Source organism: Pezoporus wallicus, unplaced genomic scaffold, assembly GCF_028554395.1.
Source record: "Pezoporus wallicus isolate ANWC-B61680 ecotype Strahan unplaced genomic scaffold, APGP_CSIRO_Pwel_v1 scaffold_7392, whole genome shotgun sequence".
Lineage (NCBI taxonomy): Eukaryota > Metazoa > Chordata > Aves > Psittaciformes > Psittacidae > Pezoporus > Pezoporus wallicus.
The window spans coordinates 3,879,543-4,023,721 of NW_026639923.1; the positions used below are offsets into that span (position 1 = coordinate 3,879,543).

Sequence of the window (144,179 nt, forward strand, 5' to 3'; positions counted from 1 at the left end):
TGCACACTGCCACCAGAACAGCCTGTACGGGGGGATTTTCACTCAATTTAATTTATTGCAAATTAACATAAAGCTTTTAATTACTGACAGTTACTGAGGAGGTTAAAAAAAAAAACGCACCAAAGACAGAAAAAATACACACACACACACACAAAAAAGTAAAAATCCCACACATACAAAACCCAAACCCTTGGGGAAGGAAGCACGTTTGCTCATGTTTCACCTGGCTCAGCTGCTCAGCTTCAGTCCACCACCCCTCCTCCTGTTTCCTGGCCTCACACTCCCTGTTTCTGCAGTGGATTCCGCTCCGCCACCCTAGCCCCTGTGGTAAGGGCACGGGCAGTGTGTAATGGTGCCTTCCAGCCACCACTGCCTTCTTCCTCCTCTCCACAGCTCCTCCTTGCCGCATGCCTCACAGCCGCCTCACAGCTACTCCCTCAGGTTCACCTCAGCTGCGCCTGTGAGGACTACATCTCCCGCCAGTTTCCCAAACCGGCTGGAACCGGCTGTGACCAGCGCAGGGCCGTTAGCAGGTTCCTCCCCACAGCACTCTGCTCCCACCCAGGATACTCCCACCTGATGTTTTCCGAGGGGTAACTGAAGAAACAGGGGATCTCAGAGTAAAGCATTACGCTGTAACCGGGAAGGGAGAAGTCTAAAAACAGAGAGGGGATGCAACACGGCTGACGCAGAAGTAGCATCCCTCGCTCTTCTTTTGAAACTCTCAGGGAAAGGCAATGCTAATTGAGAAAAAAAGGAAAAGGCCGCAGTGAAGAAATTAAAGTTAACAGCTTCATGGACTCCTTTCCCCTCACCCTGTGTTTTAGCACCTGGAGTTCTCCTTCAATAACAATCCCAGTTAGCACTACTATTTGAGTAACACCTAGTGAGAGCCGTGGTGCCTTTACACGTGGGCCCCGACACATCCAACAAATGATGATAAATCGCATGTGAGATGCCAGTTGTTTCACATGCGCTCTCTTGAACCTCTCAAACGCAAAATGCACCCACACTGTGCTGATTAAAAGCTCCTGTGAGTATGAATCCTCCTCCCTGAATAGGCTTCTACACCACAAAAGAACATTTCATACATCATACTTGAAACAGACCGGAGCCTTAAAAGCAACTTTATTCTACTGCCATTACAAAACAGAGCTTTCATTGTCTGCTGCTGAAATGCTTTGAGTCATCTTCTTCCAGTAATAACTAATCTGTCGCTCGCTCTCTTTGTACCTGACAATTCATGGACAGCCCAATTACAGAAGAGGAAACTGTCATGGCAGTTTCAGAGGGTGGACTCAAACACCCAACTAATGTTGAGTTATTTTGGTTTGGAGTATAATCACTTAAGCTAATGAATTCTGATAATTTACTTTGAAAGCAGACTGTAACAGGTTAAATCGCAGCAGCATTGTCTAATACAGCCAAACATGAATAAAAAAATCAGGAGACTAATACAGTATAATTTAAGACTTACAACTATTTATTCTCTGTGTAATATCCACAGCTCACATTTGTCTATTATTTTCATGCCAAATCTGCTTCTTAGTTACTAGTACTTACGTCACTCAAGTGACCTATCATAAAGCCCACTTCACACCAATACAGGTGTGTATGTTAAAGTCTACCAACGTGTTTTTCTGTGCATTTCATACAGACTTACAATACGGCTGGAACAACTTTGGTGTTAAAGCCTTGCTACTAGTTACCCTTATGAAGATTCAGAAAAATCTGTTCAGGATGCTAAAGGGGAAAAATGAAAAACAAACCCCAAAACACAACAGGAGGAATTTTAAGAATTGCATAATGCCCATGCACAGTATTTCAGAGCCAATTGTACATTTGATATCTCAAGCATTTGATTGTACAGAGTAATAACATGGGCTTCTTTTGTGTAGCATCTAATCTGAGGGAAGAAACCTTACAGGGAATACTTATATTGAATTGACAATTAATGTATTTCACTTGCAAGTGTCTGCTCAGCAAGATGCATACTGAGCGTGTATCTGAACTAATGAGACAGGAAATCCTTATCTACAACCATAAAAAATTAAATGCAGCTAAGATACGCGCAACATGTTCCTGAAGATAATCAGGAACTTCATACGCTGTACTGTGTCAAACCACTTACCAGCTAATGGACAGCTGCTGATCATACAAGATATGTCAGAAGATTTTCTCCAGACTCTGAAGCATGCTCATGTCTAACTAAAAGTTTTGAGGATTTACCTCCTTGCAAGCTGGTGGTATAACTCTAGGTTAAGACTTCATAAGACTTCTCACAAAATAAGGTAATCCCATAGCATATGTTCATGAAAGAAAAGAAAACAAGTATTAACATTTGCACATTAACACTGTCATGGATTTATTTAAATAACTCTCTTTTCCCTATTAGCTCTGCTCCCTCAACCCCGTATGACAGAGCACTACCGAGTTTTCTTTTAGGAGTATATTTGAATAAACAAGAGAGATGTCACAAATTTAAGAACAAAAATTTGTCTTTTTTATCTTACATTCTCATTTTCCTATTATGATTTCTATCATGAACAGAAAAGTGACTGAATTATCCCATGATTTCCTTTCAGGGAATGCTGTCATCTCTCAGTCAGACATATCTAAGACATGCAAACGATTAAGGAAAAAATATTAGAACTCCTGTGACGCAGCATGTGCCATATTTCACAGCTACAAATGTTACAACCTTCAATAAAAGGAAGCCAACAATTCCCTTCAAGTCATGAGAGCACAAAGCTTAGTTGTGAATGACTGCATATAGTGTGTTGTGACACATGCAGGAAGCATTATGTTTTATAAGAACAAAGTTCAGATTTTTCTTGCCAACATGATTCTGATAAGGAAGCAAGTCTTTGCCAAAAAAAAAAAGATATGTTTGTTTTCCAGATCCTTATATAGTCCTTACCACTCATGTATTTCAGATTCCACTTTTATACACTGGCATACAGCATGACTCAATCTATCATTCTCTCTGTGATACATAAGGCACACACAAACCAGGCGTGGGAATAGAGGGGCCACATTTTATTTATCATGCAAAGAAAGACAACCATAATCTAGAACAAGAAGTATCTGGTGAGAAGTTGTAAACTCCTCCTCCCAGCCAAATCTCACAGCAAATCCTCTGATCCATGTAAGAACTATGTTAATCAGAAAAGCTTGATCCCCTTCATCTAAATGCCTGCATCCCAAGTCTACAAACAGATTAGCCTTACCTGCCATCACATGGCTACCGTTCAGGGTCAACCAGTTGGCTACCATTCATTCCTCTTTAAACTTTCAGGGTCTGAATGCTTACCATCTGCTTCTGATGGACCTTATCTGCTACTAGCTCTCCCAGACCCAGGGAAGAAGTAAGCAGACACCTGGGAAAGTCATGACTTGCTTGATGAGAGTCCCTTTGCTCTTGCTAAGGTCCCCAAACCAACAAACAGGAAAGGCAGTAGTGATTCAGCTACGAAAAGCTTGGTCCACTGCACCTAGGAAAATAATGGGAAAAAAACTTGCTTGGAAAATCCTTTAAGTGAAATAAGTTCAGAGAAACAATGCATTACTGCAGTTACAGTTTGAGTGTATGAACAAGCATTTCCAATTCGCTTTTAATTCCAAAACTGCTAGCATTAGACTATTACAATTCCTACACAGAATAAGATCAATCTATCACTGTTCCTTAACACCATGTTATATTTTACAACGAAAACACAACATTCATTTATTTTTCAGGCCCTTTGCTCTAAAACAGACATTTTTCATAAACTCATTACTGCATGCTTACTTTTCATTGATGAGAGCTAAGAGTCAAGCTTTCCTTTCCATTTACAAGTCAATAATATCTTAACTTCTATTTTCAAAATTGCACTTTATTTTTCTTGCTATATTAGTTATATCCCAAAGGGGAAAAAGAATGCATTGAAGTGAGAGTGCAAAGTATCTTCATTTCTCATACTAGATGGACTTGTTACTAGTCAAAAAGTAAAGATGCAAATTCATAAATTAACCTACCAAACTATACACTATCCTATATATTATGCTTAATTGGCATGGTAAAGTGATGCCTCCCAGCCAAGCATACAGTAAAAACCTATTTAACACTCAGCCTTCAAATGGGCTTAAATCCATCAACAAGAGTTCATACTACAATCATGGCTGCAAACTCTTTCATTTACATACATAGCACTTCTGTCTATCAGCCTCACCTCCCTCTGTGCCAGGTTCCATGCTGCTCATGGTGCTAGCAAAACTATCATCTTGAGTGAGCAGTAGAGAAGGCCATGTACCCCTTCATAATGTTGACACTCAAGTCTGTATCAATTGACTGCTTCAGCTGATGGCTGCAAAGATGAAAGGAACAGGTCTTTTTGAGGCTCTGTAAGAGACCCATTGAAGCAGGTTGCTTTGTTTTTAAATAATTGACTTGTCTACAGTCATACCTACCTGTTAACTTGCCGGTAAGCTCACCTACTGAAGGAATGTCATTAGATTGACTTAGAAAACCCTCTTGTATCACAGAGAGTACACTGCTGAATGGTGGTCATTAACTTCAATTATGCCTCTCATGTTATTATGAAATCTCTACAGAACCTGTTGTCTGCTTATTAAAAACACAAAACAACCAAAAGCAGGCAGGGGCATCCTTTGCTGTAGCAGTCAAGACCATCTTTGTTTCTCCAGGAACAGCATCCCCTAATAGAGTTCATCTGCAGACACAGTCTTGACCTCTGAACAATTACGTAAAAGCTCAATTTTTTTGCAGCCAAGAAATAGACTACTCTGTTTAAAGACAGACTTTTAGAAAACATATGGTTAACACATTAACTGGTTAGGAAAATAGACTATACACTGAATGAAGAAATTTATACTTCCTGTTCACAGCTCTTCTGTAAGCAAATTCAACACCATACATGAGACCACCACATCCATGTCTTGTTAATGCAGTTATCACCCTTTAAAATACAGGCCGGTTTCATTTACTAAAGATTCCACCTGCTCTTGAGACTTTTCTATAATATTTAAAATATTTTAAATAAAATGAATACCACTGAGAGTTTTACAAAATATTTATTTTGAAAAAATCACTCTGTACAAATTTAACATTCTCAACACTGAAGTTTTATAAAAATGCTAACAGAAAGACAAGTGAAACATTAAACTGATCTTTTCTTAAATTACAAAGAAACAGATTCATTCCAAACAAGCTACTGTAATTCTAAACATGAAAAAAAAAAAATAAATCATATGATTTGACTTTTTTTAATCTATTACAACAAAACACATGTACCCATGGATGCCTTTTTCCACCCTTTTTATAAACTCCCCCCTGCCCCAACACTGTCCACAACAAACCAAGTACTCTAAATGGTTTACACTTTTACTGTACATAGCTTGCGCTCCAAGAAAAGCCAGCACAATTTGATAATCATTTTCTCAGTGCCTAACAAAAAGTTACCTCTATACATTTGGTACAAAATTCTCTGTACAAACCATCTTTGCTCGTGTAAATTTGAAGCAAACTTAAAGGAAGAGTATTTATTTGTGCCTTCAATTTGGTAGAATGAAGGGACAGCAATTAAGTAAAATTTCACAAAGTAACATTCAGTAACTGGGAATACTGTCTTTTTTTTATTTTTTTTTTTATTTTTTCTTAGTAATTACTATGGTATAAAAAAAAATATATACTGCAGCTTATTAGGAATGCCAGACCCTAAATCTAACAGTGCTACGTTTATAGTCCTCATCATAAAATAAGATTTTTCTGTACAATATTTAAGTTTCCTCTCTTCATTTTAAGCTATTTGTGAAAACTGTTGTTGCATATTAAACAGCCTTTCTTAAACAGGAGGAAACGTCCCCTCATGAAATTAAAAGCAGTGAAATTGTCCTGTGACTGTAAACACACTTTAAAAAAAGACTGATAAAATGCAGTGTGGCAAGTAAGCCATGGTCTGGAAAGCTTTTTTCACATTTTCTTAACACAATATATGGCTCACACCACAAACAGCAGCAAAAAAAGCTATTGAAAAATTCAAGTTACAGCCAAGGGTGCCAGGCAGGATCCATACGACAGAGATTATCCAAGCTATTTGCAGCTGCTACCAGAGTGTTGACTTTGCTTTCTCCTCCTTCAAACTGAGCAAGATTATGAAGTCGAGTCATGATAGCAGTAACAGCTTTTTGAACTAGTGAAACCAGCTGCTGGCTGTCCATGTTTTCGGGTTGCCCAGCTGCTGAAAGTGGAGAGGAAGTATCCTCTTGTGTTTTTTTGTGCCATGCAATTATTTCATCCCGTAGAACAGTTTTTAGGATGCCATCAACCTACACGAAGGAGAAAAATCAGACTGTTATATTTAATCCGAAGAACCATCAGGTATTACAGAATAGTAACTAGATTTTAGTCAACACCATTTTGACACTTCTGGTTCAGCATTGCAATCTCAGTGTTTTTAAGATGAATGTGGTTTCCAACTGTCTTTACTATTTCCTCTCAAGGTGTTTCTTTTCATAAAAAGCTCTCATTATGAAAACACATCATGCCTCTTAGAGAATTGAAACATCGCTTAAGCTGTAACATATATTAAGGTCTTCATACACAAATGCAGTCATGTGCATCCTGTATTAAGATGACTCCACTAAATTTATGACTTTTCCCACACATACACAGAAGTCTTGTGCAAAGATTAAGAGTGCTTTGCAAAGCTGAAGTTTTTCTGCACAGGGATTACATTCTCAGGGAACACTGCTTTCTCCAAACATGGAAAGAACACTGACTGCAACATACATACATATGCATTTAATATATATCACACCATATATGTATATAGGTGTATATAATAAGCATACACATAGGCATATACAGGCCATTTCTACCCCTGGATGAAAAAAAAATGCCTGCAAGAAACAGTTGCTGTTTTTTCTCATCACTGAATTGAGTTACTGACATTCATCTGTCAACTTCAACACTCCTGAGGTCCTAAACTGAACTTCTAGGTAACCAGTCCGAATCAAATTCCCTATCTGCACCTAACAAATAAAACATTTCATAACACATATAGCTATTAGGCCAACACATTAAATATATTTTATGGGCATTTGTAAAACAGATAAAAGCAGAAAACGTTACAAGCATTTCTCTGTAGTCCAAAAGACAGATAATCTAAAGCAGTAATCACCACGTGTCTGAACTGAGCTGGGCACCCATCACTCCAAAAAGAATAAATGGCCACTTGTTCTCTGACCTTCAGAGAATCATAGAATACTTCAAGTTGGAAGGGACGCATAAGGATCAAGCTCAACTCCCTGTTCCTTGCAGGACTACCTAACCATAAACCATATGAACAAGAGTGTTGCCCAAATACTCCTTGAACTCTGGCAGGCTTGGTGCTGCAACCACTTCCATGGGAAGCCTGTTCCACTGATCAGCCACACTCTAAGTGAAGAACTTTTTCTTAATGTCCAGTCTGAACTTATGCAGTTTCATTCCATTTCCTTGTATGCTATTACTGTTCACCAGAGAGAGAAGCTCAGCACCTCCCTTCCACTGCCGTCATTGAGGAAGTTGTGGTCTGCAGTGGGGTCACCCTTCAGCCTTCTCTTCTCCAAGCTGAACAAACCAAGTGACCTCAAGTTCTCTTCAGAAGTCTTGCCCTCAAGACCTTTCACAATCTTGGCTGTACACAACCAATCTGTACACACTCTTAATATGTGATGTCCCTCTTATACGGAGGCACCCAAAACTGCACACAGTACTCAAGGTGGAGCTGCATCAAATCAATGTGACATGTCTAAGTGGGCATACATCATTCACATGTTGAAATTACAGGCTATGTTTGCAAACTTGTTTGTGTGTAATAGACACGGTTTTGTAAGGTAAGATGATGAATTACTAAAAACGTATTCTACACAGCTTTCTGCATTTTAGATAAAGACTAAAATCACTTTAGAATATTTTCCATCTTTTATAATGTAACTAGCTCATACCGTAGCTACAGTACATTCTGCACAATGTCTTTCTGGTGCAAATTGCTTGCCTAAGTGCAAGATGCCTCACTTTTGGAAAGCATTAGAATTTAAAAGGAAGCTAGACAATTTCTTCAGAAAACTACACCCTGTTAAGAGCTAGAATCCATCAAAGTAACAGTGTATCTTTAGCATTCTATTCCACTAACAAAGAACCAAAACACATTTCTATTGACAGATGATTACGAAGATTCTAAATGATGTTGCATTTGCCATTTTACTATTTAACACTGTCAAAATTCTTAATGACTTATGAGGCTAGAGCTGTGAAATAACATGTTTGGACAAAGACTTAAATTAAGGACAGAATTCCACCTATATTCTTCCTATTCTTTCAAAAAGGTAAACTGCAAACATTTCAGCTGGCATTTGTGATGATCTTAGACTAAGATTTAAAAACAAGTAAGTACTGTTTAGTTTTCACTTTAACCAAGAAAGTGCTGTTTTGTTTCTAAATTGCCAAATACAACATGCCTGCAAACAGCCCTTTAAAAAGCTATACAAACCTTAAAATTTGGCTGTGCAAAGCAGCGAGCTACTGCAATCATAGATGCAGTTAGTGGACCAGACACCCCGATAGTGGTAAGAAATTCAGAGATGTTTGGTGTAAGCCGGAATGGAACTGGACGATTGGCATCCAAATCTCCAGTAGCATCATTAATGTCAAAGCGAAAGTAAGCTACATTTAGCTTGCCAGTATCCTGGATTTAGAAACAAGAGGCATAAAAGTAATTAAAAGAACATTCATTTCATTAATGAAACAAAAATAAGTTGGATTTTTGTTTACCATTAATACTCAGAATACAAATGTACTCCCAACAGCTTTTCACTCTTTCAGTCAAACAGGTTTTGAGCAAAAACATTAAAATTCAAGGCATGCAAAGTCAGGTATGTATTTTTCTCAAAACTCCTTGCTAAATACACATTGTTGTAATATCAAACTTAACGAATAGCTTCTTTTGTAGTATGGTCTAAGGAGTCATATGGACAGACACATCTCTGCACATCCCAGCTCTGGGCAAGCATTCTCTGTGCATTGTTCCCTTAGACTAAGCATCTGAACACTTACCTAGAGGGATTAAAGAAACTTAATTGCTATACAGAGCATATTCCTGCATGCATTAAAATGGCATTAAGACTTTAATATATACCACCTTCGCCCTACTAAAGTGGCAAGCCTCATTTAAAATGTTGGGTTAAAACATAAAAATCACTATTAATAGGAGTTGCAGCTTGACATGATGGCAATGCTGAATAAAGAACAGTATTTGAAAAAGAGTATTCCCCTCTATGAAAATGAAGCTGTAAATTTTTTTTTTTAATCTGATGAAAACACATATTCAAAGCAATATATTTGAAGGACAAAAAGAGTGACTTACCAGTCATTTACACAAACAGTTCCAGTACCTAAGAATGACTTTACAAAGTTCTACATTTTCACCATAGAAGGCAGAGTTGATGTCCATGGAGACTGCAGTTTAAATTGCTACCTACATGATGTGCAATCACATATAAATGAAAAGCCTACTGACATGCACTGTTGATTACACGTATCAAATTACTGTTTTGACTCATTTCCAAAGTATAGTCCAAATTTCCATCTGATCAAAGACAACAGCATGCATCTAGAATAAACTAACCCATACCTGGGCAATCTGCAGCATTTCAGGGTTGAGTCTATTTAAATGAAAGATGAATTCTGCAAAGCCAATTAGGGCTAGCTGAATAGTGAACATCTTTCGGAAAGTCCAGTAATCGGTGGCGTTGGGGAATGTATGAAGAGCCCATTCCTTCAGCATGCTGCGTGGCACCATGTTGCTCTGCACTTCTTTAAGTATATCTCTGAGAACCTGCATAAATATTAGTTGAAAGAGATAATTTTTAATAGATTTCTTGCCAACAGACGAATGTGCCAAGAGCAACTACCAAACTTCTCACAACTGCTGTATCCCATTTTAGGAAAAAATACCCTGAAATTGAATGCTTTCAATCCTACACCGTTGCCTCACTTCTCTGTCAAAACACAAGAGTGTTTTGCTAGCCCAGCCTCTGCACAGCTAGAAAATGCTTTTTATCTGAAAAAAATAATTTTTTCATAAAACCATATAATCATGAGAACTGCAAACATGCATGTTGGAAAACCAGAGACTGAAAAAGCATATAACCCGATTTGATGTGTCTGCTACTCAAACCTTTAAAGAAAATCAGAATTGAGCTAAAGAGACATTCAACTCATGATGCAGCATTTCCATACAGGAAACTAACAGAACATACTTCACTACATTCTAGCTTCAGTGAAAGCTGGATAAGAATTTTGTAGCAATAAAACAAACCCCTTTAATTTAAGCTAATGGCAAGATTCAAAATTGTACAAAGCATGCAGCCTAGAGATGGCTCTCTGCATGGTTTCTTCACTGGGTAAAAGGGAAAGGATGGTTATTGCACAAGCTAGGGAAAGACTGTGCAAAGTAATTTGTAACATGTATTATATTACAACAAAAGCACCTCAAAAATACAAAAAGGTAAAAGCTGAGAGCTGTGTTCAGCCATTTCTGTCAGCGTACACTCTGCGAGCTTTTCCCCTATATGCACACATTTGCAATTACCAAAATATTTAATTACTGTACCATATACTAGCCTAATTAATTAGAAAAAGATGTAACGCTAGGATCTGTTCTAGGACACCAGAAAACATGACAGTCATACTGACTTCAATTAAATGGCTGTTAGAGAGTTTCATAACCTGAAGGAAAAATCCTCAAAATAGAAACAAATGTTAGGTAACACTTCATTTGATTTTTAACAAAGGAAGCCTGAACAGATACTGTCTCTAAACCATGCCTGCATGTATACCATGTATTTTCTAATAGCTATATTTAAAATGGGACTGGCATTTTATGTAAGAATCTGCACTAACCTTGAGATAAAAAACATTAAATAACCTTATTTATCACAGTTGGATGTTTGATGGAGATAGGTGAGAGAGAGCTTTGTTCTTTCTGAGTACTATCATTTATTAGGGTGTGATTACTCAACTGTTTCTATTTGAGTTAGATGAAATGAATCCACTCGCAATTTTAAGAGATCCATTAGAAGAACTTGGGGAAGCCTGCCTCACGTAACATGCTGTAACTGCTTATGTAAATTACGAATGCTGTTTCCCATGTTATCAATTAATTATTTTCAAAGCACTTTAAGGACCAAAAAGCAATCAACACCTTGTCTGTTTTCCCTTGCAGTTACCCAAAATAACCTAGAGTAAAACAAATACAGCTTTTTTGAAGCTTTCCAAGATAACCTAAAACACCAAAGAGATCTAAAAGTTCCCAAGAATACATTAAGCAAAACCAAAGTGAACTCCAAAAAAATCAAAATGCCACCTCTGCACATATATCTGTCTCACATCTAATGAGAGGTGATGAATCGGGGCAGGGGATATGGGACACAGCAGAGACCTCACGAAAGCCCTTGATTAAAATTCATTATACATTCTAATACCTGATGGCTAGCTTGAGTCCCTCGTGCTTGGACCGTTGCCAGTCTGTCATAGTAACGAGAAATAGGGTTGTCATGCTCAATGCCTTTCTTGGCACAGCGTTGCTTATAGATCTCCACCAGGGAAAGAGAAGAGGGATTGTCTTCAACCAAACGCATCTGTGGGGAAACTGCTACGACACGGGGGACTAGGAGACATTTGAGAAGGGTGAGAGGGGATGGTGGTAGGGCAGGGAGAGGGAAGAGAGAGCAAAAGAGAACAAAACAGTTAATCCATACTCCAAATACTAAGAGAAGAAGTAGCACACAAGTGAGATACATTTCAGCTGATGATCACAGTTGTATCAAAATTTTTATTACTACACTCACAACTAACAAGCTCTGTTAAAAAGAACAACAGCAGATTTTTGCAACAGAAACATCAACAATATTAGAAAAAAAAATTTAACACTTGTTATTCTTCCTACTTTACCTGCTGAAAAGAGGTTAATACTTAGTTCAGGTGCAAACGGGTTTGTAATATCTGATTACATGATACTGGCATTATGTCAGTAAAAATGAGCCTGAAGAACAAAACTACTTAGCTCAATAGGGTATTTAAAGTGATTCAGAAAAACCGGAGGAAAAAATCTGAACATAGTTGAAGAATAGATGTTTAAATGACACCACTTGAAAACAACACAGGGAAGACACAGCAAAATATTCAACAATAAGAAAACCTAAGGCAGTGAGCTTTTCCTTGGTGAGCAATAAAGTTGCAAAAAACCCTATTTGCACTTTCATGGTGCTCAACAGATGTATCATCCTACTGAGTCTTATGTGCATCCCCACCCACATCAAAACAGACAAGGCCTCTTCATAGCCAGCTTTTCCAGTGACACTGTACTGTTTGACAGTGACCTTCCGTTACCACCAACACTGTTCTCTCAACATTTCCCTCAGAAGCTGTAACAATTAAACTCAGAAATAGAGGGAAAAGTTGTTTAAATGCATTTAATTTTTTTGATGCAATTTCTTCACTCTTAAAGAAGAAATGCATTCTGCAGAAGGGGTTTAATGAGCTATTTCTTCTGGTGTGTTTCCATTAACCTCTACCAGCAGAGAAATGGATGTTCTTTAGGTTCTTCCAAATAGCATCAAACCACAAGGAACAGAATTGTTTCCAGAAACACTATACTTTAAAAACAGCTTTTTGAAGGAAAACATGTTACTTTAGTATATAGAGGGTATACTTCTGTATCAGTGTCCTTGTTTTTCATAGTTTTAAAGACTGTTTATTGCACTTTTGTTATTTTGGCCTCAGAGTGATGCAACATTGTCTTCACGTATGTAGAGATACTGACCTTTTGTTATAACAAATCCTTTGCCTTGAGTATTTTTGTCTTTTTAAAGTTAGAACTCATATATGCATTTCTAGCTCTGAAAGTGCCAGTTGCATCGTCTGGACACCTAAACTCATGAAACAACTTCATGTAAATAGATACTATTAGCCCAAAAAGGAGGACCAAGAAATATACACTTTTTTAAAAATCAGTGCTCAGCACTTTTTAAAAGGACAACAGCATAGCAGCAACTTTGTCTCTTTGATGAAAGTTTCCCTTATCCATAATATATTTCCTGCTTACCAACCGAGGATTATCAGAACTGAATAATGCAACATACAGAACTCATTTATATAAAGTGACCTTCTGAAATGAAAAGTATTATACATTAATATAAACTAGCTACTCAGTTTAAGCTGGAACTTGCCAAAAGCCTTCATATCTGGAAAACAAAGGGTTTCACTGTTTTAAAGTATCGGAATCACAAGCAGACCAAGTATGTTGCCAGGCAAGACTGATATTTTCTGTTTCTCATTTCATGAATGAATTATTTATAATCAACACATAAAAAAAGCCAAGATACAAAAGGAAAGAGAAAGAATTAAAACTGTGTTTTCAGCCTTCATTCACTGTGTCTGTTTCAAAATACCTAAATGCGTGACCTTTTTATTAAGTATTTTGGCAATATCTACACAGCAATAATGTAACTCTCCTCACTAAGGCCTCCCTACCATTATGTTTGTTAATTCTGGATTTTTTAAGCATTACCAGGTGGTGCTGTTGGCAAAGTGCACTCTCCAAACCAAGTTACCTATTACAAGATCATAGAAGTGCACTCGAGTCCTGCGTCAAGTATCTGGATTATGAATGGATTTAATTCAGCAACAACCAAGCAGTCAGTATATTCCTGAAAGCAAACATCACCATGGATATAAAAAAAAAATAATATAAAGACATGTTTTCGTATCAAAGAGCTCAGAAACCATTCACCAAATTCAAAGCTCTACAAAAAAATTCCTTTTGTGTTATGTGGAAGAGGTAAAAGAAATTCAATATTCATACACTGCAACTTGGGAGAAAAAGTTTTGTTCTCTTTCTCTTTGTTTCTAAATGCTTGTTCTGAAGTACATGTATCCATTTCCATAGCAACACCTCCAACAGGCATGTCTCTGCCTTATAGGTGTTATTCACAACTAAACTTTATACGGCAAATGATGCGTGTAAGCTCTTCTAAAAACATCCTAGATCCCATGCAATCAGCTTTATTTCTTCAGAGGGGAGCTACAATGCCAAAAAAAGGCTTATCACCTAGACAGATGTGACTTTACCTTCTGAATATTCAAAACCTTCAGTATCAGTTATTAGTAGCTGTCAAAAAATGTAATAATTGCAATCTTTGAGTATAACATATACGTAAAAAATAATGTAAAATCTCTCCTTTCAGTACCTGTAAAAAATAAGTGTCTTTTTGTGGTCTCTTTCCTTTTCTCCAAGCAGGGGTTTAAAAGGCGAAGAAGCTGTAATACCCGCTCTTCTCTACGAGACTCTGTCAGGCAAGCATCATTCATTACCAGGTATGGGTAAATCTTTCCATTATGGCCTCGGATATAAAGTCTTCTTGCTGCAGTATTGTGTTTCTGAACTATCTCCACTCTGGGCATAAACCTATTAGGAAGAAAGGGATAATAAAGCACCTGAGCAAATCTCCTCTGGTATTAAATCAAATCAAACAAAACCCACCAAAGAAATAAGGTAGTGCAACTGCATTACAAGGTTTTTACAAGGTACAATTCTATTGCCCAGCTAGCCCATGGTTTCTATTCTGTAGTCAAAAAGGTCTTCTGCTTGATTTTTGTTAAAAAAGAGCTCTTGAGCAAAATCAATCACCAGATCAGACCTTTTTGAACCACAGTACCTGTATTGACTACAACAGAAGAACTCATCTCAACTTCTATCAGTATATGAAGCATACTCATCATGTAACAGTACAGTTGCTTACTGTGGCAGTGTAAAATTACCAGAGGAGGATAAAATAAAATAAAAAAAAAAGGTGTTATTCCAAGGTACGTCTCTATATATGTAATTTATATATATGAAAGGTACAAGACATCCACTGTTGCAAAGTGAACAGATGGAGAAGGTTTTCATTTTCTTCTCCATTTTCAGAATTACAACTACCAAAGTGTATTTTTAAGTTACCTTGCTATCTTGATGTAGTAATGTGTTGGCTTTGGCATAAGGAATTCTCCAGGTATCTCTACTTCTGCAGTTTGAGCTGAGAAATTACTGAGAAAGCGGCACTTTTCTTCTATGAGGAAGAACTTTGGAAGCTGTTTAGTTTTTGCCTCCAGAATTTTGATCCATTTCTTCAGTTTAGAGATCAGATTGTGAAGTTTCATTGACCCTGGCACACTGAAGTCAAAGTCTAAAAAAAAAAAAAAAAAGAAACAAGAAAATATACATAAATCTCAGCAATTCAAATTCTTTATAGGGTATTTAATGATCAAGTGTCTGAAGTTTTGAGTTTTCAAAGAGGTTCTTCTAACTACACACCCTCAAGCAAAATACACATTCAGCACACGCAGCTGTTATGCAGAAAAGCATCATACTGGTGTCAAATACTATAGGAAAAGGGAAAGCTACTATCAGAAACTCACACAAAAAAGCAAAGCATCTATACCAACCAAGTCCAGCAGAACAACATGGCTACCTATGAACCCTAAACACAAGGAAAAAGTAGCATGTTCAGAAAAACACAGATGAGAAAGAAGAATCGTTAGGGAAGAGGCAGGACATAACTGCTATACGATCATACACCAGCAATAACACTGTATCAGCTGACACTGGAGGATAGTAAAACATATGTTTCAATAGTGCAAATCAAACAAACACACAGAGCTGTCCTGCCTTCAAACGACAGGCTCTGTAGAATATTTCATCTCTACAGAAAATCTTTAAGTGAGGTTCTAAAATGATATATAAGTTAAATCTGTCCAAATCTGCTACCTCTTTTCAGTACACAGGTCTAAAATATTCTCTGTAATTATGAACTTCCCAATTTTTTTCCTTAGTCATGCAAACATTAAAAAAACATACTGTGAAAATCTTAAATACCATCACTGTATTTAATTGTCTGTATACTGCAACCAGAAGGACTGCATAGAAAGCAAGGAGTAATAAACCAAATTATCAGATCATTTAGTAAAAGAGGAAAAGTAAGCTTATTTCACAGACTAGCACTATAATTTTCAGCCTGTTCAACTCAAAGTGATTTACTTATTTAAAATCAGTGAAGGCTTTTTACTTTTAAAGTGGATGAAAGAGCCTCAAAACTGAGGATACAATGTAGGATCTGTGAGCAATTGCAAGACAAGTAGTACATTTACTATTACTATTATTCCCCTATTCTGACTATTACTATTATTCTCCTATTCTGAGCTGCAAGAAAATTCTCCTTATTCTTTCCTGGCTCCGATAACAATTGCATGCCACCACAGGAAGAACAGACATGACAGCCTAAGCAAAAATGACAATATTATGCAAACAGCCTGCTCTTTCCTTTGCAACCTAACAGTACTGCAGCATGGAACTACCTCCTCTAGCCCACATGCAAGTGAAGTAACAACTTTCTCAAGGTCAACACCTGGTCTTCAATATACTATGAAAATAATTCTGTAACAGAATTCACTGCAACATCAACCATTTTCTGAGCCAACACCAATGCCGTCTTCCCAACACTGCTTTCACTACAGTTACAGAAGACAGTAAATAAATAAATAATGAGTCTGAATCTCGCAAAAGAGGGAAAATGAATAAACCACGAACACGAAATTATGGTTCACCACTTCAGTACGATAACAATGAGAGCTGAAACACACTCAGTAAGAAGATAAAGTAAACCTCCTAACTGGAAACCTCATTAGTTATAGCATCCCAAATTGTGCAAGTTAACTAACAGACTTGAATTTTTAAGATGCATTTCTAGACCACAGTCTAAAAGATGCCATTTTAAGCTCAACACATTACAGGTGAAAAAGCAACAGCAAGAAAGAAACAGAGAATGTTGATTCAGTATTTCTGAGATCTTCAGCTAAACCAGACCAGAATCTTCTTTATGCTTCAATACAACAGGAAGTTAACACAGTCTCAGAAATGAGTTTTACCCTTATTGCAGAATATATGTTTCACTATGTTACACACACACAGTATTTTCCTACATTAACAAAAAAACCCTCCAAACAACAGAACAGTCATGAGTCCTGCTCAGAGGCCAAATTAATTTAGTCACATAAATATGCCCCAAGCATCTATCTGCAAGTATGCTAACAGTGAATTAAGTACACACACACACAGAGCAATTGCTGCATGCTAAAGTTTTTTCAACCACAATTAAAACCACTCAAAACTCTGATTCTCCACAAGACTTATGCCTACAAACAAGCTTAGCACATTTGGTCTTTTAACCAGAAGAGTCTGTATCACCCCACACGTACACACTTTTTCTCTACGTTCTTCTTTATGTGCACAGGAGTACACATAATTCAGTTATTACTGAATAAACTAGTGCAGTCTATGATTCCTTTCATTTTACTATTCTGTTCGTTAAACAAAATATCAGAGAACACATAACCCAACTTATTTCATTGTGTATCCACAATACACTGATATGCTAACATGCTTTCAGTGAAAGCCTTAAATCTAATATCCCCAAAACAGAGAAAAAAAAAACCAAACATACCAAATCTTTTCCACTTTCATAAGAAAGAAGTCTACATTGAAAAATACAGTTACATATTCATGGGTGTTAGAAATTAGTATAACTTGGTAATACTCCCTCTTATTTTTCTACCTGGTAGGGGTATTCGCAATATTACTGTAAAACACTCTTATTATAATCCCAAGCCTACCCTCTAGTGAGCAGCAGAAGTAAATCAATTCATGAAAGTGGCAAAATTATTGAATCATTTATCTCCCGAATCTCTGAAGTTCAGGAAAATATCCCCCAATTGCAACTAGTTGTTGTGATAATGGGAACCACAAAAGTAGTAAAAATACACATCACTGTATATCCCTTACAAAAAGAAGGAAAAGAAAGAGCCATTTTGTTCACCATGAGAACAGCTCCAGTATGTTGAAATGCCTGGTTTAGGATTTTTGTTGGTTTGTTTCCCGGTAGCAGATGGGAAAAACAGAGAGTTCAATTAGTCTTTTTGCTCATGTCACAGAGAGCCCATCTGAGAAGAAAAATCAGGGGAAATACCAGTGCAGACATTATGTGTGTATGACATCTCTCTGCTTTACACATATCTTAATGTATATAAAAAGTAGTTTTGTTTCAAACAAATAATTTTTTTCAGTACTTACTACTGGATAACACCTTCCTCAAGCTAACACATGATGGTCTAAAACACCCTACTACTTACGTTGTCTTTCTCCTAAAGAGAAAAGGAAGTTTATATCCTCATCTTCAATGGAGATATTCACAGGAAACCATGATACAGACTGCAACTGAAGAAGCTCACTCTCTTCTCAATGGTGCTAAAGATCCTCGTCACTCTCAATGAAAGGACAAATGGGACGCAATCTTTCTGCCAGTGAGACAGACCTAAAAATTTTAATGGTTCCTAACACAACTAGATAAAGGTGACTGCTTTTTGAATGAGGGCTATACCATCACTTTTCACGAAGTAGCACAAAAATACACTTCAGTTAACAAAATTAGAGTACCAATCCCTCTGTCAGCCCACAACCCCTGACCTACGCAATGACCAACATTAACATAGCATTAAAGAAACAGAAAATACCTACAAACAAATAACCAAAAAAAAACCCAAAACAACCCTTCTGCTACATGTGCAGAAAAGTCCTACTCAGTTCAAAGTTAACAGGCAATTAATGCTTTTAGAGCAAGCAACAGTTCATTTGTAAGATTGTCACCATAGACAAAGTCTGATTACACTTACAAGTTGATAACCCAAGGACCCTCAGCTGAAAAGCCAAGATACCATGTAATCTGAGATATCATGCAAGATGCCACTTAAGACTGAAATGTAAGCTTAGCTTCACAGAGTTCTTCATGCATATGATACTGAAGAAGATTGAGAGAGAAGAGCTGTCTTGCTTTTAAAGTTTCAGACATTTACATGCTCTGTACCTTCACAGAGGTTCATCTTAATCACACAAGATCTTTTGGAAAGCACCAAGAAACATGAAAAATCTCAGTGACAGGTAAGCAGAAATACAAAACAGGAATTCTGGTTCACAACATAGGTCCAGAAAACTAACACTGATAAGTCCAGACCAAGGTCAAATATAGAATCATGGAATAGCTAGTGTTTGAAACTACCTTGAGATCATCCAGTTCCAACCCCCCTGCCGTGGGCAACGACACCTCACACCAGACCATGTCACCCAAGGCTCTGTCCAACCTGGCCTTGAACTTGCCATGGATGGAGCATTTACCCTTTCTTTGGGCAACCTGTTCCAGTGCCTCACCATCCTCACGGTAAAGAACTTTTTCCTTGAATGTAAGCTGAACTTTCCCTGTTTAAGTTTAAACCCACTCTCCCTTGTTCTGTCCAAACTCTCGATCTGGATTTTCTGGATAACATCCTGTTTACCCGAAAATTAGAAGGGCAGTAAAGAAATAGCTACCAAAGTGATGCTATGCTCATTCTTGACAAAAGAAAAAAAGTCATTAAAACAACTGAGAATTTTGAACACAGCTCTTCCCCCTGCCCTCTCCCCACATTTCAAAGATACACTCAGACATTGAGAAGATTCCTTCTGATTACAGAGTTTCCATCCACAGCAAAGAATTCATTGTGCTGGGTGGCAAAACTCTTAAGAAAATTATCTTGCCCATTCAGGGTATACTTTGGAATTTTCCATTCCTATTCAGCTTGAGTGAAGAAATGGCTGCAGAAAGAAGCCAATCCAAACTCTAAACTATCATATGTCCACAAAAGAACAATGAAGGCAGTTTTTCTCCTCCTTTCACTGCTGAGAAAGCTCTCAAAGGGAGCATTTCTCAGCATTTTTCTGTTCTTTGATGTCAAAGGTTTAGCAGGAAAGGAGAGAAGGAACAAAGAACAGACAGTCAAAGAGCTCTGCATTTGAAGTTCCAGTAAAAAAAATAATTTCAAAGTAAAATTCGGTTTTAAAATATATAACATTAGGATGGAAAAAAATGACCTATCAAAGCTTCAATGGTCTAGACTGCTGCAGACAAAGTACTTAGAATGTAAGAAATGGCGTAAGAGCCCCCAGTGGCTCCAAACAGGAATCAAGACGCAACTCAGATGTTGATGGAAATGATTATGCAACCAAACATAGTTGAAAGTGTCTATAAAACATAGCTGCCAACATTAATCTGGAAATAATTGAAGACAAGAGTTTACTCCAAGACAGCTCCTCAGCTTGGATACTTCTGAAATGGAAGGCAGACACTGTAATTATCTATCCATCACCTAAATGCAACTAGTGCTGAGAAGCAGAAAAACAAACACGAACCTTGTAGTGTGACAAGAGGACAAAGCAGGCACGATTTACAAATGGTTTCTCATAATGCTAAAGCAGCCTTTGCTATCTTCAGTACAGTAATTACAATCCTATTCACTTATTTATGTGCATTTACTCTTATTACAAAATTAATAAAAGCCATATTTTCATTTTCTGTATAATGAATTGAATTACAAAAATGTGCAAGTATATTGATCAGTTTAATTTCTTCTGGTTTCCCATACTTCATTTGTTAATGAAAACACTGAATTTATTCATTAAAATAAAACAAAATCAAATCTAAAACTAAGCAAAATAATTATTTCTATCCCACAGACATTCATGTTTAATCAGACTTTAACATATGAACAAAAAAATAATCACTTGTTATTAAACTGAAGTTTACTGAGAAACTCATTGCATTTCCTGACTTTACCTGATTTTCATGTCCAGGGCTATGTTGTTGTTCTGTGTTTTATATGTTATTCTATATAGATTAGATAGCAAACCTGAAAACCTTACCTGCCATTTAGATACCATAAAGACATGCAAAGATTATACATGGGCATGTAAACTCTGAAAAACCTCTCCATTTTTTGTTTTAACTGAAGACTGTAACTGAACCGTAATTAAAGTTTCTTAATCCCTTGATCTCTCTAACACTCAGAGGAAAGAAACCATGACAGACCAAAAATAACTTAAATCCAACAAAAAGTGAGCATATCAACAACACTTACAGCAATGAAAATTTGACTGTACTACTACTGCACTGTAAAGACACATAAACCATTTCTAAAAATTAAACACTAGTCCAAATCTGTATTTCATGTAGACTATTGCTGTTGGAAGGGAGCTACAGTGATCAGCTAGTCCAACTGCCAGACAAATTCAGTATTAAGGAAATTGCTCAAATGCTTTTTAAACACTGACAGGAATGGGGCACTGACAGCCTCTGCAGAAAGCCTATTCTGGGGTTTGACCACCCTCTTGGTAAAGAAATTCTTCCTAATGCCCAGTCTGAACCACCCGTGATGCAGCTTTGAACTGTTCCCACACATCCTATCACTGGATAACAGGGAGAAGAGACCAGCACTTCCCTCACTTCCCCTCCTCAGGCAGCTGTGGAGGACAATCAGGTTGTCCCTAAGCCTCTTTTTCTCCAAACTAGGTAAAGCCTAAGTGCTCAGTTGTTCCTCATAGGCCATGCCTTCCAGCCCTTTCACCACTTTTGTTGCCCTCCTCTAGATACATTCTAGTACCTTCGCATCCTTCTTAACCTATGAGGCCCAGAACTGCATGCAGTCCCCCAGGAGGGGCCACACCGAGACTAAATAACAGCACGATGATCATCTCTTGACCAGCTGGTTATGCTGTTTGATGCACCCCAGGATGTGGTTTGCCCCCTGGCCTGCCAAGGCATGCTGCTGATTCCCACTGAGCCTGCTGTCAACCACCATGCCCAGATCACTTTCTGCAGGGCTGCTCTCCAGCCATTCCTCTCCCAGTCTATACTTGTACCCAGCGTTACCCCGTCACAGGTACAGAATCTAGCATCTGAATTTGTTAAATTTCATGCCATTAATCATTGTCCAATGATTATTTCCATCCCCACCCCCATATGCTCCCATTAAAGACACACAGAATGTTTCTACTACCATTTCACTCCCTAATACACTTCACCCATTAAAAATTTAATCATATGGTTCAGGACTTTCATTATCTGCTGTCATGCAACTGTTCTGCCTCCAAAAGGACATCATGCAATACATAGCGTGCACAAGATATGTAGGTCATATCTACAACTGAGCTGCTTTCACAAGATTCCCATCAGCTCACTTATTTTCACAACATTTTATCAGTGAAATGCCTGAAAAAACACTGCAAGTCTACTTGTCAAACTCAGTCAACCAGTTATCTTTAAGGAAAAGCTGATACAGTTTAGATAGCAATTTATGCAAAATTGAAAATCCTGGCAATCCAAAACACTGATGCCAATCAGTGTCACCTTCTGACATATATACTTGTGTAGCTTTAACACTTTTCATCAAATGTATCAAAACCATGTTCTACTGTACATGAGCTTCTCTAAGAATTTTAAATCAAATCAGACACTCAGAGATGTAACTCCACTGATAAAGAGAAAACAAACGAAGCAAAAAAGCCACTTCCCATAAGTACCTTTTTTATTAGATCTGATTAAAGTTATTGATTCAATTTACCTAACAATGATGTAAAATTGTGTAATAGGATTTTTATAAACTAGTTATCCAAAACACTAAAGTCATTTTCCTCATCAAAGTAAGCTGTTTTGTAAGAGGTCGCATAATATTGTCAGTTTGGAGTTCTGGGGTGAAAATGTCATTAAGTTCTGGCATCACTGTAAAATAGAAATCATTACTGTCCCTTATGTGTAGCAGGCAGGTCTATGTAAATGGCAAAAATATTACAGTGATCTGATTTACGTTTAAACACATATGTGATTTGACTACAGTTCTGGGTTTGGTGAATGACAGAAAGATGCTCTATTCTATGCTCTCTCTCAGGAAAAATACTGGAAAAACAAAAAAGCAGAATGCCTTCACAGTTGAACTCTGGGGAAAGAGGGAGGAGTGGAATTTCTCTGGGAATTAAAAGTAACATTTAATAAAACAATTTAAACATTTACCTGTTGTAAATTGTCCTTTTAACTTCTGGAACACGGGATCTTGAGCTGTTGCCTGTGCTCTCCTAGCTAATGACTCTGAGGCTGCACTAGAAAACATGGTGGACACATTCGAGACATTCTCAAGACCTACTCCAAAGGTGCTGACTAACTTCTTGACAAAATTTAGTGTATGAGGAGTGATTTTGGCATCTGAAACGGCTCCACTCTTCTCAAAGGCAACTGAATAGCACTTTGCCAAGCCCTGCTGCAGTTGTCTAAGAACCTAAGTATTAAAAAAGAAAGACAAAATAGTCAGGAATATTAGGCCTTCTGATTTGACACTGCATTTTATACAGTAAAAGTTATCCTCTCAGAAACATTTACTTAAAACTCCATTTTTAGACTGCACCAGAGGGTCAGTCAGAATGACAAAGCTGATTCTTATCAGCACTGCAAACACACTGACCAGTGGAAATGCTGCATCACAAAGTACACCTCTCTTACAACAGCAGCCGAGTTTCAGATTTCATAGTTTGTGATATATTAGAAAATTATGTGCTATTTTTCAAATAAACACTGTGCTAGGTAGACAGAACAGAGTAGCCTGACACTTTGAGAAGCCAATACTGAAAGCAGAGTGGCTCCTCCATCTGCTCCCTGATATAATTCAAAATTCAGACAATAATCACCACCTGCCACAGACACCAGAACAAGACAGAAACTGGTAATCATGAAACTTAGTTTAAGAATATAAATTTTCAGTTACTACAAGTAACAGGTTGATTCCTAGAGGCATTCATCAAATGTGTGGTTTAGGGAAACCTCTGTATTGCTTCCAGAAATAACCAATCTCCTTAAAACTCTCATCAGAACAATCAGTTTTACAAATACACCAGTTTACTAATCAAAACAAATAGGTATGTTTTAATGTTTAAAACTAATTCTAGGTTAACTGTTTTGTAGTTAACTTTTCCTTAGATGTTGCATACATATGAAGGTGTATTAAAATCAAATACCTCTTCGTGCCAATTCTCTCTGAACCAGACCATCTGATCTACAATGCCTTCCAGAGAAGACAAAAGTGTTGGATGTAATTCTCGCTGCATGTGCATAATTCTGCTGCATCGCCACATCGGTGCAGTGGCTCTGATTGGCCCAGGATCTGAGGCAGAGTGGGACTGATTTCCAACTGAACTTGGCTGCTGTTGCCCAGAATCTGGAAAGTGGAAAATTAAGAAAAAAAAATTATCTTTCCTAAATTTGATACATGCCTGCATGAAACAAAATAAACTGTTTGAGAAATTTGCTTTACATTTGCATGAAGTATTAAACATGTATTACCTACCAAAATCAAGAAAATCTGCTTCTTACAAAGAAAACTCTACTCCAAATGCTATTCAATAGAACATACTTCCTAAAGCTAGAGCAATACAAACTCTCTTCAGAAACACACACGAGATGTAGCCTCAGCTTTTACACTACCAAGTCGTGCTCTTGAAGTAACTAATGCTGTTTCATATCCAATCAAATAATTTAAACCATGTTTTTTTCCTCCCCTTCCTCGCCTTTTTTCCTCTCCTGGGATTCCCAGGAAATCTTATGGGACAAAAGAACAATTAAATTCTGTGCAAACATTTGACATAACAATTCTAAATAGGACTTGGTTTTGGAAAAAAAAAAGAAGGATCTTACTCATGTACATAATTGTGCAAGTTGCTTCCGTTCTCCCCACTCCCAGACATTCCTTCAAAGCCTAAACTGATTTTATTTCATGTAAACTTAAATGGTCATTTAACTTGAAGATTCACTGTAAAAAGTTATTATGGAGACACGAAGTATAGATTATTCAAAGAAAGCAGTTTATCTCACTTGAGTTACATGAACTCATCTTTTGTTCCATTATTTCTAAAAGCTTGAATCATTTGAAAAGGAGCTAAATGTTGCATGGCTCATGCTTGTAATCAACATTAGCCTAGAATGTACCAGAAAACTATGATGCCTTTCAATCCAAGAATTTTCTACCTGTCCACCAATTCCTAAAGATAAAAATCCAGTAAAGAACACGTGATACTCAGTAAGTAAGGTAATATGAGAACCAAGGAGATGAAACTCTTCTTCTTGGTGATATTTTAGCCAAGAAAATTCAAGACAACTAAGCCTAAATGCAGATTTAATTTTACAGAAACAAATGCAAGGAAAGTTTATCAAGAACTTTTTTCCTTAGACTTGCTAAATTGGTATATTTTCTAGAGTACCCGTTTTCCCAGTAAAATCAGGTGAAACTCAAACCAGTAAGTTACAAAGAGCCCAAACATTATCAAGCTCACCGCTTTTGTAGCGTTCCCGTTGTTCTATCTTCAAGGTCAAATAGAGGGTTCTGATAGGGAAGTAGACAGCTTGGGGATAGACTCTTCCCACCTATTTGGAGATACACATATACATATTTCTCAGTTAAGGAAAACCGATTATAAATCAGCTCAACACATACAGATTCACTCTGTAAATGAGTGAAATTCGTAACTATCAGCTCCTTGGTTTAAAAAACAGCTTAGGGAAAACTAGGAAATCTTTAGGTTTCAGTAACAGAAACCTAAAAAGGATGAAACAATAACTCCCTATGCACACTGTTAAGGCATTACCTTATCAGGGCTTCCAGATCATATTGCCTAATAAACCTGGAAACAGACAGAGCACCAGCTGGGCCAGCTCAAAGATCTTACGTACATAATGGAAGAAAACCAGACACGATGACAGCAGTTAGTCTTTAAATTAGGCCACAATTCCCAGCAGGCCCTGTGACACTTGATAAGAAGGCCCATTAGAGAGCAACTTTACTCCACCTAATTATGGCACTTAACGTAATGGTATACCAATTTCACCCAAAAATAAAAGATTTTGTGGCTTCCATTAAAAAAAAAATAAACACAAAAGCCTAAAAAAACCCACAGCAAAACCTAGAGAGATCCTAACATTCAGCATCCCCTTTAAAATCTGTAGCTCTCAGTTATCTAGTAACTGAAAGTACCACCCACGATAGAGCACATCTTAAGACATGACTAGAGGCTTTTCCAGCCACAATTTTACTAAGTCATGGATTCTTTCTCCATCCAAGTGCGTATGGTAAGTGGTAGAAATTTTGCAATGGCATTTAACTGCTCAGTAACATGATATTTATGGCAGATTGCTATCCTGACACATATTCTTCATGATGCAATTCAAGAGTAAATTGTCTGAAGTGAGGTTTAGGTTCTAGTACGTTTTCAAACTAATAATTTTAAGTCAGTAACCCGTAAAATTTTGTACTTTTTACTTTATATTCCCTCTATGGACATTAAGTTTAAAGGCAAGATAAACAAAAACATCTGTGATATTTATGAACTCCAACTACAGTTAGACTTGTGAGTAGGCACTCACTTCTAAGAACTTTTGTACCCATGTCAACAAATAAAGAGTGTCTACAACTCACTGAAATAAGTTTCTTCTGTCAGCTTCAGAGGACAGCTGAGCACAGTATTGGTGTCAGATAATAGAAACCATATGCATCAGAGATTCTGCCTTAGCTACTGCGCTTTCTTAAACTGTTTGGATGCATGGTCCTTTCAAAGTTTCATTTTCATTTAACGTAGGGAAAGGGAAGGAAACATATGTATACAGATGGACAAACAAATTTATCTAGATTTGTGTATCAATGCACATACAAGCATACATGGACTTGTTCTCTCTCTACAAAAACTGACATTCTCGGAGCTTTGAAAGAAGAAAGATAAGGGATAGTGTAAAAGAAGTTGGCTATCACAGATTCATAGACTACCCTGAGCTGGAAGACAGCCACATGGATCATCAAGTCCGTACCTCAAAAATCAGCAACACTACTACTATGAGAAATTCAGCACAACAGTTGTCCTTTGCCAGTTTTCAAGGAACACTAGAGCATTGCACATAGAAGTGGCCTGGGGCACAGGCTATTGTAAGAGCTTCCTATGTTCACCTGCACAGTAATGAATGAACACCAAAATGCTTCCAGGTTGCACACAAACTAAAACAGAGCTGAAGTTAGACCATGAACAGTTAACATTCCTGAAAACACGATGTTTGAACCCTGTTCACAGTAGGCAATAACAAAACACCATCTAAAAGCACACCAACAGAAAGATGTCACTTCTCCTTTAGCCTACAGACACGCTTAAACTAGCTTTACACTGAGATACCGGTCTATGTTCTACTCTTAGATTCTGCCTCAGAGCAGACAGCAATAGGCAGTAAAATCTTGAAATTCCAAAGCAAGATTAATCAAAACTCACATCTGTCAGTTCAAAGGTACACATCCAGGAAGTCAGTTTCTTCATCTAACTCCCTAAACCTTACCCTTATTTGTCTAATCGTTTGTCATGCTAAACTTAAGTGGAAATTTACAAAGCCCTTTACAAAGGTAATGATTCCTGAGGGTGACAAAGCCTTGTTTTCTCAAAGTCAACGCTAGTAAAAACCAAAGCACTAATGAAATAGTTTGCGTTTTAGTTACTAAAAGCTAACAATTCTTTATCACTACTCCTACATTACAAGCACTTAACTACATATTTCTTAATGTGTTCTATAATGTTCATCACAAAGCTGCAGTAAACATGATTCCAGAGGGAAAGCTATAATGCCTCATGCACATATGGCACAAAATTTAACTGGATTTAATTTCATTAAGTAACACTTCATAATTTAAAATATTCTACTTACAGACAGAAATTACCATTTTTCCACTCATCAAGAGTTGCACACTAACGCATTTTTAAGGCCGGGTATTTTCTTATTTTGCTTTGAAAAACATGTGCATGTCATCTTGAAAACAGGTATTACAGACAATAAAAAAAAATCATTATTATCTTTTGTACCTGACTAATGAGGTTCAGAAGGAGTTTGCCCTCTGAGCCAACCAGGCATGTCAGCAGCTGTGGAATCCAGGCCAACCACTGAATGGGTGGGACACCGATACAGTACTTATCTACTGCATCTGCTAAGGTGTTCTTATCATCATCAAAACTCAGCAGCCAAAGAACCTAAAAGAGAATTTCAAGAGGACATCTCAGCACTTAAAAATCAAGACACAGCAATTATTATGTTGCACAAAACCCCACAGATATTTTACTAATAGTTTTTTTTCTCTTGGAAATAATATTTAAAGGATGAAATTTTTACATCCATTATCCCTAAACCTAAGTGTACTACTTGCTAAGAAACAAGACAGAAAATAGCAAAAGAGCATGACTGCATTCCACAGATTGTTTGGGTTTTGCTTTGCCGGTGGGTAGAAAATGAGGCATGTTTATAGAACCTAAAATATGCTATTCAAATAAATTAGCTTAAATGCAAGAACATGAGCATTTCTTTGGGTGTTTTTAATTATTTTAATGTCCACCCCAAGAATAATTTTTCTACAGTTTAATTTAAATGAAAATATATTAAGCACTGACTAAAAATCACTAACAGTTGTGCCACCAGAAAGGGAGAACAATAAACTCCAGAGTGGTATTGAGCCTACCTTTAATCTAAAAAGAAAAATATTTTCTGCATTTGTTTCCTGTTCAAAACAGATGGTCTCCCACAGTCTGTTACCATTTCTTACATTTTCTTCATGAGAGAGTTTAAATATCCCTAAACTGAGCTTGTTTTGGCTGAAATTTTGTTGTATTACGAGACAGAAAAGGCTTATTTGGAGTAATTTTCAATACTGACGTAAAAGTTAATATGAATTATCTATAGTAATGATAAACAGAAATAAAACTATGGTAGTTTTTAAAGGACCAAAGGATGCCTTTCTGCAAGTAAGAATGAGGATAATCAGGGGGTTGGAGCACCTCCCATATGAAGACAGGCTGAGAAAGCTGGGGCTCTTCAGCCTGGAGAAGAGAAGCTGCATAGAGACCTCACAGCAGCCTTCCAGTATCTGAAGGGGGCCTATAAGGATGCTGGGGAGGGACTCTTCATTAGGGACTGTAGTGAAAGGACAAGGGGTAACGGGTTAAAACTTAAACAGGGGAAGTTTACATTGGCTATAAAGAGGAAGTTCTTGCGAGGGTGGTGAGGCACTGGAATGGGTTGCCCAGGGAGGTTGTGAATGCTCCAACCCTGGCGGTGTTCAAGGCCAGGTTGGAGAGAGACTTGGGGGACATGGTTTAGTGTGAGGTGTCCCTGCCCATGGCAGGGGCCTTGGAACTGGATGATCTTAAGGTCCTTTCCAACCCTAACTATCCTATGATTCTATGATTCTGTAAGTATTTCACCACATTATATAGAACAAATGCTGGATGTAATTTGTCCCCTTTCTCCCACAAAACATTCCCTACCTAAATAAAAACCCAGATACCCCAGTGAAGTAGAAGAACCCAAGATGAGTTACATGCAGTGACCCAAGAGCAACCATATGCAGATTTTCTTCCTAAATTAAAGCCTTCTACTAGTAACTAGTACTTCTTTAATTGCACAAATCTGGGCAGTGAACATTATCCCAGCCTTTTTTGAAGGGGTGCAGTTCCAATTCTTTTTTTCAGCATCTAGATCTTACCTTTGCTAAGTACTTTCTTGATTTGCTCTCATTCTGATGACGACAGGCATGAAGGTAGCAAGTAATAGCAGAGACACCCAGGTGAAGCTGACGTTCTTTCACAAAGATATTCTCCAGGTAATCACCCCACATTGCCCATGCTTTCACGAGCACATCATGCATTTGCACAGCTGCAGAAAAAGCTTTGTTTGCTTCTTCAGACCTGCATAATGACAAGAAAGAGTATTAGTTTTATACTAACTAAAGGTTACTAAATTAGATACGACTCAGGTTTCTGCTAGGGTACTCAATTACTTTCTTAACGATATTTTTACATTAGGTTCTCTAGTAAGGTCCCTTTTGACATTTTTGTCTTGGCTTTTCTTAAAGTTCAGCACCTATAAAAGTAAATGCTTCATAACGGAAACACATTACAAGTATTTAAGATCTCTAGATATTCCCTGAAAAAAACCTAAAAAACTTCAGTGCATTACAACTGCAACCCAAGCAATGATATTGTGAGAAAGAAGAACGAATGATAACACAAGAAGAGCAGAAGCAAATGTATAAAAAGAAAAAGTGCTTCTCTGCTGAGCAAACAAGGAGTAGGAAAAAGCAAGATTGGAAGATGTTGCATTACCATTCTTTTCATCTTCCTTAACCATTCTCCCACCAAAGCCATGAAAGGATTTACAAATCAACATGATCTGGAAAAAGTCAGTTCCACATCCCCTCGCCTTTAGGATTTTATTTTTCATCAGGAAAAGTGAAGAAATATGAAGGTTAATCATGTGGTTCTTGGTAATAAAAAGATTATTTGTTTGATACTTCTGAAGTCTTCTCCAGGTTTCCTCAAGTGTTCCTAGTCCATGATTTGGCACAATTCATCCCAATACATAAACAGCCCTTAAATCCATGTAACTTTTCAGGCGTAACACTAAAGGATGAGAATACTACCACACACACTACTGAAATGAAGAACCTTTTAAAGCATTCCAAGATCCATTATTACTAGAAAGTGCTTCATTTCTGCCTTACAGAATGAACATTGAAATAAACCATACAAAAGTAATATAATGCTTGTCTGACTGATTTTTAGAAATTAACTGGAATATATTTTTTATATGAAAATATTAGCTTGGAGGATTATAGTGATAAATTAAAAAGACGAGCTATTGAGGCAAAACCATAAAAAGGAAAGCAACTTTGTTGAAGTTTCTATTATTTTCTATTTTATATTGTTACTGGCTTTCAGAGGCTTTCTGTACCCTAGATGGAGGTTCTGAAGTGAACTGCCTCAGCAGCAGCCTGATAGATGACTTTGTATCACTACCTCCCCTTTACAAAAAGGGGACTTTTCGGTAGGTTTTCTTTTCTCCTTCTCTCCAATTCATCATTCTTGACACCTGAGCTGACTTTTTAAAAATGGTTTCTATCACCTTGCTCAGCAAATGAACAGCGCAGGGAGACGCAAGAGCAAAGGTGACCTTTAACTTCCACTTGAGTTGACACACACGTAATCAGTTGTCACACATTCTCAGCTTCAATGCTGCCATTGGTCCTAACTGTAACCTTCCTAAATTCCTGACCTCAACCACAGTGCTAAAAATGCCTGTATGCTTTTGGATAAGGTTAAGAAACTGTTAGTACATCAGAACCATGTTTTAAACAGAAACCTTTATCCATTCTATCCTGAAAGCACAAATAGAGACAGTTTAACCGCCTTCTACTTTATCTGCATGAATTAAAAAAAAATTAAAAGATGAGGAGGAGGTGGGTCACACTTTCTTCTCTTTCACCTCAACTGGAACTAAGCATGCTTATGGCCATAAGAAAAGCCCACTACACTTTCCATCAAAGTAACTGCATTCTGCCTATTTAAAATTCTCTCTTGTAGCCACAGAAGAAGATATTCATCGTTTCCTGACTTGAAATGCTGTGGGAGGTTGCAGTGTACAGCTTAAAACATGATGGATTTCATTCTGTAAGTGTCCACAATTGTAGTGGCAAAGGAATTATTCCACCCATACACAACATGTAGCACTATTGCAATTATATACCATGCATACTAAAAGTTGTTGAAATCTGAAAGGTTTTTTTGGCATCATCAAATAAAATTTGATTGCTGAAATACCTGTTTACTGAATTAAAGAGAGATGTTCTTCAACGAATAAAATGCCTGACAGCACAAAGCAAATGTATTACAGAAGTAGATGGGTGAAAGCAAGGCTTGCACCTCAGTGTTTAATTGCTGCAATGCAAGATGTCTCCAAAGCACACCACATTAGTCTTTTCAATTCAATTATCTGAAATGAGTGTGGTACTGCCATATTGCTTCGCACACCAGATTTGTCTAAACACTTCAAACTATGCCACCACACATTTTCCTATGCCTTAACCAGTTGCAGCTATTGAAGGAATATATACAATGACAATGAAAGAGAAGTGACAGAAACAAAGAGGTAAGCTAATTTTGTTTGAGTAGCTGCAAGCTTATAGACTGATTTTTTTTCCTTGGTTTTATATATCATATTTACATTAAAAACATAATTAAAGCAACCTCCTTTGTCAACTACACTAAGACATCAGTTAGACATCAGTTTGCTAAGTACTCACATAACCAGAGAGGGAAAGTATTTAAAGCACGCATCTTACGCTGCAAAGCTCTGGACAAGCCTGTTCTCCCTGCCTCTTCCCTTCTCACCCCTTGAAATAGAAAACTTTTAAAAAATAACTAGTGCAATGTTTGCTCTAACTAGTTCTTTCCTACAACACTTAGAAGTATGAGCAGCCATTGCATCTTCAAGCTGCAATGAACTCTCACCTAAACGTTTACTTTCTTATACAGTTGTGACAAATTTTTAGGCTCGTATAAACATATGGAACAAGTTTCCTGCTCAAATATTGTGTTGAAATACTTCAGCTGCATTTTTCTCTGATGTGTGCTAGTGCCTCTTCCAGCCAACACACTTACTTGTTGATTTGTGCCAAGAACATTCCCTTCAATGCATAAAACTCAGCAGTCATCTCCTTGGTGAAATACTTCAGATTGGTTGATTCAATAACTTCGAGACCCTGTTAAATATATAAGCCTTAGTGAAAAAAGCCTTCTAAAATGAGAGGTTTCATTAAGATGAAAGTGCCATAAAACAAGAGCCAAAACATTCTCTTGAAATTTAAATAGCATGAGTTTCTAGTATTTAATTTTCATTTTAAAAAATCTGGACTGGCAACAATCTTAAGTTTCCACTGGCCTCTACAAAACTATTAGATGCTATAGACAACATTCATGAGGTGATGGGTTATATTTTCCATCTTGTTCTTTTTTTACGTTATATTATTATATATATTATGCTATATTACATTATACTTATAAGGTCCCAGCTTGCTGACCTTGTAATCATGTCAGTGGGATTTGGCTACAGTCACATTTTTTCCTTTCCTTTTAACACATTCCATTTCACTTCAGGTTGCCAGCCTCCATCGCTCATGAGGCAGACACTCAAAACTGACTTAGAGCTCCAGTTAGTCTTGCAACAGTGAAGTTTCTTCCTATTGCAAATAACATATTTTTCAAAGTCTTTTCCATTTATCTATCTTGTAAGATTTCAAAAAACGTATTTCCACTTTACTTTTATGCAGCTAATTTTTAATATAGTCACAGCATTCTGTTTAAAGAGGATAATGACTAGTTTAGACTAACAGCATTACTTAACAGTATAACACTCCATACAGGGGTTTAACACGGCCAATGAAGTTCAGACCCTCTTCTGTATACAGGCAGTTTATTTAAATCTATGTATCTGATGGCCCTTGTAATCCTCCAGGTCCCAACAACAACTTCAGAGATAGAGCTACCATACCTGCATACATTCATTTTTGCCCATGACTCCAGCCAGCTGAAGATAACATTTAACTTGCTGGCGAATCTTCTGAAAGCAGTCCACAATGGGCACAGTTGGAATGGTGTGAATGCGACTCAGTATATCCAGAGCTACGTTGACCAGCCCTTGTTTTCGAGCTATCTTTCCATACTGGATAATAGCCGATGCAGAAGCGTGAACCCCCAACATAGCATTATTGGAACTAGGATCATGCTGAGAACTGTTTTCATATGCAGTTACAATGGCTAGAAATAAAACATGAGATGTCTATCATTATAAATGAAATCATATATACAGCAATACATATGAAATTATGACTTCAGGTAATGAAACACTTAAATGGAAATTGAATAAAAACAAATACTTGGAAAAAAACAACATTCCTGTATGTTTAAATAACAAATGAAAAAAAAAAAAAAAATAACGAACTTATTTCAAACAATGTGTTGTCTGGAAAATTACATGATGAATGCATGCTGGACCAGGCAGTTTTACCCTGGTAATGATGCTGTCTCCACATGAAAATGCTGCTCCAGTGGGATAAATCATCTGACACAATAGGTAACCTGTTCCTCCAAGTCTTTACAACAGTCTTCATATCATGTAAGCTGTTGGTCCTCCCCAGATTAGTCGGTTGCAATCCTGCATTTATTTGGGCTGCTTCCTGAAGTTCAATTATCTGTTGTGCTGCCTAGAAAACATTAAACAATATAAGTATAAAAGATGATACAATGGCCAATTTCACTGTTAGAGAAAGGTCTCTATGAATGATGCCACCTTTAAACGACTAAGTAAAGATGAAATTATTTATGCTGGCTTAGTGACCTATCTATTAGCTGTTTAAAAGACCTATAACTAACCTAATCATCAACAAAATAGCAAAACAGTCAGTGAGTTTAACTAGTCCTTGATACTACTAGTCCTTGATAGCATTCAGATGAAAATTCCCTAATCCTCTATTTTGAACTGAAAATGCTTCACAAATTATTCTTCAAATAGCAGTGTTCTGCTTTTAAGAAGAAACAAGCCAAACCAACTAAAAACACACCAAAGGAGAGAGTTTACTTGAATCTACACTTTCTCTTCATCTCCACCCTTTTTCCCACACACATCTATATAGGACAACAGGTTAGAATTTAATTCTAGCACATAGGTTTGCACCTATATGTTGCACCAACTCTCATCATAGAAAAGCACAAGTAAATATATATGCAGTCTACTAAATACAAGAATAAAGTATAAATACTGACTTTAAACAAAAACTTTTAACAGAACTTAACTAGTATAAATTCCCTGCTCGTGCCCTGACTTCTTGACAGAAACTTGTCTCATAGAACGAATTACAGAACCAGGGAATGGTTTGGGTTGGAAGGCACCTTAAAGCTCATCCAGTTCCAACCTCCTGCCACAGGCAGTGACACCTTCCACTAGACCAGGTTGCTCCAAGCCCCGTCCAACCTGACCTTGAACACTGCCAGGGATGGGGCAGCCACAACCTCTCTGAGCAACCTGCTTCAATGCCTCACCTTTTAAAGCCATTCCCTCTTGTCTGATTACTACCTGCCCTTGTCCAAAGCCCCTCTCCATATTTCTTGTCAGTCCCTTTAGGCACTGGAAGCTGCTCTAAGGTCTCCCTGGAGCATTCTCTTCTCTAGGCTGAACAACTCCAACTCTCTCAGCCTGTCTTCATTTAACTCAAATGTACAGAAATACTATCTATGTGCTCCTGAAGGTGTTGTTTTAAGATACTCTGCAAAGACCTTGGCTTTGAGAAGTTACTTAAGTTTAGCATGGTTTTTCACTGACATCTCCTACCCTCAAATTAATAAGACGACCAAACAGAAGATGGCAGTAGTCTCAAACCTACTAAAGGCAGGAGATATTTTATTAAAACTTCAACAACCTGAAAAGGCCCACAAACGTTAATGGAATTTCATTACCTGCAGTACAATAAAACCAATGAAGTATTCTGTAAGCTACCACTTGGCAGATAACAGTTGTATTCATTGTTAATCAACCAACTAAGGTAACTGTTTGGGGGAGAGGGGGAAAAAAGGCAGTCCAAACTGACACAGTGAAATCTCTTGAAACAAAGTAAATTACACGAAGTATTATTTCCCTACAATCATCTCAGTATCAGCTCTCACAATAGCTTAACCTTCAGCCCACACCCATTCATCACATAAATTTAATTTTCTCATGGGTATTTAATCACATACTATCTGATATTAAAAAAAAAAAGTAATTACAGCAGTGCAAATTCACGCTCCATTTGTAACTCTGCCAGTCATGGACTAATTTACCATCTCTTCATGAGGGATATGTACATATTAGATTGTTTTAAAAGCTTGATTTAACTGATATCTGAAAGCATTTAAGTACTTTATTTAGCAATCCTAATCCTTTCATGATGCAGATGCTTCCATTCTTAGGGGAGGAAAGACTTCAAATACCAGTGAAAATTTAGCAGGAAGGAATTACTTTCATCAAGAAGATTTCTAGCCCTATTGTATGAGCTCAAACAAATGAAACATTGTACCTATTTGCTTGACAGCTTCCTCTTAATATGGAGAAAACTTCCATATTCATTCACTTTATTTGATGCATCAACTTATATTATACAAATTTGAAGGTATGGGCTGTTGCGGAAACTCTACCCACAAGTACAGTCATTTTAGTAGAGGTAACTTGGATTATGCAGGTTTAGTTACTTATGAATCACACCAGGCATGACACACAGGGTGAAACAACTAAATTACAAAAGCCAATCTATCAAACAGAACTCAGAAAGCAAGGTTCTCTGCATTTCTACAGATAAGGTTCATCCATAGTCCACGAATACACGTATCCCTGTTACGAGATCACATACAGTGCCCACTGATATTTCCAGAATTTCTCCCCTGGTGATGAAAAGTTCCCTCAACAATAACAAGTACTCATCTTCATCAGGTACATGTTTAGCAGGACACCTAAACGGGAACATAGCCTAAACAGAAAAAGAATGGCATGCTTTGTCCAGATCACATACAGAACACAATCCTGCCTCAGCCCCGCTTTCATGCTCTGGTTCATTTTCACACATGGTTATTTTCAACAAGTTGTTGGAAGCATCTCAAGGCCAAATCCTATTTTTTGAGGATGAATTTAGGTACCTACTTCCGTTCAATTATACTTGGCAATAACATCTACTCTAAAAAATTCTCTTACAGTTGCAAAATTCATTATTTACATAATTGAATCCAAGAGAAAGCAAAAAAGGTGTTGATATTTCACACATTTCAAAAGGAAAGAGAAGTCCATTTATGTTATGGTGTAGTATGTGCAAAAGTTGCAAAGGACACAAGTTATACATTTTGTCACCACGTAATACATGTTATTTCATCACAAAAATTAAACAGCATATTCTGTATTATCAGAGTTGTGCCAGCTGCTTCCCCAAAATATTTCCAGAGGAAAAAAGTGGTCTCAAGAGTTCATAAGGTCTTCCTGACAGGATTAGAAACAAGTACTTTTCCCTAATTTTCTAAGTGGACCATTTACAAGTAACATGTATGCCAAAGAGAAAGACTAAAAGCACAAGATTTAAAGACATCTTGTTTTGAAATTGAGTTATCAGTGTTGTGTGAGCAAAATAAAAGATTGCTCACAGCAAAAATAAAGATGTACTTGGTGTATGCACAGCATCATAAAACCAGTTTATGTTTAAATAAAGCTGGAAAGCAGTACATTCTTTACCTCATAATATTTAATGATTTGAGGGCTAAAATACGGCACACTAAAATAAGCACTAAGAACCTGTTTAGCAAAGATGAAAGAAAAGTAATCTTTTATTTTTCTTATTCCGAGCACACTCTTTTAGAGAAACATAAAATAGCATACTCCCTTTTGAGAGGAAAATGCTTTTATGATTCAGAAGCAGCTAACGAGCTCTACCTTCTAGAAATGCATGACAGAGTTAAGAAAAAAAGTCAAAAAACAGCACCAAAAATGTTAGCTTTGCCCATCCTCTGTGTACATACTGGGTTATCCAACTGGAAAGTTACTCATCCTTTGTAAGGCAAGGATTCAAGCATACACAGAAGAGTTTACTTGAACATCAGTGCTGTTAAAAGTCACGTGCAAGACACTGCCATAACTTAACCAGGAAGTATGAAACTCAAGTTACAAACTTCACCCCCTGTTTTAAATGCTCTTGACAAAGAATTAAGCCACTTAAGATTAGGTAACGCTCCACTTTTGTCAGGGCTTTTTTATTTGCTTCTGGGGGAGGTGTCGGGGGTTTTGTTTGTTTCTGAAGTTCTTGTAACCCCGAATTCATTAGCTGCCCCTCACTTCATTCTGGACAGGTCAGCTCACTGCTTCACCGACAGAATTCTGCCCCTACTTTAGGAGCCAGCTTCCCTCAAAACTTCATACTTGCTTTGTCCATTTTTCTCCAGAAACCATACAGATCTCTTTCAGATCACAAAGCAGGAAGGCCACAGGGCTCCATGCACTTTTGATCCAAGCAGTCCACTCCTCCACTTCAGCAAAAAGGCCCTTGACAGCGGTTACCATTGACTCAAATCTTCCAGCTGACCTATTCACACAAGTGCTCCACAGACTGGAATTAAAAATTAACCTTTCCAATCAGCGCAGCTAAATGTGGACTCTGTGCACCCACATGCAGACAAGGCACATTACTGAAATGCAGCCTTCTACTCAGACCAAAGATATTTTCTTTCCTGCAGCTAGTATCAGATTAGATGGGGGCAGCAGGTATCATTCTTCCCCACCCACAACATCTTTCAGTCTGTGAAGCAATGTGACTCACCATGGGAATTCTTTTTCCAATGTTATTACAACATTTTAATACAATGTTGAACAGAACCTGCCAAATGAGCTAGCTGCAATGCAAAGACCAATGCAAAAAGCTCTGAGTTAGTTCTATCTAATTAAATCCTCTCTCCAGCACAACTTTTGTACAATTAGCTCCCTGTCCAGTGAGAAATATCATGTACTTAAAGCCTAGATTCCTTCCCACTTTCTTCCCCCGATGCAAATCACAACACTCGGCAACATAATGTAGAAACTGCAAAGAAAGGTAAGGCTCACACTGGCCTGAACATACAGTATTTTCCCTCAAGCTGGTAGCGCTCACCCAAAAAGTCCCTCACTGACAACAGACTTTTACAGTGTCTGGTTCTTTCACCTTAATGCTAAGGCCACATGGATGTTCAGATCTTGCTTAGCCTGTTGAGAACGCTGATCCTCAAAGAAACAGCAGCAATTCTCAATACACTTGTCCCTTACTGAGGTAACTGTTCGTGCCCTGATTTAAAATGTAACAGTTTGAACTGAAAAGAACACTTAGGTTGTTTCAACATCTCTGCAAGTAACTTCATGCAATAATACACCCACCCAACATGGACCTCGCTTTAAAACCCACTGAATCTTCAAGACATCCAAGTACTGCATTGCATTATGCATTAAGCCACAAGAAAAACCTGAGCCATCTGCTCAATTTTTAAATAGCTACCTCTATATGCCACAAACAGAAGGAATTCAGGTAAAACTATAAAAACTTGAAAAGAAAGCCAAATGAAAATGCAAATTCTGCAACTTTTAACAAAAAAATACCATTACGAAAAATCAATCAATACTACACAGTGAGGTATTTTATGCTTATACTTACTAAAAGTTCTGAAACCTGCTACAGGAAAATAAATGGCAATAAAACCCGTTTCATTCTTACCTGGAGAAGGGGAGTATGGACATGCGAGACTACGTGAGGAAGCCTTCGCCATTCTCTAATGGCTAAACTACTCGCCATCTCCACCAGGCGCTCAATGAAGTTAAGCTGTTGCTCTTCTGGGTGGCAAATTGCTAAGTAACCTCTGTACATGTTCACTTTCCAGGCCATCTCTTTTGGACAACTCAACTCCACCTGTAATGAAAAGGAAAAAAGTCTAGTGAGGACCATTCATACTCAAAAAGCCTTCTTAAGTAGATGCTTGGTTTTATTTTTTATGAAAATTAGCTCATTTTCTTAAAATATCAGACTAAAATATCACGATTTTTGGCATTAGTGGAGTTTCAGCTCTCTTAAAGTTATTGGCAAGGGCAGACGAGCAAATAAATTGCCAATTCAGCACTAGAGCAGAAGTGCCTGAGTACAACCCGCTGTTAGGGTATTTTTACCCTGACAACTGCAGTGCAGCTCAGACAGCTGAGTAAGCTGAAAGCAGTCTTGCAACAGAAGCATGAAGCTCACTGCAAACCAATTCACCCTGGATAAAGAAAAAAGGTGATCCTCAGCAGATAACATACACTACCTCTGAAATGCTTCAGGGACTCCAGCACAAGTAATGTCAACTTCTCACTTAAAAGGATCCCATCCCTGTATGTCAGCACATTATGCTAGCATTATACTTCCTAACTGCCCGCTCTAGGACATTACTAAGCCTGTGAGAATAAACAGTTGATAACTAGGGAAGTAACTAACCTCCCATTTCTGTCAATGTGATCTCCGAGTACAGGGGCAAAGTCAGGTCAATAATCTTAACAATCATTTTAAACCATTCTCTTGAAGTCCTGGAAGAGCAGAAATATGGCAACTAAAAATAGCAAAGTACCTGAACTGTCCTGCAAGGAAACTCTGTGAGTATTTTACAGTAAACTTGTACTTGTCACTAGCTGACACTGCAGGCTTTCAATTTTGAACTTTTCACTTTTCTTTCTTCCACTTTATATCAAACCCTTTATGTTTTGATATGCAACACACAAATCCTTCTGCATTATCTTCTTGTTGATATACTGCATCTTAACCACTACAATTGTTATTTCTGTTATCCTCAACTGACTTTCATGCCTGAACCAGCAACAAGAAACTGCCAGGTAGCAACCTTACACTTACACAGTGAAAATAATCTTTCTTTATTGCATTATCTACTGGATCATTAAACACAAAGGCAATGTGAGCAAATGGAAATGAGACTCAGGTCCTATCAAAGGCCACTCGCTGTTTTAATAGCTCAGCTTTAATAGGTAGATTATTAGAAGTGTTTCACAAAGATTTACAAAAACTGATACTATTTGCCATGCTTTCTGACCTCTTTTGTGAATCAGCCATGGAACCTGGCAAAACCAGCTACATTACAGAATAGCAGTAAAATTGGAGTAGTGAGTATAGCAGCATAGAATCAATTATTCTTTCACAACCTAATTATTTATGCAAACGTGTCCTGACACTTTGACAAGATTCTGAGTAGAGCCACAAAAGCTCCATTTATGGCTTCAGCAGCATCTTCTCCTTCGTAGTTTAGCAAATGTCTCATTACTGAAAATATCTCATTTAATACAACTGCAGCTAAAGCATATCAGCAGTTATCTGCGGTTGTCATTTCCACTCAGCCTGCAAATCTCCAAAACTAGAACCTGTCAGCCATGATCTATTTCATCCTGTTTGAACTGAAGGTTTATAACATACTGTACAATACAGTTCTTATATTAAGCATTAAAGTTTTTTCAAATAATAATATTTCTATAATTAGACACTGAAGTTGCATAAATAGGGCACAAAATACTAATTGCTGTAAAAACAAAAGAAGCTAATTAAAATGTAAATATAACCTATAAGATAATTTTTGTCACATATACAGCTTGCTACTTACATATCGGGCTTCTCATGGGATGATAAAAGATAAAATCCATCTTTAGAAACACTCATTTAATTCAAACCATCAGTACTACAAATATGGAACAAATCTATTTCAAATGTTATAGTAGTTTGACACCCTTAATTTAGGTTCCATCAAAGGATGCTACCTTTAATTAACTGAGCAACTTTTATTGTTCTCATAATTTAGCCTCTAAGGCAAAACATACTGATGCATCCCCCTATTTTCCCTTCTGACAAAAGTGTTACAGCAGAATAAACATACTACATTTAGAAAACATAACAGCATGATTTTTGAGAAAGTACGACACACACAACTCTACATATTTATCATGCAAGACTATGTTGTCACAATTAAGCTGCTTGGTTATTCTGTATATGTGAACTTAGTGCTGCAAGATACTGGAATTAAAGGATGCTCAGCATTTTTCATAATCATGTTTTCTCTTTTGCAATTTGACATGTAATACTATTAACTGGTAGGTATTGGTTCAACACTTAAACACTACTGATAAAACAATAAAACAATAAACCCCAATTAAGTGAGGGACTAATTCTCCTGACTCTCTCAAATACAAAACCCACCACTGCCTAAGGCTCTACTCAGAGCTTTGTTAGTAACATTCTATTGTAAATATCGAGTTCACCACCTTTTTCCGAACTCTGACATCTTTAGGAGAGTAATTCCAGTAACATCACACTACATAGCAACCGTGCAATGAAGATCAGCAAGCTTATTTCCACTTCTGATTTAATGCAATATTCTTGCAATTTGCTCTCAGATAAAAACACCTACCTACATATTTTCCATTGCACCTTTTCAGAAAGTGAGGGTGTCATTTACAGCATGTCTGCCATGCCATTTAAACGTGATTCACACAATAAAAATGTTTATGAACACTTGGAAAGAACAAAAGATCTTCCAGATTTAAATCTTACACAGTGTTATTTTCTGCCAGTAGTGTATCACCCACCTTCAAACTGTTCTGTAACAGCCAAAACTTTACAGAGCATTCATTCATCAAGCACACTGATAGCAGAGAACACAGTCTCATGAGTGAAACCCAGGAAAGGACAAAGGGAAGGTTAAATGTTTTAGCAGTGCATGCTGTTCAGCAAAATGAATTACAAGCAGAACACAATAATGAACTCCGTAACGAATCAGGAAGGTCAATAGCGGGGAAGTACAAACAATACATATTATTCATTACCAGCTGAAGATGGTAACAACCTCACTTGCCATACACAAGTTCTTTAGCTCTAAACAAAGAGGTTAAGTACTGCACTGGCTTCTAAAACAACACGTAACACATAGGGCACATCTATGCTACTTCAGATGAAGAATATGTCCAGAAAGGCTGAAGCATCTCAGTTCTTAAAGATACTAAAACTCTATTAGACAAGGCAACCTGATCTACTTGGGCTCTGCTCTGAATGAAGCAATGGAGCAGATGCAATCCAGAAATCCCTTCCAACTCAAGCTATTGTATGGTTCTCTAAACTTGACATTAAGCTATAAAAGCACAATCATTGAGGCATTAAGCTTCCATAAAAACCTTGGGACATCAGAAAATTCCAAACTCAAATTTTCTGATTCCTCAGAATATCAAATAAGGAATTTAAAGGAAACAATTCCTACTGGCAGTGCTATCTCAAGACCTCAGCACTCTGTCACAAACATATACATATATATAAGTCCCTACAATTGTTATGATATTTACTTCAAACAAATTGTCACAATTTGAGAGGAGATGAAAATGATTTTTAGCTTTTTTCAGTGAAGACTGCAGATTTAAACAGTGTCACTTCACAAAAATCTACTTTCTCTTATAAGTGGTCTCAGTATTTTTACTTGCATGCTTTCTAGCATAAAGATTATACATACAAAAATTTGGTTGGGGAATGCATTTGAACATCACTCATCTAGAAGGTAAGTATGACCTTGGGCTTACTCATTATGATTCTATTTATTTTATGGTCTACTTTTACAGAATAAAAGTATTTATTCACCAAAAAAACATTTATTCTGTAACCTTGGTGATCTAGTGGAAGGTGCCCCTGCCATGGCACAGAGGTTGTAACTAGGTGATCTTTAAGGTCCCTTCCAACCCAAACCATTCTATGATTCTATGGTCCTCGTTTAAATCCAATCCCCATCTCTCTTTGTGTCAATCAACTCAAACACTATCCCTGACACAGCCTGCAATATTCAATGCCTCTCTCCTGTCTATCAAGTTCTTTACACCTTCCCAAAGGAAAGCACTTCAGCTTCTTGCTTCAGTCTATTTACCCAGTTATCCCTGCCACTCCTAGTCCGATTTCTGCTTCCCCAGCCTTCTTCATCCTCACCCCATACTCATCTCATTGATTCCCAATCTCAGGCTCATTGCCTGAGGCTCCTTATCCAGTCTTCTTGTCCCTCATCTCTCATTAGATCTTTGCTTTCCAGTTTTGACCACACTGGCTCCAACCTCTGGTGCTCCCAAGATATTTTAATATTATATGTAATGGATATATTGCAAAATAAAATGAGTCCTATATTGAATGGAATTAAAGTAGACTCAAAGTGAGAATAAAGCTAGAAATCTAATTAGCTAATTTGCTGTAATAAAGTATTTCAGTACTTACAAAGAAAGCAAAAGAAGACACATAAAGAAAGCAATCCCCAGGCACTACAGAAAAGCATAGCTACTGAAAGAACAAAAACCTTCTACTATGCCTCTGCTAAGCAAGACTATAAGGCCTAAGGAACAAGAAAACCAGCATGTGCCAAGTAAGTAATCGTAATACATTTCCCACCACATGAAAACAACTTTAAATTTCTCACTGTCTTCATCAAAACACTAATAACCACTGGTATAATCTGCAGTGTACACAAGCCTCATCCAGTAAACACCAAACCTGAGATTTCGTGTTGCATTTTCAGGGATTTTTTTTTAACACAGATCCTGAAATGCAGCTGTACAAATATTCCTCAGATACACTAAAGTATTTAATGTAAACCAAACCTAACTGACAAGTCCTAAACTGTCACATTTTCATACATATTTTAATACCCCTTCATGTGTAGTGGAGATGAATACAACAAATTATGTTTAGTGGTTTTACGCTTGGGCAGTAGAAGTTGAGAAAGCTTTGGCTTTGCCTTTCAGGTACTAAAAGAAACAAAACCAGGGGCAATAGCTTTTTGCTCTTTTAAACCTGGACATATGGTTGTGTTGTCCACAGGCAGGGAGATGATAACAGATGTATTTGCATACTTTATTCCATTTTACAAAATGAATATTTGTTCCTGTAAAGGTGTAAAATACAAAAAGTTGTCCCTCTCCAACACTGTATTATTTTAAATAATACCATATACTTGCAAGGGTTCCATTTTAAGTTTCTCCACATATCTCTGATGGCACACACTCTGAAAGGCATTTGTTCCTTTTCAATGATGCATGACTATGCACCTTGCCTTTCACCTGCCCTGGCCACATTACTTACATACATTGCAGCTTTATAAACAGATAAAAAAAAGGAACCAAGTTTGTCTGTTGAAATAACATGCTTCATTGCCAAAATACCCAGCTGTGAGCTGGGATATCAAAGAAAACTTCCCAAGAGCAGTTCACCGTGTCTGTGAAATGAACTGTAGTGCTGACTTATCAGAAATGCAATCAGTAAAATGAAGAAATAAATGAAACATTAGCACAGAAAGCCTACACTCACCTGCACCAAAGCCTCCTTCATAGCAGTCCAGTTTGAGACTCTCCATGCACACTCCAGTACGAGGTAAGGATTGATATGACCTTTTGACTGGCCATATTCTGTCAGAGGTTCCCATTGGTTCAGTTCTTTTGAGCAACTAAGAAAATCAGAACTATTGTCAATTTGCTTACCAAAACCTTCCATAAAAGTGACTGTAAATGTTGTGTATCAGAATATTATCTGCATATTTGTTTGTCTATGAACAGCTCTGCAACCACTGCAAAAGTTTCATCCAGATAGGATGGTTTTTTTAATTATTTATTTATTACCAGTTATAACACAGAAATCTGTGAAGTGGGAAGAGCTGCATTTTGTGTCTCCCAGAACAACCATTGTAAAAAGGAAAAGCAAACTTTAACTCCAGTCTGTTTCTATCAACAGTATGTTATGTGTTTACAACACTCCAGGCATATCACTTTCCCCTGTATCTTAGCTAAATCCTGCGCTAAATTCATTCTCATAACTAATGCTTTAAACCAGCAGGGTATTTTACTTCTATTGCAGGGCAAAAATGCTTCTACATTAGCTTTTAAGTCTCACCGAATCCAGTGGTCTTCCCAGAGCTGATACTCAGGAAAGATTGAAGGAGAAGCATTGTTCCGTTCATGTTCTTTCTTTGCCTTTTCCATTGCTTTTTCGTAAGTTTCCTGAGCCTAAATAGAGATCAAACCATTTTATGTTTTACAACTGCTATATACACATTAACTCAACATTCTTTTCCTTATAAAAAAGTTATGATAAAATGTCTATGAATTCTAAGTTAAATAAATAAATAAATAGATGAAAGTGAAGAGTGATGTGTGTTAACTCATTTCTGAATATAGTTATTTTTTGGCAGCTTTACAAATGTCATGAAAACCTGATGGATGTGCTCAAAAATCTCACCTTATCTAGGTATTACATGACATTAAACTACCACTTTAGCCAGTAGAGAAGCTGTGGCACTTTCCATTTTAGAAGACTGAAGCTATTTATTAATACGCAGAATATTTTCCTGCTGACCAGAATCATCCTGACAGTAGACGTACTCAAATCATTTTTAATATCAAGAGTGTACCTGTTCAAAAAAGCCATGTTGTTCATAGGCAATAGCTGTTGCTGTCTCTGGGAATTTACAGCGTTTCTGCCATAGTCCTGCCCACATATCCTCTTCTTGTAACAAAGAGTAGAGCTCAGCAAGGGAATCCAGTATTTCCTAGGATGTTAAGCACACACATTTCTCCATAGTCAAGCTGTTCTTATAAAGCACAGTAGATAGCAAACCCGTATGTTCTACACTGAGGCAAACTGAGAAAGATATGTAAACAGAGAAGTGTTCATATAAACTCTTTTTAAACTCTAGAAGACAAGCAACTAGTAATGACCAAGTACCGAGAACAACTCCACTGCATTACAAGACCAAAAAACCCTCAAAAGACCAAAAAACACTATTGCTTCACTACAGTTTGCACACTGATACTTCCTGATCTTCCCTGATATATCAGATCAAACCATAGAGAACAAAATTGTTTAACAAGCCAACAGCTCAGTCTTTAATGTAAAAAGAATCTAATACTTAGCTTCCTCAGCTGATCGCAAACATGCCCAGGTAGATCTTAACTACCTGACAGACTACAACAGCACCTGTTTACAGGGAACTCCATTTTTGGGGGTAGCAATTCGTTAGAGGAGAAAAGGAGTCTTAGGGGAGATCTTATTGCTCGCTACAACTACCTGAAAGGAGGATGTAGCAATGTGGGTGTTGCTCTCTCTTCAAAAGTAATAAGCAATAGGACAAGAGAAAGAGGCCTCAAATTGTGCCAGGGGAGGTTTAGACTGGAAAACATTCCTCAGTGAAAACGATGTCAAGCTTTGGAACAGGCTGCTGAAGTGGTGGAGACACCACCCCTGGAGATATTTAAAAGCTGTGTAGATGTAGTGCTTAGGGATATGTTTTAGTGGTGGACTTGGCATTGTTAGGTTTATGACTGGACTCAATAACTTTAAGGGTCTTTCCCAAGTTAAATGATTCTGTGATACTATCGTACTATACTGTCATTGTGTGTTTCTCTTCATATTTCATAAGGTATTTCCATTAATATAACACTACCTGTTGAGGAGGAGTTATGCTTTCCTGCTCATAAAATTCTGTTGTCTGCTTAGGCTTAATTTGTAGACTCAGTCCTTTTTCAAAGGCTTGATGTTCCAGCATCAGTGTAGAACGAAACCAGAGATTGTGAGTTTTACCCAAGTATTTCAGGACACAAGGTCTGATGGGAATGGGAGGAACACACTGTGACATTGCTTCCACAAAGCAATTCAGTGCACTTGGCTGGCAATCTCGCTGTACTTGATGGCTACCACTGCACAAGAACGGGCTTATTTCACCTGCTAGAGCCTAGAACAAAAAACATAAGAATAGTTATTTGCTCATTCAGATTCTTCAATTAGAGAATTTCGATTTAAAATCACATTAATACAGGAAACAGTCATTTCATAAGGGTATTCCTCTTTGTAAGCTGAAGGACCCTATTCCATTCAAAAGATTCACTAGCCACAAAGAATGGCAAACTTCTCAAAGCAAGTGAACAAGTCACTATGCCATCATACAAATACTTTTTTTCTTGAAACACCAGTCAAAGAGGAATTTATAAGTGAAGAGAGAGATACTCACATGTTGTTGTCTGTCAGACAAGATTTTCCAAAGTCGAGAAAAAAGCTGTATCCAAGTCTTCTCTGCTAACGGTGTGGAAATATGACATAACTGGACAAAGGCACTCAGCAACGCTCCAGTCTAGGAACAAAGAGAAAGAAATGGATACAAATGAGAAAAATACAATTTATAGAAAAAAGTAGTACGCAGTTATACAGTTGTTTAAGCAGTAAAGCAAATGCCTTTTCCAACCAATGCATCAAAAAGACATTTCCTTCAGTGATACAGATTACTGTAGCAAGAACTTAATCCTATTTTCATGTTGATCAAGGCTCTGATTCATTACTCTTACTATTAATAAAAAAAAATAGAAGGAAAAAGGAAAGAAGTTGATGACTGGTAAAGTTAATTGGATAGAGCTGTTATGGCAGTACTATTTCAACATAGCTGTCAGCTAAAATTAGTTTCTTTGAAATTATTTAAACATAAGATGCTGATACACTTTTCTGATCCTATACCCTGTCTTTGCCACCACTGTTTTCTTAACTGAACAGTTAAAATATACTTACAGGTGGAGAAGGATGCAATTTAACTTTGTAGAAAAGTAATAAAGTAAAAACTAGCAATTAAGTGAAGACTTAAGAATTTTTTATTCTACACAAGAAATTACATCAGCTTATAAGAGATGCCTACATTAAAAATAAAGTCAGCTAAAAAAAAACAGAAATGTCAGATAAGGGGAAAAAAAGGCATGTCAGGTCAGGCTGAAGATTTCAGTATTAAAGGGATTTGTCAGGAAGCCGACAACCCGTACCAACCTTCACTTCTCGAAGAGAGTCAAGGAATTTGTCATGCCGGTTGGTCAACATGTGCAGCTGATTGCCGATGTCCTTCTCAGAAAGTTCCTTAGTTTTAGGTGTACTGGTCTGATCTCCTGGAGCCAATTCAATGTCTATTTCAACATCCTATGCAGAAGCAAACAACACAAAGCATGCTGACATTTTCTATGTACTTCTGCTTTTTCCCCCCATACAAATATAAAATGCCCTTCCAAACAACTTATTTCAGGTCTCACTGTTTCTGCTTGTTCTTTAGGTTCAAATATGTAACTGCTAGAGTACTATGGTAAAGAAAAGGCTAAACAAATGAGTGCAAGTTCTGAGAAACCCATGCATGGTTAAAACACAGTGTATTAAACACAAGATACACTGCACAATCTGTGCACGTCATCTTCAAGTCATATTCTCCAAACTTACACAATGAGAAACTATGGCGAGCAATATTACATAAATAAGATCTGTCTACAGTATTTTGTCTAAGTTACCTCTTCTTTGGATTCACTGTTTTCTCTTTCACGAGGCTCTTGTTTGACATGAGTTACCATGGCAAATGCTGCTCTATCGTGACTGTCAGCAAGGTTGATAACATTGGTGATGGAGGGCAGCATAGCACCCTGACAGCTTGTCCCAATTGTAGTATTCCTCTCACACACTGCTAACAGGAGCTAAGACATTCAAAAGCAAATATATGTTTTACTGTATTATTTCAAGGAAAACATTACTACAATTTAATATCAACAAGATAAAAGTTGCTATAATGTTTAAAGCCTATTTATTACCTTTATTCATTAAATACATTAAGATATTTTCATCTTAAACTCATTACGTTTTGCCTCCACTTCGAAGTTCACGACTGTACTTTCAAGAACATTTTTCAAGCCTCTCCTGAAAATGCTGAAGAAATAGGAACCTTTTATGCCTAAATTACGTATTTTGTGCTTTTTGACATGTATATTTAGTGCCCTCAAATCAGCTAACGTATATAGACTCTCACCATTAACATGGAAGTGCTCCCAAAAACAGGTAAGGGGGTAAAAAAAAAATCAAGCAATGCTGTTCTTTATCTGTCTGGAAGGAGCTCTAATACCTTTAAGAGTACAAGGTTATCCTCACAGTCACTTTAAGCCCATGCTTTAACATGCAAACTGTTCCAAAAATAAAAATAAAAAGGCAGTTTGGCCGCATCTTGTTTTAAATAAACCAAATCAAAGCGCAATTCCGTTTCAGTGCTAATCCCACCTAACAGTTATCGTATCACCAGAACAGACTCTCTGGCCTTAACAGTTTTCTTGAAAACATCTACTATGACAATTCTTTTATTTTTTTTTATAAATGCCACCATTTAAGAGATGGGTTTTCTTAAAGAAGTATTAACCTGGTCATTACTCTTTTCACAGAGAAAATAGATTTTAAAGGTCGATAATAAAGCCACTTTAAAAGTATCACCATTTCATGGTCTAGACATTGTGTTTATTTTTAAGCACCACAGGAAGTATCTGAGGCAGTAGACTTAATATTTTTAGCTTTGATACAGATAATACATACCACAAGCAATGCTGCATAATGCTTTTACACCCAACCAAGAAAAATAAGGAATAAAACATACTTCTCAAATTATATTACCAACGCAAATAATTTCCCCACCTCGATGCACTGTTTGATCCAAAAGTGGTTTCCCATTGCTTCCCAGTTTTGAGAACAGGTCACATAAAGGAGGCGCTCATAAACACGCCGCTTCATGGAATTGTCAAAGACCTCAAAAAATTTGGCTCGGATGAGTGGCTGGGCACAACGCAAACCCGAGAGAAACGCTGGCTCCAGTTTAGCAGTAAGTTCACTGCCAGAAAGATTCTCATCCCTAAAATGATAAAGATGATATGACAGAGACATTACAAAGAGAAACCTTCTATGTTTTGCAGATGAAATACTAAAAATCAATAGAGGTGATACTCTGTAGGAGCCCACATGGTGTTGCAGACATACAGGTGTGGCATTTTGAAAGACACAGCAATGAAAATACTGCTGCTTCCTAGAAAACTACCCTAGAACTATGATAAAAACTCTTTCAGGATAAAACTGTATTATAATTATGAAACACTTTCAGCCACATCTGTATCCTGTTTGAAATGACACATGATATTCATTGATAACAAACTTCTGATCACCATGTCCACACTAGGGGTTTGCACAATTACCCAGCAAACAGAACAGCAGCAAAGAGTGATTCAAAATAATGTGAATCATCAGCACAAAATTAAATCCCTGGCACTTGTTGATAATTAATTATTTCATTGCATTTCAAATCCTGCCAGTTTAGCTCTAGCAAAGTAACTCTCCTGCAAGTGCAATGTACAACAAATTTTTGACAAAAAAAAAACCCAAATCTTTATACCATATGGATGTGAAAAGAGAGATTTCAGCTATCACCATAATGTTTAGAATGCAACCAGCTACGAAGACACCCGGTTGTCTTGGGAAAGGACTAGGTTGTGACAGTGGGAATATTTTAGTGGAGTCAAAACAGAAATCCTTTCAAAGAACTTCCATTTTCAAACTGTCTTTTAAACACATTCTGTGGTCACAGTGAAATCAAATGATTTTGCATTTTAGGAAAAAAGAAAAAAAATACTAATCACTTAACTCAAACCTAAAAGATTGATGCTATGTTATAAAGGTCATATATGATACAAATTATGAACCAATAAGTTGCAATAAATGATTAATTGCTGTAATTACCTATAGACATAGTTAACAAGGTCTAAAAACTGGGCATTTAATTCAAGGTCTTCTGGAAAACGCTTTTCAATGTAAGTCATCATTTTCACTAGTAAAATGGACTTCTCCCGGAGAGTAGGTGTCTGTGTTAAAAGAAGACATGATTAATTTTGTCACTTCATCTTAAAACATGCAGAGTACCGGCACATTCAAAGTACACCTCAGCCATCCTTTATGTCACTCTTTTACTTCTAAAGTACTGAAAAACAGCTTGGTAGAAGGTCATAGTTCTTGAAAAATAACTCAAGCATTTACCCTTCTAATATATGCTACAGAGTTTTAAAATCGTGACTAAAACCAGGCTCGAGTTGTTCAATGATTACAAAAATCTAACTTCAATTTTTAAAAGTGCACGTCCTTTTATAGAGCACTAGACTCTCAAGTACTCAACTCTAACAGAAAATACAGCAAATTGAGGAGGCCACAAAACGTTAGAGAAATAACATGATTTAAACCAGCATTAGTCATTCTCCTCCTGAAGAACCTATCCTAGTTAATGTGAAAGAGTTTAAAACTTTTACTTTGAAACAAGTTCTTAGCAAAACGGCACTTCAGATCACACACTGAATATAAGCCTAAAAAGCTAGGCATCTTTCACTCCATTTACTTCCACAGTGGATGCAAAATATTCCAAACCTCATGAAGGGCATCTTAACATATATAACAGATCCTTTACAAACCTCACTGTCAAAACCTGAAAATTATAACACTGACTTACAATTACGTAGCATTTGAGAGCAATAATGATTTCTATAGTCTTAATTTACCTGATTAGCTGCCATCGGGGAATTGTTTTCACCCACTCTTCCACTATTTTTACCACTGCACGAAGAATTTTGGCATCAGTAGATTTTTCAATGAGAGATGTTAGAATAGCTTGTATAAAATTTTTCCTCATTTCCATGCTCATCACAGCCAGGCGAGTTTTCACGAGATCCAGGCTTAGCATTACTAGCTCACTTGTACCTGCTATGGATGCAAATAAAGGATTAGAATTGGGTATACTCCTATAAAACACCTAATAAAATACTCTCAAGATGAGCTACTGTAATTTTAAAAATAGTAATGACAATATCTGGAAATAGATCCCTGGAAATAATGTTTCAGAATTACTACTTTCCATTCATAAATAACTCACACTCCTTCAAAAAACCACCTCAAATCCATTCATTCACAATCCTAAAGGCAAGCCTGTGTGGTTTCATTTTGGTAAATTACAGAACCCCAGTACTGAAAAACTGCAATTAAACTTGTGAAAGAAATACTCTATGATGCAGCACACCTATTCTGTTCCGTTAATTTCCTGACTTGCTTATCTGTCAAGTTTAATAATTTTCCAATTGCTTCTTGGTGTTAATAAAACCTGCCAGGTTCTCACTTATCTAATTAAAATACGGGCTGGGACTCTAACAGCAGCAATTCTTACAAAGTCTTTCCTTCAGCAGCTTATTCATTAATAAACCAAAGTGCTCTTTACTAGCTCTGAATCGTCTTCTACAAGAACATCTGATTTTTTCTATGACTCATGACCTCATTCATTTGATGACAGACAGAATTGTCCAGAATTAAAAAGATGCTATTTTCAAGATAAAAACTAAAGCGTCAGCTCACACAAGTTAATTTCACAGTTGTTCCATTGTTACCAAACAGGGAGGAGTGAAAATAAAAAAGTGAAAGCACAGACCAAAAAAATTCAGCCCCTCTCCCCTCAAAAATCTTACAGAATTTGAGTATTGCTATATTTCAATATTTCTATATATTCACTAACCATTCACTGAAGTGTCTGGGTTAACACCGAAATTCACACATTAACCAGGTAACAGGAACTCCTAGTGCATTTCTTCCATTCTTCAATACTTAAGTAGTATTTCTCACTAATGCTGACGTATTTTTCAACATGTAACAATGGACACAAAACCATCTGAACTCCTTTACTATGTTAATACATCCTAAAGGTTAATACAACATTTCTAATCATTAACATCCTTAGTCTAAATACCATCATACCTGTATTTGCTTCTGCTGTTCCTGCTGTAGCCTGTGGGTTTAAGTGTTCCCTGACCATCTTCTGCAGAGATCGCATAAAAACTGAAATCAATCTGTCAATATAGCTGGGATTGTTACTGCATGCAGACTTCAGAATCATTAAAGTACCTACAGAGAAAAACAGTACTTAAGGAAATAAAACTTTCATTCAGCGTGACCAAAGTTAAGATATAGGTTTTCAATATATATGTTTTCGTTCTATCAAAGAACACAGGAAGATGTTCTAGCTGTATTTTGTCCTGCCATGAAAGCAGCACGGGACTACCCAAGTCATAAACATGAGAAATCTGGATAGGTTTAAAGAAAAACTTCAATCTCAACTTCAGTCCCTAGTCTAAAACTAACAAGTAATTTTTGCATTAACCAAATATGTGAAAGTTCTGTATATATGGAGGACAAGGGGGAGAAAGGGAGGATAGAAAGGGGGGAATGGAGAGCAGATACTTCCCCAAGACCCTAAAATATATATATATAAAAGAAATATTATATGCATAGTTAACCAAGCAAAATGAAACTACTCCTAATGTTGCACATATGTTCTAGTAGCAAAAACTTGCAAAAAGCTTTTACATTAATAGGCCCAGGTTTAGTCCTTAAAAATAACTCAAAAAAATTACACAATCTCGGGTTTCTAATCTAGAAACTGTATAAAATTCCACAAATCAGATACTGTACATTGAAAAAGTTAACTGCAGAATCAGCAGAATCTGGCACAGTTCATGAATGCACTATGCCTAAAGATCACAGTCCCTTCAAATTGCACATAGTTGTTAACAATGCCTATCCTAACATAAGCTGCTCCGTATTCACGCAAAGCCATCAGTTCCAGCAATATCTAAGCTTTAAAATACATATATCCTATGAAACTGTAACCTCAAAAATCTACAGCTGCCTCTTGCCCTACTGCAACTTCATAGTGCAACAAAAGCCTACACCAATTTTTAACAGAAGTGTAGCTTTGTTCATTGAATGACTGCTTTGAGAGTTTTGATTTCTTTCCAAGCTCAGATGTGACTGGTATACAATGTTCAGCCTCTTAAACATATAATTAACAAGCTATGCCCCACCTTCAACGGTCAGATTGTAGTGCTGCTTTTAAGTGAGCTCTGGACAGAATCTACAGAACATCTTTCTTGGTTAGTTTGCTGTAAGGCACATCCTGACATCTGACAAATAGGCAATTCCCAAAGCGAAATTACAACTATCTACACAGACCACAGAGTAAAACAGTGAAGGACATTTGCCATTTAAATCAGCAAGTTTTCCAAAACTGTGCAATTTCAGGTCTGTATTACCAACACAACTAGCTCTGGGCCAACCTGTATTGTTCCAATATATCTTTGTCATTGTATTATGTAGCTGAGTTCTCTACCAGTTAAGTAAGTATAAAGAACAAAAAAAGAAAATTTCAGCTCTTTAGAATGGTATATGATAAACTTCAGATTTGCTCTCTCAAGAAAAAATAGTATTTCTGTAATTTCTTACTTAGAATTTAAGATCTATAAATACATAATTTTTCATATACAATTTAAGTCAGCTGATAAACGAGGTTTTAAAAACAACTGAAAAATAAAATATGATAGTATCATGTAAGAATGTTCACACAGATTCCTTGAAATACTCTATCCCAGAGAACTACCTGCAGGATTTTTTTTTTTCCATGCAACAAGTTTCCAGTAACTTTGGTTAATCTGAACGCTGCACCTTTTTCCTATACACTTTTAATACAGGAGGCTTCCACCTGCAGCTCTCCACTTCCAATAATTGCTCTCAAGTCAGCTACCGGGAGAAGACAGAATGCAATGAACTCCTCAGTCCCTTTCTTCACAGATGACAGACATCACAAGCTCATCTCTCAAGTTAGCTCAAAATGCTTCCCACAGCTTTTCCACTGCATAAAATCAGATTTCAATTCCCTTACGGAAAACAAAAGCTCATAATGTTTGTCAAAAGACAAACATTACACTCCTGAACAGACACTGTACAGATATCTGCTAGAGATGTGGGAAATTTAACTTACCGAAGAGCTGAGAAGGGTTAGCATTAGTGGCTTTTTCATAATTAGTAAGTCCTTCATAAATAACCTTTCCAACTGCAGCATAAAGGCACTCTAGCTCTTCATACTTTGAAGCTACACTTGAGGTACCTGCAGAGTTTGAAGAGTTGTGTTTATTTTTGGTAACATAAGCCCAGAAGAGGCAAGTAACAGTTACACTGAGAACTCACAGTCATCTATCTATACCATCACTGAAAGTTTAGGTTGCTGACAAACCACAGTAGAACAAGCACAACCCTCATTTATATAAACCTCTTTATTATACAACCAACGTCTTCTAGTGTACCACTCTAAATAATTAATTTTGATGAGAAGTCTAAGATAACTGATTTTTTTTAAAGAACATTATCTAAATTAGTTCCTATTAAGACACAGCATATTACCTATTGTCTTTCTTTCCCATGCACTCTCTCCCTTCTTTGCTTCAGCAAAACAGCAGTTTAACAACTAAAAAATTGCACTTCTGAAGCTGAAATACTATAATTGCAAAAATGCATTAAATTTATGGATTTCTTGAACTAAAGTTATGACGGCCACAGGTTATTAAGTTTTTATGCCAATGGATAATAATGTATTCCACATGATTACTTATTTCAACTTTTTTTTTTTAAACAGAGGTTGAAAGTACAAGCTAAAACAGACTATTAAATGCAGGAATCATAAAACATAATATTAGCACATTCCAAGGAGTGTCTTCACACAACCCTTAATCACTTAAGTTATGCAGCAGTAAAGGATAAAGGGAGGAAGAAAATACCACATACTTGGTTCCGTAGGGAAAATACCCATTAGGCGAGAAAGCAAACTGTGAACTGCTCTCAAAACCTTGGTGTTCCCACAAGTCATACATGCTGCTACACCTCGTTGCAGGGGTTTGAAGCTGTTAAGGATAGCAGGGGGCTGCAGTACAGTTAACAGAAAGCTTAAGACCTCCAAGCCAGTGCAAATGTTGGCAAAATTGGCCTGATTGGGTTGCTCCTAAACAGAACACATACAGAAAGGCAGTGAGTGAGGGAAATCACAGAAGTATTACACAGTATAGGAAATCCAGCTCAGATCTGTTGAAACCCTGTAATAAGGCTGAGGTTCCTATGCTAGTGATGTTTTACATCAATTGTCTGTCTAAGTCATGCAATAAAATACAAGGCACTATAAAATCTTTAGCCATAAAAAGCATTTACAGGTGTATGTTCCTTCTGGTGTCTTTTGTGATCCTCAGATCTGAAATTTGCTTGCAACCTTGCTGGTTAGAAATCCTTTCAACAGAGGATTATGTTTTATCTCCTTGTCAACATTGTTCAGAGACAGCCTTCAGTGAAGAGATAAACCAGCATATTCTATAATAAGTCATAGCTCAACAGTTAGAAAAGGGGTTGTTGGAACTAAACAAAAAATTAATGAAAATAAAATATTCATAGTAATAATTCATAATATATCTAAATAAACCATAATATATAAATCAATAAGAATATATAAAAATTTGTGATTACAGTAATAATTAATAAAAATAAAAAGCATGACCAGTAGGTCGAAGGAGGCGATCCTGCCCCTCTACTCTGCTCTTCTGAGACCTCACTTGGAGTACTGTTTGTAGTTCTGGTGTCCTCAACATAAGAAGGACATGGAGCTGGTGGAACAAGTCCACAAGGATGATCAAGGGGCTGCAGCACCTCCCGTATGAAGACAGGCTGAGAAAGCTGGGGCTCTTCAGCCTGGAGAAGAGAAGGCTGCGTGGAGACCTCATGGAGGCCTTCCAGTACCTGAAAGGGGCCTACAAGGATGTTGAATACAGACTCTTCATCAGGGACTGTAGTGACAGGACAAGGTTTAACACATTCAAACTTAAACAGGGAAAGTTCAGGTTAGATAGAAGGAAGAAGCTCTTCTCTGCGAGGGTGACAAGGTGCTGGAACAGGTCGTCCAAGGAAGTTGTGAATTCTCCATGTTCAAGGCCAAGCTGGACAGAGCCTTGGGTGAGATGGGTTAGCGTGAGGTGTCCCTGCCCATGGCAGGGGGGTTGGAACTAGATGATCGTAAGGTCCTTTCCAACCCTAACTGTTTTATGATTCTATGATTCCTGGACATATCTTTGTAAACCTACAGGATTATCATTGTAAATTTTCTGTTTGCTGCTGAAGCCTTATCCCTTTTTCTGAACCTCTTGTACAATTGATGCCACATAACACAAAATTAAGACACAAAATTTCCATTCCAGATGGCTCATATCCTGTATTAAGTAAACACCAACAACGTCCATCTTCCTGAGGATGGAATTAGATACTTCACCTTTCAATGACTATATCCATAAACACAACAGTATAGCACATGTAAATCAACATCTGGGAAAAATGGCCCTCCTCAAACTCTCACATAGACATTTTAAAATCTCCAAAAGAAGGATATATTGCACTTTCATTCAAAGAAACAAAAAAGTTTCTGTCGAAGAGAGCTCCTAAAAATTTTAAGCAATGAAGAGTTACTAGCCTATTAAATAGCATGAAACAAATAAAACAGGTTTAGAGAAACTTATTACATGGCAAATAGCACACAAACAGCATACAGATGATAGTCAAAATATGCTGTATCATCAAATACAGGAAACTAACCTTTCAGTGAACTTCATATTACCATAATGTAGCTAGAAAAGTAGGAACCAGTAAAATCACTCTTAATCTGTAAAACTTCCTGTTAACAAAAACCAACCAAGTAATTCACATACTTAACAATTTATGTATTTCACTACAAAGAAGAAAAGAGTAAGACTGTAAAAATCAGCTATTGCTACTATTCAATCAACATATATGCTAGTGAAACCTAAAGACCTACAGGACTAGAATGTTACCTACCACAGTCATTAGCAGCTTATCAAACCACTGCAACTTCAGCTCTGATTTTGGCCACATATCCGGTCGTAAAGCTGTCTTCAGAAGGTTGACACAGCGGCGAGACAGCAATTCCCCAGGAGATCCAGCAGTGTTTGAGTTGTCATTTACCTAGCAATTAATCAGAGTTAACAAAATGACACCCTTTTGTAACCAACTCATTAATTTATCATGCATTGCAAGCAAGCATATAATTTCTTATTTCTGAAATGGATGAGCTTAAGTAGTTTTATCAGTACAGTCACAGAGCATTTAACTGCATAAGAAGCTGACAACTAATAGTAAACATCAGAACTGGTGTCTAAACGGCTAGCTGATTACCTTAAATCACCCATCAAAGGTATATTTAAAAAAGCTTAATCCCATACTTTGTTAAACATGTTCAGGATGGTTAACATTTTCCATTTGCAAAGTATCCATACCTTACTCTTAATTCATCTTTATACTTCAAGAGCATGTCTATTCTGTGCAATGGACTGTGTGTATAAAATCCCGTATCACTTACCAGCTATGCCTGTTGCAGAAGCAGAAGACATAAAATTTGTCAGCCTTGAGCTACACCTAACTAATTTTCCCCACTCTAAGAAGACTCATTCTGAACAAAATTTGGTGAAAAGCTTTAGTTCCACGTGCTGCATGAAAACAAGTAATTCCATGTGTTTGATCTTGAAAATACAATCACAAATCCTTAGATAAATAACTTACATAGACTTTCCTTATTAAACTCTCTAAATACTGTTCAGTTAAAGTATTTTATATGGGTAAAATATTCTTGCCATTAAATCTAAGCAACAGAACAAGCATACTTTGCAGCATCAGGGAAATATATAAAGACAAAGCATTTATGGGAACTTTCTGAAGTCTTTGCCTGGCTCCAGCCAAATGCTACTAGTCACATTTATTTTCAATCCTGTCACTCCTAATATAGGACTTGCTTGAGAAGAGAACATAAAGAACAAACAAAATGCTAGAATTGATCAACAGCACAGTAAATTGGAGACTCCTTCAATTTCAAATTCTGGATTGCAACTGTTCACATTTAAAGAGTTAAGTTCAAAGTGCACGCTCCCTGCATCAAGCTATAAACGTACAACGCCAACAATAAGCATACCTCTGATGAATAATACCCATCATTTGTGAAATTAAAAATATGCAGAGACTGCTTATCACAATTCTTTCCTCCTTAAAATAGTAACATTTTTTACTTTTAGTACAATTTCACATAAAGTTTCTCACCTTTCACAAAAGAAAGTACACAAACACTAGAATAAATACAAGCATAAAAGGACTCTTATGAAAAAAGGGGGCTAGGGTTTGGCTGCTAACGCCACATTGGTATTTGCATATCAGAATAAACACACTACCTGGCAAGCAATTCTAATCAAGAAATTCACAACTGTATCTGTATGCTGCTTGTCAATTGGCTTGGAAAGCAGTGCATCAGCTCCTGGCAAGGACTGGCTACGTCCAAATACCTGCATGTATACAGAACACAAAAACCGTAAGAAACATTGAAGGATAACAACAAGCAGAATAGATTTAAAATATATTCCAAAACTGTAACTTTTAATTCAGGGAGTTAAAACTTGCGAGTTAAGGTGGAATAAATAATTACACTAAATTGTTTAGGTTATAATTTCAGAGTATTTGAACAAAAACTCATTTTTCCTTACAGCACTTATTGCTCCTGTAGCAGTCCTGAATCGTTTTACTTCTTGGCCAGAATCCACAGACAATCCTCTTTTAACAGCAGATGAGGCAGAACTTGCTCCATCTCCACTTGCACCTGAATCCATATCTGAATCTGGCTGAAATATCAGCAATGTGCATGTTAAAAAATCATTTAACTGTGTAACATTTCAATCTTTACCAGTTTATTTAAACTACCTACCTGCTGGTCTTTAATTCTTTGCAATTCCCACTTAATAACTACTTCAGCAAGGTCCACAGCTAATTTTCTTTGCTCTATTGTAACACTGGGAGTGAAGCCCAGTCTCTGCATGGCACTAACCATATGCTGAACCAAGTGATGTCTGACTGGATAATAAACCTGAAAAGATGGTTGCACAGTCATGTTAGCCATTAACCAATAAAATTCTACACAATACAGAGTTGAAATAAAGCAAAATGCTAAAATAGGTCTTTAATCCCACAGTTTGCCAAATCTCTACCAGTCCAAATTTTGCAATCCAGAAAAGTAACTGGTGCTTTGGAAATAAAATTTTGGCTACAATTTTCAGTAGTGACTACTGATTTCATGTACCCAAATGAAAATGTTCTTCTGAAGATACATAATTTTTCTCCAGGAACAATGATTCCAAATTTTTGCTGATCCTTTTAAAGAGCTATAACTCACATTTGAACACACTCAGATATTGCTTTCTAAAAGCATTAAGCAATCAATTCCTGAAAAGTCACTTCGATGCATATTAACTAGCTGTCACTTTACATCATGTCTTAATCTGTGTTTTCAAAAACGCTCCTATATTGACATTCCCCCATTTGTTTAATGTTTCACAACATACATTAGCTGGAGATAAAAGTTACGTAGTTAACCCCACAGGATATGTAAAGTCAAACAAACAGCAATTACTGAAGCATGGAAAAGAATACAGTTCTGCACTATTTTTAAGCAACTCTTTTTTTTGCACCCCTGTTAGAGAGCACCGCTAATGCACGTGTAATTAATTAATCTTGCAGACTTTCACCTAACATTTTGAGTTCTAATTTCATTCAGGCTAAAACTTAGTAAGTGGTTTCCTATTTAATGGTTGTTTTCAGTCTTTAATAAATATCCTTGCAGACAGCTGAAGCCTTCTGAAGCTACACCGTACAAATCAGATGTTATTTTCTAATCAAACTGCAGTTTACTTCCTTGATATCTGAGATACAGTGACTACCAGAATAACTGGTACAAGTACCTTGAAATGTTGTACTATCAAGTGTAAAATATGTACTAGCTGGGGAACTGTATGACCCTCTTCCACAATGATTTTTCGTGTCCAGTGAGTCAACATCTGATGCCCATCCTCCATTCGAGCTGGCACAGCTGGAGTCAGAATAGCCATTGCTTGCCTGACAATAGCTCGGGCCTCCATCGCGTGAGCTTTTAGAAGACTGTGGAAGACCTAAACAGCAAAGTTTGTGATCAATGTTAATATTATACATATTTACCAAAAAGAAAGCATTTAAACATAAAGAGAAACAACAACAAAAACATATGTTTTCTAAAACACACGATTTTTTCCTAAAGACCCATATTTCAGTAAATATGATAATTCGTCATCAGAAATAATACAGTGTATCCTTCTGTCTCCTTCCCTTTTTCTTCCTCCCTTTCTACTGTCCAACTTGAAATTTTCCTTTGTTCCCCACATTCTCAAGTGAATGTTTGCCTCTTAAATGAGGAAACATACCAATTTTGTTAATTCAATTGAAAGCACTTCTTATTGCCCCCTTTATCCTTTCTGTTTTCACTTATCTTTATATTTTCTATACTCTTTCTTTTAAATTTTCTACACTTTCCTATCCACAAATAAATCTGTATTAATATTTGGCTTACTGCTTTCATAGTTTTTGTTCCATACAAATTTAACGGTTATTTTTATAGTAAGTACCCAAGACTACTGCACACCCTCTACTCTTCAATTTAAAAATAAAAGCAAGCACACTACAGAACTTATCAACATCCCTTAAATGTATGAATACAACCCCGCAGCCAATACCTGCAAAACGATCTTCTTATGTATGGCAAATTTTGCAATGATGTGTGCCAAAAGCAAATGTCCACTGTATTTGCATGCTGGGTCCACACATGCCTTGGACAGGAGGCAAGGCCAAGCAAATGTCATTAGGCGCCGCAGTTTGCTGTTCCGGTTTTTGTTATTGTCATGAATGTGGTGTGGAGCGTGCTCAACCAGAAGTGTGGCAAACTGCAGGAGATATATCCTGAGAGAATCCAGCATATCAGCCTGTTTTTCCGGATCAAGTACCTAGTCCCAGGGATGATCAAAGAGAAGAGTAGGAAGGCGAGAAAGGGGAAAAGAAAAAATAAACATTATTCTCTATAATAATGAAAAAAACCAAACCTCCTCTTCAACGACACCTATTTTATAACCAGTAACTGATTCTATAAAATTAAACTGAATTACAAAATTACTCATGTTCAGTCTTGGAAAGCTTTGCTTATGAAAAAGACTGGGTTTACAGACATACAAGGCCTATTTCTAAAGGCAGATATTCAAGTCGTTAAGATGTAAAACTGTAGTCAAATCCTACCAATGACTGACGGATCTCACAACAGTTCAAAGTTACGAAGTGATTTGATACAACCGGTCACAGTGTTTAGAAACAGCACAACTTATTCACATAAGGACTGAAAAGCCAAATGAGGGGGACCATTTTTGTTTAATTTTTTCAAATCCTTTAATGTAAACAAGGATTGTTACCTTTGTTATAAAAACACTAGTGATGCTCTCTGGATTATCTCCTTCTGGGTTTGGGGGTCCCAACAGCTGTTCACCTTCTCCCTTTTCAAAACTGTACAAGAAAGCAGGATTCAGGATATGTTGCAGCACCTACAGAACATAAAAAGACCCCAAAACAATTATACTCAACTACTGGATTATTCTAAAAGCAGTCAACATCCAAGTAATTTCATATGCAAACCTGCACATTAGACACATTCTGTGTAAAAAAAAAATAAAACCTTAAGAAACAGATACACACAGGCTATTATCCCTCTTTCTTCTTTCCAAGGGCAAAGATTCTTAGAAAGTGTAAACTAAAGTAGCCCACATTGAAGACAAGATGAATTGCTGTCTCTATTTATTATCGCTCTTCTTCAGGTATGATATTTTCACCTAAATGGCTCTGCCAATTATCAAACTCATTGACATTTAAGTAAGCCAGTTTTGTTGCCCTAGTTCCCCAGAAGAAAATTAAACCTAAATACCAGGCTTCTTTGATTTAATTGCTTTAGTTACCTTGGCTTTGAGCTCATCTCCAAAGTTTGGGTCATTGAAGTCTACAAACCGGAAGAACAAAGCCCGTTTTTGGGGAATGCTGTAATTTTTGGGGATCTCTTCTTCCATGTATTCCTTTAAAAAAGTCATATTGCAGAGAAATCGACCCGTAAAAGCTCGAAGCAACTGGAAGAGCAACTCTATATCACCATAATTCCTTCTGTAAGAACACAATAAGAAGTTTCAGTGAAAAAATACCCAACCAAACTACTGTGCTGATGACTTGGTGAAGAAACTGTTCTTGCTTTTAAGTGAGCAGAGAGGCAAGCGCAAGCAGTACCAGAGGCATGGGTTTAGAGCTAATGGCAGTATTATGAAAGACATTAAACTTTCTTTTCAATAACTGCAAACCTTACAGTATTTTAAAAACTAATAAAGGTAATGGTAAAGATAATATGTAGAGAAGCTACACGAAATATATGTTTTACGTACTTGCAGTAATTTAACAAGCAATATGCTAACAGCTTCGGTTCCTTCCAATTTGTCGCAGCCATATTCTCCTTACGATGTCTCTCCTGAAAAGCTTCACTCACCCATACACGTTTCAGCTGATTCACCAAGGAATGTTGATTTGCTAACCAACATTCATCATTCTTAACAATAATGCTTATGATCTGCCAAAATCAAAACAAAACAAATGCAGTCAACACACAACAGATCTGTCTGTAGAAACAATTCATATAAAAGCAATTTTTAAGGTCAATTAAAGGTTCTAAAATATAAAAAAAAAGTAAAAAAAAAAAAACACCTCATTTAGATGTATTTTTAATGGATTTTTTTCTTCTTTAAGTTTCTGTTGCCATGTCTGACCCTTGTATCCTACTTGATTAGAAAAAGTATAGTTTGAGTGTATTTCCCCTTCCTAGAGTGACTCTAACTACAAATGCTCTACATTCTTACAAATGTTTTTCTACAAGCTATAATACAGACACATACACTTGAAAGCCTGTATGTAACAGGCTTGTAGCTAAATAGCTTTTAACTGTCTAGTGCAGAGACATACAAGAATAAATTAATACCTTGATAGCCTGAAACTGTAGATCAAGACGCATTGTGGTAGTGCTTGGAGAACCAGGTCTAACAGCAGCTTGGGTGCCAACAGGTAATAGTAGAGTGATAAATCGGTTAGGATTTGCTGCCAGTACATCTCGTAGAGGTTTGGCATCTTTATGTTTTAAGAAACTCTGAAGAAGGGGAAGAAATAATTTTAATAACAACCTTTAAAGCAAAAATACCAAAAGCCTATATCATCCTGTAGCTTTTATATTGCTCAGTAAAGTTCCAGAGGTTATATTTCACATATATAAAAACAGCCTCTGCTACTTCAGTAATAATCCTGTATGATCTGGAAAGGTACAAAATCAGCATCTCAGGACAAACAAATGCAAAACTGAAAACAGGCACCTACAGTCAGAGCAAGACCATAATTAAGGACTACAAGGTCATACAAGCTAAAAAAGATGGAAAAGATGAAGAACTTTCAATTCATCAGATTTGTGAAGATGAGGTTTTTTTTCCTGCTCCACTCCCCACACAGCTCACCATAAACATTCTGCTCCACTGTGGATCATTTAAAGTGGCTTCCATCATGAACAACTCCACGGTCTGGGATGGATGACGTGTCAAAAATTTGATGAGTGGTTCCCTGAATGGACTGCCAGCCTGAAAAATTCATAAAGCTTAAATTAAAAATGCAGAGTACAGAGTATTTTCTACTAATTTACCAGCACTCAAAAACCCACATTTGACTTGGCATCTATGCAGATACAAAATGTTCAGAACTTTCATGATGACAATTTACTAAGAAGTTTTAAACTTCACTTTTAAGAGTCTAAGACAAATGTTACCAACTCCTAAAAGGCTTGAAGAGCATATTAGATCAACTGTTCCCACACCATGTTTAAGATATTATATTTATTATATGCTAATATTTAGAAATAGCATAAAGCAAAAATACCAGCAATGTTAACTTCCCCTCTTACCTCAATTAACATTGCCCGTTCTGTTTTCATAACAACTTCCAGCAGAGGTTTAACCAAAGTCTGAGGGGCAGCTGGGATCAGATGGAATAAATTTATAATGGCTGAACAAATCTTCATTTCCTACACGTAAAAAGAAACACAGGTTAATGTTATCAGCTAAACATATAAAAACAGTATCACACATCGTACCATTTTTCTTCCTCTCTGTATTAGCATAGCCAGCAACCAAATGGAAGGGGTTAACATATATACAGCATCTACTTATCATGATGCATGGAGAAAATCGCTCTTGTGGAAGTCTGCCCTTCCACCCTTGCAATATAATACTTTAATTTTATTTTGTTAGTAACAGTTGTGCTTTACAGGTAAGAGCTAAACACTGCATAATGATAATGGTGATGGGAGAGTTACAGAGTGCTCACTGCACTATACCGAAGTGGCTCATGCATCAGTAAGCCAGACCTTCCCTTCTAAACAGCTCCTCACATACACCCCACCACCCCAGACTTGACATGAAGAAAAAGACAGGCATCTTTCCCACATATTTCAAGCAAGACCACGATATACTGAAGTATATCTTGTAAACAGCTGGTTATTTCAAAGAAAAGACAGCTCTGTTCTACCACTAGATGCTAAATTCTTCTTAAGCCCCAAGCCATTTTGTGTTTTTCTTTCACTGTGTAATTTAAAACTGTATTTAAGTAAACTAGAGTTTGGATTTCTTCAGGAAGAAAAGGGAAAGGAAAATACCAAAACATCCACCCTCACCAACTCCCTAAAACCAATTTCTAGGATGCGCTATACAAAAGATTATTATCAAATGTATTGCTTTTCCTCAACTGAATGTAAATACAAAGTACTAGGCCCACTTCTTCAACATGATCTGCCTAGGCAGACCCCCACAAGGCTACTCTCATGGATTGAGGTGCAGGACTGAGAACACATATCAAATCTTTTGAAACCACTTGCGCCTTCACAGAAATTAAAAATCCTGCTCTTCCTAGTACAAACATGCTTAGCATCCTGAACAGCAATGTTACCAAAACAGCTCCGCCACAGACAAACAGAAGACAATTCACAGCACTGCACTCAAAGACATAACGCACTCTGCCCAAAACACAACAGTAAAACTAATACACCACACTTCAAAAGAAATCTAAAAAAATAAGAACAAAAAAAAGAAACAAAAAAAGCCCAACACAACAACAAAGAATTTCCTGGTGCCTCCACTGAGTTTCTCACCTCTACCACTTCTGCAGCAGGCTGAACCAAACCAGAAGTCACAGCATGAAAAGGAAAAGCCCACAAGAATATCAAACAAATGAACAAATCAGGATATGCTATTCTTCAGGCTGCAGCCAGAAACTGACTTCAGTAGGGTTATTTCTCATCTCAAAGAATGGAGACAATGAATATCTCTCATGCTTTGAACCACTCGTCTAAGAATTAGGATGAAAAGTATACTTTTTTCACTTGTATGTTGTTTAGACACAGCTTCTCAAATATTTATAGTGAACAAAAAATAGATACAAGATTATTGAGTCAGGGGAAACAATATTTTAGCATCTTCCAAGAAAAATCTGTCCATCATCAATTATGAAATCAGTTTCAATACTTCAACTACCAAGATATAAAGTCCTTCTAATAGGCTGCAATGCAGAATTTCCACATGCTGCCACTGTTCATGAGAGGAGACACAACCATCTATTCAAAACTTGGGGGTTTTTATTACTGGACATGACTTAAAAAACTCCACTCTCTTCCTTGGGGAGGCAGGGAAGAAAGAAAGGAGGGACTTAAATCAAAGATTTCACTCATTAGGCAAATGAATTAGACCTTAATCACTACTTAATATGTTATGTTTTAATTTGTTCATTTATCTAAATAGCAAAGACACAGTTCAGGAACACAATAGGACTGTCATTTTAAGTGAATGAAGAGCTTAGTTATTCTGGCATCAATGCAGATCTTCACAATAGCCGTTAATTATTATGCAGCATATTTAACTGAGATGTCTGAAGTTTTCAGTTTGTCTACAATTTTCATTTACATATGAAAACTCTATATTCCACAGACTCCTGGGCTGTTTCATTCAGAAGCTTCACTGACTAGCCACTCTGCAGTCAGCTGGAGAGCTGCATGACACCACCAGCATTACCATCAAGTGGCACCTTCATCAATTGCTGCTGGAAAAAGATGAAAACCCTTCAGGTCAAAAAAAAAGTTACCATAAGTAACAGTGCTCTGTACTGTTTCAGCTGGCAAACATAAGACTCCCTACAGATTCCATTCTCCACTGCATGTTTACCATCTCCTAGATCCAAACACTCACCCACTCTGAATGATGCAACCTACACCCCAGTAACACCCCCCAACATTGCTTGTAAGTACCTCAGATTTTGAAATCTTACTATGGGTAAGAAAACATGAGTAAGGAAAAGGCCAGCTACAGTAACTCTGATCACCTGTGTCGCCATCCTAGTTTTTCACATTTAGAAGATACAATTAGAACATATGGACAAATGAGCACAGGCTGCCACAGCAATTGCATAAAGACCATACTGTCTTTGCCTTCCTTCAGTTTCCTTGAGTTTTTATTTTCAAGAAAACATTAGAGCAACAACTGTGAGGAAAACAGTAATATTTCAATCAGCTTTGCAGTCACACAATTCTAGTTGGAAATGTTTCCACAGACTTCCCTCCTCCCCCAAGAAGCGACAATGGATTCCTTCTCTCGCATGTCTTTTGTGTACCTCCCCCTCAACATATATAGGTTTTAAGCCAACACTAAAATAAAAAAATTAGAAGTTTAGGAGACTAAAAACACAACTCATAGAAAACATCAACAGAAGACATTAAGAGCAGGAGAATTCACAATTACATGTGATTTAGGGACAACTAAAAACTGTTCTAAAGGTGCTTCAAAAGACTATTGCTATAAAAAGATCTGCAAGATATCTGTAATCATCACACCTGAGGAAAAGAGAATCCCAAAAGACGACTACAGAGGCCTTAGAACTACTCTGACCTGAATACAATGAGTTTAACTGAAAAAATGCATAGATTTTAAGTTTAAACATAAGAAACAAATTCTATTCCATTAGAGAACATCTAGGTCAAATACAAAGCAATGACTAAATTCATATTTAAAAGTTCTCTTTACAATGCCAGGAAAGAGTGAAGAAAAGCCAATTCCATGTTTTGAGGGAAATAAAAACCCAATCTAATATCATTCTCATTTGGAAAACAAAGAAATTAGTAAGATTTCCCCATTTTTTCCTACTTGCAATAATAAATCTCAGAATTAATTTAAGTTATTAGTAAAATCTTAATAAAATTACGGCACTTCTGGTAATCTACATGAAACTACACAGAAGCAGGAACTCCCTTCAGTGCTGAACTGCTAAGAGGACACAGTGTTGTCATTATACTGTGCCATTTTCCATTTATAAGAACACTGATCAGCTTCCCACAGTTCGATGTCAAGACCATTCATCTAGATAGGAGAGAGATTTTAATGTGATCTCAACTTGTTTTTCTTAAGTTATATAGTATCATTTAAAATTATCATTAAAATTAAGTGGGATTATATTATTCTTTAGAATTTTCAAAATACTATGTCATGAACATCAAACATATTAGTGAAAAAAGAGGGAATATCCTGCTGAGCTTATCAACCATTCCAATGAAGAACAGATTTTTAAGCAGAAAATCCTGAGAAAAAAAATAAAAACAAATGAGCTGTTCCACACCAACCTGTATAGAATAGGCTTTAAAGTAACCATTATCAGCAGATAAGAAGCTCCTCTTACTAAGAGTTGTCATTCATTCATTCATTCATTCATTCATTCATTTATTCATGGCTTGACTTCACGAACGAAGATTTGGGAAGGGCTTTACCCACGCTTACTACAAGCGTGCTGGTGACTAAAAAGGCCAATACTAAGAGTTGTAACAAATATTCAACATACATCTAAGATCATTAGCTTTTAACAAAACATCAGTGTGTAGTCAGTTATGGCAACATTTACAACTGAGTTCTGTAATTCAAAAAATACTGTTTTTTCTTGTCTTCCCACACACAAGAATTCACTAACTTACATTTCCATCACTCCGTTGTCCACCTTTGTGTGTAATAACTACAACTTCCATCCATTTACGCAGGTGTTGCTACAAAGAGAGAATAATTAGCATTATTCTTCTAACTATACTATTCCATTTTAGCAAGTGACAGCATATGCTACAAGAAAACAAGTAGAGGCAAAAGTGATTGTTTGAAGGAAACAAAGGAGAAACTGATTAGTTATTTTCACTGCTCAGAATGAAGAGCTTGCTGTTGTTAGAAGTCCTATCCATAATAAAGAAAGCAGAGCTTATAAAACTTACATCAAACGGCACAAAAATCTGATAGGCTCACATTTGTCTCATTTCCTTGATATGTATGCATTTAAATATTTGAACATCTATGGCAAAAGGCTAAAGAATTTACAGTTTAAAAACAGCAAATAAGAAGGGCAATACCTTCCACCATTTTAAAAATTGAAATAACACCAAAACAGACTTACTTTACCAGGAAACATAACATGTTTTCAAGGGTTTCCATAGCATATTGTGCTGCTAGCACCTTGCTTAATGGTAAATTTGTCCAAGCAGACCTCAGCATAACTAGGTATGTCTTCACTAGAAAAGAAGATCTCTTAACTTCCTGGTTTAGCACCTCTTTAAAATGTTTTAACTCTTTAAAAACGTGGGCTTTTTTTCTATGAATTGTGAAACAAAAATCTTATATTACCAGTATGTACACTGAGTTACTACTGATTTGTTCTTTAACTTTCAACAATATGAATACTTGTTAGAAGAAAAATTCTTGGGGAAGAGCTAAAGAAAACTTAAATCAGCTTACCATCATCTGATCACAGAATTTATCATTAAAAGAGTTTGGGAAAAGTCTAGTGACAGATGTCAGACGATTCACAACGTTCAGTGTCAGACTTCGATAGTCTCCTAACATCATAAGCAACGGTCTCATGTGTGTATGAATTTGATCAACTTCTATGGTAGCTCCTTCCAAGAACTGCAAGAGAGTACAGGTTTAAGATACAGATGGAGGGGAGAGTGATTTTTGTGCAAGCACCTTTCTTAAAATGAATTCTGCTGACTTGATATTTCTTGTTTTATTTTGTACTTTCAGAATGCAATACCTTAAACAATGTTTTTTGCTGGAAATATACACAGTGACAAGATGAATTTGGGAAGCATTTAGGCATTGCTGACACACAGTAGGATATTCCATAATATAATCAAGGAGGAGATCTTAATTACAGACAGATTGAAAAATGGCCACAACTCTAAATTAGACACACAGCTACGGACAAAACACTTAGACACTGCCTTATTAAGAACTGCCATTCATCTGGCTGTAGGCAAGAGCAGATTTCTGTCTTTCAGTCTGCATGCATTCTGAGTAACATAAAAGTCCAAGAGAACCTGGCTGCAAGCAGCCAGAGAGTATTTCATAACCAAACATCCTGTGGGCATAGATTTATGACAGAGAAAAAACAATCAGAAAATCTTATACCAACTGCAAAGGTCAGAATAACCCTTATTTGCTTCCTCTTACCTCTCAACAAAACTGTACTGTCAGCAAGCCATAAATAATAAGTACATTCCCTCTCATGACCAGAATGACATGAAAAGACAACATCTGACCTCTAGTAAATGGCCTAAACAATCGTAAACCAGAAGTATTATACTAGTTATACTCCCCATTAGATAACAGCAAATCTACACAGTACAAAGAGGCTGTATTTTTATTATTTTCTGTATCAAGAAAAATGGTATTAAAATCTTGCTGAATCAGAATTAAGCACACTTACTGTGCAACAAAATCATGATGAGAGAACAGCCTTTTCGCTGTCCTTCCAGGTTTTTTACACTACCCTGTCCTAGCATCCCCAGGACAGGGTAGTGTAGCACCACGTAAGGATAATAATTTTGAACATGAAGAACAGCCTCAGTCCTGTTCCTTAAAGTAACTGTCATACTGCAATGCAGAGTCTAACTCTGCTCTATTGCTTACTTTTCCAAAAACAACTATGAGGTCTTTTACTACTTTTCAGGAACAAAAGAGAAACATGAGAAAAGCATTTACAATAAAGCCAGGCATGAACATTTGCAAAACTGCTGGGAAGAACTGACACTGTTTATTTACAAAAGAAGATTCATTTTACAAAGACCAAAAAAACAGAAAGACCAAAAGACCAGACAGACAGAAAGACTGAAAGACTTGGTCCTTGCCCAAGAGCTTTTAATGCTTAATTTCAATCAGAAGAAATTTTTATGGCTAATTTCATATCCCCCCCCCCAAAAAAAACGCATCTGACAGAAACTTAATTATATTGGTGTCACTAACAAGAAGTTAACAGCCATCATTTACTATATAGAACTTTGACAAGAAGCTTTGTAACAAGGAAGTAAAGCAGAGAGAACAATGGTCTCAAAAGCAACGCTGTTTTAATACACTAACCTTTCTCATGCATGCTTCTCCTGCCTCCTGCAGCTCATTATTTGTTGAATTAAGTGCCTTGAAAAGTGCAGCAATGATCTTCTCTCTTGACTGAGGCAAGTAATTGCAGGCAGCTAGAGCATCTGCAAACACCAAATTTGTTCTCTTTGTTAACTCAGTATCAAGGAAGAAAAAGAAAAAACAAAACACACCAAAACCTAATTTTACATTTCTTCTCTTCAAGTTTCTTCTACTTCATCTTAAATTACCGACAGATAAATTATAGCATACTTGGCCAAAAACTACAGGCATCATAAAACAGTGAAAGATTAGGAATGCTATTAACAGCATTCTAAAGTTTTCCTAATGCTATACAACATAATTAGTCTAAAAAATATTTTGGGTTAATTTCAGAAACTAAATCCTAGTCATTAAGAAAGCAGCGATACTTTCCCATTATTCTCTCCATTAAACTGTGACCTCTAGAGAACAGTCATCAGTCTCAAGTTTCCTGCTGCCCTTGGGGAGAGGACTGCCCGCTGCTCACAAGGTCACTTATCTACACCAAACTTTGCTTAGGAAGTTTTACTTACTTAGGGCTGCAATCCGAAGAGGTACAAGTGATGGAAGACTCTTGTAACAGGGTAGTTTCATCAAAGCAGTATCTTCGGCCTCACACAAATTCAGTAACTAGAGAAAAGAAAATAAATCATTTCAGCTTAGCACTGCAAATCACATTTGAAATGGTATTATAACTTTTTGAGTCTTGTTTCCTCAAAGAGCCAAGTTCAAGGAAGCACAATAATCACCCTTCAAATCTCACCAACAGGAAAAATTCTACTCAAAATCAGGGTGTAAACTCCTATTAAAACTGGTGGTTAGCCAGAGGCTAAAGAGCCCATTAGCACTGGCACCAGAGAGAAGGCGGGCAATAATTAGCCATTTTGCTGGCCTGTACCTTGCTGGTCTATTTGCATACAGGCTGCTCATATGATAGAAGAAGAGCAGGTCTACAGAAAAGCTTGTCTCCTGAATGACAGTATAAGAGAAATGAAAATATTGAGGAATGGGGTAAGAAAACAGAAGGAGATTAACAGGGAAAAAAATGTGTTGAAAATGTCTTCAGGAATTCTAATACCCAGAGGGACAATTCTTTCCTACACAGGTCTCCTCTTTGCTCTTGCTCCTCAGGCAAGCATCTTCAATGTATGTATATAGATTTAGTTAGAAAACACTGAACAGGCTGAAACAAAGTTATGCAAGCTCATAATGTCCAGGTTGCACCTATATCCAAGAACACTAACAAAATTCAGATATTAAAAATACGAATATATCACTCTCACCATTACAGACATTTTTGATGTACAGCACTTTGTTTTTGTCTTAAGTCAAAACCAGAGGATCCTCTGCATACCTGGTCCTACTAATTGCAATTACTGTTGGAATTAAAGACATCCTGAACTTCTATTTGGATAAGACAGCTAGGTAACCAAGGGACTAGACAGTTTCTCTAAGTTAAATCTACACACTACTTCTGTATCTGATTTTACTCAAACTGTTAGGGAATCATAAACCTTAACAAACAATATCTATGTTTTGGTTTTACAACAATTTATTTAGTAGATACACTGTGCATAAAATAAGACCTAAATATGAAAGTTAGGGCTGCTAGCTTAGGCCTTCAACACCAAAGTTCATTTAATGTATTTCACAGACTGCTTAGCTCAGAGCTAGTATGCTGCAGGTAAAGGCAGATCTCAGTTCATGTTTCAAAAGGTAAAATCTTACATTTTGGTGAAAGTTTAAAATGCACAGAGAAAAATGTGTATTTTTAACAATGAAACTTCTAACACCATCTCTACTTAAGCATCTACATTCAAATATCAGAACATAAAAGGAAAGTACCTCTGTGTAGAAAACCTTGTGTTCCACAACATTCAGATCCATTGTAAACAATCGGGGTTGCAGGGTTGTGCAAAATGTGTTTCCCTCCATCAGGCCAATCTGGGCATTTGCTGGTTGATGCCTAAGCAAATGCTTTTTAGGAGGAACCATGTCTTGGAGAACCTACACAATGTAATTTAGATTACTGAATTAGCGGTCTATTCAAAAGACCTTACAGACCTAACCATTAAGAGGACACCACTGGTCACAGCTGCATGTTTCTATCCATTTACTACTGTGGCTACAGACATACCTCTTCAGAAATCACTATGCAAGAAGAAAAGTACCTTTCTGAACTAATTTAATTCATAGACAGCTGTTAAAAAACTCAGTAACTGTAATTATTACATATTCTCTGTGAAACAAATCTATGATACTTAAATAAATTCACAATATTCTATAATTTTATTATTATATATATAAAATTCATAGACCTGAGCATTTCAAATGTTCAGGTCAAGAATACTTTAAGCTCCTAAAGCATCAGAAAAACAAAAACATTCATGTAAGCTTTTTCCATCACATCAACATCTCTTTCCTCTTTAAACACCATTAGCAAAAGATACCAATTAGGGGGTTTCTCTGTATGTTCACGAACTACCCTAATGACAGCCACAATTTCATATGTTGTGGTGGCCCTTAGAGCTTACGTACATTTACTTCTCTTTCAAAAGTATCAATGCTATTAGCTTTAAGAAGTATCGAGCAAAAAGTTATTTCAAACAGCTTTGATCTTTATAGTCTCCTCCTGGATACAGAAAGGCATAGCAATGTACCTCATATAAAGAAAATAACACAAAATTGAGGTTCTAAATGCAGTATCTACCTGGCCTAGCCTATGTCTGATCAGTGGTAGGATGAGCAGCCCATAATTTCAGGAAGTAAATCAACCTGAAGACACTATAAATACAATAAATAAGCAGTCAGGCACAGCTTGCATGCATCTCTACAGTACTGCAACCATGGTGTATTTTAGAACAATGAAACCTAGCAAATGACAAGCATATGCTATCACTAATGTGGGAAAATGTACTCAGAAAAGCATTTTGCAAATCCAAACTGGTAAACAACTTTAAACTCACTTTTAGTAAGTATTTCTCTTACCTCTTTATGTGGCTCCATTATCACTGTGACGCTTTTTCCAGTGACCTGCGCAAGTACCTGCAACGAATGCATGGCTTGTTTTCTCACAGTGGAGTTTGGAGAGGTTACTTCTCGAACAAGGTCATGTGTGACGTGATGGAAAGACTTTTCCTGTGCTGCTAGGATTTCTTCTGTTTTTTCTTCATCTTTTAAAGGAGTTGCACATCTAATTAAAAGCTGTTCTAATGTGGTCTTTGCCATAGCGACTGCTCCATTGGAAACCTAAGGTATCATAGATTATTTTTATTAAATATGTACAGAACAAAGATCACAAATCTACACACTACTTATTAATGCACCAAGCATTTGATTTTGATGAGTCCTCTGCAAACAGCTAAAACCATGTAAAGCTTGAACAGAACACACATTAAACTAGTCTTCCCACCAACCATTCCAAAACTAAAAGCTGCAATACAGCAAAATTTTATAAACTAACTGAAGTGCTGGAACCCTTGGCACTGCTGTCACTGTATGATTCACAACTGAGAAAAGGTCAAGCCTGCAATTCTCTAGGTATCTATAACTATATACAGCTTTTTGATAACATGAACAACTTTCAAACTAAGCAAAGAAGAAAAACACACCAGTGTTTTTCACGCAAGTGACAGTGAATCTAGTTCTTTCACTGATCTAAATGTGACCTGTACACATCTCCTCCGAAAGAAACCAATGTAATTTCAACAACTTTGAAAAAGTTATGTAGAAAAAACAGACCTCATTCCTAACCTCAGGTCTTGGTTTAAGTTAAAATGCCTAAAACTTACATATAACTGATATATTCTGAAGTTAAGTAAAAACAAGATTTGCAAGAGCTCAGTCTGGGTGAATTTAAGAACAAAAGCTTGTTTTCCCCATACTACTTGATATAATTAATTCATTAAATACCTCTCCAGTTAGATCCATCATAACAAACAGAAGTGCCTTCAGGAAAGTCTGCTGGTTCTGGAGGACCCAAATTAATGGCAGTCGTTCCATAAGAAATTTAATCGATACAACACCTCCTAGTTTAGCATACCAAGCTTGTTCATAACAGCAAGCACATAAACGTTCCACAATGTATGAAAACAAGGGAAGCTGACAAGCCTGGACAGAAAGAAACGTATCAGTTTGCTTTTTCAGCTCATTGGTAGTCTCCAAAAGTTTAGGAGCAAATTTGTATTGGCTGAAATGACATCATTCAAATTCATTTAATATATATATATATATTACCCTTTCCTTTGAACCCAAGATAATGCTTGCGACATCAAATATCACTGCTAGAGCAACTTCTCCTATCTTGCAGAGCTCCTTCTCCTCATATGCCATGCAGATTGCTATGGCATCAATAAGTACCAAGGGATCCATGCCTTTTGACCCATTTTCTTCACTATGAAACATGGCTGTACTAGGCTGGCTTCCAACCTGATAGCACTGCAGCAAAAAAGGACCTGTAATTTGTGTTGGGGAAGAAAAGAAAGAAAGGGAAAAAAAAGATAAAATAATGGATATTTCAATATGAATAGTCTTTCAATTAGATTTTACTACTCCTCGGAGTAGTTGATGGCAAAACCAGTAAGCACTGTGTCTATTTGCATATAAATGGATTCTAAGGCATTCTTCACTTTTAGAAGAAAAAAAGATTGTATCTACTTGGATATTTTCTTCTATGCACTAGAATATGCACTGAAAAAAAGATTTAATTAAAACAAAGAATCATAAAAATTCAAGTTACATTAATGTGACAATGAACAGTGATATGCTTATACTACGTCTTTTCCCAAATTACTTGCCATACAGGGTAACTCCAAGCAAAAAGTTTTCTTCATAGGTACAAGGCACTGCAGCGCTCTAACATTTACTTTGTTTCTCTGATGGTCCTTCAAAACCATGAGTGGAAACAACCCAATGAAATACCCCCTACAAAAATAACTGCGTGTATCAAGTAACACAAATTATCTGGAAATATAACCTGTGCTAAGCTGTAATTATTTCATTAGGTGGAGCATTTTAAAAGTATTATTAGGTCATTGATGGTTTTTTAAAACCTGCCTTGTAATTTTTTACTGCTCAAAAGAATTAAAATGTAATTCAGCCATCAAACAAAAAGCAACATATCTATCCAGAAACCACTGCAATATCATGACTTTCTTAAAACAAATCACTATTAGAAAAGCAATAAACTTCTCCACCCCTCTCATGACAGTCCACATGATCTCTAGTCCACTTTACTTACCACACTGCTGAGCAACTGCCACCATTGTGTAATGGCGGATTAAGCTGGCTACAAAAGGCAGAGCACTGGGCCTCAGATCTTTGATGACTGCTGACATGAACGCCCCTGTCAGTGCCTGTTCAAACGTTTTACGAGCTGGAGTATCCTGAGCTTTGTATCGATGAGAAATAATCACACTGGGTATGGACTTCTCAGTAAAGCTGAAAGACAAAATGAAGTTCATTAGAACCCTAAACTGCAGTTCTGGCAGCTCAGTTGTGAGCAGTGTCAAGTACTTGATTTAAAGTTTGCTTTCAGTATCTAACTCCTTCTCCACCTCCCATTTTCCTTTGACAGAGCTAGTTCAGCTCACTCCGTCCATATTAATTTTGTCAAGCAGTGGTCTCAAACATGATGGATAGCTCAATTTCATCAGGAACATTTAAAGCCAGTGGTTTAGAAGAAGCCACATATATTGCAAATAACAGGTATACAGGCATCACACTTCAACTCAATTACAGAATGTCATTTTCAATATTTTGACATTTTCCCTTTTTTAAAATGACATTTGATTTTAATCTTGAAAGATTGAAACATTATTTATCAAACCACTGCCCAACAAAACCTATTCACTGCAAAATCATATTTACGTCAAGTCTAACAAGTCCAAATTATAAAAGCTACTATAATCTTTAGCTATATTTACTACACTGAAAGAGTCAAAGCCAGCACACTCTTCATGGGCAAAGATGTCAAAGTTGTCTAAAAGCAATAAACTCATTAAGTATCAATGACTAAAATTGTAAAATATGTAATTAAAAGTATCAATAAAAAGCCCCCACAGTAACATAAACAGAGGTTACATCTGTGACTATGTTATAGTTTGGTCACTAAATGAAACTGTATTTTGTATCTCTTTCATTTTAGTAAAAAGTTAAATGTACACACAAAGCATCACAATCTGTTAAACTTAAAAATGCAATTAAGGACCAGAATATTCCAACTATTTAAATATACTAAACTATAATTAATTTAAAAAATTTAACAGATTGTACATGGGACTGTGATTAGGGGGGAGAAAATTAAAGTATGAACACTGACACGTCACTAGCATTAAATAATCTGTTGACTGGATTCCTCTTACTGGAGAGTCCTGCACTGATTTAAAAAGAATCAGGTAAAAATGCCATTAAGATGATGTTACCTAGACTAACCACTGTCTCTAAATTAGGTTGTTCTAGAAACACTGTAAATTTTACATACACATTTACGTTTAAAGAATTGTCATACTTAGGATGTGCAAGAAGCTGGTATAACGCATGTTTATTATCATCCAGGCTCATCATGGCTACCAAAAAACACTTGATTACTTCCCATGCTTGCCTCCGATAATACGGTTCTGTGTTAGCACTCTTCAGACAGTCCAAAGCAGTCTCAATTGCCTACAATGAAAAAGAGACAGATAGTAACCAAATACTTCTTGTTCTTAATATTTACAATGAGGTCATTAATCAAGAGAATGGTATCTTTAACATACATTAAAAGTAACTTTAACAATACGTACAATTTTGACTAAGTTAAGAAATGCAAAGAATGCCTGAGAGAGCAGACTGGAAATTATCATGATGCTTGCTGTGCTTCTATAAATGCAAAGTTTCAGGGCAGATACATTTATTTGCATGGTCATAAAGCATCTGAATTCATGAGTGAGGTACACCTTTGTTCTCTCTCTCTCCCCCTCAAGAAAATCTTCCTCATCTTCCCTCCAGCAATAATTGCTGTTCTTAATCCCTATACACTGTCAGTATCCAATGCATTTATATGCACATATAAACGGTACCATAAAATATTCTATCTTACAAATTACTTTGTCATATTTTCCATGAAACATATTTTTCATCATACATTTAATCATACATGATGATTAAATGTCTCTGTAAGTAAAGTCTAAACACCATTTACTTAATGGAAATAGTATTCTTCCTTTGCAAGAAGATCTAATGTATTTTAGAATAATTCAAATAACCTCTTAAGATATGAATGCAATGAAAATGGACAGTACATACTTTGGAAAATGACTATGTTGCATATACGTAAGCACAGCTAGATACTTTCTATACTTCCCCAAAAACTAAAGCAAGAAAGTAAAAACAAATTATATACAGGCTCTAAGTAAAACAACATATAAAAGTTGTTTTGGAGTGCACAAAATTAGAAATTCTGATACTTGATCAATTGTGAATAAAATCTAACCATTTATGCTTAACCAGGATTATGCATAAAAAGGCTCTGCCTTCTTTGAAAGGAAAACCATGTTTCCACTTACTGACTTAACTAGCTGTCATCCCATCACTGTTTGAATAAGCTTTTAAGTATCTCAATGAAAAGAACAACATATTCTATGACTACAAATCTTCTCGCATGCAGTGATGCAAGCTGGAATGGCAGTGCTCAGGTTCCTCCCTCCTTCAACATAAACAAGGAAGAAGCAGACAAGGACCTAGCATCATGCTTCTGACAGTCTGGGAAGGTTCAGTGCCAAACAGCTCAGATTTTGATCAAGCCTTTTACTCTAGAATTAAGATCCTAATAAAGCTGTATGACCAGCAGGTTGAAATAGGTGATCCTGCCCCTCTACTCTGCTCTTGTGAGACCTCACTTGGAATACTGTGTACAGTTCTGGTGTCCTCAACATAAAAAGGACATGGAACTGTTGGAAGATGTCCAGAGGAGGGCCACGGGGATGATCAGGGGACTGGAGCACCTCCCTTATGAGGACAGGCTGAGAAAGTTGGGGCTGTTCAGCCTGGAGAAGAGAAGGCTGCGTGAAGACCTCATAGAAGCCATCCAGTATCTGAAGGGGGCCTATAAGGATGCTGGGGAGGGACTCTTCATTAGGGACTGTAGTGATAGGACAAGGGGTAATGGGTTCAAACTTGAACAGGGCAAGTTTAGATTGGACATAAAGAAAAAATTCTTTACTGTTAGGGTGGTGAGGCACAGGAATGGGTTGCCCAGGGAAGCTGTCAACACTCCACCCCGGCAGTGTTCAAGGCCGGGATGGACAGAGCTTTGGGTGGCATGGTTTAGTGGGAGGTGCCCTGCCCATGGCAGGGGGTTGGAACTAGATGATGTTAAGGTCCTTTCCAACCCTAACTATTCTATGATTCTATGATTCTACGTTTTACACAGACCCCAGAAAACTACTAAAGCACTGAAACAAAACATGGATTTCTCATTTTCAATTTATTCCACTTCTTTCTACTTCTAATTTGACATTTCCTGTTTATAGTTACAAAGTATTCAGCAGATACATTGTTTCTTGGTCAACACCAAGAAGCTGAAGATCATTCTCTATCATTAACCAACACCTTAGATGCATGAAAACTTTGAAATTAAACCTAGATGGACAGGAAAATGCCAGCAATTAGAGTATTTACATACATTCAAGTCATCAGTTTCAGTACAGAGGAGAGATCCACAAAGCTATCTGTATTTTAAGAATCATTTTTCCAAGCTATTTTGAAGCCTGATGGTTATATGGAGCCAAAGAGACCCAGCTGCCTGTACAGAAAACTGTTTACCACATTCAGATCATATCGACTTATGAAAGTGTAATTGAAAAGGTAAGTAACTCTACAGGCCAAATTAACTCAAAATATAGCTTCACTCTCAGATCCCAAGACACTGATTAGATTGCTGTAATTAGTGAGAACTCAGCATTTGTGACACACTGAGATGAAAGCCTGTACAAGTACAAAGTGGTTTTGTAGCTCTGAGAAGCTACAAATCGAAGCAGTATAGCAAAAGTTAGAAAAGTGAAGAAAAAAGACGTGTACTGAAAAGCATTTATTTGGGCTAGTTTATCTCCTATCACTCTGTAAAAGCAGAACAGCATGTTTAAATTTTGGAGGTGACATATAGAACAGTTTGAAGCGACAATAAAGAAAGAACAGGTTGGCAAGCTTCTGCTAGTTTTGCATGTCAAAATGAAGGAAGAACTTAGTGTAAGTCTATCTGCCTTTTACAGAGGTTCTCAACTGATACTACACTGCATAATGAAAAAAGCAAAATAGCTCTTTGCAGTGATTTCTGAAACAATGTTTTGTCCTTTACCTGCCAAGTCTGGCAACTCAAAAAAATATGTAAGTGGGTTTAGATTCTGTGTCTCCGTTACAAACACAAAGTAGAAATCTCTTTGTCTCACTGAAGGGATATTAAATAAAAATAAAAATCAGGTATGCAAGAGATCCTAAAACCTACTTTTAATTATGTAAATTCTGTAGTTATTAACTCACATCTGGAACTGGCAGACATACCACACATTTTTCACTAGGTTTTACAAGCAAACTTCAAAAAAAATCTGTAATAAAGGAAAATTGAGACAATTTCTTAGCACAGAAAATAATTTAAGCTCTTACCTTTTCCATTGGGAGCTGAATGGACGCTTTACAGTCTGAAAATTCAATTGTAATACTGGGTCCTTGGATTTCTGTGACTACATATTGTAGTTTCTGTGATTCCTTTAACATCTTCCTATTACTTCCACCAAACTTACCAAGGACACGATAAGCGACATGAGAAATGCTGTCTGCAGGATTGCGCAGCGTACGCCATAAAGCCTGTAAATATTTTAAATGTTACATGGTCAGACCAGTCTCACTCCAACATTTTTCAAGTTGTAATGTAAAAAAATATTAAGGAAGACACTTATTCTTATATCTGGCTAATTGGTCCATAACTTCCAGAAAATACTTATCTAGATGGAATAAAAGCAGTCTAAGCTTGCGACAGTTCAACTATTCTGTAACAAGGCTGTCCTAAATGCAGTTTTAGATTACATCAAAAAGCAAGCCAGTTAAGGCTGAAATCAAATAACCTCAAAGATCTAGTTCTGAAACATAAAAAGCAAATAAAGAATCATATTTAGAAGATAAGCTATATGAAAGCACTGTATTAACTTTCAGTCACATCATCTTCACTGTATACATAAGACTGCATATAGCTGTCAGTCCTAAGATGCTGAAGGTAATAAGCTTGTGTTGTTTGCTTGGGGGTTTTTTGTTGTTGGGCTTTAGGTTTTCTTTTTAATTAAAAAATTTAAATCATTTTCTGTACCAACTTATCTTAAACATAGTAATAGTCTTGCTACTGAATTCCAACTCTTAACTTTAACCCAACTCTTTACTGCTTTAATTCCAACTACTAGCCATATGCTCTGTTAGAAGTCTTTAACGGAGGTATAGAAAAAACAAATCACTTTCAAATTTTTCACAGTTTTCAGTTTAACAACACAACACCAACTGGCCTTATACATACACACCAGACTGGTATGGTTCTCATAAGAGATTTAAGTTTTTATAACCAAAAGTTCACCCAAATTTCTAATAATATTTAGTGAATCAATGACCTCTTGTGGTCTAACGGGAAACAACATGTTTACCTGCATTAGCTCAGCTCGAACTGGCTGAATGTGATCATACAGAAAGTCTGGCTGCAAGTTATCCACACACAATTCCAGAGTTCTTAAGCCTTGGCTAACCAGGGTCTGAGATCCATTGAGAGCCGACACCAAGGGATCCATCAACATTGGCAGGTAAGGCAGTAACGAGCTCAAACGAACTGGCACAGTGAGGCAGAGCTCTACAAACAAGTCTTTCATGTGTTGTTTATGAAGGCCACTTTGCAACATATTAAGTCCTGCAAATCATTGAGAAGTTATACAGAGGAAAAAAGCAGTTTATTGTTACAAACAGCTGTTTCCTAAATTCGGAATAACCTCACATCTTTAAAAGCTTTCAACTCCATAGATAATGTAGTTACAAAATGTAATACCATTCACAATTTTAACTTAGATCTAAAGATTTTAGGCAGTGAATGCTTTTGTGGGTACATGCATACGCAAAAGAAGTATCTCTGCATATCCTAAAATTCAATATTAAAGTCAATAAAGTAGCTTTTGAATACAGATGAAAACCAGAAAAAGATCATTTAACCTGGTTAACCTCAGGCTTGTATCAACAACAAAAATAAAATAAAATCCACACAGAACAAATTGGTTTGGAAATATTTGGAATCCTGAAAAGAAGTATTAAATGAGTTCAAGTACATTCACTGTCCCATACAGACTAGATACACTGCCCGACTTATTTTTCTTCCCATCAAGTTTTCATAAACCTATCTAGGACTTCTGCACTAACGTGTATCATATAATGATCTATAGAGAACATACATATTTACTAACTACAGTAAAAATTGCCACTAGAGCTGTACATGGAAACCACTGGATTACACATTCCTGGAATTGCTCCCATTAACTTGTCCCTAGGTTTAAACAGTTCTCCACGTTTCCTTGCTCATCATATCTCTGGAACACAGTTCTTGCAAGTGCAAATCCTCAATGAAACTGATAGTTATTTCCATTTCTTTTTGCAGACTGACATTATCTGCATTTATATTTATCATGCACTTGCAGGTGCATACACGTACCCTCAAAAGCAGATCAACCAGAGCTTCTCTATAATGTTCTACCCACAAAACCATTGATGGCCTGGCACCATTGCTTCTCCTGTTACTCTTGTCCCTCAGTGCCACATGCTAACAAAGCTATCCAAGCAAAAAAAAATAAATGAAAGAAACAAAAAAAAAAACCAAAAAAAAAAAAAAAACCAAACCCAACAGCCCCACAACGAAAAGCAGAAAAACAAGCAGCAGAAATTGTGAAGCAGCCAAAACTATGGAGCCTGAAGCAGCTGATAGTAAATGAAAAGAAGCCACATTCAAGGTATTTCATCAACTGCTAAAAATCAGAAACTACTTATCAGGGGGATTAGGGCTTTAGTTTTGGGGTTTTTTAATTAGATAACTTTATTACTACTGTTTACATAAAAAGATCAGAAACTAGGGTGGAGAAAGATGGTATTGTTCTACCTTGCAGTAAGTTTGGTAACAGCGGCAAGAATTCTTGATATAACAGATCATGACTGCCTCCTCCAATAGATCTGAACAGTGCTCTGAGTAGCAGAAAATAGTTATAGGGCTCTTTGGCAGTCTGTGCAAGTTCCATAGAGCTGTTCACAATCTTGTGCAAATGTGGCTATAAAAGAAAAAAAAAAAGCTTGAAGATTACTAAAATATTAATTTTATCATCATTGTACTGTACAATTTTAGAATGCAACAAGTTTCTCAGATCAAAACCTTCAGCTATTCCAACTACTCTGATCCCACACTAATTTTATGCCACTGTTGAAACAGGTAAAAATTAAATCTGTATTTGAACAGTATCATGAACCCTAAGCATTGTTTAATTAAATCCTGTTTTCATATTAGCCAAACAATCACGCCTGCTTGCTACTCCAAGCAGTAACTTTACTGTAACAAAACCTTTGTGCAAATCTGACACAATTAAAAAGACTTGCTCCACAGAAGGCAGGGACGTGTAGCAGAAACCAGAAGTGTCAGAATGATACAATATTAATTTACTCTTGATCTAATTTCATCACTAATTCTTAGGGTTTGTGAATGCTAAAATTGCGCTTTGAAAGCAATTTTCTACAAGTAAAAAAGCGGTATGGAACCACTTTCTAGAGATATTAACAATTTGCAGAAATTATTAAAAACAGTTGATAAATACAAGGAATCTCACAGATCAGGGACAAACAGTGATACAATTCTGGATTTTATTAATATCTAAAAGCTTTCTACATTGTTATGCAAATGCTCCAAACAGCCTTAATCATTCAATTAAATTGTCTACCCAAGGCCCATATCATCAATCCTGCGAAACAAAAATGGTAACAAAAGCGTAAAACTGTGAAGGTAGTACATCCCACTCTTTAAATTGGATCTCCAGCTTATAAAATCCAAATGACCTTGATTCTGATGCCAAACTGGAAGAATTTAAGCAAGATTATATGAATATATTGCTTCATATTCTTTTGTCTTTCAAAGAATATGGAAAAATTAGTAGCCATCACTCTGTTCTACCCAGAAAACAGTACTGCTCCTGCTGTAACAAACTGTTAAGCACGGAAATTATTATCACATAGTTACGTGTATCAGAATGTTGTTTATTCTAAGGTAGAAGGAAGAGACATGGAGAGAAATTGTGAGAAGGAGCAGCGCTCAATATCTTAATGGTTTTTCTGGATATAGGCAGCTGTTACTTCTATAAGAACAGAACACTTGCTTCAAGCTCAGTATTTCTAAACTCAGTGAATAATGAGATGATCTCATCAACATAAATAGATCCTTGGACTACAAAGACAGCATGATGTCAATAGCAGAAATGGCATTCTTTAATGCAGACTTTTTGAGAGCACAGAAATATCTAACTAAAGAGGTAAATGTCACTGAATATGACATGAATGAATAAAATTTAGTAACATACAAAAAAAGAGTGATTCCAGTCTAAGCAAAAGTCTTAAGTTAATATGGAAACAAAGAGGAAAAATATGCAAGATATGCATATCCTGACAGTGAAGTTACATGGGTTTATTGCAATCCTAATTAGACCACAAACATGTATCAATCATTTATATTCAGAATTAGTACATCACTTTATAGCTTCAAATAGGAAGCAAACATTCACAGAAACCATCTTTTATAAATAAGGCAATGTACCCAGCATTTGGGAAAAACTGAGATGTTTCACTAATAAGGATTTAAACATGAAAAGACTATCAAATGTTAGACAGTGTAAAACTAAGTTTCTTCAGACATCTGAAGAATGCATTAAGTAAAACCAGATTTTTTTGTTTTTAACACAAATGACCTTTACCTTCAGCATTTGTTCATTTTCAGCTGCAAATAGTGAAACTGAACCAAAGACTAACTTGAACAGCTTGAGATACAGATTGGAGAGTTCCACATTAGAGCCCATTTCTGGCAGCCGATCCAGAAGATACTCTACCAAAATCGTTGCAAAGAGGGCAGAGGTAGTAGGGTTTGCCAAGAAGGAATTGGCAACAATCTATAGAATGAAATGACAAAGGAGTTATTGCTGCTATAATGAAAAGAACAGAAGGATAAATGCACTACCCATTTAAAACAAAGAACTAAGACACATTTCTTGCCCCATCTCCACTGCTACCCAAGTGATCCAGGTTATCCTCAGTGGCAACAACCATGCCTGTAACTTAACCATTCAAATTTAAAGTTTAATTTTAAATGGGCAATATGGGACTTGTATTCTGTAAAACAGTAGAACACTAACACAACCACCTGAACAAAACAAGAACTCCACAATGTTCAATACATTTCAAGAACAAAGTCTGCTCAGGGAGGTTGCTGAGTCTCCCTCTCTGGAGACATTCAAAACCCATCTAAATGGATTCCTGTGTAACCTGCTCTAGGTGACCCTGCCTTGGCAGAAGGGTTGGACTAGATGATCTCTATAGAGACCCTTTCCAAACATAACAGCTCTATGATTCTGTGTGATTCTATTCATATCTTCTAAACTTGGTCTGGAAAGCTTTTGAGAATCCATCTTCACAAAGTGTTTCCATAGACTGCTTCAAATCCTGCATGCTAATTTCAACATTATTATTTCTAATTCCGTATCAGCCTTATGTATTTTCAGGTATAAGCTATTTTCTGGATGGTATTTATCCTCAACTGAAAAAAGTAAACAAAAACATAATACCTGAAGAGCATAGTTTTTTGAGATTCGCTCCACCATGTAAGGAACTGTAGTTTGAAAGATTTCTTTAAAAGTTAAAGGGTTCATCATTGTGAACACACCAGCAAAATGCTCCAGAACTTCCTTTTCCTCTTTCATTCTGACTGTCTGACAGTTTGCTACTCGAACATATGTCTGTCCATTTCCTGCTATTTGGACCTACAGGAATTGAGAACACACATACACTGGTTACAGAACTGAGTAACCTTTTTCCCCCACTATTCTTAGAATACCTTTTGAAAAAAGAAAAGGCATTTTACAGGTTTCACATGAAGCCACATACAATTAGAAGAGACAGTGGTGACAATGGAAATATTAAAATAGAGTATTTCTTATCACAGATTTTAAAACCACTAAGTCGGAAGTGGAGAAAGCCAACAGCAGGAGATATCATATTTGCAAAGTTACTTAATTCCAAATCATGTACATTTACATTTCATCAGTGCTATGTGTAGCTACAGAAGACAAACGCAGCCGTGTGAATACTTCAATTGACAGCTAAACTACCTCATGAAAATATCTAATCCACCACATAAAAGACAACTGCTTTCAGTCTGACCTGACTGTATAAACACAGACAATTACAGCTGTTAAGAAAATAATTTGTTCCTGGTAAGTACTTTGAAATTCATAACATTTCCCAACAGCTGGATACTGAAATTAAAGACTTAATGAAAACATACCTCATGTGAGATTTGTCTTTTAGCTGGCAAATAATTCCTTATTAAAAGATCTAGCACACAGTAACTGTACAAATAAAAGTGCTGAACAGTCAGGTTACATACCTGATAAATATCTAATGCTTGCATTGCGTATTTTACCAGTTTTATATAGATTTGAGTCTCTTTAGGTTGCAACTGCTTATTGGGAATGAATTGTGCTTCTGAAAGAAGATAAAGAATAAAGCAGTGGTTAACCATTAAAAAGAAGTATCTTGTTTTAATTGTAGAATTACAAAAGATCAATGTAATTAAATATTATGCAGTTTTACCACCAGGAGCTTTGCATGACGTTATGCCCCATGTGATTGTCTTGACACCACAGACCAAAGTCTTCACTAAGCTTCGGCAATCTGTGACCTGAAACGTCTGTTTATCTTCTTTTTCTTTCTCCCCTTGTTTTTCAAACACAGGTACTGGTGCAGGGGCCACAGGAGTGGCTGGGGCAGGAGATGGAACAGGAACAGGAGCTGCATTTGCTGCTGTTGGTACTCCGGGTAACGCGGCTTCCGCAGCTCCAAGCTCAGACTGTGGCTTGCATTTCTTAAAGATTACAGACAGCTGGTATCGTGCTATAGTGTGAAATTTCAGAACAAAAACCTAAGACAGAAACAGGAAAAGCAAATCAAAGAGCAGGGAGGAGGAGAAAAAAGAAAGTAAGTTTCTTCTTCAACTAACCATTCTAAATTTAAAAATACTAACAATTCAAGTCAGCATACTGAGATCAAAAAATTTACAACAGTATTCCTGAGGTCACCCAATGACAGCAGACATTTAACGTGTTCATTTAACATGTACCAACATGTAGTTTGCTTACTTTTTAATAAATTCTAAAAGTAAAAATATTTGCTGAAAACTGGTAAAACCATCAACTAAAAACTGACCTCTACAGTTCTAATTAATTTAAAATGTACAGCTATTTGAATTCATTTCTAAAAAGACTTAATATTTCAGTCTATAAATATTTACTACTAAGTAAAAAAAAGCTCAGATTTGTCAGACCTATGTTTACTGTGTATCAGATACGTATTAAAAGATGTATACATCATAGGTTTAACTTTTAGTTGTATGCATATATCAGCCTTATAAAGCAATAATCAATCCTGCAGAACAGCGGTCCCCAACATTTCTGCCTCTTGGCTGATACCAAGCAAGGGACATAATGCACAAAGTTTCAATTTAAAGTTTTCTGTACTTCCCAGATTTTAAAGTCTAGATCGACTTAGCTTGCTCAGGTATTTCTGCACTACCAGCAAAGTTCTGTATGCTCCCTTCTTGCCATCACCTGTATTCCATATTTAGGATGAAAGCCATTCCCTAAATTACTGCTGCTTTAAAAAAGGTAATACCATATAATCTGGAGATAACTATAAAATAACTAAACTCTTCCCTGGGACACTCAGAACTGTGACAGTCTGTCACTGACAGAAGAAGAGTCAAAGATGCAGGGGATCCACTACATTCAAAATTTCTAGATCACCAAAACAAGCAGCCACACAGCTTCCTGTCATCTTAAAGCACTAGTTTGATTTAGATTTCAAGACATGGTCTCACATCCCAAAATTAGATTATTAAACCACTATTCACCCTACAAGTGTTTTACTATTTTACTCTACAGCTGAATGCATCTTCCTGTTGTGGCAGAAGAAACACTTAGGCAACCTTCTTCCATTAAAACTTGGCTACAGCAAGTAGGTTGCATTTCACTTATACTGCACCATGGATGACAGCTTCCCTGGTGCACCCCTGATTTTCAAAAGTAACAAAAAGAAAAGGCCCCCTCAAAAGTCCTCCATATAAAGATGATCCTTAAAAGGATCAGTAGGTCTCGAAAGTTCAGATATTGCACATATTACAGATTATACAGGGCTATGCCAAGGACCTGTGAGATAATCCTCTTACCCTAGCATCACAGACATCCGGTTTCCTGCTTTTAAACAAGTCACTAAATGAATAAGCTGAGCTGGCAAAGTACCTCAGCTGTATCTGAGATATTATCCCAGCTGCACTGCATTTTAAAGAGCCCTTCTCTAAAATCCTGAAATGAAATACAGTATGCAGACTGTTTCTACATATTCTCATTTCTGAAGAAAGGAGAATGTAAAATATAATTAACAGCATACTATAAAATAGGATATTCAACTCATTAGCAAATGTTTTAAACAAATTAATACCTCCAGCATTCTCATAAGAATATCTCTACCATTTCCATTTTCCTGTTCACTTTTAGACCGGATACAGTCTACCAAATTTAGTAGAAGCTTGCAAGACATTGTCTGGATACTGCTAGGCAGCGACTCATCATCAATGTTCTTGGCAAATAACTGGACAGCAAGGGAGAGATCATTGAGTGGTAAATGTTGACGGACATGATGTACCAGGTCTGCCAGTGTACTATATGCAAGCGGTCTATCAGTAAAAACAAGAAATGAAGAAAACACATTGAGGACAATTCAGATTGTTGTTAATTGCACTTAACCAATAATTATTGCCTGGAGCTATTTCCAAGATTCTAAATCCACATTTTCTATTTTTATATGCAAATCCCAAATTCACACATCTTTTTTAATTACACAAGAGAATTATAACCAAAGATTCATTAATCTGTCCCACAACACTAATGCTACCTCTCTCACCTTTCCTCATTGCTGAACATCATCCCCAGTACACATTAACATCAACAGTTGACAGCAAATGAGCATGTTTTAAACCACATTTTAAGAAGCACTAGTAACCTGTTTCACAACTGATGATCACTGATGATTCATGATTTCAAAAGTAGCTATGAAAATAGATTTGAAAAATCATTTCTTTTTAAATACCAGGTTTAAGCATCTAGAAGAGAGAAAACTTCTAAATCTAATACATGTTGTCTGTAAGGTACACTTGATTCTTGAGCAAGAGGAAGTAATTCTTCTTGCTTGCATATTTTCATTTGATCAGCAAAAGCACATAAAAACTGTATATAAGTATCTACTGAAGTCAAAGAAAGTAAGTATTCTCCCCATTTATTTGTTTTTCAACTGTGAATGAATAAGTTTTAAAGTACTTATTGCCAAAACAGTTTAAAACTCATTCAGATTTTACACTGCACACAAGATTTAGGCAGTTTCATGAAATATGAAGAAGATACCGAGTTGATTTCACAGTAACAACTGTTTCAGTTGTGCTCTGCAATTTAAGGAATCAAATCATTTTCATGCCCCCGTTTATCTCATTTTGCCCTACACTCACACTACCATGCTGCAGCATCAAAGTATTCAACAATAAACACTCTACAGCAACAGAAGCCTTTCCAATATTGGAATCTAATAAGATCAGTTATTTAAAGCAAAGATTTAAGACCTTATACAGACATCACTGTAAACATTAATAAACCTTGAAAGAAACTAGCCCTGGCAGGTACTCAGAAAGCCATTCCAAACTTTCTGTCATACCTCAGTGTCTCTCGGGCAGTGTATCCAGAGCCAATTAGTATAGATTCATCAAAGAGCTTGTCCATACATGGAATAAATTCTATATTAAAAAAAAGAGAGAGAAAAAAGAAAAAGCTATACATGACTGACATAGGAAATAGTCAAAATAAGACAGTTAAGCATGAAACCACTTACATATTTAAACCTAAGTCAAAGAGTTTTGATTACAAAATTCATTCCTGAAGCTTACGAAAGGCAGTGTTTAAGTGACACTTGTAAATGAAGGAAACCTCCAATTAACCTCTTGTAACTATGACCTCCACTTGCCCCTTGAGTAACCTTACAGTACACAAAGCCACAGCATTGACACAATAAAAACAGTTACAACTGGAAAGAGAAAAAACATTATTTCCATCTTTGCAAAACTTTTTTAAATGCAACAAATGAGTTACTGGAAGGGACAAGTTTGGGCAACACTAGTACAACAAAACTATCATTCAAGCTCTAACCCAACACATAAGGAGGATTACAAGCAACCTGGGGTCCAGGGAACAAAAAGGAAGATTCCAGTAACAAAAAAAAAACAACAATCAAGTGACAAAGCAAGACTGAAGAAGCATTTTCCTTTTTAAATTTAGAAATCAAAAAGTTTATGGAATTGCTTAGGTTACTCCACCCTAAAGGCAGATGATGGAAGCGGCCTGAAGGATTAAGCGCTCCTGCCTTTGAAAAACGCAACAAGCTAAACCTGATTAAAAATAAGCAAAGAGTTAGAGAAAGAGGAATATCCAGCAACTTTCATCCTCCACAGATTTTCAAACAATATTAAAGATTAAAATCCAGCATTTTCTGAATGAAACCTCAAATGGACAAGGAATCAGTGAGTTCCACTTAAATCAAAGGGACAATATGGTAGCTGTCTTTGCTTTAAGAGAACATCACATTCTGCAAATCATGGAGGAAGTTTAAAAGGGGAATGTCAGAATTGGTTTTTGAGTAGGCTAGAGATCTGGAAAACTTACAATGGAAAAAGCAAACAAAGAATGGGAATAAAGATTCTAAATGCAAAGATAATCCATTGTTTTACAAGGCAGTCGCCACAACCTTGTCATGAAATGAATACATTCAGTCATAGCCAAAAAATACTACTATTGAGAAAAAAAGGTGAGTCCACTAAATAGTTGGAAAGGAACTTCCTTTGATCATCAAACCACTCTAAAAAAGGAATTACTCTGAATTGCACTGGTGTTACCACCAAACAAAGAGTTAAAGGCACAAATCCTGACAAAAAACGCAAAGGAAATGCAAACTGAAAACCAGTAATGAGTTTCTATGTATTGATCACATTTAACATTAATATTCCTGTGTTTTGCTATTACTCTTACTATGAATTAGTAAGAAAAATTAAAACAAAGCAAGTAATAATAAATTGTTTACACTGGACTATTGATTGAACTCTCTCATTAAACTTCATAAACATAAGAATGCATTACGTTGAAATTAAGATGTGTTTGCAATGTACGGTCATTAGAGTTTCAGAAATGCCACATAATCCACTCTAGCCTTTTGAAGTAGACATCTCTATTCTATATTCTAAGCTAGGTTCTAAAACCTCCACCTAATATTTATGTGCATGCCACAAATTATTGATATGAAATATTCCTAGGGGTAGTGTTTACAGTGATGACAGTAGAAAGAGTGAGTACAGCTGCACCTTCACTCTCTTTTAGAATCAGAAACAGAGTTCCACATAGACAAAATGCATCACAGTAAAATACAAGGCATTATTCATCAACTCTCAATCAACACAGAAGACTCAATTTGAAATATTATTTCACTGACAACAATAACAACTGCAAGACTGAGAAACATGAAACACTTCCCTTAGCACTCATTTTGCCAAGTAAGTTGAATGGCACCAACAGAATGACCAAAGCCTAATCTTCTGCAGCTCTCCATGTTCCCTCTTCATCTTAATATTTCTAAGCATTTCCTCCTCTACATCCACTTTGGGCTGCCAGGTAGCCAACAGCAGGGCTGGAAGGATGAGTTATCAATATGTGTCCTAAAACACGAGACAGCTGACCAAGAGCAATGAATGTCTAAGCTCACACTGCTGTTTATTCCTCCAGTGGAGACACTAACTCAGGTTTTCTCCGCTATCCAAACACTGAAGTTCACAAAGGATGCAGAACATGGAATCTTTAAGACCTTACTACTCTGCTGAATTTGGTTGAAATGGGCCAAGTTCGAAAGTTTTTAAGAAGAGACTGAAAACTGTAGAACAATTAAGCTAATTTCTTTAGAAAAATAGCCAAAACAGCTTTCCATGTAACCACAATACTAAATTCCAGAACTCAGCCTGGAGAAGAAAAGGCTGCGTGGAGAACTTAGAGCAGCCTTCCAATATCTGAAGGGTGCCTACAAGGATGCTGGAGAGGGACTCTTCATCAGGGACTGTAACAACAGGACAAGGGGGAATGGGTCAAACTTAAATAGGGGAAGTTCAGATTAGACATAAGGAAGAAGGTCTTTACTGTGAGGGTGGCGAGGCACTGGAACAGGGTGCCCAAATGAGTGGTGAATGCTCTATTCCTGGCAGTGTTCAAGGATGGGTTGGACAAGGGCTTGGGTAACGTGGTCTAGCATAGGGTGTCCCTGCCCATAGCAGGGGGGTTGGAACTAAATGATCCTAAGGTCCCTTCCAACCCAAACCGTTCTATAATTCTAACTAGGAAACATGCTATTTTTTTTTTTTTTTTGGCGAACTAACACCACCTCTAAGACATCACACTGCCCCATAACTGCTGTCAGCAGAGGAAAAGAAATGGGACCACACAGCAAAGATGAAAAGACAGAAGTTAATACTTTACAAGGCACACTCATCTCCAATTTGGCAATTCTGCCGAAACAGAACATACCAACCAAACCTCATTAATTCAGGCAGACCAAAAAACAGCTTTCCTCTGCTAAAGGCAAATACTAGATAAACTGAATCAAAAATACGGTATCAGGATTTGACAGAACTACTTCCACTCAGGTTAACAGATTAGTATTTTAAAGTATCCATACAATTAAATGCACAATTACAAACTAACACAAATGTTTATCATCAAGTAGTAATTAACTGGAACAATAGATACTTGGAAAGCTAGAAATGGCACTTGCTCACTCTGCCACCTTACTCAGATGATTTTATTAAGGAAAAAGAAAATAGTCAAAATGAAACAAAAAAAAAAAAAAAATCACACAAACTCTCAAAAGAATGAGAACTATGGAATAGTCTGAAACAAATAATAAGCAATATGCCCGTTAAATACATACAAATAGTTAAAAATCTTCCCATTTATAGATCCATTTTTAAAAAGTACTACATACGGCTCCTCAAGTCTGTTGTCAAGATGTGCTTAGCAGCAATCAGAAGCTCCTTGCGGAGGTGTGCAGTTTCAGCTGGACAATTGGAGAGCAACTGCAACATTCCTTTTACCATTTGCTGAGAATATTTAGCCACTAATTCCTACAATAAAATAACACGAATACAATTATTACGACATTCTATTTTAAAGGTTTGCTTTACATTTGCAAAGGAACATTCAATTAAAATTCACTTGTTTCACTTTACAAAGTCTACTTATAAAACTAAAGTACAATAGCCATTCTATAAATGCCCAGGGCAAGAGAAACAGCGCGTTTTTACTATGCATTCACATGACAATACTTCTGAAAGGATGGCCAAGTATAGCCCTGTCTTCAGATTTGGAACACATTCTTGTCTATCTTGTCTGATACACTGCAGTCATGCTGGTCACTGGCCTGACAACGTAATTAGAGATCTGCTGCACTAGCAGTAATAAAGCAACAAAAATACAACCTACCTGGTAAATTCTTATGATGTAAGCCAAAAAAGACAATGTTTTAATTTGAGCAGCGATAAAATCGGCATACAATTCCTTGTTATAAAGTTTATGTTGCCTGAAATGAAATTGAACAGCAGTTACAATTTTGTTCCTCCTCTTTAATACCTTCATTTAGAAAATTCACAGAAGGTTCAAATTACATCATCTTGTAGTGAGGTTCTTGCCTCATAAGGGAATAAAATCATCATGGGAGAGCTCATTTTCAAGAAGCTCTATGCTGTTTTCATTCGCAGCATCTTATGCTCCAAGCAGAAATGCACAGCCCTGAGGCAGCCATACAGTTTTCAGCTTTCTACAGAAAGCCAAGGCAATACATCAACATCAAATGCTTGGCTTCATTTTTCTCTCAAGCAATATTCCCTCCCACAGACTCGTCTGTCTCTCGCAAGCCTCAACCATTTATTCAGATCAGCCAGGCAGATAGGAAAATAGAGATTTCACTCCTGCTGCCCTGCTCAGCACCCTTTGCTGCTCCTTACAAACATCTATCTGAAGCAGGAAAAGTGGCACCCCTATCTGCAACATCACAAGGCTTCACCTAAGCCATAACTTAGAACAGAAAAAATGTACCCCTGGTGGTAAAGATTAAACAACAGTTAGTGTCCTAGCTCTCCATGTGATGGTCTCCATCATATACTATTTGTAGTAATATAGATTTGTGTCAGAAACTCTACAGTAAGAATAGAAACAAAAACCACAGGAGATGCAAGACAAAAATATTCTGGGCAATACTGAATGACAGATTTAAGTAGCTTATCCCAAATGACATCAAAATACCTTTAAAATGCTCTTACCTTGCTTGAGCAGAAACCTGTATTATAATAGTGTTCATAATCAAGGGCACAAATTCAGCTACTACATTATGAATGTTCAATTTGTAGAGCTTAAAAAAAAATAAAGTATTATTAGAGAAATGTACAGGTCACAGTTGCAGTCAACTTATTTGAGAGCTAATAAAAAAAAAAAATCAGCAGCTTATTTTTAGACCATATTTTAATCTCAAAAATACACTACATTCATTTTTAATACTATGTTGGCCAGCAGAAGTTCACAAGCCATTTGGAATAAAGAGCATATATCCATTAATACATATATGAAATACTAGATTTTACTAACCTGATACATAAGAACAACAATAATAGGTAGCTCAGCCAAGACCTTTAGAGATAATGATCCTCTGGGAATTATAGAATGCTGAAAGAAAGAATACATGGGCTCTAAACAGTTTAGTTATTAATTCAAAAAAAGCATCTGAAATACATTTTTAAAGAAACTACTCAGTTTAATTACAATATACTTTGTGATAATAACACTTGCACAAAGCCATTTGGTATTATATTACATAAAAATCCTGTAACTATAACTGCATAGAAAAGACCTGCAAAGTTTCAATCAGCTTCTACAAATAAGTCTTTTTAAGAAAAACAAGCAAGAAGAAAGCCTATTACTTTTACCTGCCCTTACGATTTGGGATATTGCGATACGGACAGTGTCACAGTTAACGAGCAGTTGAATACTCACTGTTCTTGTTTCACTATCTTCTCGCTCAGGGTTTACTTTCACCACAATTGTTGTAATCATGCCAACCATTTCAGGAGTAGGAACAGTGTTCTCTGGGATCACCTGAGGATTCTCAAAATACCGATTCTAAAAGCAAAGAGCAGAAAAAAAAATATGATGCTAATGATAGTCAAAAAGCTATTTATCTAACTGGAATTCAACCATATAATTTCCCCCTACAACTAACTGTGGGCAGTCTTTTCTTCTCTGCACATGATGGATCTACTAGGACTACAGACATATCCTGCAACCTTCCACTACAGCAAGCAGCAGAGAAGCATCCCCAACCAAGGTGGCTCTTTTGCTAAAGAAAATTGTCCAAAGAGATGCTCTGTATCAGTGAGGAAGAGCAGGTGATGGCCTCCACAGAGATCAAGCACACTGAAGAGCTCTGTCTGCTGGTGGGAAGTACATCACCTCACCTTTCCCTCAAAAAAAGACATTTGGCTACATGGACACCAACTGCAGTCAACTGCTTTATTAGACAAGTTTACCTCAAGTTTACCTCGGTTTGCTGTTACCAGTAATACTGTGCTATAAACAGAAAGCTTTCTAATTCAAAATCTAAATCTCTCTGGTTTAGATGTATTTTGTTAAATGTTTTTATTAAAACTATATTTACTTTGTATCACTACATACAAAAGTAATTATGTTAATATCTTTTAGAAATAAAATTAAGAAATAAAAACTACCTGTCTGACCATAGTAAGGGCAATTTAAGAAATAAAAAGCTTACCACTACTTTAGGAAGTTCCTTGTAAATCTGTTTCACAAAGTCCAAAAAATGATGGATCTAGTAAGGAAGAAGTCAGTTTACCATAAAGAAAAAAAGGTTTTCACTGGTTTAGAAACTCTGTATTAACAGTACAATTATATAAAATCTTCATAGTCACCACTAGAGCGTATTTTTCATGTTATTTAAAAAGAATCTGAAAGCACTTAATTATTCCTTCTGTTTTACCAATATTCATTCGAATTGCACTTGGAAAGAATCCAATTTACCTATCACCTCAATATAGTTCCAATACAGTCTCATTAGAAATAATTACTACAAACCAACTAAGCCTTCCCAGGAGAAAAATCAATGAAAGAAAGCAACAGAATAAAAATGAAAACTTTCAAATGCTCCTTCATGAGTCACAGGAGAGAAGCAGGGGTGGAGGGAACAATCATAATGCTCCTTTTCCAGGATTTTCCCATCATATACTAAAAAGTCACCAGTTCTCTTCCCTTCTGTGGGAATTTTATTCCATAGTTTAATCCATAAACACTTTGTCCATAAACACTTAAGGCAAAAACAACTAAGCTTTAAGAGTTTGGGCTTCTCCCAGGGGTGCCAGCACAATGCAATCCCTTTTTAAAATTACTGTAAAATAAATACATCAATAAATAAATATATGGTCACCACAATAGGTCAGCCAATATAGAAAGGACAGCAGGAAAAAAATCCAAGCAAAACAACCCACCTGAACAAAACACCATGACATTAAGTTCTATACCATATAACAAGATGTATGACCTACTTCTTGAGTGATTGCTGGTCGAAACTGTTTGTGCAATTCGATAATTATTCTTAAGCAAATCAGTACATTTTCTTCATTCTCCGTCTGAAAAGTAAAGAATCTTTAGTGAGCCTACTGCTGCATTCTTCAATTCCTGCGTAAGTACTTCAAAACCTTCTAATATTATACTCAGCAACCTTCAAGTGCCCCATTAATATTAATTTTCATGAGCAAGACGACTTTCCCCTGATACAAATTTACCTTGCAGCCTTAGAGCATGGCTAAAATTAAACACCCCTACCTCAACAAAAACCAGAACTTTCAACTCCAGACCATCAGACCTGTTTCTATTGCCCCAAAGACAGACACACAAGTGTGTTTATTTACACACTGCGACACCTCCAAATAGATCAGGTTATTTCCTGTGAGCTTCAAAAGTAAAAAACAAAACAGAGTCTCTAGAATAAGGTATCTGGCCGAAAACCATTAATGAATGAAATATCTAGCATGAGAATGTTCCCTGCATTTGTAAAATCCAGGTTTCTAAAGGGCAGAAGAGAATATTCAGAAAACCTGTAGATAGCAAGATATCCCACTGGTGAAGCCTAAATGCCATGCCCTTCCACTCCTGCTCCAGAAGCACAGCTATTAAAAAATCCTATTCCTAGTACTTTTTGCAGCTGAAGGAAGATGAAAATTTGAAACAGTTATAAGAGAAAAAAAAAGAATACCTCTAGAAATCTAAACATCACAGACAGGATATTTTTGGTATGAAGACGAAGATGTTCATTTGTTGGTATTCTGTGAATTATTTCAAGCACCAGCTTTCGGAGTTGCTGAAAAAAAAAAACACATTAAAAAAAAAAAACAAAGATGTGACAGAACTTCCTAAAAGCCCACAAAAAAAGCACCAACAAGTTAATCAGTTGTGACATGTTTTTAGCTTAACACTTCTGCATGCTTAAAAAGAAAAAAGCCATTTTACTTTGGGTGGACACAGGAAACCTCAGAACTACGACTTCATGGAACACTTCAGAAGCTGGTTAAGAGGAATGCCTTAAAGCAGAGCTTGTACTTTGTTTACTGAACACTAAGTCCTTCAGTGATTAATCATTTACAAAAGGTTACATACAAATACATGATGCTTCCTATTACCCATATGTAAATCAAATCTAACAAATTTACTGTTGGAAAAAGGAAGTTATTATACTATTTTTAAGGAACTCAAGTATTTAGTGCAATAGACTCAACTTCTGCCTTTCATTCCACAGTAAATTCAGTAATCTCTAACAGTCTATCGTATTTCAGCAAGAAAAACAATTCTGTTGCCCATAGTTTTTCCTCACTTTTCATACAAGGCCAGATTTACAAAGTTTGTAACTAACTTATTTAGAGACTGGACATTTTCAATTCCTGCCAAATGACAGGTTTATTCTTAAGAACAAAGTCTATACATACATCAGCTCATTAGGTTAATCAAGTACCAAACAAGTAGTCTGCTGCATACGTTGCAAAAACATAAGAGATGCTCCAGTGTTTACCTGTGCTGGCTTCTCCTGCAGAAACTGAACTTCTCCATCCTGTAGAAAGGTGAGAAACCTAGGGATGATGTGTTCCAGGAATGTAGAATATTGAGGGGATGATGTCACATTCTAATTAAGCAACAAAAAACAACAGCAAAAAAAGGAAGATTAGATACTAAGTTACATTCAAAGCCACTATTAAACATTTTAATTAACTTCTTCTTAGATTCTGGGATTTTACATTTACTGATACACTACAGAGCACTTAGTGAAAAACAAAAGTAAACACAGATTAACCTCTCTCCTCCAATCCAAATGGACTGTAAGATGATTATTTTTTTTTAATATATTTTAACACTGTCACCTCACACAAAAATCGAATTGGCATAACATACAGGTATTTTAAATGGGGGGGGGGGGGGGGCGGGGAAGAGCTGTAGATGTTCTTGAACAAGAAAGACTGACAAGCACACTCACATTTCATTGCTTTACAATTCCCAAGACTTTTCAGGCACTGTTAAACTAAGATTTTAGTTATTTTTGCAAACGTGTACATGCATGCATACATCACCCAAACATTACAAGCCACTGTGAAAATAATATTGCACTACTGTCCACTTGTGAAACCAGAAATATCAGACGAGCCAGCTTCCTCCATCAGCAACTGCTGCATCTGCCTTAAAAAAAAAAACTAACCAACTACTGTGAGGTTTATTTGGAATCTCGGCTGTAGTTTATGTACCTGCAAAGGCAGCTCTCTGAAGCAGCTGCGATGCAGAAACACACTGGTCAGTTACTAAAGATACATCTAAAAATGCAGCAGTCTTTTGAAAAATCTGCATGGGTATTGCAGGGTTTTTTTTCACCTTTATTTATTCCTTAAATAACATAAAAGTTTTATAAAGCCACCTCCTTTTATAGATTTCCACTACTATTCTTGACTTTGCAGTAAGATTTCGTAATACACAACCATAAATTTTATTACATCAGGCACTATAAAAACAAAAGGTTTTTTATCCCAACGGCTTTCAAGAAAGCAGACATATCATGAGAAAGGTACAAAGCTTTTTACATGCATGTGCTAGTTTTGGCAGGGACAGAGATAATTTTCTTCGTAGTAGCTGCTATGGGGCTACATTGTGGATTTGTGCTGAAAACAGTTTTGATAACACAGAGATGTTTTTACACAGAGTCAAGACCTTTTCTGCTCCTCACCCCAGGAGGCTGGGGATGCACAAGGAGCTGGATCCAGGACAGGTGATTCAATCTGACCCCAGGGATATTTCATACCGTAAGATGTCATGGTCAGCATATAAAGCTTCCCTTCCGATACTCTCCCCCATACCAGCAAAGGGGCTGAGCAAACAGCTGTGTGGGGCTTAGTTGCCAGCTGCAGTTAAACCATGACAATGCAAGACAAGATAGCATGAACAAATAGTTTAGCCTGCATCTTTTCTTCATCTCAAACGTCTTCCAAAAAAAGCCTGTCTGCATCTTCTCCTCCTTCACCTCCTTTACAGTCTTTCCAATTCTGAATGATTCTTAACCTCCTCAAGTTTACGCCATGAGCATGGTTCCACTTTGGAGGAAGAAAGGACTGAAAAAGTTTCAAACAAGAAATGAAACAGGTATTGCTGCATTCTTGGAAAGTGGCTCACAAATCCATTCCAGGAAAAGTACAGTTTTACAAATCCAGCTTAAATTTCTGAAAGCACCTTCCCAATAAATGCTAAACAGCAAGGACCAAAAGATTAGCATAATTCCTGCTACCCATATGAACCATACAAGAAACTAAAACCCCCACTACTCTAACAGAGTTCAGAATAACGCTGCTGGCACAAAATGTCAGAAGCAGCAACAGAGGCTGATTCTGGAAGTTTTTTCTCCTCCAAGCCGAAGACTGGAACAACAATGAATACACTCCTCTTTCCCCATCTGGAATTCAGAATCTCTATGAAGAAATTAAGAAAGAAAAAAAAAACAAACCCTCAAACAAATAATTTCTCAGAAACAAGACTCAAAACTGCCAAGTGTGTCCATCCAGAAATTAGTTTAGAAGAGAAATAACCTCTACTAGCCCAGAATGCCATAACAACCAGCCCAACAACTGGCACTGCCAAGCGGATAATGTTAAGGTGGAGCACATCAGTTTTAAACCTCACTTCCACAAGTCCTCCAGAATCATGAATCTATCGTCAGTTCTTCCCCTAACTAGCAAGACATCCTGATCAATAATGCAGCCGAGAGAATTTGAACAGCTAATTTTTGAAACGAAGTAAAAACTAAAATCAAATAAACAAAAATAATCATTTGAAGTGGAAAATAAAACCTGAGGAGCTTTACAGCTATTGGAAACTGAAGCAGGCAACAGAGTTAATAAGGAGACTAGGGAAACAGAAGACGAAAAGAAACCATCCAGCATTAACAAAATGCAACAACACTGCCCACAACCTCTACAGAAAAAATCAAACTACAACTATGTTAGTGGATCCTTCTTGCTCCCTCAAGTGTTTTCCAGCAAATAGAGCTGTACTTCTGTACAAGTCAATTCATCACCTCTTTGGGTAGGACCACACTACAGAACCAAGTGAGTTACAACAGAATGTTATCAAAGCAAATATTGAACAAGTCCTTCCCTACTGAAGACAAAAGCAAAGAGAATCAACTAAGCCACGAGATTCTAAATAGATCATTGGACTAAGCTGTTAAAACTGTTCTTTTAGTCAGATAAATTTTGTTGGAGATGGCAGGTCAGCTTAAACAGACACAAAACTCCACACGTATATTTTTAGACAGTCACGGTACTATGAAGCTCTGTAAAATGCTCTCCATGTGCATATAGATGCAGAACAGACACCTACTTAATCACTTAAACACACTAAACAAGAATTGAGCCTTTAACTTTTAGGTTGGGTTTTTTTTGTAATACAGTTACACCACCTTTGAATTTATTCCACCGATAACTCAGAAACAACTAAAACGGGCACAGCTTTCAACATCCTGCACCTACTGGATGCAACCTAGCATAAAGCTTACTTGAAAATATCCAAAGACATCAAACAGGATCAGAATATGTATTTATGCTTCTTTATCATGGACTACGCAAGATCACTTCAAATAAAGCAGTTAAGGACAGAATATGTCACAATAGTAGCACTTTTTTTTAATCACAACATGACTAAAAAACTAGATACAGAGATAATTATAGTCTGAGAGCTAGAATGACATTCTAGATTCTAGGATCCTGAACTTCTTACAAAATAACCAGTTCTCCATAATTTCAAAACAGACACATAACAAAGTGTAATTTATGCTAACAGAGTTGGATTAACTTTTGTCTCTTTTTCTGCTGCTCATCTAAACTTAACAGTCCATCACCATGCAAAAGATGTCATGGGAGCCATCTCCACTCCTGATGTCAGATCCTGTATCTGACAACTCCCTCAGTTCCATACTATGGAACTACTCACAGGAACCAGAGAGGCTTCTGCTTCGTAAGAGTACAATAAGCATTTGAACTAAACCAAAGAAGCTTTAAATACAGAAATTTCATATTCGAAATTAAAGAAAAATCAATTTCTTCACCTTTATTTAAATGCTTACTGAATAAAGATCAGAGAATGAAAGAGCTCTCCAAGTACATTGTAATTCTTCATTAACCTGGCTAATTCCTAAATACAAACCTAAAATCAGTGACTTATGATTTACAGTTATAAGTCACAAGATACTAATATTAACATTGTACTCACATAACATCAGAAATCAAACCAACAAATGTTAAGCACTTGGAAGACTGTCATTTCAGAAAGTTAGGGGGTTTTCGTGGGCCTTCATTTGGGTTGTTGGGTGTTTTTATATTTACCTCAAAATTCTCACTGACTTCTTGCATCATTTTCAATTTGGTTTCATCAGCTGAAAATGAAAATTCGAGCAAAAAAATTAAATATAAAACTACATCATGAATGAAAACACCAGACTCATTGATCAAAGAAGCAATCAGATCTTATCAGTTTAGCTATCACTGCCAAATTATAAGGCACACAATTCTCACAATCAACCATCACACAAATGCACACACACACACACAGAGCTTGCTCACTTTGGCTCATGCAAGTATTACTCATCATTTTGCTTCTTCAAAAATCAAAAATCAAATGGAATGCAGAGTGAATTCAACACATATTTATCAACTGTCTAAACAATACTGCAACGTTTGTGAAACAAACTACTGAAGGACTTTCAATAGAAAAAAAAGTATCTTACGTGTATTGACATCTGTAAGAGCAGCCACAAACTGAAGGTATTTTTTCATCAAAGTGGTTTGGTCCACCACTGTAGGCCCTTGCGCTGAAACAAATGCCATCTTGGAGGATGAAGGATCAGCTTTCAGTACCTAAAATCAAGATTAATAAACCTACAAAAACATAAAAAAAAACTTGTAAATTTATATGTTTGGTTAACATCAGCTACTACATCACCTACATCCATTCTTTGGACACACTGAAAAGGGTACATCTTTCCAAAAGGAAAGCCTACATATATAATGCCAAGTATTTGCAGCACTCGGTATCACTGGAACACACTTGTAGACAGAGGTGGCTGCTGGGCTCTTCACACCACAGCACAAATATTCACGCGTTTCCTTTGGTCCCGTTTCTCCCAGCAGCAGCAGCAGCTCGGGGATGCTCCTTGCACTGCACAGCTGTTATCTTGTCCAGTCGGACCCCAAACTCGCAGGTCCCCTGAGAAACATCCCGTCAGGACCCACCCCCAGAGGTGCCGGGAGCTGTCCCGCCGCCACAAGCTGCCTTTCTCACTTGTAAAGAGACCCGAAATCCAATTCAGACGGGAAAACCGGCGACCGCCCTCCTCACCTCGACGCTTTCCTGTCAACTCGCCTCACAGCCCGCTTCAGCCCAGGCACCCTTAACCAGCGACCAACAGCTGGGGGGTGCTCCGCAAACATCCCCCCCCGGCTCCCTCCACGGCTGCCCCAGGGTCGCGGCACTGCCCGCTGGGCCCCGCGCCCCCCTACCTTCCCCGACGCAAAGCTGGTGGCCACCAGGTCGCTCCCTGCTGCCAGGGCCATCACGCCGATCCCATCCCCATTGAGGAGCCTGTCCTGTGGACACGAACACCCGTGAGCGGCGGCCACAAAGGACCCCCCATCCCCCAGCCCCCCCCCCCCCCCGCATCCCGGCCGGAGGCCTCCGAGCGTAGCGCTGCCAGGGCTCCGGCCCCTTCCTCCGCCCCGCGGCGCACCGGTTCCGCCCCGCGTTGCGCCGGGCCTCGCTTCCCACGGCTTCGCTTCACCCCGCGCCCGCGACATGCCCAGGCCCATACGGAAGCGCTGCCGCCCCCTGCGCCCCTCACGCCGCGTCGCCCCTCACCCCGCGGCTCCCTCGGCCCAGCCAGCCTCTGCCCCCCAGCTCCCTCCTTTGTTGCTCCCGGAGGCCGGCAGCAGCGCATGGGCGCAACGGAAGCTCGAGAGCCCAGTTCCGGCCGCCTCCTCCCGCCGCCCGCCTCCCCCGCATCTCCCCGGGCGGAGGCGGGCTCTGAGGCCCGCAGCGCCGCCCGGTACCCTCACGGCGCGGGGTCCCGCAACCCCCGGCCACCCCCTGCCCTGCCCCGCCGCAGCCAGGAAGCGCGCTCGCCAGGTCCCGCCAGGTCGTGCTGTGAAGCCGAGAAGCCGGCCGCATCCGTCCCCTCAGAGCCGGGGTGTCCCCTAACGCAGGGGTCGCCGGGGACGACGCCGCTAACCGAGTTACCGCTGTCGCGGAATTACCCCGGGCAGACGGGGCCGTAGTCGGTTCCCCCTGCAGGCCCAGGCCCCTGCCGAGGGACCGCCCCGTCGATGCAGTCGCGACCCGGCAGCGGCCCGGGGGAGCGGCGATAGAAGCGGCTCCGCACTCCGGGGAACCCGGAGCAAAGCCTGTGGAGGGGGCCTGATCTGTTAAAAAATACATATACACCCAGGAGCAAGATAGGGCTTCGAATAAGTACTCAGAACAGTTAAAACCAAGCTGCACTGCGTTTGCGGGAGCCGTTTTCCCGGCTCCCTCCAGAAGCTCCCGTTGCGCACCTTGCAGGGAGTCGACAGCCTGGACGTGGAGCGTCCGCATAACCGCGGCGAACTGTCCGCGACTGGGGCGTCCTCAGCCCTAATACTCCATCAGCCACCAACCCCAAAGCACGGTCTCTGCGCTCAAGGCTGTGCCCACCCCCTCCGCGGATGGGCGGCATTTGTGCTTTGTATTTATGTGTTTAAGTTTTAACCCCCCCGCGACTCTGCAGCATCCCGTTCCGTTGGCAACACCGTCCGGCAGGAACTTCCCCGGGAGAGGCCAGCCGGGCGCTGCCGCGGGGGAGCGTCCCGGGGAGCGGACAGAGGTGTCGCAGTACCGCGGACTGCCTCGGGGCAGCGCCCGGCTCCGGCGCGGCGATACTCGGTCCCGGACCCACCGCTGCAGTGCGTGGCTATGGCCCCCGCCGCCCTGGGCATGCTGCTGCTGACCTGCGTGCTGCTGCTGCTCGGCCGCGCCTCCCCGGCGGCTGGTAAGCGACCGCCGGGGAGCGGGCGATGGGGGGTGAGGCGGCGGAGCGAAGGCGCGTAAGGTGCTTTACTTGTGGGAGGGTGATGGTTCCCTAACCCAGGCTTGCGAGCTATGACAGGGGATAGAGACAGTTCCAAGCACTTTCTCAGACTGATCTCGGGCCCTGCGACCTTGGTGCTGTCGCTAAAGCTGGGGTATCCTGGGGAGCTAGGAATCTGCTTTGCACTTCCTCACCCAGAAGCTGCACTTCTGCCTCCTCCACTGACCCAGTGCCGCGGGTCCCAGGGCATCTGTGCATCCTCCATCCCTCGCTGTGCAGGATTCTGCAAAGAGAGGTCGGCAAGGTAGAAGGAGTCCCTGAATCGGATGAAATGTCTCGTTCTGCTGGTGACTCATTGAGTGACCTTGGTTTAGCCACTTAATCTCAACTGCTGCAGTTGTTGGGCTTCAGTGTGGCCCTGGTTTGTAAAGCACCGCGATAACCTCCAAGGAGAAGTGCTAGATAAGCACGAGTTAGCTGGCTATTTTTTTCCCAAGTTCTGCTGAAACAAAGAGGAGGGTAGCCTGATTCTTCTAGAGACATGAAACTTCTCTGTGCCAGACCATCAAGTCACGGGCATTTCTCTATTAACTCAAAAATCTGAACTCAGGGCCATTCCCTTTTGAAATGGAATTCTTGCTCAGGCACTAAAACATTACCTCTCACAGTCATTTTTCAACCAGATTTGCTCAGCGCCTGCAATATGTGAAATAAAAGGGGGGCACTAAGTAGATGCTTTGCGTTCTCTTTCCACCCCATCCAAAGCTGATGGGTGCAGGAAAGCCAGCACAGGGTTAGCCTACCCCAGTGTTCCATGTTACACTTTCATAGAATCATAGAATCATAGAACCGTTAGGGTGGGAAAGGACCTTAAGATCATCTAGTTCCAACCCCCCTGCCATGGGCAGGGACACCTTACGCTAAATCATATCGCCCAAGGCCTCATCCAGTCTGGCCTTGAACACCACCAGGGATGGAGAATTCACAACCTCCCTGGGCAATTTATTCCAGTGCCTCACTACCCTAACAGGAAAGAATTTCCTTCTTGAACACCACCAGGGATGGAGAATTCACAACCTCCCTGGGCAATTTATTCCAGTGCCTCACTACCCTAACAGGAAAGAATTTCCTTCTTATATCCAACCTAAACTTCCCCTGTTTAAGTTTTAACCCTTTACCCCTTGTCCTGTCACTACAGTCTGTAATGAAGAATCCCTCTCCAGCGTCCCTATAGGCCCCCTTCAGACACTGGAAGGCTGCTATGAGGTCTCCACGCAGCCTTCTCTTCTCCAGGCTGAACAGCCCCAACTTCCTCAGCCTGTCTTCATACAGGAGGTGCTCCAGTCCCCTGATCATCCTCATGGCCCTTCTCTGGACTTGTTCCAACAGTTCCATGTCCTTTTTATGTTGAGGACACCAGAACTGCACACAATACTCCTGGTGCAGCAAGGGAACTTGCTCTGTGTTGTCTAGTTCTGCCTGTAAAACCTCATCAAAGTTTTTATCATATTCTAATCTGAAGCTCCCTGCTACTGTTAACATTTCTAGGACCCAGTCTAACATGTTGTTTAATGCTACTTGTTTGAACTCATATATAGATGCAACAGCTCCTTTTCCAGATTTTTAAATGTTAAAAAAGAAGTAATATACTAACACATAACTACAGCTGACTAGTTAAAATGTGTAAATAAATGAATTTAAAAATGCAATACAACTAGGTGTCGGTTTGTTGGTTTTTTTTTCTTCGTATGATTTCCACAGAGAAGTATATTCTGGAGATAACCAACAATGGTCCCATCACAACGGGAGCTCAAGCCACTGTTCACGCCAGTCTAAGTATGAAGAATGAGAATGTCGCATCAAACTTGTATCACTTCAACTGGATTTATGCTCCCCTTATTCTGATAGAGAAATCTGAGCAGCAGTTTAACTCCATAATGAATGTGACTGGTGAATTTCCTGGGACTTTTCCCATATCTGTCTGGGTGACTCACAGAAACTGCTGGTTATGTCGGCCGGTTGCTAGAAATGACACCGTGCTTAAAATTACAGGTAAAATGGCTTTACAACTTCTGTGTATTCAGGAATTCAGTATAGATGAGGATGCTTGCTTCCTTTGCTTGCATCAGAAACATGAAAGCCAGGCATAAATGTGGCTTCTGCCAACATACTTTGATTTGTATACTCCTTTGATGGAAGGTGGTTTTGGATGGCATTGTACTAACTGGGCTGTGCTGTAGCCTACCTGCATACAGGAAGCAAGTGTGATCCTGTCCATGTTTTCCTACTTGTTTCATTTAGAGAAAATGAGCTAGAAAACAGATGCTTCAGTAGCTGCAGTTCACACATCAGTGTTGTTCAGTGATGTCCAGACTCCTAAAACAATGCTTCCTGTACTGTTTCTTGGCATTTCTAAAGTTAGTATGACCAGCAGCAGTGACAATCTACTGATTTTTCCCATTGCATGACACAGCAAAAGCTTAGGCCATCAGTACAACAGAGCCATTACATTTTCTTTTCAATCTCTGAGTGTACTGAAACTGGATGTGAAGTCATGGCTGCATTTCAAATAATTAAGCAGCTTACTGGGAACATTTATAACCATAAATATATATTTTTTGACAAACTGACCAATGTTGTGATATGGTTAACCTAATCACTGATACAGGATTGACATGAAATATCATTTGATATCTTCCCACAATCCCTTCTTTGAGAGACTTATAACGATATCCCTCTAACCCTGCATCCCGGTGCTCAACTTACATACTCCAAAATAGACTCAGCTTCCAGCCAATGATAAGGACATGGAGGAAGACAAAAGAGATAACCATAGGGCATAGCTGACATTTTAGCTATTGAGATTTTTCTTCGAGAAACACCAAGCTTACTGGATAAGTCTGATAAAAGTATACACAAGATCTTTTCTCTGTTAAGAACTGCTGCTATGTTGAATGTCTACTTATTCATTTCTTGCTTTGCATTGTCATATTCTCATGCTGCAAGCAAAAGGAATAAAAGCTTTCCATAGCTGTAAAAGGTAAGATCCCACTGCACCTTTCTGCCTTCCCAAGCAAGAGCACCTAGTGGGGTTTTGCAGGTGCTCAAAGGTAGTTGCCAATAACTTGTATAAATTACAAGTCCAGTTAGTTCTGAATTACTGGCCCCATTCTGAAGCATTAATTGTGATTCTTATTAGTGCATCATCAAGAGAACAGTTAACCAAATTTAATGAATTGTTAACAGGGTAAGAATCTGTTGTTGGTAATTAATAGGCCATTAATTTTATAATGAGCTGGTATGTGTATCATCATAAAAACCTCTTTATTGATAGGTTAAAGAAGAGGTTTTAGATCAGCCTTTGTAGCCCTTGTAGAAAACTCTAGCATAGGATCTGCCACAGACATCAAAATTTCTGCCTTTCAGTATTCACAATATATAGCACATCTGTTATTCATAGTAGTCAAATTTTCATTTCTATGGAAGTAGCTAAAACTAAAAGCCAAAAAACAGCAACATAAAAGTCCCACAAAAGAAACAAACAAAATCTGCCACCCCAAACATGAAGGGTGGGTCTATTGGTTTGATTCTGCATCCCTTTATCTAGATACTTGTGTTAATCACAGTTCTTTTTAAATCCATAGTAAAAATTGGCATTAACTTTAATCAGACCAGGATTATTACTCTTAGTTCTACTAGAAGCTTTATCATGGCCCATTGTATTAACCTAAGCAAGTAATTTAATTTCTCTGCTTCACTAACACATGTAACAATACTGAGTAATAGATATAAAATACACTTAACCACTTGGACTAGGACCTAAAAAGGCTTATGCAGTACATTTTAAGTAATGTTTTGCTTGCAATGAAAGTGATTTTTGTTGTCATTCTTCTTCCATCTTATCACCTGCAGAATTTATCACAGGGAATCTTACCATTGCCAAGATAGAACACAGTAGATTTATCACACATGGTTCTAGCTCTTCCACGGGCCCTGTGACCCGTATTTCCTTCTGTCTTCATGACCCAAGTCATTACTTCAAGTCAGCATCCTTTGTCTACAACTGGGATTTTGGAGATGGGTAAGTGTGACTTCTTTGTTTACTTTAAAGAGTATTCAAGATGGCTCTGATTCAGATGCCCATCTAGGAAAAAACAAACAAACAAACAATTAAATCATAGGACAAAATTAAATCATAGGATTTAGTCTTTGAAAACTGCTTTTTTTCTTTTTTTTTTTTTTCTCCTCCCACTCCCACCATAGTGCTTTAATTAGCTCATAGGCCACCTGCTGTAAAAGTAGTTCTTATAATTTACTGGCTATTTCTGTTTCATTTTGTGAATTCTTTTAGCACTAGATTTAGGTTCTTTGATCAAAAATGCATAGATATGCTCTGGGTCATATACTGATAGTAGTTCTGTCGGTGGTGACACAGACATTAATCCTTACTGATACGGACATAAAGTAGAGCTAGAATCACAACAGACTGTAGCATTCTCTTTAAAAAACATGGGTTAGAGCTTGTCTCTTTTAAATCAGAAATATGCAATTACTTCGTAAAAGGTGATTTTGGCTCTAAATCTTTTCATGTTGCACATAGAGTTTATCAGATCACGAAGCAACCCTTTATCTACTATAACCACTCTACCATGGGGAATAGCACTGTGCATCTTAAAGTCATAGCTGAATGGGAGCAAATTGGAAGCATCATACATGAAAGAGAAACAGTGCAGAAAACTGGTGATTTCACTACTGCTCTGGAGCTGTTAGGTAATTATAAAACATTTTGCTTACTAAAACTGAACTTGCTATATAGCTACAGATACAATCTGTCTTTAATGTGATAATACAACTTTAGCATTGTTTCCCATGCAAGAACTGGTTGTTATTCAGTTAAGTGTTTCTATTGCAAAATGGACATCGTGCTGTTCGAGCACAGAAAAAAAATAGGAGAAAATGTATAAAATCTTATGTTTCTTTTTCATTTACCAAAAGTTTCACTGTCTTTTGTAACAGTCTCATATACACTTAAAACTTACAATAAAATGCTTACTGTAATTTATGGAGGATTTCTTTGTTTAATTTATGCCAGCTATTTAACTGTTATTAGTTAAATAAGCATTAGGAAAGTCTTGTTAATTTGATCATGTTCAGGAGTAAACAAGCACATAACTAAAAATGTGAAGGATTAACAAAGTAGTTGATTGTATATTAAAAAGAAATCACAAATAATTCAGAAAACTTACAACAGCTCTAGCAGGAGGATTCTTTTTTGGGTGTGGTAAGTATTAATTGATTAACTGATGGAGCTAAAACCTGCAAAGTCTGTGAAAATAAACCTTCACTGGAAAACCAGGGAATTTCAAGTTTACATGTGGAGTGTGATATGGTTTGGTTTTTCCCTTCCTCAGATGCTGTTCAAAGCATTAATGTAGTGGGCTCCAGAGAGACTCACGTAATGGAAGACTTGAATTTATCTCTTCATATCAATGGCACGTAAGTACAAACACAACTTTTTTCTCTATTTTGTCTATTTATGTTCCTTTTTGTGTACTTTTTTTCCACACCGTTTCCTTAAAATAGTGAGTTGCACTCCACAGAACTATTTCTTAAAACAAAAATGAAATTTCCTTTGAACAAAATGCTGTTGAATATTGGATTTTCCTGACCTGAAATACCATGAACTCTCTAAGAGCCTGAAAGAGCCTCAATCTTTACAGAGAAGTAGAATCCTCCTACACAAAGCAAACGTTATTTTTATATCTTTGTAAAGAGAATGTTAAAAAAGAAATATGGGGAGGGGGGATATAAATACATTTTAAAACTTCCTTTTGAATTTTTCTTCTTGACCACTTTCCCCACCATTAAATAAATTGTATTCAGAGCCCTGTTGCACAGCAGTTATCCTTGACTGGCTCATGGGCATAATGAGTCTGGGGAATAATTAAGGCAAAGCTGAGATTGCCACAGATGAAATAAGACAGAAGGGGTCCATGCAGGGATGATAATAGGAGAGTCATGAGCACCTCAATCCTATCACAGGCTCTCTCAAGCTGCAGCATTTAGAACATATCAGATGATTTTTGTAATTTAAATATCATTGAAACACTCAGGAAAACTTCTTCACTATAAAAACTCTATAACCACAGAAGTCATTTATACTCCAGAAGAGCAGAAGAGTGACGCTTACTTCCAGTTCTCCTACTGGGAGCTGTTGAGGCTAATGCTGGATTGAAAAAAAAAACCCAAACCAAATAGACCAGGGCTATTAGCGGAGATGTAGGATGGAGCAAGTAGCGCTCAATACAGAATCGTTTGCCAAAGGCATAAATAGCCCCAATAGACAAAGCAGCACCATTTGCATTCAAAAGTGAATGCAGATTAGCAAGAATGGAAACTGAAGGTGGCATACCAATAAATACAGACAGCCAAAAGCCATTACAGGAGAACCTGAGATCTTTAAAGGAAGCTTGTCTTTAAGATGGACAGTGTTTACCAGACCTGAACTCCTGGCCACAGGACTGGGACTGATGCAATAGGAGCTTATGATAGAGAAGCAATGACAAAGGCTCTAGAGATGTGTTATCAAAAACAAAGCTAGAAAATGAGCTAAACTCATAAACGCACTGCTTTCTTTAGCAAATAATGTTCTAAAGAGATAAGGAACAAAATACTAATAAGATGGAGTAAAGAAAAGCTCTATCTGGTTGTCAGAATCAAAGTCCACAGAGCATAAGTCCAAGCAGAATCAGTTGGAACAAGGGTCTTAAAATGTAAATAAAAGGCATCAAGATAGATATTGTGAGAAGACACATGGCCATGAAGTGGTTTGCACCTAGGCTACTTAGTAGCAAATAAGAACATACTTGTTATTATAAGAGAGTACTGTGATCCTTGCAATTTATTTGCATTTATTAGTCCATTGTACAGAACTCATCTTGCGTTCTTTCCAGTTCTGGTTGTGGGGATTTTATAATCAGAAGTCTTGGGTGTACTTCCATAGCATAAACAGTGATTTCTTCTGTGTGAAAAGAACAAAGGAAAAACAACCTATACTCCCTTGGAAGTGCAGGAAAAAAGATTCCTTCTATCATTATTGGAGAAGGACTATGGCATTTTCTCCAAAAAAGGCCTGCTTATGACCCATGAAGGTATTTATCTGTCATCTGAAAGGCTTGCTTTTGTAGAAGCATTACAAAGGACTTTCGCAATAGACAAATGTTATAAACTGAATGACTGTGTAGTTAATTGCTTCTCTATTTGTACTTAGATTAACTTCATTATTTTCATAATTTTTATATTATTTTAATCAAGTGATTCATCAGCTCCTAGGTGAAATTTTTGCAAAGTTTTCACCAATTTTTTTCTTTTATTTTTGCTCTTGTCTCATTTCAGCCCACCGCTAGCATTATGCTGGCTCATAAAGGCCGAGTGCATTCCACTAGAAGGGGAAAAGTGCCATCTTGTGGTAATTAATGGCTCCTGCTACAACCTTAGCCATACCTTCAGTGATGCTGGGCAGTATTGCCTCAGCGTCAGAGTGGAGAACGGCGTGACGATGCTACAGACGTACCATGAAATCAAAGTGTGGCCAACAGGTGAGAGGCAGCTGATCTGAGCAGCACAGGGATTCCCACCTGTCAGAGAACCAACAGCCTCAAACATGTCAAAGATAATTATGGATTAACCGGATAATTACGGATTAACCAGCCTGCAGATGAGGTTTCTGGAAACTGGTATAGATCCCTGAAAGCATTGGAAGGAGAAAAAGAAAGGACAGCCTATAATGTGCCTACTGTAGTTTCTCTGAGCTTCTTGCATCCTGCTGAACCCTTAGTCTCAAGAGTATCTTGAAGCTAATGAATTTCCTGGGAAGGTTGATTTACTTAAATGATATATTTTTTAGTTTAAATAGTCTGGCTTTTGTAGTTAAAGAGGGTAACTAGGAAACATATATGTTTATAACACTCCCTTAATTAAGCAGTCTCAATTCTTTTTGTTCACTTTAGCTCTGGATTTTTTTAAGGGTAGATTTTTCTAGGCCTCCAGTTCAGTGTAAGTTTCTGTTTCTCCAGCCAGGAATACCTGCTGGCTTCCCCATGCATGCTCACACATGCTCCCCTTGGATCCCTGAATCATCTGAGAAAGAGGTTATGTGAAGAGGACCAGAGGACAGCCAGGCTGTGATATAGAATAGATATACCATCTCAACATGGGCCAACACTTGTATACAGACAGGGCAGCTCAGTCCAGAAGTCACTGATGAGCATTCAGGACTAAGTATGCAAATACATTTTGATGGAGGCTGCTAGCTGCTGTGAAGATGAGGTTCCTTCCTGTCTTCTTTGGGTACCACAGAGGTACAAACACACTGGAGACTTAGGACAAACATATGTAAAGGAGTGGAGATTTTTTTAGACTGTTAAAGGGAAAAGAGGGTAAAAAAGGTATGGGAAAAACCAATCTCACAATTCTGCATTCCCACTTCTGAGATCTCAAAGATCTGAAGTGATCTGGGCTGAAAAAAAATATTCCTTGTTACACAGATGTAATTTGGTCTAAAAATATGAAAACTTCTCCTAAAACATCATTTCCTTCTCACTATATTGTATCACTCCATGAATGTGCCCTTGTGCTCTTTCCTAGGGATCCACCCAGCTTTCTTTGTCCTGCTCTGCATTGCTCTGGTTTCAGTGATGCTAGGACTGGTGCTGTACACAACCTTCCGAAGTAACACACAACAAAAAGATCTCGTGGAGGTATTCCATTACTCTTACTTTGAGCTAGGGTAGTAAGTAAAGACACCTTTCAGCCATGTCCCTTCTTTAATGTCCAGACTAAGAGCGGGAGGGAGCATTTCTCTAGTGTGGCTGATGCATTCCATGGAAACATCTGAAGAGTGCAGGCAAACACTTGAAGCAACAGGCAGGCTTATGGCTTGTGGAGAACTATAATTCAAGTTGCCAGGCTATCATGGGCAGTTTGTTAATATACCCAAGCAGGTGCTTGCACTGAAGTATCCCTTCCAGAGGATCTGCCTTAGAGTTGTTACATGAAAGAAAGAAGGGGGATAACGAGACAGAATACAGGAGAGTAAAAAACTCTAGGTGCATTACTAAAAGTGGCACTAAATCGTCACCCCAACCTAGTATACGACCTTTATCTCCTCAGCTCCCTTCCATCTCTGGTGTAGCTTTCACATGCTGCATTACTGTATTGGTAATAAGCATGAGCTCCTAAATCAAAAGTAGCTTTTATGGCCCTTTGGAAAGTACCTAAACCATTTCACATCATACCACGATATGAATCATATACCTCTAGAGAGACTACCTATGAGATGTGCAACAGGTATAAATCAGAAGTCTGTTTGAAGCTGGTGACTGACTGAAACTGGTTGAGGACCAAGTGCTGTTTCTGGCCCAAAGTATTTTTGCTGGACTTACTCAAGCCAGTGGGACCCAAATTAAAAACTCTCTTTGATGTTCCTTTTGCAGGTAGCTGACTTCGACTTTTCTCCACTGTCTGATAAAAGCCTGTCTTCTTATTCAGAGTCAGGCTGTGGCCGAATATGTTGCAGATCATGTTTGCCTCGGTCATCACAAGAAGTTGCCAGGGAGAGCCATGAACTTCTACATTCTTTTTACAAGCCAGTCAAAACATACACAGTGTGAAGAACACGATTGCACTTTGGTTGCACTAACTACCAAGTTTAACTTCCTCACTTATGATGAGTTAAAAGCCCAGTGCTGTATGAATTGCTTGGTTTTGCCAGTGCAATGAGGTTAAACACTTTAAGCCCAGCACCTGAACTAAAGAAGAGCAAGCCCCGAAACACAGTAAAAGTAGCTTTGTATTTTTAAATTATACGGGTGTGCACTTTTACAGCTGTAAATGCAGCATTTTATTCTTATGTAAGGTTCTTTTATGTGCAGGTTTGCTAAACTGACTACCTCTTGTAATTTCTCTGTTCCTTCTTCTGTCTGTTTCAAAGAAAAAAATGCTTAAGGCAAACTTACTTCTCTTTCCTGTTACAACAATATTACTGAAATGGAAGTCACCCAAAATGCTGTTGAATGTGTGTTTGTTCTAAGAAGGAGCTGACTTGTCCAGGTTGAGAATGGCCTAAGTGCTTCCAACAAACCAGGCTACCTAGTTATCTTTTTCTGTCTTGGCTTAATAGACACCTTTTTTAAGGTAATAGGCTTAACTTTTAACCACAGGGATTGTGGTGGCTGGTGACCTGCTCATGGAGAGCTAGCTGCTAGCAGTATTTTGGTGGGATCACAGCACATGCTGTAGAAGACGCCACGTCTCCAACACTTTGTGAAGCAGTGCACTGCTCTAATCTTGATAAGGAGCCTTTTTTCCCCCAAGGCTGTTCGTTTTTCTTTCACATATTATTACCCAGCTAGTCACCAAAACTCCTTTTCCCAATAAAATGCAGCAACTAGTAGCTCAAAGCTGCTTGGCAAAACATACTCAATTCAAATTTATACTCAATGTCGAGATTGTATAAACTCCACGTATCTTCCTATTAGTTTTCTGCTCAGCCAGGCTTTGCCCCCTGCTATGAGGCACTTCAGAGTGCCCTGGAGGCTTTTAAACAAAAGTGCCTTTGTGGCCATTTATTTCTTTAAACATAACACACCTCCCTCACCTCTGATTTAAAGCCCGTGGGCTTGGTTTTTTTCAAGTATGTCATAATATCTCCAATGCACCAATTGGGAGGTAACTGCCTGAATGTGAAGGGGTTTACCATGAGGTTTTCAGGGTGCTCATCTCACACATTCAACTTCTATGTTTCCTCAGAGAAGCCCAGAGCTTCAGTTCATCTGTGAAAAAATTACACAACCTCAGAATGGCTTTGTTAATTAACTTGATAAATTCAAAATAGAATAGGATCACCTAAGATAAGAAATGATCCAGTAAAACAAAGGTTTTTGTCAAAAAAGTACTTTTTCAAGGCAGAACTTTTGGCTTTTTTTGTTTTCTAAAAAGAATCGGTAAGTAAGCTTGTTGATTAGGAGTGGTATCTTTTGTGTTGTCAGTGCTCTGGTCTCAAACCCTATCTCCAGTCATATTCCGTCACTTCAGAATGTGCCTCTCCTTAGCACAGAAGCTATTGTTCTTGAGAGTTTGAGTATTATTGCTTATTCCTGAGACCCTAGACATCTGAGCCACTGCCAAAGGTGTATGACTTGTTCAAGGATGTCAGTATGTTCTGTAAACAGCTGCATGGTCCTTGGGCACTGGAAATAACAGATTCCTGATGTGAAAAATGCAGCTCAGAGTAATAGTGGCTCTAGACAGACTGCACAGTAGCTCTCTGCAGCCAGAAGTTTAATTTGAGCTTCTTTTATTATGTCTGTGACAGACACATGGCCCTCCCTGCTATAAACACACCTAAAGACAACCCCTTGGCACACAAATGTGTAAAAATCCCTTTCTTCATATTGCACTCCTAGAAAAGACAAAAACTATGAGAGTAGACTCAGCTATAGATGCATGAGGTCATTAGGGTTGGAGGAAGATTTAAAAGGAGTAAAACCTATGCTCTGCCCATTTCCCATTAATACCTAGCTGATTCAAAAGGTATCATGGGGTGTTAGGCCACACACGTTGTTTCTTTGGTTTTGTGTCTCCATGCTCTCCCCAGTACATGGAAGCTGAACTACAACTGATCACACCAAACCTGGCTAAAGTGGATGTCAACCCCCAGTCAAAAAAAAAATAAGAGGGGTGTGATGTTAGTGAGGGGAAAGAGAGGCTTAAGAAAATCCTCAATTTCCTACTGAGGAAATCAGAGCAAACATCCTTCAGGAGAGTACTGTCTCTTATTCTCTTCCCAAAATGAATAAAGGCTGGCAAAGGATTCAAATGATTCAGAAGGGTAGAAAAGATAAAACACTACAAAATGGTAAGTCAACATTACCAAACAGTGGAAGATATTATTCAGGAGCAGATGGAAAAGAATAGAGATTAGAAAGAGAGACAGAAAATCAGCAGTGGGCAGTGGAGAAAGTACACTTAAAAGGGCATGTCAAGAAGTAAATTAACCAAGAAAACTTAAACAACCCTAACAAACTGAAGTATAAGTATGAGCAATAGTCACATGAACATGTTCCTGAATCCAGTATGAAACTGCTTCCTGCACAAAAGACTGATCTGTGGGTTCAATAAATGCCTCTGAAATTGAAGGCAAAAGGTAATTGAGCAGTTCAGGATATAGCAAGGAGATCAGTGGGACGTAACAAGGATCAGCAGGAGGATTCATTTTGTTAACCTTAGGAATCAATGACCTGGAGAAAGGAATGTTCAGCAAAACGATGAAACTCACTGATTCAAAACATAGTCCAGTGAGCACAAAGCCAAAATGTGATTAAATTCAGGTGATAAGCAAGAGTGTGAGCAGATAAAACTTTATGTAATGAGAATTATTTACAAGGAAATGCATTTGAGAACAAAAACGTTCTGGAAAGACAGTATAAAAACACACAGTAAAGCAAAAGAACTTCTGTTATTCTGTAATTTGTCCTCTAAACAATGGTACCGGTTTGTGCAGTAGATATAGGGGCAAATTAGCCCTTTATCTTAACAGCAGAGTGCATAAGGCTCAGTGGCTGAGCAGGTCAAGGTCGAATTCTGTCTTTCATCCCTGGAGAGTAGATTACACAGCCCAAGCTATGACAACAGTGTGCATTCGTAAGATGTTGACTGCTTTTGTTGAATGCTATAGGAATGGAAATTCCTTCTGCAAGAGGAAGGTGAAGAACGTCATATTTAAATGCTCAGTATTATTATTAGATAATCAGCCAACACTTCACCTTGATTTTGGAGAGGCAGCGCCAGTTTCCGTGGAAACTGAAATCCATCCTGCAGCTGTCACAGGACTGTTTAAACCCCGCAGATCTCAGCTCTGACAGCACACCCAACGCTACCAACACGGGGTTTTAAACTGCAGTCATCAACACGCACAAGTTCCAGAAACTTCTGTCAGAGCTGGGTGTGCTTATTGCCGGAGTGCATAATTCCCACAGCAGTGTGCATAAGGAGAGCAGTGGCTGCATATAGTGGGTTTAGTACAAAATACCATAGTTGCACAACTGACACAACCACCAGGGCAAGCTATACTGGAGCACTAGAGAAAGATTACCCCAGCTAAATAGATTTCTAATGCATTTACTCAGGCATCCTGGGAGGTAGGGAAGTGATATTATCACCATTATCAGCATTCACAGGAGGCCAAAGGGAGCCATGTAGAGATACGGAGTAGGTGTAGATACCTGCATAAAACCCAAGATTAATAAGACTTAGGAACCATGCAGACCATCTACCTACTCTTGGTTCTTTTTACAGCCTGAGGAGTGAGGTAAGCCCTACATTCAGGTTGTATTTTACAAAGAGCAAACTTAATATCACACCTACCTCCCATAGCTGGCCACAGTACAGCGTGGAGTTGCCATTTGTGCACTGCACAGCAGGTGTCTCCCACTGCACAGGAATAGTTCCACAATCTCCACACTCCCACAATGGCAGGCGTGAGCCACCGTTGAGACCGGGAGTCAATGTCTTTCTGCACACCTCGCAGTGGCATGTAAGCTAAATGCACAGCCAGCTGCGGTACAAGACACGTACTATTCACAATACAAGTACTGCAGTTTTGGGTGCCACCCCAAGCAGCTATGAGGAATGACTTAGTGTTGATTGCTACACCCAGAAATGCTTGTCCCAGGTGGGGTGAGCTCTGCATCTCTCAATGGGAGGCGATGGATGGACAGCCTGCGCAAGCTGTGCAGGTAACAACCCTCCTGGGAGAGAACTTTCTGTATGTTATTCAATGCACTTCACATGACAACACCCCATTCCACACTCTCTCACATCAGTGCTGCGTGATTAGGAACTGGTGTGGGACTAGGCCCATTTCTGTGAATGAAAGCAGTATCATTTTCCTTAAAGGAAAGTAACTGTGAAGTTTCAATCTACAGTGATTTATCTTATATTAAGGATAATGAAGAAGAAAGCAGTGCACAATATGAAACACAACTGAGTCTATACATTTCTTCAAATCATCTGAAGGTCCCCATTGCTCCAGTGGAAGGCCTCAGAAACAGGGAAGCAGAAGAAGCAACAAGCACATTCTGGTTTAATAGCTCTATAAGCTTAGTCCTTCCTGGTAATATAAATTAGGACTTTATCATTTGAGGCATCTTTTCAGCTACAATTCAGATACAAAATGAGAACTGACCACAGCAGTTAAAGCTCTCTTATCTGATAAACACATGTACTTAATAACAAAGCAAAAAAATCCGCAGGGTTTTAATGTCTTTTTGGTTTCCTGTCTTCTAATCTATTCTGCTTTCATTATATGCAAAGTACTTACAATGTTTTTTTGATTAAATAAAAAAGGAAAAAATAATATAAAAGATCCAAATGCACCTGGTAATTAAATAGCAATGCCCTTGCTTTCATTAAGGCAATCTTGATAAATTACAGTCTTCCCATACTAATTAACTTCAAGTTTAATGGATCTCTCTTACCACCCCAAGCTATGTAACAAAACACAACATGCTCAATTTAACAAAACCAAACCGATGTTGATACTGGCCAGTTTGATTCTCCTTCAGCAAAGCTCTCACCAGGGCTTAAGTGCAAACAGGAGCAGACATGGAGAAGCAGCTCCTCAGGACAGTGGAAGGGTCTGAAGGAAAGGTAAGCAGCCTCGAGTCAGTGGAAGAGCCCAGTTCAGGAGCACATCAAACAGCCTGCAGGGAGCCCCTTCATTTGGAAAGCTGGTGGCTAACATAAGAAACTTTTCTTAGCCTACTGCCAGATTTTTAGCACGTGCAATAAATCCATTTGCAATTCACACTTGCAATGGATCCACAGCACTATTGTAGGTCACAGGGGACAAACAGGTCTGGGTTATGAAAGGCAGTGTGGCATGTTCTCTGCCACCCCAGGTGAGTGCCCCATGCAGAAACACTGCAATCATAAAGGCAGGTAGATCTGTGTTTCTGAACTGAATCCCAGCAGCACAGAGCAGCTCCTGGGAGACCATTAAAGTAAGGTATTTCTGTTACTAAATAATCTGTATGTTGAGGAGTTCTATAAGAAAGTAAATCCTAGTTAAAACATTGTGAGAAAATAGGACAGCAATCAGCCAAGACAGTATCAGAAAATGAATGACAGTCCCTGATCCTGGGGAAGAGAAACGGGTCAGTATAGACCCCTTGAGGCACCAGGGAGAGACTTGGATTTGTTACAGCTTGAGTTTTGACTCTGAAATTATTCCAGGTAGCTCTACTTGTGGTATTTTGAGTTCTTTCTTGTGACCTCTTTCTCCCTCTAGCAACAGTAGGACAGTAATGCTTAACCCTGTCATACAACTGCAACATTTCTGTTATGAATAAAGCTGTTCGTGCTTGCTAACATAACTGTTTCCGATCACAACTCCACCTCTGCAGAAGGAGTGAGGCATCCACTTCCCATAGATAGCTTTCTGCATTCTGAAGTAGCCATAATATTGATCCAGGCCACACAGCTTGGATGGGGAGTGGGGAAACTTTCCGAGAGGCAAGTGGATGTGCGGATTGTCATTATTTTATTTGGATTTTATTCTCTTTTCTCTGCTTTGTTCTTTCCTTCTCTTTGGCTTGGTAATAGGTAGTGGGTAAAACCTGCCTGCAGACAGGAAGACATCATGTAATTAAAGGTGTTCTATTTAGTTCTGTAGGGACAACATCCTTTTTCATAAAACACTTGTGAAAAATCAGGTAAGCAGTGCATACATTTTTTATGAATAGGAGGACCCTGAACTATTACTAATGAAGTACAGAAAGAAAAGACAGGACTCTCAGTAGGCAAATATCATCCATTAGATGCCTCCCTGGGGATCAAGTGACACTTACAATTGAGAGACAATAACTGCCTCCTACATTCCAATTGGTACCAGCAGGATGCCTATTTGTAAAGATTTGTGCCGCCTGTACTCTGTTAGTGTAAGATGCCACATAAATATTTTCTGACCTTTGCAGTAGATACTACCCTTTTTTTTCTTCCACAGACCAGCAGCCTGATTCTACCTTTTAAAGACACTGATCCTGCTGAAGAATGAGCACAAGAGCAACCCTGTGAGTGTGCATAGAACCACTGAAGTCAATGGACCTGCTGAACATGTATTCTGAATGTTTCCTGATCAGGGCTTTATATACATTACCCTTTACGACCAGACTTTTATGGTTCTTTTTGTAAAAGCATACCAGCCTTTTACTAAATACCTAGCACCAAAGATCAAAAGGCTTTAGAAATATGTCCCCTAAGGAAAGCAAAAAATGAGAACTTAGAAATTCAGTAATTTCAAAACTGATTAATCAAAGGTAGCTCTTTGATCAGTGAAGAAAGTCCTCAGTTCCAAAACAATGAGCACTTTAATAGGGACCGATTACATCTCTCTTGGGTATATTGTCCTTGAAGCATATATTGGGCTTTCATGGGTGTCACTATCAGGGCTGCCGAGGACTCCAAAGCATGTCTACTTTTCATTATTGTACCACCCGGAAACTCAACAGCTCCCTCCCATGTACTAACTGCTGCCACTGTTTGGCTTTCTGAAGTATGCAGTAATGTTTGCACTAAAGCTCCCTGTGGTTTTGTTTTTATATATATGCGTGTGTGTGCGCAGAGACATATACATGCGATATCCACTGCCATCCAAATGAGAAATGCACGGCGATTCCCTCCTGCAGGGGATCTTACACAACTCCTATAAAAAAAAACACAACTGCAGTCACAAATAGCAGAGATTAAACAGCAATGTCAAGGTCTGAGAGATTACAGATCCCATATCCGCAGATGTTTGCAGCCGCTGTCAGTCCTGTTATTTAGAGAGCTGTTCTCCCACGTCATTACAGGACAGGCAAACGTCTGCCACAAATAATCATCCACCCTTCCGTGGACAGCTTAGTTTGGATCAAACGGACCCTGTTCAAAACTTGCCATGCCTGTTGTAGAGGTGGCCACAGTTCCGTAACGGGTGAACTGAAACTCTTCTCCAGTGTCAAGAACTTGTCAAGGTGTAAGACTCAAGAAGGACACTTAATAACCATGCAAAACCAGCAGGAATTCACCCCTTGCACACTGCTCAGTTTGAGTTGCTACTGGATGATAAATTGTCAATTACTTTGGGAGGGTCACAGCGGCAATGGGAAGGCAATGGATGTGCAGTAGTTAACACCCAGCATTTTGCTGGTTTTCACGCCACAGATCTGCAAATTATGTAAAAAGAAAAATAATTCCTGGGACTTACTGTCATGGAAGGAGAAACAACTCCAAAGCAAGCTTTTAAATTAAAAAGAAAAAAAATAACAGCAATATCAGGTCATTACAAAGGGACTTTCCATCCAGAAATAGACAAAAGGAGGCATAGCATCCTTCAGGGAAATATCAAAGTGGAGCAAAAAGCATAAAAAGCATGAGGCAATTCTATGGTTTGGAGATTTTCTGGGCAACATCTGTGCATCTGTAAAACAGACTCCTGAGAGCCAAGGGGAAAGACAATGGTAATCAAGGCCTGTGTAGAGCATGACAGGGAGTTTTCAGAAAAGGTGGATATGGCCATTCACTGGCAATGACGCAGCAATCACCCTCTGAAAGTGAGTTGAGATAGCTGATGCACACTGAGAAGGGTGTGAGTTCACAGCTCCTTTGCTCCTCTGACCTTGTTTTTCAGGGGGTGCTCTTCCATGCAAGGTGCCATTAGCCTTGGAGGGCTGGCCTCCTCCCACTCCAGCTGTGCCATGGGAGCACTCACTGGGAGCACTCACATGGGAGCCATTGTCCCTGTTCCTGCACTGGACCTGCCACACCAAGCAAAGTATGGGAGCATTCTCTAATTCACAACAGCCAAATTGCTGGGGCCAGTTTGCAACAGCCCTACTGATGTTGCGTGGAGACCTCATAGCAGCCTTCCAGTATCTGAAGGGGCCTATAGGGATGCTGGGGATGGACTCTTCATTAGGGACTGTAGTGACAGGACAAGGGGTAACGGGTTGAAACTTAAACAGGGGAAGTTTAGATTGGATATAAGGAAGAAATTCTTTACTGTTAGGGTGGTAAGGCCCTGGAATGGGTTGCCCAGGGAGGTTGTGAATGCTCCATCCCTGGTGGTGTTCAAGGCCAGGTTGGACAAAGCCTTAGGTGACATGGCTTAGTGGGAGGTGTCCCTGCCCATGGCAGGGGGTTGGAACTTGATGATCTTAAGGTCCTTTCCAACCCTAACTATTCTATGATTCTATTCTATGATTCTATGTTGCCTGAAGCAAAAATGTACATGCTCATGCAAACCCATTCTGGCAGCAAATAGGATAGGGCAGCAACCTCTGGCAAAGAAGCACTGAGGAGCATCTGGATCAACACCACCTTCCACTGGCTCAGCTGGACCTGCAAAAGGGCATATGTCCAGGGCCTCACTGCTTTGTGAGTAAGCTGCCTCACACAAAGGCAGTCAGGGCACTAGCTGATGTGCTGTCAGATTACACACTGGTTTACTAATTGTTTACAGCAGCTTTGAACCAGCCTTTCTGTTCTCTTCCCTCTCTCCCCAGAACAGCAACTTTACTATGAGTAATTTGGGCAATATAGTATCTCCAGGGAACAAGAACATACAGAAGTCCCTCTGCAAACCCCAGCCACTATTCTGCTGTTCATTACAGTAACACATGGCAGCGTTTGAGCTGCAGAGAAACTTGAAAGAAAACAGAGCTGAGCAGCCCTGTCAGACTCAATCAACAAATGTACAGCAGGTTTGTCATTGTATAGAGCTGCACCTTTCTGCTGTTATATCTGAGACGCTCTGGGAGACACAAAATACCAAATCCCATGCTGATATGTGTTGGTCTGACTCTGCTGTGGTCAGCTCTGATTTACACAACCCACGAGTCTTAAAAATGTTGAACCCCAAAATGTCACCTGAAAACCTGACTAAAGCATGCTCCATCATCTCCTTCAGGTCACTCGTAAAGGTCATAAACAGGCCACAGAACAGACCCTGGAGGACTGCACATGTTACATGTGCACTTTGAGTGCGATGAGGATCAATGTTCTATCATTGAAGGCAATGAGGTTGGTCAGGCTTGTTTACTTTTGTTCAACCTGTGCTGATCGCTCCCTATGACCTTCTCCTCCTTGTGCTCACAAGTGGAACAGTTAGTTGATGCAAAAGCTATGGAAAATTCAGCTGTCATTGGGTATTCCTATTCAGCAGCATCAACCACAACCAAGTTTAGCAGTATCTATAATCAAAGCATCTTTGTTTCAAAGATGGATGTTATGTAGCAGACATGGGATGGATGGCCATGGGTTGGCTGGTGCCAGAGTGAGCCCTCTCCTAGCTGAGCAGGACCTACCAACTAAAATGGTTCAGTCATAAGACTTTCATCTGAAAATCAGACTTGAAAATAGTTCATGCTTCGCACTAAAAACTTAGTAGTTTTAGGCAATGCATGCATTTAACCAAGAGCTTCAAGAAGAGACATGCAAAAAATCGTTCTTTGGAAATCTTCCTGCTAGCCAAGGAATTGCTGTCTCTTACACAACATCCCAAATTTTGATGTATACTGTGGCACGTTCATGGTGCTGCATAATTTTTAAAGCAGATGGGGCTTGTTTAGTTCCAAAGCTCCCGAGAATGCCATTTTTAAATACAAATCTGGAAAATTTCCACCTAATTTATGCCACAAAGTTAGCATGAATTCACAGCAGCTGGATATGTTTCCCTAACTCACATACTCTGCGAACACAGCTTGTACCTACATACACATATCTATCATCAAGACAGATACAGAACCATGGAATGCAAATGTTTCATCATTGTGCATGTGGGACAGCTTTGCTACTTGCATGAGAGTTTACTTGGGGTTTCAAGGCAGGCTCTGGCATTAAGGATTCACATTCACTTCTTTATGCTGCACATGCCACACTTTTGAAACTGGTATAGATTTTTTCTGAGAATTTACTTTCTTATTTTAAGCAAGGCAATTTTTTATATTCCTTTTGCATTACAACCAAGTGCCTTGGTACCATCTGTCAAATTACTCACATGGAGCCATGAAAGCATTCTGAAATAATCTAATACGGGTGAGTGCTGCAATTTAAAATACTCCTAATTCAGGTTTGACATGGCTACTAATCAGGGCTCAAGATCAGAGGACAAAGAAGTATTTTCTCTTTCTAATGATATGCAGCACTGTAACTTTCAAAAAATGCAATGTATATATTATCAGCCCAGCACTCTCACAAGTCATGAAGTTTTGGAGCATGACATTGCATTGTTTGGATGTGGGGGAGCCTGCAGAGCCACAGCCACAACATTTTACATGTGATATATTCTTTAGCCTAGAAATGCGGGAGATATATGTAGCTATATATTTTTTAAAATTGCTTCCTTTCTCCTGAAAGGGAAGAAAGATTGTTAAGTGGTTTTATTGTGGCACAGAGGGAATCACACTGGCTCCGAGAGGAAATAACATTGCAATCAAAAAGCCTTCAAGAGTGCATCACGGATCCAGTAAGCTGCACTGAAACTACGCCTCGGTTTCCCTCCGTGGATTTGAGGGGGATGAGCTTTGATGCTTTGGAGGAGGCAGAGATGACATGAGGGAATGGAGAAAAACAAGGGTCTTCACATTCCAGCCCCTCAGTCAGTTTGCCTGCAAACCCACAAAATGTTTTGAAAGCTAAAGCACAGGTAACTAGAGTTTACACTATTCTCTCTCGAATAACTTTTAATTAATAACGTTTAATGTCAGGTTCACTGTCTCAGCCTGAAAGACAACTGCCACAAAGACAGTCTGACAAGAAAACAAGTAAGCGGCTTTAGCTTAGGTGGCTTAAGAGGAAAAAGGAGCATCAAAAGGAGCAGGTCGAAGGAGGTGATCCTGCCCCTCTACTCTGCTCTTGTGAGACCTCACTTGGAGTACTGTGTGCAGTTCTGGTGTCCTCAACATAAAAAGGACATGGAACTGTTGGAGCAAGTCCAGAGAAGGGCCACGAGGATGATCAGGGGGCTGGAGCACCTCCCTTATGAGGACAGGCTGAGGAAGTTGGGGCTGTTCAGCCTGGAGAAGAGAAGGCTGCATGAAGACCTCATAGCAGCCTTCCAGTGTCTGAAGGAGGCCTATAGGGATGGTGGGGACAGAATCTTCATTAGGGACTGTAGTGACAGGACAAGGGGTAATGGGTTAAAACTTAAACAGGGGAGGTTTAGGTTGGATATAAGGAAGAAATTCTTTCCTGTTAGGGTGGTGAGGCACTGGAATGGGTTGCCCAGGGAGGTTGTGAATGCTCTATCCCTGGCGGTGTTCAAGGCCGGGTTGGACGAGGCCTTGGGTGACATGGTTTAGTGTGAGGTGTCCCTGCCCATGGCAGGGGGGTTGGAACTAGATGATCTTAAGGTCCTTTCCAACCCAGGCGATTCTATGATTCTATGATTCTATGAAAATGTACATAATATAGCATTTTCTAGCAAAACTGTGCCAAGAGTGCCTGGGCATTTTCAGAAGCCCAGAGAGCAAGTAAAGCCAATGAAGCAGGAGAGGTCCTGCTAGCAACAATCCTACCTCTGCTTTTGAAAGCTGTCCTTCTAAGTTCCCACTCATCGAGATGGTTTTTATGCAGCGAGTAACCCATGACTGCATCACTGCCACAATTTCACTTCTCTTTAATGCACCTCTGCAGTTCTTTGTCCTTGTTTGGACTTTTATAACACTGCAGGTTTGCCAGTAGTTCAGGACAAGCAGCACAGATGCTCTCAGATCACAAAGCTCTACAGATGTACAGTAAACATATGTGCATCCAAGCATTTTTAAGCATATAATAAAGTGCATGTTCCACCTATCTCTGACTACTCCATAAGCACCACAGATGAACTCCCCCAGTCTCTGTTCTAACCTTCAATGGAACACAGAAATTTTTCTGCCATACTATAAATTATAAGGACTTTTAAGCAAGAATATGAATTTCCAGCTTTCTATATACTTTGTGCAAAGCCTCCATTAAAAGTAGTTACCTTAGGTCCCTCTGTCTCTTGTCCCTGGCTAAATCAGCTGTGCCACTCCCTCTGAAACCTGTAGGAGAGATATGATGGATCCAGACATTGCAGAAGGAAACAGCAGCTAAGTAAAGCACTTCACTTCAAAACCTACCTCATTGCACAGGAAACTACTGTGTGCACAATCCTTAGTCATTGTTTAAACCCACATTAGGGCTTCTACACACTTCTTCCTCGCTCCTTCATATCTACTTCCTTTCATAGCCCAAACCAGACAATATTCACAGATTTAACACATCACTGTAGTAACATAATTTCTAAAATGTCTTTCTTGTGTTGTTCAGACAAAACTAGATTTTCAGAACTCAAATGACGGGAGACTGGTTGTCAGTCAGCAAGTCAAAACAGGAGTAGCAAAGAGGATAAAACAGGTATTCTGAACAGCAAGCTGCTGGGCTGGTGCTGAGCCACAGAGAGGAACCACATCACCTTGTGAGGCACATACCAAAAAGAAGCAGTGGTTCCTAGCCCCTGGCTACTTTGTCTGTTGTCTCATCTGAGCCAGGAGCTGCAACCTGCAGCCTCCGCAGGGTCAAGACACCATGATGAGCAGCGTGTTGACTATTGGTTGGAAACATCTCCCATTTATACCAGGTTTCTACTAACATGCCTAGAGTCCAATCTGAAAAAAATATATACATATTCTGAAAGACTGACATGTTTCCAGCTCTTGGGCTAAGGGATGCAATCCAGAAATCCAGAGTTGCTAGGCTCTGTGTGGCTTGCTTTCTCTTTCACGCACACACAAAAGTATTCTCTTAGGAATAGAAGGTTCCTACTGAAACTGTACCTGTTATGGAAACTTGCTGTCCCTCCTAAGGGTGCTGCCTTACAGAGCACCACAACATAGATCAGTTTGAGGCCAGGCCACTTCATGCAGGAATACATGCACCACATGCAAACGATGCTGATGAGAGCTGGCTACAGATTGCTGCCCTGGAAGAGAGACCTGCCTGTTTCTCAGTCCATTTAAAAGGACTAAGCCCCTGGCTCTATGTCTAAAAGGATGTGCCTATGCTATTTGAACTACAAGAGTAATCCCAGCAGTTAAAACATAAGAGTGTGTTTTGCCCTTGTGTTAAGAGGATGGCATGGGCTGGGCTATGTCACCTTGTCTTACACTAGACAGGACATTTCATAGGCAAGATGAACCCCGATTTAACAGGGACAGCTTGCAAAACCCTCCCCTATTTGTTATCTAGAAGTTTCCTGCACTCCATACATTAAAACAGATGAGATTTTCCATTGTTTGAAACCAGTCAGAAAGATGCTCCTCCAGCCTAAATCTCTGTCTGTTTCCAGTACACCACCAACTTTTATTTTCAAGCTTGAAATGGTGTGAGTTCTGTGTGCCATTGCAGTTCTATTCTCCAGTGGGAACCTGAGAAGTGGAAGTGCTGCTGAGAAGTGTTTCCTCGCAGGGGTTTCAGCTCAGGTTTGAAGACCTGTGACATTCAAATGGATGAGAGAAGTTTTAGAAAAGTGCCTGAACTTTGGGCTACTCTTTTGAACTGCACTCAGACTCAAGCCCCGAAGGAGTTCACCCATCATTTTTAGAACCTTATTATCTAGAGCTTAAGGGAAATAACTATAGATTTTATTCAGCAGGGACTTTCTGCTGTGTGGAGCAATGCTTTCTGCATTCATTTCCTTTTCTGCAGTGTTTCAGCACTGCACATTATTTAGGCATCAGATCTGAACACAAATAATTGTACAATAAAAAACGGTGACTCAACAGGTTATTGCCACAATAACTCCTACATCTCCACTGTGTGCAGAGTTGGCTTCTTTGCTTACTCCACTTAGGAAATGGATGTAGTACTATTCCTAGTCACTGTGCAGAATTTATCATTCACAAGACAGAAGTACACATCACTCAGTGTGTTACTGAGAACACAGGGCACACTCTGAAGGAGGGAAGAGGGAAAGAAGACCCTTGGTTATAACTATTAGCAAATCCTAATACACCTCTCAAACGTTGCTTCTCTCATTCTTCAGTAGGAAATTAAATGCAGAGCATATGCAGGCAAGGTAGAGCAGGAGGAAGCACTTCCATCCTGTCCCTCTTCACTGTTGTGTTTCCTCCATCAATGCCCTCTTCCATTTGACTTTGCATCCCACAGCCAGATGGATGGGTGCATAATTTCCTAATTTCCCTTACTAATTTCTGTCAGATTCATGAACTAAACAGGAGAAAAGGGAGAAGGAAACTTTGAATTCATTGATGTAAACACTCACATTATACCTACAAGTTTGCCACAATACACATGGGAGAACGCAGACCCCAAACTGAATGAAGAGATTGTGCATTTAAAAGTTTGCAGATTCATGCAACATGATGGAAAATCCCCTATTTCTGCATTACAGCTTCAGCTATGTCTACAGCAGACTGGAAAAGACTGATGTAAGAGTAGGAAATAACCTAACAGCTTTTCAGTACAGCACATTCACCTAACTCTCCTCTTCTGTTTTTGTATCAAAGTCTCTGCAGTTCACATTTAATGACAAAGAAGGCAAAACCAGTGAGCTGGGGAGGTGGCCAGCACACAGAGCAAACCTATACGGTACAGCAATTCTCCTTCTCTCTTCAGATACCTCAGCAGTCCCCTCTAAGCCCCAGGGAATTACACAGCCATGGAAAGGAGCAGGACTGGATGCACCACATGTACAGGCAGCACTGAAATCACTCTGCACCCAGCTACTTCTATTCATTTGATTTTTAGCACTTGTGACTCCCCGTGCAGGAACTCATTACAGCTCATTGCAACAGCAGCCGCTCACCCTGTCACATCTCATCGCATGCCAGAGGAGGCTGCCCTTTCATCTCTGTGGTTTTTTTAAGCCAAGCTTTAGCACATCAGGGGGAATATCTTTGAAATCCTCACTGATTCCCACTGGAAATGGTGCCAGGCAAAAGAGCCATTTCCCACGGACCTTTTCTTTCCCCAGGGCCACAGGCAGGCTCAGCCCAGCCTTGCTCACAATGTCATCAAGAAACAAAAGTAGCCAAAACCCCATCTCTCCTTCTTTTCCAGCAGTATTTTCTGGGTATGTCCAGAGCCAGAAAACTCTCTCAACCCATCTGAAGGCATGGTAATGGTAGAGGGCAGCAGCTGAGCTACCAAGGCAGCTCTGACAGCTTTTTGAAGCTTGTTTAGTCTTGGATTGGACATTTTAGCCCAAATTCTATGCCAGATCTGGGCAGCAGAGGCTTATGGGTTGGTGGTTTGGGCTCAAGCACCCTTGGCGTGGGGCAACTAATGTTGCACTGCTTGTTTCTGGGACGCACCAGGCCCTGGTGCTGGAACAAGTCTTTCCCATGCCCATCATCTTGGTACTTTTTGTTTTGAAGCAGCATTGGGAAGAAGTATTTACTATAGAGATAAGACTTGTCTCATTATGTGTGTGGCCTTTTTGATGAATTATACAGAGCTCATGCTGCTTGCTAAGCATGTTACAGATGCCCTGCCACAGGCAGAGTTTTTTCTTTTGTATTTTTGTTTTAAGTGAAAGAAATATTTTCCAGAGGTTTGCTGTAAATTATAGAATGATCTTTGTGCAATATGGAGACTGAACGCTCTTGCCAGCTTGGAAATACTTGTACAGCACTCATGCCAAGCATGTACTCTGGATTTTGCTTTAGTGAATGTGTGATCATCCTGTGTATCACATCTACATATCCTCATTCTATTTTGTTTCACAATATTTAATTTCTCCTCAAAACATTCCTGTGAGACATTTTATGATCCCCTTTTTTCAAAGAGAAACTTTAAGATTTGTATGGCTCACAAAGAGATTTAGGTACTTAAGCAGAAAGTGGAAGCCTAAATCCCACTGAAATGAACTGGAGATAAGCCCTCAATAGGACTGAAATGCTTTAATACTTCACTAAATTTCTGCCTAAGTGATTTGCCCAAGGTCATGCAGGACATTTGGAAAGCCAGCTCCAAACAGCTTGCTCAACACTTACTCTCCCTTTGAAAGATGGAATTTTAGCAGTTTTGCAAGGTCCTTTGGGAAAACAAGACACACCTATTGCGTTAGCTAACCCCTATGGGCAGCAGGTGTCTTTGCCTGGACATAAGGTATCAATGCAACTATTCTGCTTCTTAGCTTGTTTGGAGGTAGCCTGGAAATCTCAGCAAAGGACTGCATTGTACCCAGCCAGCATCACCCAGAGCAGGGCAGAGACTGGAGCCAAAATCCCATGAGTTCCACCCAGTTCCTTAACCACAAGTGCAGTTCTCCCCACGTCATCCCTCTTCCCTTTGTGGGGGAGGGAGTCAGGATGAATGAACAGTGCCTTTTCAACCACCACAGGGCGTGTTTGATGTGGAGGGGCCTGAATTGACTCTTTCAGAGCCTCTGAGCCTCCTCCATACTCATAGAAAAAGGAAAGTCTTCAGACTTTTTGTTTTAAATTCAGATCTGGTTACCGCTGAGCTCTAGAAGCAGCATGTACACACAGGAAGCTTTATACCTCCCTTACTGGTGTCAGGCAGAGAGTAAATTATTTATGAAAGCTCTCCATGTGGTATTTTATTTGAGATTTAAAGAGGCAGGAGTGATGGGAAGGATAGTAAAAAAAAAAAATTAAATTAAAAATACATTCAAACCCCAGTCTTTCAGCTTTGCTCAGGATCCACTCCCTGCTAAAAGTGGTTCTCCAGAAGTATAAATATGATCTCATCTCTGTTAACATGGATAATCCCATTCACTTCAGTGGAGTTGCTCCTAATTGCCACCGATTTATACAGGGTAAGAATCAGGATTTGTCAAAAACCATCTCTGGTGCCAGTGCTTCAGGGCTGAGTGGGTGTTTGCAAACGCAAACCCACTTTTCCTCCCACAGTCTGATCCACTTGTAGCTTTTCATTTCCCATGCACAACATTTCCTCAATCCATTTCTTAAATCAGCAGTAGCCAGACAGCTCCAATCAGCCACTGCTACACAAACCAAAACTACTATTGTGCTGCTGCAGAAGGACTAAGATCCCAAATAGTGGAATGAAACTGATGGCAATATCCCATATTTCACTAGGTGTCATTTCAAATCAAATATTTCTAAGGCTTAGAACAAAGCCTGAACCATCACTAAAGGCTTAACCAGTAAAGACAGGCTTTTGAGCAGGACAGAGCAGAAGTTAATCCTTGAGATCAAGCCCTCTACCTGCTTGGTACCTGCATACAAAGTAAATCTGGCTGGACTATTACAGAGAAGTTAAATGATAAAACACAGCTTTTCAGCACTGAGGCCAAGGCAAGAGCATAAGCTTCACATGATACATGATATGAAGTTGTACATCAACCTGTCCACAGTTTCAGCAGACCACTCCGGGGAGCTGACTCCAGTTTGCCTCTCTCCCACCTGACACGAAAAACCTACATTTCAAACCTGGATTTAGATCCTTACACCATGTGTTTTTGCAGGATGCGCCCCCAAGTCCATGGTTAAGCAGTAGAACTGTGCTCACACTGACCACAGAGTTACAGCCGCCCTCAATTCTCACGAGATTATTGTGTCTTCAGTAACATCTTTGTTTCCTTCATTGACCTAATCCAACAATACTATTAAAATGTAAGGAAAGAAGTTGAACTGTATGTCATGATATATCCTGATACACACGGCAGGCTTTACACACATACAGCAGCAGTGCAAGTGATACACAGCTGAGAGACAAGTGTTTCATCTAGGTCCAAACTCTGAAGTAATCCAAGACTGGTAATGCCCACATAAAGGTTCCTGGGTTGGTATCACATGCAACGTTTGGACTGGTCCCCTTGGGTTTTAAACCTGAGTCTGTGATGTTTCACCTTGTTCAGACACAAAGGTTTGTTTCCAGGCTTTCTTGCAACATAATTAATATAGAATTATTCAAGTGTCCTGGGGAAAACCTAAGAGACTGGCACCTTCTTTTGGTCATGAGCATAGGCATCAGCAATCACTGTGCTAAAAAGAGCTCCTGCCCTTGACTTGTGTTTGACTTTTATTTCAGAATGAGTGCAGCAAACCACTGTGCAGAGCTTGCAATGTACCCGGAAAAGTTATTTCTTTTATTACAAAGCTTCTCCAACCTCATATGGAAAACCAGCTCTATATTTCTCAAGCTACTTTGATAACTATACCGGTGCTAAATTTCTCCCAACTCCAGAGAATGTACACAAGCACAAATTGTACCTCTCAGCAAATAAATGTACTGCTGGCTGGGTAAGGATCATTTGAACCCTAAAATAAAGATGAGCTGCTGGAGTATCTATCTATTCATGATGGACAATACAGCTGTATTCTGGAGACACTGTCAAAACAACCCATATTTCCTGCCCATTTGCTTCTTTGTGTTGACCTATACTATCAATCACTAGTGACTCTTCACTGTCCCGATCATTTATGCCCTAGAACTGAACAAGAAAACTCTTTCTCCGCCCTTAAGAAAGGCTGCAATAAACTTTTATTATCTTTATTTTTTAATTTCCACATTTAGATGATCTTAAGGTCCTTTCCAAACTTAACTATTGTACAATTCTATGTCCTTTAGTGTCCACCGTGATAAATGAACTGAGACTTCTACACGCAGGGTCCCAGGGCTTACTTTCTCTCTGTGTTTTGTGTGGTCATGCAGACATTCACATGTTTGATAATTTAGGGCCATTTATTCCATCAAGGTGGATATGACACTTTGGGCCAAACCAACTCCAGAGTGGGCAGACAGAGCATTCACCGCCTCCTCCTTGACAACTTATCCAGCTACAATAAAGCAGATTAGGCCATGCTGGCAGAAATAAGAAATTTCTACTGTAAAGGCAATTTTTTTGTAACTCAATAGCAGCTATAACTGTAGAATTATGATATGAATCCGGTAAGGAATAATATTTTGATTTTTGAAATAACTACCATTTGAAATAAGATTCCTCCAGATGTTGTGTATAGATTTTTTGTTCCTAGTTTCTTAATTTACTTCAGTAAGCTGGTGTTTATTTCTGCTGCAGTGCTTAGATCCTGAATATGTAGATTCTTATATGCTTGCTCCTTTCTCTTTTTTTACACTGCATAACGAATATTACTGACATGTTGATGCCACCATCTCTGCAATAAGACCACATGATTTCATGTCAGCATAAAAACAAAAACGGGAAAAGTAGAGATAAACTTTCCTGTACCATCTCAGCAGCTGTTACCATAGTAATAATTCCTTTCACCAAGCCACCAAACATCATTTCAAGGATTTTTCCAAATGCCCATAGAAGTAGCAGCCATCAATAACCTTTTTTCTATAAAGCCTCCCCAAGTTGTCACAGACCTTTCTTTCTCTTATGTTATTTGCTGAAAGCAGAAACAAAACAACGAGGGCTAGAAATAACATCTCTATTAAGATGGATGGATGTGAGGAGAGGTAGGCATGAAAAAAAGAATGCTGCATCTTTGTGTGCCCAGGGCCGAAGCTTCCCAAACAGTCAATGATGCGACTGTCAGCTCGAGACATGTCAGCACTGAGGCATCCAGGATCCTAAACAGGAAAAGCTTTATAGATCAAAGCCAGCTCTTTTAATTGTCTGAGGAGAGTCACTCCGGGCAGTATTTTGTAAAACAAAGCAATGTAATAATAGCGTTTTTCACTGCTGGAAGTTTCTGGGCAGGTTTTGGGGCACATTGCTATGCAGAGCACAGCATGGAGGAGATCTGCCTCTCACCTTGGTTTTTAGTGCTGCAGAGGTACAGATGCAATTGGAAACAGAAACATAGTCCTGGTGGCAGATGGACTGAGATCCACTCATACTATTCACACACAGCCATAGAAAACTGAACCATCTACCCAGTGTTTTTTCCCTAGTTTCATTGGGATTGCAGGGACAGAGAAACAGGGGGGTGGGCAGCAGGAGGATCCACAGCACCTAACAATACTTGGGGAATACATAAGTAAATATCCATCCCAGTTCTGAGCATGGTAATTGCTTTAACTTTGTATGTCTGTAGAATGACCATAGTTTATGTCCTGTCCCTCCAGCACACCAAGAAGCACCACTGAAGTCTCAGTATCTAAGTCTGGGTTTCTTGAACCCCTGTAATACAGTTTCTGTAAGCTCCTCCTGAGAAAAAGAATTACAAAGGGGAGGTGCACCTCCTCAGTTAAGAAAAAAAATGCCATCCATGAACACTTCTTCTCAAATACTGGTTTTCTAATGTTCAGAAAAGTTGTTTTCCCACGAAAGTTTACTTCATGCAAGTTCCAGGGCAGAGATACGTGAAGTACGCTCCTAATACATTCCTCAAATACAAAGCATTCTCATTTTTCTCTGTGTTTAAACACCACCAGCAAAATAGGGCCTGGACTACAAACACAGTTCATAGCAACTAGCAAGATACAAATAATAAACAGAAATATTCAGCAAAGCTCTGATGATAACAAGAACTTAAACATGCTTAAGGAAAAACACCGCAGAATCCAAGCCATGCTCAGAACCGATATCCTTCTGCCCTGTTGTCAGAAAGTATTTTGCTACCACAGGAATTTGTATTCTGGAGCTTGCAGCATTAGTCATTTTTCTACATCATCCGAGGCACAGCTTACAGCAAGCTGTTTCAGTGATCTTCATCTGAGTGCCCAAGTCTCCTTTTTCATCACTTCACACTCACCCTTCTGAAAGTGTGGGAGCGCAGCAGCTCAGTCACTGAGGCTGTGCACGCGGAGAAGGTCAGCAGTGTGAGCAAATAGCTAATTCCACCATATGTGCCTGGAGTCACCTGCTGGGAATGAGCAATCCTGGAAACCAAACACACAATTAGACCTCCTGTTGCACGTCAGCCTCTGCTAAAAACCTGTAATTAAACTGATACAATGCTAATGAATGGGAGATTTTAAAAAGCAGATTCAGGAACTGGAGAGACATAGAGATGTGCTTAATTATATGAGTTTTCCCACTGAGTATTACAAAGCAGCTTCCACTGGCTTCGTCTAAAATGACAGAGCTGAGAAGGCTTCCAAACCTGCACGGTGGGGGTTTGTCCTGGCCACAACCCAGCCTCCTAGTATGGGACCAGGCTCTAATGCCTCCCTACCCTGTGCCTTACTCTGTACAGAAAGGAAAAGCAGGCTCCTGTGGGCTCTTTGGGAGCCGGTGCAGCCATAATAAACCCTAAGTTTGTGTGTAACTTTCTGTGGGATCAGGGGTTTGCTGTGTTCTGTATCCTCACAGTGGGGCTGCTTGCGTGGTCAAAAACTGAACAGCGAAAGGGATCATGAAAACAGCCAATGAAACAGAAAAACCAGACAATTTCATTTTAGTTGTGCAATTTATAGTAAAATATATCTTTGCATCTGGGCAGCTTTTACACTGTCACAAGAGTGCATTGACTTAACTTTCTAAAAGGAAGCATAATTTCAAAACAGGAAACAAAAATGTTTTGCTTAAAAGCACTCCGTTCTCAGGCACAGGTAGGAGGCTGAATTTGTTTCAAACAAGTTTTCAATCAACCCAAAACTTCATTTTTCTGTCAAATAATTTATTAGCAAAAACAATTATTGCCCAGTTAATTAAACTCTGGTAAGCGTCTCTAAAACTACAAGCATAAGAAGCAACAGCCAGGCTGTGCCTGTGCAGGCTGGAATAGACTCAGGAACTCTGTAGAAAACACAGAAAGGAAACCTAAAATCTATTTCAACCAGTGGGTCACACATACACATACATCCAGCACTAAATCAGGTGTAGTTTAATCATTCACAAGCACTCCAGTGTCCATATAGCATTAATACTGTGAGATATCACTGATTTTGTGCTCAAGATAACACATTAGACAGCAAGAAACAGTATTTGTAAACCTCAGTGCAGCTTGTATGCAACACTATTCCATCAAAGGATCTTTTCCCATGCCATAGAATGATAGAATAGTTTCTTCCAAGCTAGCACTGACATTGGTGCAGAGCCAGGACTGGCTGATCCTGCATAAGGATAATGGAGGAATAAGAGATTTCGTCAGAGTTTAGAGGGCGTTAGTTATAAAAGATGTTTGTACTGGCAGTGTGAAAAGAGACAGCTCATGGATGACCCACTCATGGGTACCTGTGACTGGTGTCCCTTTTCTGCACAGAGGTCTTATTTCTCATGAAATACCCACTGAAGGGGATACAGGGCAACACTGGGGCTGAGCTGGTGATCTTCAAGCTGGGCTCGTGCTGGGGAGGACTGTGCTGCTCAGAGGCTTCACTTCAACCCATCCAAGTGTTGTAGCATAAGGAAATATGTGGCTGGTGAGGGAAACCATCACTATCTTTGCAAATCATCCCTTGGGCACCCAGAAATTGCATGTAAAAAACATGCAGCAGCTTTTGGAAGCAAAAAGCATGTGCTTTTTGTGGGCATAGAATCATAGAATAGTTAGGGTTGAAAAGGACCTTAAGATCATCCAGTTCCAACCCCCTGCCATGGGCAGGGACACCTCACACTAAACCATGTCACCCAAGGCCTCGTCCAACCCGGCCTTGAACACCGCCAGGGATGGAGCATTCACAACCTCCCTGGGCAACCCATTCCGGTGCCTCACCACCCTCACAGTAATGAACTTCTTCCCCCTTATATCCAATCTAAACTTCCCCTGTTTAAGTTTTAACCCGTTACCCCTTGTCCTTTCACTACAGTCCCTAATGAAGAGTCCCTCCCCAGCATCCCTATAGGCCTCCTTCAGATACTGGAAGGCTGCTATGAGGTCTCCACGCAGCCTTCTCTTCTCCAGGCTGAACAGCCCCAACTTCCTCAGCCTGTCCTCATACGGGAGGTGCTCCAGTCCCCTGATCATCCTCGTGGCCCTTCTCTGGACTTGTTCCAACAGCTCCATGTCCTTTTTATGTTGAGGACACCAGAACTGCACACAATGCTCCAAATGAGGTCTCACAGGAGCAGAGTAGAGGGGCAGGATCACCTCCTTCGACCTGCTGGTCACGCTCCTTTTGATGCAGCCCAGGATACGGTTGCCTTTCTGCGCTGCAAGTGCACACTGAAGCTGGCTCATGTTCATTTTCTCATCCAGCACCCCCAAGTAACATAGATCTGTTACAATCAATGGGGAAAATTTGCTATTGATGAAGGGACCTGGAGGACAGAGAGCAACTGCTTGCTTGCTCGCACTGGTCGTACGTTTTCTTTCTGGGCTGCGAGCGCACACTGAAGCCGGCTCATGTTCATTTTCTCATCAACCAACACCCCCAAGTCTTTCTACACAGGGCTGCTCTGAATCTCTTCTCTGCCCAACCTGTAGCTGTGCCTGGGATTGCTCCCACCCAGGTGTAGGACCTTGCACTTGGCATGGTTAAACTTCATGAGGTTGGCATCAGCCCACCTCACAGGCATGTTGAGGTCCCTCTGGATGGCATTCCTTCCCTCCAGGGTATCAACTGAACCACACAGCTTGGTGTCACCGGCAAACTTGCTGAGGGTGCACTCAATCCCACTGTCCATGTCAGAGACAAAGATGTGTCAATCATACAATGCCAGGATAAGGATAATGATAAGAAAGGTTTTTACAAATTCACTGATTAGTGCTTAGCTTTATTTGAAAAATGCATCCTTCACAATGTGTCATGTTAATATGCCATAGTATTTTGAACATTATTTGGTTTATGCTTATTAGGCATATCCTGCTAGAAGAAAGCATTTTAAATTAGATTAAATCTTATACATGTTTAATGCCATGTTCTCACCATTTAAAATACTACTATATTAAAACAGCAGAGAGAGAAATTGACTCACAGAATAAGAATGTGAAAATAATAGATCATGAGTGAAATGAATAATAGATTAACTGAATAATCGTATTACTACCTATATGAAGAGTATAAGTCACAGCAATCTAACGCTGTCACAGCAGAAAAAGAGAGATCAGGCTTTCCAGTACATAACTCTGTTCATTACCTAATAAGAAAATTAAGAGATGTGATTAACATTAATGAGAGGCCATTTCATTGCAGCTGATGCCAGGTATCAATCCCAAAGCATGTTGGACAAGAATGCTCTTCTGGAAATCTCTTTCCAACCTGTGGAAAGTCATTCCACCCTCATTCATCCTTAAAGAGCCCTGGCTCTGATCCCCAACAAGACTGAAAGAACAATCTCATGCATCTTACTGCATCACTAACAGACATTAACTTTCAGTACCATCATTAAGAAGAGCATCCACCAGAATCTGATAGCTCTGAACTGTTCATAAGAAGACATACTCTGTATAACTTCCAGTAATGAAGATAAATCAGCAAGAAGCCAAACAAAAGGCTACTGACAGCAGTGGAAAGATTCCCAGTGAACCAAAAGAGATTTGTTTCAAACTGTAAGTATCCATATACATCTTCACAATACACTTTTAAATCACCCTATTTATATATCTTTTATATATTTATTTGATTAATTCACTTATATAATTGCTATGAGTGCATATCTGAATCCATGCCTGCAGCACTAGGTTACAGATTATAGTGGTAATTAGATGGGGAGAGCCAACATTCAAGTCACAATAAAGCAGGACTCTTACTCCAGACTAATATCCAAAACCAATACACCAGGGAGTTCATTTTACTTACTGTGCAGGACACACAACTTTTAGGTACTTAGCAGAGTTAGAGACCCTAGCAAACTTCAGTGATCACAGAATCACAGAATCCTAAGGGTTGGAACAGACCTCAAAAGATCATCTGGTCCAGCCCCCCTGCAAGAGCAGGGTAACCTAGAGTACATCAGACAGGAACTTGTCCAGGCAGGCCATCCTTAGCCAGTGGTGAATTAGTGGAGAATGCTGAAGGCACAGTACAGGAAAACTGGAATTATGGAATGTGGAATCAGGACTCCTCTACATGCAAGAAGTTTCCATTTAATGGCACAGCTCTGGACCATCTGCAGCCTGTTCATGATGCCATCCATCCATCCATCCATCCATCCATTCATCCATCCATCCATCCCCATGTCCCCTGCTCTGCCACCTCATCTCTTCCTCCTCAAAGGGCAGAGGTCACAGTCACTTGGAAAATGGGATTCAGATACTAATTGGTATAAAACCATACAGAGCTAAACAATGTGTGCAGAGACCTGCTGGCTCTTATACCATTCACCACTCTGGCATTACCAGATATTCAAATATGAAGCTTGCAGAGAGAGAGCTGATTAAAATGGCAACTGGCATATACAAAACAGGAGTAGCCACCCAACAAGCTGTCTGTTAATGAGAAAGTAACATTTGTTAGAAGTTTCTAAACGTGACCTTGTCGACATCAGATTGAAAGAAGAGGATACAAAACAGGAATAGCTGCTGGCGTTAGGAACTGATTGTCAGCTGAATTCAGCATCAGAAGCATTTGCAGTCAATCTGCTTCATGCTCACTGACTACTCTTGGTAGGATGTGTTTAGATATCGAGGAACATGCGTTTTGAGAGAGGGAAGAAAGAGGAGAGAAAGATTGCGCAAATGCTAAGTAGAAGACAATATCAGCACAGCCAAGTAGGGCCATATTCTGCCTTTCCAGCTATGGCTGCATGGTGGGAAAGGGGGAGAAGAGAAGCTCAGTGGCAGCAGACCTTAATCAGGGATGCTCATCAAGTCTGAGGGTCCAAGAAATTTTCTATGGAAATAAGAGGTCTTCCAAACATTGAAAGCCACATTGTGAATGTTCTGTAAGCCTGAGCTGGCTGCTGTCAGCCTCACAGACTGTTTGTGCTTCAGGATCTCCTGTTGGTAGGTTTATACGTCATGCAACACAGCACAACGGCCTCACGTCTTGGGAGCTACCAGATGTCCTCTGTCACATGAAAAATGGTGGCCTCTCAAATCCTAGAGAAGATGCTCAAAAGAGACACATCTGGGGGACTGCTGCAGAAAATCATGATCGTGGTTTTCAGTCTGACCACGCTCAGCCACTAAAGCATTCCTTCATGGTGCATGGCCAAGAGCACTATGGAGGAAGTGAGGTTGTGTCTGTGTAGTCCGGTTTTACCTGAAGAACCTTCCCAGTCAGTCACCTGGAGTCAGGGATCATTAACCATGCCCCTGCGCAAGGCCTGACATCCGTGCCACAAAACAAACATCTCCATCAAATCAGTGCAGTGATTCAGAGCCGTGACAAGGCAAAGTGACTCAGTAAGGGACTGATTGGGAGTGCAAACTCAAACTGCCATGTTCTTCTAAAACAGTGAATTTTTAGCTTTACAGCTTGCTGCATAACTTGCTGGACACCCATGCAATAAGAACAAGATCATTCTGGCAGCTTGAGCTGCCACATACTACCCAGATCTGCTGCCACAGCCAAAGCCAATTATTTCATGGCAATTGGTGCAGCAGTGGCTTTGGTAGCCCATCTATGAGCATAAGCTGGTGCTAAGCCAGCTCCCACCATCTTGTAGCAACAGGTCTTGTAACTCAGCACCCCAAACAAGAAATTTTATCCCTGTGATAGTCTCTTCAACATATAAAAATACCATTGCAGAAGCATATTCTTGCTGTCGGGAGGCCTTGTTTAGTATAGCCTCCTAAAAAGGATTACAACCAAATCCTATTTTCCAACAGTGCAGCTGTAGGAGTCTAAGGATGCAAGCAAGGTTTGTAGAGGAGCAATATCCTTTATTATGCCAATTAAAGTATGTAGAAAAAACCCTGCAAATATAGGCTGAAGAACATGGGTACTTCTTCAGGGTTGAAATGGAAGCAACAAACTGAACAATTTGCTTAGAGTTCATTGAGTTAACTGAGGAAAGGATAGAACTGAAAACAGTCTCTGCAAAGACTCTGGAGCACAAAGACATAGGATATGATTTTTCAAGCGCTATTCAGACTGTTGCTGGTCCAGATATTTTGCTGTTTAATATCATACTATGCAAAATATATATTTTTTTAAAAAGGATATTAAAAATGAGGACAGAAAAGAAAGGAGAACAGTAAATATGACAAATGCAATTTCATACCTGAGGCTCCAAAAGGATGACTGCCCAAAAACTCTAGAACAGAATATGCCCCAAAACTGACTGAAAAGAAAAAGTAGACAGGATGAGAACAGGGAGTTCTTGGGGGGGGAAATCATGAGATGGCCAAGAGCCACAATACCACAGTTATAAAAAAGAGCAAGTTTTGGCTAAAAGCACGTTCCCATTTGGTGCAAAGTCAAGGTGGCAATTAGGAACAAAAATCCAATACAAAATGACTGAAAAGGGGGAAATCAATAGGAATTACTGTAAGCAAAGTTAGAAAAGGTGAAATACTTGTTAAGAAACCTAAAAAGCAGAGAGAAAAACCCATCACAACCCTGGCTGAGGGCAAGGACTTAAAATACAGCAAAAGAACCTCAGCAGCACAGCAGCTAAACAGCTCACCAAGTTTTCAATGCAAAAGAGGTAAAATTGTTCAATACATATTTCTATTCCATATATGAAAAGGGCAGTAGAAAATTAAATGTCTTCTAATCCTTGAGTAACTAAAGAGGATGTTAAAGATCTAGGAATAAACATTTTATGGCAGTTAAGGAGAGCTTGCACAGAGGAGCTGGAGCAGGGTTATATGAGATTATATGATATAAATTTTTAATAAACCTTGGTACCTCAGGAAAATCCATTAATTTTCACCAGGTTCATTTAAAGCCAAACATGTGGTTATATATCTAGGAATAAGAAGCGTACCAAGGCACAGCTACAGAATAAAGGACTCTAAGCTGAAAAATGATCCTTAGATGTGTAAACAAATAAACAACAAATAGGGAAGTAAATTTACATCCATTTGCAGCACTTGTGAGACTGATGATGGATATTCTACAATCTCTTGGTACCCCGAGTTTAAAAAAATCATGTTAAAAAGCAGGAAAGGTGCAAAACCACAGAATTTCTTAGAGGATCAGAGAACATTCCTGGCCCTGTAAAACAAAATGCTCAGAACAGAGACCAAGAGTTGCTTGGTTTACAATGTACAGAGACCTTGGAGAAGGGGAGGGAAAGGCAGAAGGGAAATAGTTGCTAATAAAAGTTTCCTTAGTCGAGATGAGACCAGGCAAAATCAAAATGGTGCCCTGCCAAGATATGTAATGTAAAGCAGGATTAAGTGTTTGAGCAAACACCAGGGATTCAGTAGATTGTTTCAGGATGATACAATCTCCTTTCTTCAGTGATGGAGAGGTGCTGAGGCATCAGGTGTCAATCAGAGATCAGCACAAATCCTGCAGCAGGGCACACTGCCCCTCACAACTGCTCCCTGTAGCCTCGTGTGAGTGGAGGAGGAGATAAGACCTGCAGAGCTAAAATGAAATAAGCTGCTGGTCTACTGCTATGACAGTTGCCTGAGTATGAGAGAGCCTTTGGGCAATCATTTTCTGAGTCA

General features: G+C 38.5%; 2 protein-coding genes and 1 non-coding gene across 3 annotated transcripts; 1 reads left to right on the forward strand and 2 right to left on the reverse strand.

Moving 5' to 3' along the window:
* Positions 1 to 5,054: 5,054 nt before the first annotated feature.
* On the reverse strand, positions 5,055 to 103,577 carry TRRAP (transformation/transcription domain associated protein). Its single transcript, XM_057416996.1, is given in 71 exon segments — positions 5,055 to 6,327; positions 8,535 to 8,729; positions 9,675 to 9,878; positions 11,527 to 11,711; positions 14,293 to 14,510; positions 15,045 to 15,270; positions 23,011 to 23,272; positions 24,006 to 24,205; positions 25,317 to 25,407; positions 27,873 to 28,037; positions 29,543 to 29,744; positions 32,496 to 32,596; positions 33,385 to 33,650; positions 33,901 to 34,096; positions 39,140 to 39,331; positions 44,777 to 44,912; positions 45,356 to 45,468; positions 45,873 to 46,010; positions 46,905 to 47,192; positions 47,469 to 47,588; positions 48,266 to 48,412; positions 48,772 to 48,951; positions 49,931 to 50,144; positions 51,023 to 51,144; positions 51,829 to 51,857; positions 51,860 to 52,030; positions 53,069 to 53,215; positions 55,128 to 55,253; positions 55,928 to 56,141; positions 58,010 to 58,156; positions 59,410 to 59,520; positions 59,719 to 59,853; positions 59,937 to 60,095; positions 60,967 to 61,173; positions 61,771 to 62,037; positions 62,494 to 62,622; positions 63,031 to 63,229; positions 63,502 to 63,683; positions 64,089 to 64,253; positions 64,612 to 64,731; positions 65,052 to 65,171; positions 69,153 to 69,221; positions 69,955 to 70,125; positions 71,578 to 71,699; positions 72,150 to 72,246; positions 73,462 to 73,623; positions 74,605 to 74,865; positions 75,529 to 75,726; positions 75,853 to 76,070; positions 76,856 to 77,055; positions 78,125 to 78,276; positions 81,256 to 81,456; positions 82,278 to 82,534; positions 83,765 to 83,930; positions 85,614 to 85,805; positions 86,478 to 86,672; positions 87,299 to 87,396; positions 87,505 to 87,832; positions 89,407 to 89,641; positions 90,670 to 90,748; positions 94,027 to 94,165; positions 94,524 to 94,620; positions 95,360 to 95,448; positions 95,682 to 95,759; positions 96,087 to 96,212; positions 96,862 to 96,918; positions 97,649 to 97,732; positions 98,359 to 98,463; positions 99,169 to 99,279; positions 103,013 to 103,062; positions 103,414 to 103,577. Coding segments are annotated over 71 exon segments (11,511 nt in total). The 5' UTR covers positions 103,514 to 103,577; the 3' UTR covers positions 5,055 to 6,042.
* LOC130603340 (small nucleolar RNA ZL1) lies at positions 103,140 to 103,288 on the reverse strand. The gene has a single exon (XR_008973133.1). It is a non-coding gene; the product is annotated as a small nucleolar RNA ZL1 (small nucleolar RNA).
* Positions 103,578 to 105,532: 1,955 nt separating the features above from the next.
* On the forward strand, positions 105,533 to 115,812 carry TMEM130 (transmembrane protein 130). Its single transcript, XM_057416893.1, has 8 exons — positions 105,533 to 105,705; positions 107,506 to 107,796; positions 109,657 to 109,825; positions 110,345 to 110,514; positions 111,156 to 111,240; positions 113,140 to 113,342; positions 114,391 to 114,503; positions 115,239 to 115,812. Exons 1-8 carry the CDS (start codon positions 105,630 to 105,632, stop codon positions 115,413 to 115,415), a joined length of 1,284 nt encoding a protein of 427 aa, XP_057272876.1. The 5' UTR covers positions 105,533 to 105,629; the 3' UTR covers positions 115,416 to 115,812.
* The last annotated feature ends 28,367 nt before the right edge of the window (positions 115,813 to 144,179 follow it).

Excerpts from the sequence above, each read along its gene's own strand:
- TMEM130 (XM_057416893.1), top strand. The coding sequence starts at position 105,630 with ATGGCCCCCGCCGCCCTGGGCATGCTGCTGCTGACCTGCGTGCTGCTG. Across the intron at positions 107,797-109,656 it reads CACCGTGCTTAAAATTACAG|AATTTATCACAGGGAATCTT; the intron begins GTAAAATGGCTT and ends TATCACCTGCAG. Across the intron at positions 109,826-110,344 it reads AACTGGGATTTTGGAGATGG|AGTTTATCAGATCACGAAGC; the intron begins GTAAGTGTGACT and ends TGTTGCACATAG.